Source organism: Eucyclogobius newberryi, unplaced genomic scaffold (genome assembly GCF_026437365.1).
Source record: "Eucyclogobius newberryi isolate DKJ021-1_F unplaced genomic scaffold, fEucNew1.0.hap1 SCAF_14, whole genome shotgun sequence".
Lineage (NCBI taxonomy): Eukaryota > Metazoa > Chordata > Actinopteri > Gobiiformes > Gobiidae > Eucyclogobius > Eucyclogobius newberryi.
This window is the reverse complement of record NW_027315768.1, coordinates 6,182,935-6,327,113: the sequence shown is the minus strand read 5'-3', so window position 1 is coordinate 6,327,113 and position 144,179 is coordinate 6,182,935. Positions and strand designations below refer to the sequence as shown.

The window sequence follows — 144,179 nt, the reverse complement described above, 5'->3', positions numbered from 1 at the left end:
CTGATATTTACAGTCTTAAATTGTGAAATTAAATTAAATGTGAAAAACAGAACTAGTTCATTTTAAACTGTTTGCAGCTGTCCCAATGTATTGTTCATTTACCCAATGCATCACAGGCATCCTAATTATCCAATTCAGATGTTTTATGAGTCCAGAGAGTGTACTAATTATACAAAGCTGCCTCTTTTTGATCCCAATCGCTGCTTTTACGATCTGTACATGAAAATATTGGGTACACGCCTCTTTTAGCGGTCCCATATGAGTACACATTTTGAGCTTTGTTTAATTCATGTTTATAATGTTGCTGTTTTTATGAGAAAATAACATTCTAACTTCAATTCAAGTCTTATCTTATCAAAAACGTAATTGCGGAACTTATGTTCCTAAATTATTGTTGTGTTTTTGTTTTTGTCAGATGCTATGATGTCATTTGTTTTTGTAAAACAATATTTTGTTTGTATTAAATTATTTATTTTGTATTTCTTTTTTTATGAATAAAAAAAGATACTGTGTATGGAGCAACAGAGGCGCATATTTGTCTGGTGGCAAAAGCAGGATGTTATCTAAGTATGTGAATGTTGTGAGAGCTAACTCCAGCAGGAAAAGAAGCTTTATAACGTCACAAGTCTTTGGAAAATATCATAAAGCCGCCTCCAAGATGGTGTTGAATACACCACCCTGGGTCCATTTTGAATGGTCCACTATTACTTTTATGAATAAAATGTTAAATTTACTATTTAACACCATATAAAAACTATGAATCAAATGGTTTGACATCAAATGGTTTAGGCTAAGATCATTTTATTTATTCATGAGCTTATGTCAAGAGAAATAGACAACACACACAGGCACACATTATATGATTCTTTATTAACAGCTTTGTCGTGAGGTGAGGAGGTGTGGTTAATAACTTCATTCATTTAAGGAAGTAAGTATTCTAAATTTACTATTTGGTGCGTCATTAAAAAAAATATTAAAATTAAAAGTTCATCGTGATAATATGGGTCTACTTTTATTGTGATTCATTGTGATTTTGTCAAATTTGCAAATAATGATTACTATCATCCATCCATCCATTTTCTGCCGCTTTATCCGGGGCCGGGTCGCGGGGGCAGCAGTCTGAGCAGGGACTCCCAGACTTCCTTCTCCCCAGACACTTCCTCCAACTCCTCCGGGGGGATCCCGAGGCGTTCCCAGGCCAGCCGAGAGACATAGTCTCTCCAGCGTGTCCTGGGTCTTCCCCGGGGCCTCTTCCCGGTGGGACATGTCTGAAACACCTCCCGAGGGAGGCGCCCAGGAGGCATCAGGAACAGATGCCCGAGCCACCTCAGCTGGCTCCTCTCGACGTGGAGGAGCAGCGGCTCTACTCCGAGCTCCCCCCGTGTGGCCGAGCTCATCATCCTATCTCTAAGGGAGCGCCCAGCCACACGGTGGAGGAAACTCATTTCGACCGCTTGTATCCGCGATCTTGTTCTTTCGGTCACTACCCAAAGCTCATGACCATAGGTGAGGGTAGACCGACCGGTAAATAGAGAGCTTTGCCTTTCGACTCAGCTCCCTCTTTACCACAACGGTCCGATGCAGCGACTGCATCACTGCAGCCGCTGCACCGATCCACCTGTCGATCTCACGCTCCATCCTTCCCTCACTCGTGAACAAGACCCCGAGATACTTGAACTCCTCCACTTGGGGCAAGGACACCCCACCCACCTGAAGAGGGCAAGCCACCTTTTTCCGGTCGAGAACCATGGCCTCGGATTTGGAGGTGCTGATTCTCATCCCAGCCGCTTCACACTCGGCTGCAAACCGTCCCAGTGCATGTTGCAGGTCCGGGTTTGATGGAGCCATCAGGACAACATCGTCTGCAAACAGCAGAGATGAGATCCTGTGGTCCCCAAACCGGACACCCTCCGACCCCTGAGAAATTCTGTCCATAAAAATTATGAACAGAACCGGTGACAAAGGGCAGCCCTGGCGGAGTCCAACACGCACTGGAAACAGGTCTGACTTACTGCCGGCAATGCGAACACAGCTCCTGCTCCGGTCATACAGGGACCGGACAGCCCTGAGCAAAGGGCCCCGGACCCCGTACTCCCGGAGCACCCCCAAAGGGACATCCCGAGGGACACGGTCGAAAGCCTTCTCCAGATCCACAAAGCACATGTGGACTGGTTGGGCAAACTCCCATGAAGCCTCGAGCACCCGATGGAGGGTATAGAGCTGGTCCAGTGTTCCACGACCGGGACGAAAACCACTCTGCTCCTCCTGAATCCGAGGTTCGACTATCGGTCGGATTCTCCTCTCCAGTACCTTGGAATAGACCTTACCGGGGAGGCTGAGGAGTGTGATCCCTCTGTAGTTGGAACACACCCTCCGGTCCCCCTTCTTGAACAGAGGGACCACCACCCCGGTCTGCCAGTCCAGAGGCATGGCATGACCGGCACGCACTGCCATGCGTTGTTGCAAAGACGTGTCAACCAAGACAGTCCTACAACATCCAGATACTTTAAGTACTCAGGGCGGATCTCATCCACCCCCGGAGCCCTGCCACCGAGGAGTTTGCGAACAACCTCAGTGACTTCAGCTTTGGGTGATGGATGAGCCAGCCTCCGAGTCCCCGGTCTCTACTTCCTCTTCGGAAGACGTGATTGAGGGATTAAGGAGATCCTCAAAGTATTCCTTCCACCGTTCGACGACATCCCCAGTCGAGGTCAGCAGGCCTCCACCCGCACCGTAAACGGTATTGGTGAGGCACTGCTTCCCCCTCCTGAGGCGCCGGACGGTTTGCCAGAATTTCTTTGGTGCCGACCGATAGTCCTCCTCCATGGCCTCCCCGAACTCCTAACAGGCCCGGGTTTTTGCCTCTGCGACAGCACGAGCCGCGGCTCGCTTGGCCTGCCGATACCCGTCGATGACCTCCGGAGACCCACAAGCCAGAGTGGCCTGATAGGCCTCCTTCTTCAGTCTGACGGCATCCCTTACTTCCGGTGTCCACCACCGGGTTCGGGGGTTGCCGCCACAACAGGCACCGGAGACCTTGCAACCACAGCTCCGAGCAGCCGCATCAACAATGGAGGCGGAGAACATGGTCCACTCGGACTCAATGTCCCCAACCTCCCCCGGGACATGGGAGAAGCTCTCCCGGAGGTGCGAGTTGAATACCCTACTGACTGAGGGCTCCACAAGACATTCCCAACAGACCCTCACAATGCGCTTGGGTCTGCCAAGTCTGTCCGGCTTCCTCCTCCGCCAGCGGATCCAACTCACCACCAGGTGGTGATCGGTTGACAACTCTGCCCCTCTCTTCACCCGAGTGTCCAAGACACGCAGCTGGAGGTCAGATGACACGACAACAAAGTCGATCATTGACCTCCGGCCTAGGGTGTCCTGGTGCCATGTGCACTGATGGACACCCTTGTGCTTGAACATGGTGTTCGTTATGGACAATCCGTGGCTAGCACAGAAGTCCAATAACTGAACACCGCTCGGGTTCAGATCGGGGAAGCCGTTCTTCCCGATCACCCCTCCCCAGGTGTCACTGTCATTGCCCACGTGGGCGTTGAAGTCCCCCAGTAGAACAACGGAGTCCCCGGTCGGTGCACTGTCCAGTACTCCTCCCAAGGACTCCAAGAAGGCCGGGTACTCTGCACTGCTGTTCGGCCCGTAGGCCGCCACAACAGTGAGAGACCTGTCCCCCACCCGAAGGCGGAGGGACGCGACCCTCTCGTTCACTGGGGTGAACTCCAACATGTGGCGGCTGAGCTGAGGGGCTATAAGCAAGCCCACACCAGCCCACCGCCTCTCCTCGCGGGCAACACCAGAGAAGTGGAGCGTCAAGCCCCTCTCGAGGAGATGGGTTCCAGAGCCCAAACTGTGCGTGGAGGTGAGGCCGACTATATCTAGTCGGTATCGCTCAACCTCCCGCACAAGCTCAGGCTCTTTCCCCCCCAGCGAGGTGACATTCCATGTCCCCAGAGTTAGTCTCTGTGTCTGGAGATCTGGTCGCCAAGGCCCCTGCGGTCGACTGCCGCCCAGATCTCTCTGCACCGGCCCCTTATGGATCCTCCTGCGAGTGGTGGGCCCACGGGAGGGCGGCCCCACGTCGCTCCTTCGGGTTGTGCCCGGCCGGGCCCCGTGGGGTAAGACCCGGCCACCAGGCGCTCACCATCGAGCACCCATCCCAGGCCTGGCTCCAGGATGGGGCCCCGGTGACGCCGATCCGGGCGACGTAATCGGCCTTGTTCTTTTACTCATCATAGGGGGCTTCTGAACCGATCTTTGTCAGACCCGTCACCTAGGACCTGTTTGCCTTGGGAGACATTCGGGCACTCAAACCCCTCCACCACGTTAAGGTGTTGGTTCAAGGAGAGGGATTACTATCATTATTATTTTAATGGATAGCCCACATTATTGGCATATAATATAATATCTGATAATAAAATACATCTGATATGTTTGGTTAGTAAAACTTTACTTGGTATTATCAGACTTTACGTCCTCCACATTTAACCCACCAGGGCCTTTTCAGAGCCCTTGAATTTGGTTCAACTCATTTATGTTCAACACTATGAATCTGAATCTGTCCACCATATAGTCAATGTGTAAGTGTGAGGACTAACTCATGATGCAAGGACCAAAGCATTATTTTCCAGGACTAAACTTGCACAGAACCAGGTCCACACCAAGACTAAACCAGAACTAAACCAGGCCTGAACTGGGACCAAACCAGCATTATAGTCAAATGGGTATAATAAACTCAATGAACTTGATGCACATGCTGTTAATTGCATGCAGAAGCATGATAGCTTGCAGTCAGTGTCAAGTCAAGCTCACATGCTGACATTATGGGACAATAAGGCAGCATATTGCCTTTTGGATTTAAAATGATGTGACTAGTGATTGTGAGGAAATTAAATCTGACTGACTCCATGTGTGTGTCATGACTGGACAGAACATTTGTGAACATGTGTTTTTTACATAGGTCAGACTTCATGTGGATTTGTTTGACACAGTCTAATGATACACATTAACAATATGTTGACTTTTTTCATAGCATATCCAGTGGGCGTTAACAGAGATATTCTAACAAAGATCTGCTGTTTGGTACCTCATATTTAAAAAGGTTCCGGTATTCCTGGTGCATCCATTCCATGCATGTTGTTGAGTGTAGGCCTGTTGTCTTGAATCTCCTCAAATGATAGAATAGGCTACTGGTTCAGCCACATGTACGGTTCCACATCCCCAATAGTTGTGTACAGCATAATATAACAGCAGCATATTCAGCCACAGTGCCGGTCCTGGTGGATATAGGTACTGGGAAACATAGGGCTGACCCCCATACATCTGCTAACAGATATATGTTAGCAGTTATGCTAACACAGATCTGCAGGACAAATAGTTGGGTCCTTCTAAAGATGACATGCAAATTGTATTTTCGTTGTATCCTGTTAAGTCCAGCATGTAAAAACTAATATAAATTATGTAAATATTTACAAAGGGATTAATTTAGCTGATATTTTGAATATTTATTTCAAAACAAAAGCAAGAATAAGCCAACTCAAAGCACAGGGGTGCGGAAGCAGGGGCGCTTGAGTTCTCAAATCGGCGAAAAATCGTCCATTACGCCTTTAATTTGATGCTAACACACATCTGCAAAAAATCCTTGGTACCTGTTTTTCCCATTTCCTGTTGGAAGAGAGGCATCAGGGTACCTGTGTCCCCCCATCTATAAACAATGCATGGGAAAGATACTGTAGGTATCGGGAGGAATCACTTGGTCACTCAAATCTCAAATGTTAAATATCCTAATGTTATATAGGCTAATTTGAAATTCATTTGACATTTGGGCTATTGGACCACTTTATTCTTCATGTATTTTTGTCTGCATTTGGTAAAAGACACCAGTATTTCCTGAAGTCCATGTCCATGTTCAGTGAGAAATAGAGCAGGTCTTCTGTCTTGGTTTGTTTTCCCACTTAGAGGAGCTTGAGCACGACCTTTGTGAGCCCTCAGATGCCGACAGTATGTACATGTGCACGGGACAAGCACTGCACATGGAAGTATATCATAAGCAGAGCTGAGTAGAATACCTGCCACAGAAAAAATGGGTCACACTCTAATATTTGGTTGGAGCGCCTTTAGCTTTGATTGCAGCACACATTCATTGTGATATACGGAAGTATTTGAACACCCTGCAATTTTGCATTTTCACCCGCTTAGAAATTATGGAGGGGTCTGAAAGTTTCATCGTAGTTGCAGTTCCACTGTGAGAGACAGAATTTGAAAAATATTAAATCCGGAAATCACATTGTATGCTTTTTAAATAACGTTAATGTATGTTATTGGTGCAAATACCGTACTTTTCGGACTTTAAGCCGCTACTTTTTCCCCACGCTTTGCACCCTGTGGCCATTATAACGGTGCATCTATTTTATAGATTTTTACTGGCAAACGGCCACCAGGGGGCAATCTAGCAGGAAGCGCAAATCTTCAAGACATCAGTGGAAGCACTGTCCAAGGGACACAACGTGTGTTCAACAGTTTAAGCTTCAAAACGTTGTGTGCTTTATTACAATTAGACCCATATTCACAGAGAAATTACTTTCATGAGGAAATTGAATTACTTTCACGCGGCAGAATACAAAGACACACGTGGAGCGAGCACATGTGATATACGGCAATCTGCCGCATTGAAATTAAACTTTCTTGGCCAGACCTGACTCACGGGTCAAAAGAAAACACATATTCATGTGCAATTACTGTCGTGATCACATGCAATGGTATTTATGTATTTATTTATTTATTTGTCTATGGGAGTTTTTATTTATTTATAGGAGATCTTCTACTGAAAGTGTTTTTCAGACTTCCTATAAGTGATCTGTTCTTCTGTATCTACCTCTGTATCTACCTGCGTTGCACCAATGAAGTTTCCCCATGTGGGACAATAAAGGAATATCTTATCTTATCTTATCTTATCTTAAAACATGTGTATCACTACCATGGACCATATTTCTGTGTAAATATCTCATGTTACAACGCAACACTCACTTGATAAGTACGAGCTCAGGAGCAGATGTGAAGACACAGACACAGGTAAATCAGTTCACACAGAGTAATCAAGGACAGAGGGGACAGTAGAGACAGAGGGACAGTCGGGACAGAGAGAATAGCTCAGATGTGTTCTTTGTTTGTTAAACTTCTAAACAATGTGTGTTTTATTATAATCCAACTCATATTCACTAAGATATTAGTGAATATGTGGCGCGAGTTAAAAAGACGCATCACTACCACGTTTATTTATGTGTAAATATCTCATGTTACAACGTGGGCACCTGCGGTTTATTGACAGGTGCGGCCTGTGTATGGACAAGTACTGTATTTGAACACCTGCCAATCAGAAAGAGTTCTGGCTTTCAAAGACCTGTTAATTTGCCTTTAAAAAGTCCACCTCTCCTACACTTATTAACCTAAATTAGTAGCGCCAGTTTGAGCTCTTTGGCTGCATAAAGACACCTGTCCAGCCCATAATAAGTCAGACTCCAATTACTACCATGGGCAAGGCCAAAGAGCTGTCAAAAGAGCCATACAATGACGTTGAGCCAAGTTTGGTAAGGTGCACAAACCAGACTAGTTAACACGCTGGCACAATCTCTGGCTTTAAGCATAAAGTTCAGGTTGTTTAAGGGATTGTTTTAAATGTTATGGTGCTCGTGCTGCTTGCACAACTCCCAGATGGCAGGTGAAGTCAGAGGCGTAAACCCTCTCCTCCTGCTGCAAACCCGATCCTCCTCCTGTAAACCATCTTCTCCTGCTGTAAACCCTATCCTCCTCCTGCTGTAAACCCTCTCCTCCTCCTGCTGTAAACCCTCTCCTCCTCCTGCTGTAAACCCTCTCCTCCTGCTGCTGTAAACACTTTCTTCCTGCTGTAAACCCTCTCCTCCTCCTGCTGTAAACCCTCTCCTCCTCCTGCTGTAAACCCTCTCCTCCTGCTGCTGTAAACACTTTCTTCCTGCTGTAAACCCTCTCCTCCTCCTGCTGTAAACCCTCTCCTCCTGCTGTAAACCCTATCCTCCTTCTGCTGTAAACCCTATCCTCCTCCTGCTGTAAACCCTATCCTCCTGCTGTAAACCCTCTCCTCCTCCTGCTGTAAACCCTCTCCTCCTGCTACTGTAAACACTTTCTTCCTGCTGTAAACCCTCTCCTCCTGCTGCAAACCCTCTCCTCCTCCTGCTGCAAACCCTCTCCTCCTCCTGCTGTAAACCCTCTCCTCCTCCGCTGTAAACCCTCTCCTCCTGCTGCTGTAAACACTTTCCTCCTGCTGCAAACCCTCTCCTCCTCCTGCTGCAAACCCTATCCTCCTCCTGCTGTAAACCATCTTCTCCTACTGTAAACCCTCTTCTCATCCTGCTGTAAATCATCTCCTCCTGCTGCTGCAAACCCTCTCCTCCTGCAGTAAGTAAGTAAGTAAGTAAATTTTATTTATATAGCACCTTTCACAGACAGAGGTCACAAAGTGCTTCACAAAACACAGAATAAAACAATAAAAACACAAAAAAACTTACAGTGAACAATACATATACAACAATATACAGTAAAATCAGTCCGTAAAACAAGTGCATTTAAAAGGCTTGACTAAATAAAAAGGTTTTAAGTTGACCCTTAAAAGCAGTAACTGAGTCCAGTGACCGTAGGGAGAACGGAAGATTGTTCCAGAGTCTGGGGGCAACTGCCTGGAAGGATCTGTCTCCTCTGGTCCGAAAACGGGTGCGAGGAACCAACAACAGTTTCTGATCCAAGGACCTTAATGAGCGAGAGGAAGCGTACGGTTTGACCAGATCGCTGATGTACGATGGGACCTGACCATTTAAAGCTCTAAAAGTTAAAACAAGAATTTTAAACTGTATCCGGTAGGAGACCAGCAGCCAATGAAGGGCTTTAAGAATGGGTGAAATGTGGGCCCTTCTATTTGTGCGGGTTAAGATCCTCGCTGCAAAGTTCTGGACCAGCTGCAAACGAGAGAGTTCCTTCTTGTTAAGACAGGAAAACAAGCTATTACAATAGTCTAAACGTGAAGACACAAATGCATGAATTATAACTTCCAGGTCATTTTGAGACACCATTTTCCTGATTCTGTAAACCCTCACCTCCTCCTGCTGTAAACCCTCTCCTCCTCCTGCTGTCAACCCTATCTTCCTCCTGCTGTAAACCCTCTCCTCCTCCTGCTGCAAACCCTATCCTCCTCCTGCTGTAAACCCTCTCCTCCTGCTGTAAAGGAGAGGTCCTTTGCACGTTTGGACAGTAAATGTATGTGTGTTTGTCCGTAAATGCTGTTGATCAGAGAGACATATCTGTCACATCTGCTGTGTGTGATAGGGTTGGGTATTGCCAAGACCCTCGCGATACGATACATATCCAGATACAGGGGTCACGATGCGTATCCCGATACTTGTATATTCCGATACAATTCCCTCATTATGATACGTATCCCGATACATTTTTGAAAAAAGGGTCTTAAAAATGTACCAAATGGGTAATGTTTTTAATCTGGATAAGAAAATTTATGAAATTATTAATTATTTTTTTATCCACAAAGCACTTATTTATATATATATTATGCTCTAATAATTTCATACATCCAACCAAATAGAAATATATGGAACACATTCTTGTAAATTATTGCATGTTTCTTGCCAAACAATTGGCCTGATCTGAACATGCGGCAGCAGCATTTTCTGCACAGATCAGCTTCTGATCAGGTCCACAGCTCCTTTTCGCCTCGGAGAGTAGCGCAGCACAAACAGCATATCGAAAGTACTATTCCACCTTGTTTAAATTCTACGGGCAACAAAAATCCAAAAAAGAGTCTGTGATGATATATCGCCATATCAATATTTAGAATACAACCCAAGTGTGTGATCAGTGAGTATTGTGTTGTGTTGTAGCATTGAAATATTCATTGGAAGAGCTTGTGCAGAGTTTTAGGGCAGTGGCCCCTAAACTGTAGTTTAAAAAAATAAAGTCACATGTCTAAATACATTGGATGGCAGATTATTCGGCCACAAAGCCTTAAATTGCATCAATACTATATGTTCAAATTTTTGTCCACTGTTATGTATGGTTATGAATAACAAATTTGTAGCCTGTCAAACCCGAGCCAAAAACATTCCATCCAACTTAAATAATGTTCAGCTTTCTCTTGAGAGTCAGGATACAGCTGTAACTGTGGGAGGAGTTTACTTGTTCCAAGTGATCATAAAATGTGGCACAATGGATGGCAAGGCTCCAGCTCTGTGTGGGACCGTTCTCAATATCAAGAGCTGATCATTAAAAACACCAGTCTTTTCATTGCTAAATGGGCAATTACTTCTGGTGTGTGCAGCGAAACATTTTGTTATTAAAGAAGATGCAAGAAGAACTAGACTAGAGGGCTCTATGTCTGAATTTCACATCAAATAGACATTTTTTAGAGGTTTAATTGTAGGTTTGCCAGCAATTTCTCTGCATGCGTATGTAAGCAATATTTTGAAAATATGTTTTGATCATTTAAAGTGTGTAATGTGTATTTTATTGATGTTGCGATAGTACTATATGAATCAACATGCAAAGAAGAAGAATTTGAATAGATAGAAGGACTTCATGGTACCTGTATTATCTATTTCTGTTTTTCTATTCTGCCTATGTCATCATGTTATTTTGTTCTTTTTTCTTTGGTTATATTGTTTTATTTGTTTCTATTTTCACTTATTTCAACAAAACCATGTAGCGATTATCATTAGTGTTGAATCTTTAAATTGTTATTATCATTTTTTACACCCGATGTATGGTGTTGTAATTCCTTTGTTCTCCAGAGGAGTCCTCGTTTGACCTTTTGGAAGGTCAATCGGGAAGAGAGGAGACGATGACTGATGGTGATTACCCAGAGTCATCATCTCCTCTCTTCCCGATTTTTTTGGTTCCTATTGGTACTATCAGTGAAGTAAGACTCAATCTTTTGGCGACTACACTACTACACTCTGCACATACTCAGCACACTATATCCTTACCCTTCTAGTTTTTTATGGCATCTGGCTAAATAATTCCCTCTTTTCAGAATAATTGCTGCAACGACACAACCACAGACATAGAGCTCACTTTGCTAATATGACTTTGTTGCACGCCAAGTCCATGTTACTTGTACAAAGCTTACAATAATGCTTGAGTCCTCCTGTGTCTGACCATGGAGGCCCCTAATCGTACCTAATAGTAGGATTAGGGAGTGTGCAGTAATGATGTTTAATACAGGACTTTGCCACATTAGCGCCTCATTCAGCTACACAGCGCTAATCGCTAACACAGGCTCCGCAAGGTCTGTGTGGGGTTTTTTAGGCTCACCCATGTGTCCACACTACTTATATAATTAGCACTTAGACTGATCCCTTATAACAGTGAGAGTTAATGGGTTCAAATAAAACAAAGCAATAAGTATTAAAAATTAACTGACTAATGAAAATGATGATACTCTTAGAATGTGGATTCCATCTACTTTCTTGGCGGATCAATTCCCAAAAAATATAACTATGTTGATACTGACAAGATACTGGAAAGTATTTACTCTCATGCAAAAATATTCATAAATTGAATATGGGTAAAGTGGGACAGTGAATTTGGATCCTTTGTGTTTTAATGCACTTCGATTACTAACAAAATTAATCTTACATTAATTCTTGGCATGTGCAAAATAAAAAATGAAAACATTTTGGGTTTGAGATTGTTTTCTGAAATGTGACAAACGATGTGAGAGTTACGGTGAAACAAGTAAACCATTCTCATGTTTTCATATAAACAGGTCCATCGTGGCTCTACACCTCAAGTTTTGGTTCAAATTATACATTTAATCTGTAGCCTCTTTAAACAAAACAATGAATACAGTTGCTGCTTTTATGTTTTTTAGTGTTTTCACTAAACTAAACTAAAATGTACATTTGCCGTGTCAAGTATCAAGCATCGCCCATCAATGGGTAGTTGTGAGACATTTAAGTTTTTAGTTTTAACACTCTAACGATGCAATGATATAAACCAAATAAGTTTAAGGAGAAAAAAACTTGATACTGTGAACATTCAAGAACCATATTAATTATATGAATAGCTAACTTTTGTCCAAAAAGCTGATAGGCCCTTATATATTCTAATCACACAATTCCTGAATATATTTGTTGAATGGCAGTGTTACTGTAGGCAGCTAAGGTTTTGTGAAGACTGGCAATAAGGCTAATTAGGCCCGAGCCCCAGCAGGGCGGAGGGCCTATTGCTCCCGCAACGCTGCCGAAGGCAGCGTTGCAACTGTCTGACCAAACATGCGGGCGCAGCCCGCATGTTTGGTACCCCGTCGCCCCTGGCAAGTACAGTGAACTAGCCCATGCCGAAGGCATGGATCATGCATACTTACTCCTGCTATGACAGAAATAGTCAACAATTAGTGAATGGGCGTAGCCCATTCACTAATTGTTGACAACAGCAGCGCGAAGCGCTGCATTCCTCCAAAAACCCTCCTGGCATCGTCCCGTACGCGAGAATCCATGCCGCAGGCATGGGCCATGCTTGTATCTGCTCAAATCAGTGGAAGTCTATGGGGAGTGGGCGGGGCATCCCGACGGAATAGGGAGTGACGAGCGAGTAAGCGCTCGTAATGATGATTCCACCCCATGGCGGCATCGGGAAGGCTTAGAGCTTTCAAACAATGTATAATTTGTTGTTATAGTGGAAACGGCTATATTGTTTTTGCTAAAAATATTATTTTTTTTATTTTTTTTATTGTTCTTCTTCAGCGCTTTGAACTCTAATTTGACCCCCTGAACATGCTCAAAAACTCACCAAACTTTGCCCAAAATTCAGAATCGGCGAAAAATTTTATTTTTTCTGGGCCATTTTTTTTTTTCGTTAAAAAATGGCGCGACAGCGCCACAGACAAAAGTCAAAATACATTGCGCCTATGGGAGACGCCCCGAGGTCAACTTTGGCGTAAAGCTACGAAATTCGGGACACGTATTCCTCTCGTGAGGACAAAAAAAAAATATTATTGTGGCCACGCCCCCAGACTTACCCTATGGCCGCCATCTTCCTTTGAAAATGAAAACAAGCTGAGTTAGCCATTTTGTTTACGTCAAACTTTGACGAACTCCTCCTAGGGCGTTTTGCCCACCGACTTCAAAATCGGCGTACGTCCTCTGAACAAGTGGGGCATCTAAAGTTATCCAATTTTTTGAGATACCTTTTACGGTCTGTGTGCGGTGCAGCCGCAAAGTTGGACAACTTATTTTGGAATATTGCAGATCTAAAAATTGCTCCCATTTGATCAAAACCAGTCCGATTAGGACCAAATTTGAATCAGTTGTTAAACTTTCTAGTTTGGACCAGTTTAGGCTGACAAAATTGAAATGGCCACGATAGCGCCCCCTACAGAGTGACCTTTAAATTAACATTGAAGGTCAAAAATTTGTTTTACCAAAATGTTCTAAACTTTACCCAAAATTCTATTTGGCCATCCCGATCAAAAAAGCCAATGAGACAAATGCCTTAATTTTTACGGCGTAGTCGTAGCGATGACAGAAACCTCCCATGTTATCCCTATGGGAAAACCGCAAAATCTCTCAAATTACCACATTTTTATGTTTTACACTTTAACAAACTCCTCCTAGTGCGTTTTGCCCACCAACTTCTAAATCGGTGTACGTCCTCTAGACAAGTGGAGCATCTAAAGTTATCCAAATTTTAAGGATAACTTTTACGGTCTCTGTGCGACGGAGCCGCAAACGTTTCCCTGAATTCTGACTATTTGGCCTTCAGAGTGGCCTATAAACAATAGAGTTTTTCCAAATGACATGATATTTTGAACAAAATTCTAATTTGCCATCCTGATCATACAAGTATGAGAGCCAAAGTCATATTTTGTACGGCGTAACCGTAGCGATGACAGAAACATCCCATGTTATCCTTATGGGAAAATTGCAGAATCGCTCAAATCACCACATTTTTACGCTTCACACTTTAACAAACTCCTCCTAGGGCGATTGTCCGATCAAACTCATATTTGGGGAAAATCATCTACACAAGCGGGGCATCAAAAGGTATCCATATTTTGATTCTAAGTGCTACGGTCTCTGTGTGGCGGACCCGCAAATATATGTCAGAAATGGGAAAACAGTGAAATCTCTAAAATGACCACATTTTTACGCTTCACACTTTAACAAACTCCTCCTAGGGCGATTGCCCGATCAAGCTCATATTTGGGGAAAATCATCTACACAAACGGGGCATCAAAAGTTAGTCATATTTTGATTTTAAGTGCTACGGTCTCTGTGCTGTGGAGCTGCAAATATACTGTCACAAATGGGAAAACGCCAAATCTTTGAAATGTTCACATTTATGCTTCACACTTTAACAAACTCCTCCGTGGGCAATAGCCCGATCAAGCTTTACTTTGGGAATATGATCTACACAAGCGCGGCATCAAAAGTTATCCATATTTATATTCTAAGTGCTACGGTCTCTGTGCGGCGGCGCAGCAAATTTGACTGACACTTGTGTTCATTTGCACTGGATTGGCCATGTCCAATGTGTCGCCGTCTGTCAAGTTCTTTTTTAATTCAACACACAATAAGGGCGCCATCTTTATCAAGTCGAAAGCGCAGAGTCGGAAGGCCGGCGGCCCGCGAGGGCCGTTGGATGCCGCTTGCGGCTTTAATTGGAGTTGTTATGTATCATTTGTGTATGTTTGAGTAATCCTTCTTATTTAGTCGGCCAGAGACTTTAAAATGCTAACTTAATGTCATCTGGTGGTATTCTAGAAAATGCTCATTCAGGTTTTTCAAGTCTACACATTTTCACCAAGCATTCTGATCATTTCAGTGTTCAAATACTTTCACCATAGCTAATCAATTTAAATGACACAGTTAATGATTTAGCCTCTTTTAATCAGTCCTATTACTCTCTGGAGATGAAGTCTTCTGCTGGCATTTTTGTACAAAGGTCTAAGAAGGGAGCACTAGCTTAGTTGCTTTGGTAACATACTTCATCTTCAGTTACAAAAGATATATCTTCTTTGGCTTTTGTTGTCAGGTCAACCAGCCCTCAGGAAGTCACCGCAGATATATGACACTTCACCATGAACGGTGACAGTTCTGATGATGGCTCGCAGCCCAAACATGTCCAGATAAATACATCTCTCCAACAAAGCTGTCCGTCTAAAAGAAAATACAAAGACACAGCTGCAGTGGCTCAGTATTTGTTTGTATTTGTCCTCTTATCTGATGGTTGGTGGTTCAAACATTTTATTACAATTCTTTCTAGCCGTTTTTTTTATGTAGACTACAAGAGGGTTAGAAAAATTAAAGCTTGTGGCCTTTTCACACCAAGGACACAAGCTCCAGTCTGCACTAGCTGGTCAGGGCAGTGGCCTGGGTCTGACCTCAGAGCAGACTGGAGAAGCTCGTAAGGGCTCATTTTGAAAGGTCCCTTTTGTAGAATCTGTATCTCCAAAAGGAGTGCACTGATTGGCCCAATGTGCCATTCCAAAATAGGTTTTCCTGCACATTTAACACAACTTTTCACCAAACAACACCTCAGCACGTATCTTTAGTCTCTTTAGTACCCCACAACGATATAGTGCGCTGTAAGATAAGATAAGATAAGATATTCCTTTATTGTCCCACATGGGGAAATTTCATTGGTGCAACGCAGGTAGATAAAGAGGTAGGTGTGCTCTGTTCTCCTCTGAAGGCCTGTCAGCACCACCTCCTCTTCACTCTGATGTAGACCTTATCCTGCCTCTTCAACTGTCACCTCTGCATTACCACAGCAGGAACATGTTCTGGACCAGCAGGATCTGAGGAGGAGCCGAGGAGAGCTCACCTTCACTAATACAGTCATCATGTCTGCAGGGCTTGTTCTCCTCCAGGGTGGGCCGATAGTGTCCAGCAGACAGATGGACAGACGAGGCTCAGGCACACACCCAAAAGTAATATGTAAGGCATTTGATTTAGGGTTCCCTCATGGAAATTCTATAAAACCTGGAAAATCATTTTGCCTTGGAAAATGCATGGAAAACTAAGTAACTAAGTAAAGTAAATTTTTGGGAAATTTTTCCACTTTAGGATTTCCATTAGAAAAGTTGTATAATAAAGGGTGTAATGTGTTTGTAGACAACATGATTGATTACATAATTAAAAGTGTCCTGGAAAATCTCTTGTGTGAGATTTTTGTGAGGTGAGGTAATATTTTGTAATTCTAAAAATCAACAGTGAAATTGTATTTTTCTATCACAGACAAGGCCAATCTCCAGGCCAAGTTCCACGTCAGATCTGTGGAGAAACATCCCCGTTCTTTTTTGAGAATGTAAGTTTTTCCAATTATTTTTGAGCAATAAAAACACTTGCACATATGCATGAGAAATACTTTTAATGCCATACAGTGAAATATTCCAGAAAACGCAGTAACATTGCTGTTTCATTTGAAAGCAACACGACAAAGCTGACATGTAAACCAGCTTGTGCGGCTTCAGGCCGGGTCATACTCTCTGTGTACATACAATTTAATCCAATTTAAAATGATTTTTCTACATACATAAAGTATGATTGAGATGTCTTGACATCCCAATAACACATGTAGAGAAGTCCAAATCTAGATATTGTATTAATTCTATATGTAACAGTGCACTGCAGTCCGAAAAAGGCAGGAGGCATTGAAGTGAATTCAAGAGACAGCCAAGAAAACTTTCACACGTGATTTGAAGAGTACTCTCCCGTTTTATATCAGCAAAGTTTGATCTCTCTACATACTTTATTCATAAAGTTGTCAAATAATAAATAATAATCTAAGGAAACCACGACAAAGGCCAGTCTGTGCAGCCTCAGGTTCATTCTTTGGCAGCCTGGAGGAGAGGCTGACAGATGCAGCTGTGAATCCGAATTAAGACACGGAGGCAATCATCAACAAGGAACTGTACAAGCTTTGGCTGCTGATGAAGTGTTAAATTCAGGACACAGTCTGTACCTGATCAATTTCTTTCATCCCCCCAGAATAATGCAGAGGGAGGTACGGGCAAAACAGAACCAGAGCGAGGGACAGACAAATCCCCATCCCCCCAGCATATTGCAGCCTCGTTATATATATGATACCCATTTTATTAGCAATTACAGCTGCAAAGTTTTGCTGCTTGTGCTAAATTACAAGTCTGTGAAAGTCCCCGCTTGTACCTATTCAGTTCTTTTAGCTGCATGTAGACTGAAACAAGAGTGGTTTGACCAATTGAGTTTAGTTGTTTAGCGCACTAGGAGGATTTCTGCACTTCTCTGCTCATGTAAACATAGTGACTGACTGTACACCGGGGAGCACCATACTTACAGTTTACAGTATTCCTCAGATCTGGGTGTGTGTGTGTGTACAGGGGCCCTGAGACCTGGGGGTGCGTGTACAGTCCTCATTCACTCTGAGCGTTCCAGCTTTGGGAGGAGATGATGAGTGTGAGCGGCCTGGACAAAGGGCGTGTGTTCAGCTGTGCGTGCTGTCACCATTCTTTCTCCTCTCTCTGGAGCTCAGTCTGGATGGCCTACTTTTACATCACTGATACAACTGAAACATTTATAATAAAACATGGAGAGGGGTTAAATATTAGTCTGTTAATACTTTAGAACCGTCCATATGGTTTAATACACCGATAGACCCCTCCAGGAGTGATGTGTTGCACTCACAGCCTGTTACTGATACAAACATTATTTTCAGTTTTATAGGACGTCATAAAGCATGCATTTTTACATATGAGAGAAATGGTTGTTGTTTATATGCATTTTTGTTATTGTGTTATTGACAGTGAAAGTAACAAAGTACAAAAGTACCATACTTTAATCGGAACAAAGAGAGAGCAACAGAGCTAAATAGGGTCAATATCTAAAGTTCACAAGTTAGAAGGGGTGTTCACGGTGGCTAAAGCGGTTAGCGCTCTTGTCTCCCAAGAAGGAGATCATTGGTTCAATTCCACCCAGAGAGATCATGGCTTCACATGATATCTGGGTGGAGTCTGCATATCCTCCGTGTTACCGTGGGTTCCCTCCGGGTTCTCCGGCTCCTCCCATTGTCCAAAGACATGCATGTGTTAGGCAAAATTGGTAACTCTAAATTGGCCCTAGTGAATGAATGTGAGAGAATGGCTGTAATGTCTCTGTTTTGGCCCTGCAACGAGCTGGCCACGGTCCAGGGTGTACCCCGCCTAAGGCCCAAAGTCACTGGTGACCCCGAAAGGGAAAAAGTGGTGGAAAATTAATTAATGACAAATTAGAAGGTGCTGTACCTCATTTTCTTACATAAAAAACAGAACTATGTCAGTCACAAACTGTTTGCAACTTTCTGAACATTCAAATATATTCATCGCAGTTTATAAATGCTTTTCAAACTTCCACAGCTCAGAGCAGAGTCTGCCATCACAGTGAAACTGACATTAGCAAGCTTACAGCAGCTTGGCGAAGAATAAAATATTCGATTATTAGATGCCAAACAGCACACAGGGGTTGCTTTTTCGATACAGGTATATCTGTAGTGGGGTGAAACTGATTTCGGTTTATTATATGAATACAATTGTGTACAGCCACATTAATGCGAAACAAAAAAAATACTGCCAAACAGTTGTTAATAATCGTCTTATTGTCCAGCATAATAAGATTTAGAAGATGTTTGTTACGTGCTTGTTAGCATGTATGCTGATTTCAAAAACTTAGCTAAACATTGCTACATGTGGTAATGTTTTCTAAGCCTGCTTTGGTGGTGATCAGTGGTGGTCAGTCACCAAAGCAGCCCTGGTTTTACATAATTTGTGATCTTTGTTTTAAGAGCAAAGTTTCCACAATCTGCTGGCTCTTTCAGATACACAAACATAAGGCCTAAGATAAAATAACTTGTTTATAAAGCTTAAGGATTAGGGGTTAAGGTGTCTAAAAGTACACGACCGCCAGAAAGTCAAAAGGTTTTGTTTACATATGAGTATTTTAATGGATTTGTCCATTTCTCCATTTCTGCATGCTGTTTAATAATGGTCATAAGGTGTTTGTGTTTCCTCCAGACGACGGGAGATCAGTGGACTAATGTGAGATTATAAACAGTGATAAAAGCAGGTCAGAAGATAATGACTGAGTCAGTGCAGCTTTGCTGCTGAGCAGCTTTATCACTGCAGCTTTATCGCTGCAACACAGATTTGTGTCCAGCTAAGTAGAGTAAATAAGGCAAACAACAAAAACTATGGCATAAAGTACAGTGAACCCTCGCTATAACGTGGTTCACTTTTCACGGTCTCGCTGCTTCACGGATTTTCATCATGCATTGTGTTCTGCATTCTGATTGGCTAAACAGTCTCTCCGCGTCTTCTCTACCTGTGTGTCAATAACGTTATGGATTAATATGTACACGTACGTAAAACCGCTTGCCAAATTGAAGTTTGCGAGGCCGGTGAGAGCGGCGCGTGTGAGCTTCAATGTTTTAACTGTAAAAAAATAAAGGTTTCTACTTCACGGATTTCGCCTATCGCGGGTTCTTTTTGGAACGTAACCCCCGCGATAAACGAGGGTTCACTGTATTATGTCATTAAACTTATCCATGGAGGCAAGAAGGTGACGCCACCAGCCCAAGGTTTTACAAGGTAAATTAGAACATCTGTAATTGAAATAAATGCACAAATCATTTAATGTCACACTGGTAAAGCAATAACATAATTCAAGTCAACATCAGACTTTACATCAACAAAACATTCACATTCACACATACATTCTAAAGAAAAAAATAGCCCCACAGTCATAATTAGGGGTTTAAAAGTCAGAATAATTAGTTTAAAAAGGCTTTTTTAAACTCAAAATCACAACTGTCTTGGGGCTTATATGTTTTATTTACTGGTGAAAATGGGCTTCAGTACTAATGGGTGAGTTGTCTTGCCTTATAACACAACTACTGCACAGAAGAGAGTCAAATCTGGCAACCTTCAGTTCAGTGAGCAAACAAGCAACAACAATTCTCCACAGCAGAACCATCAGCCTCCTCAGCTCTCCTCCTCTTCACCACCACCAGTGTCTAGGCCCTGGAAAGGTTTTCATTTAACTCTCTCACACCTGGAAACCTTTTTTTTTTGCATGACTTAAATTGTTTGTTTACAGTCTCCTTTTTGTTCTTTATCAGCAAAACCGATGTAATATATGCATAAATAAGCCCATACTTTTGCTATGCATGCTTCTCTTCTTATTAAAACTCACAACCAGGTGTAGCAGCGTTTTTGGGCCAGTGAGGGATATCCCTGCTCGGAGGTGCCAGGGTCTGCTAACATTTACAGAGGCAGATGTTACAATTTATGCGAGGATGACTAGCTGAAGGGACTTTTGTGTTGTCATGATTTAAAAGAGTCTTCAATCCGGTGCGTGTATTCTCCCAACGGCAGTTAGGCTGCCCATGTTTTTTTGCGTTGAACATGTTGGTTTGATCGGTGTGAAGAAGTGCATTGCTCAGAGGACTGGAGAGCTGAACTGAGGTAATTATAGGTGTTGCAGATGTGAGACCAGCACTTTAACTGGAATAATAGGCGGCTGAAAGGAGGAAAGAATGTTAAAAGGGAGGATGAAAGATTAGCCCGGACAGGGTGAGTTGTGGTTTAAGGCACTTTAAACAAAAAAACAACAAAAACATGTGTTGAGTTGTAAATGAAAAGGGGAAAACAAAGACTGATTTGTGTTCAAATTGCATGAGGGCCGATGACAGCAAGCAGTTAATTTACTCAAAAAACAAGAGGATTTTTAGTTTCGGGAGATTTTTGTTGTCGTTGACATCTTTTGACAACTTTGAACAAGAAATGATTATTTCACTTTCATTCACCCTGCTATCTAAAAGATGTATTAACTTTATCAAAACTTTCTCTTATAACCCTTTGTTACCTAACATAGAACAACTTGGTCTTATTAATATTTGACATATATTTCTGGATATTGTAGTGCCATTATTGGAGTCTTTCGCTATAAAAAAAAACGGGGGGGAAAAAACCCTTTGTGACAAGGAAATGTAATAGCACTTCCTTTTGACAATGTTTTCTTTTTTCTTTTTTAACACCATCTTCTACACCTATTATTAATAGTTATAGAACGTATGGAATAATTTTTATTGCACTAAAATAGATTTGGCTTTTGAAAACACTAAGAGTAAAGTGTAAGCCTTTGACATTTTTTCCTCCAAATGGCATCTGTTTTTGCAAATAAACTATTAAAATAACTAATATCCTTATAAATCACGCACACACAAACTCATGATAATGCTATGCTCTGTCACAGTGCTGCCGCTCCCATAAACTCACATAACGCGTAAGGCATCAAGTGATCCGAGGGGCACCACCAGCTTAACCAGGCAATTTGGATTGAATGGAAGAATATGCTATTTGTGCAGCAGCATAGCCTGTTCCTTTTATAATTAAACGTGGTGCATTATAGTAGGCCTACTTCATCATTAGTTGTTTATCATTTCATTTAAAAAAGGTCTTTAGATGATGAAAATCGGCTTCATATTTGCCATGGCGTGTGTGAAGCCAAAGTGGTTCGGCATCTCACAAATGTCTAAATCATGTTTCATGAATGCAACAGAAAGCATCAATAATTTGCAGCCTGTAGTGTTCTGCCGAGGGGCAGGAGAACGGCCTCGGGTGATGCTGGAGCAGGGGCGGAGCAAGGATATTTAGGGACTGTGGGGGGATGGGATGTAATGTTATTACATCTAAAATTTACCAGAATACAAGACATTATATGATCCCCAGACCCCTTTAAGATTGTGATTCAAGCAATGTATACAATGAAATATATCTATATATAGTATGGGGCAAAATTTATAAATGTTTCACAACTACAGAAAATAGTTTTGAAATTTGCCTCAAAATTGCTAGGAAAAATCTGTCAAGTTTTTTCATAATATCATGTCTGTGTGGACTACCTTCCCTCTCTTTGTCACCAAGGGCTCAGAGAAGAGCTGGAGAAGGCGTGGAAGGTGAAGGCGAAAGTGGCACCCGTGGTCATTGGAGCACTCGGGGCAGCATATATACACACATATACATACACAGATATATATATATATATATATATATATATATATATATATATATATATATATATATATATATATATATATATATATATATATAATATATACACATTTGTGATAAAAATGTGCAAAACTTTAGAATGAAGGTTTTCTATGTGCACGTAACACACTGTTATGATCATATTTCACAAGAATATCGCCTGATCTAAGATATAAATGAAAACAAATCAGACGTGTTAGGTGTGTGATGGTGGTGCGGATCCATTAGTGAATAAAAAGAAACATCCTTTTGATCAAACTTTTCTTTGCGATCACATCATCATATCTGATCAAACACAGAAGTGTGTCTCTGAAAAGCCTTTTATGAATACAAAGCATGACTTCCACCAAAAATGTATCTTTCTGAGTCCTCCCTCCTTTCACCTGTCTGTCACTGTCAGCCAGTCACAGCCTGCTAACTTTATCTCACATCCAATCTGTTTCCCTATTGTTTCAGCTTCAACAGTTTTGGTACAGCTCCAGGGACAGTCTCAAGGGCATTATCTGTAGAGCGGCAGAGTGAGTCTCTGTGAAGCTGCCAGGACAGTCTCTGTAAAGCTGCAGGGTGGATCTCGGTTCAGCTGCAAGGACATTCTCTGTAAAGCAACAGGGTGAGTGTCTGTACAGCTGCCGGATGAATATGTGTACAGCTGCAGGCACAGTCTATGGATAGCTGCAGGGTCAGTATTTGTACAGTGGCAGGGTAAGTCTGTGTACAGCTGCAAGAACAGTCTCTGTAAAGCTTAAGGGTAGGTCTCTGTATGCTTGCAAGGACTTGCAAGGATTTACTACTTGAGTTTTTCAAGACGTTTTCCTTCTTGGAATAACTTCCTGACACTACTTTTACTCTTACTTGGTAATATTCTTGTTGAAGTACTGAGTAAACCTGTTGTCATGTAAATCTACAAGAAACAAAAGGTTTGTATTGACAATTCGATATCAATCGAAGAAAAGATAGCCATTTGGTCACTGTCTCCAGATGACTACCTTTTCTATCTTTTCTATGGTTGTAAAAGAATACTGTTAAATATTTGAACATATGTGTTTATAAATACTCTATCTACAACCTATAGTATATCTATTGAAAATATCAAATATGTGAACATTTGTTTTTTCCCCGCTCCATCAAATATGATTACGTTTTTATCCTTTTTTTGGATTTGAAGCAAGATTTTGAGCATTATTATTGTTTTGTCTTTCCAATTCCATTAACTTCAAATTCTAAATTAGATGTTATGTCCAGATAGTTACTCTTAAAGTTTAGTAATCATTTCCCAAAATGTCTTGGACCACTACTTTACTTGAGTAATATTATTTTGAAGAAACTTTCTTTTTCTTGAGTAAAATGTTTGGATATTCTTCCTACCTCTGGTATCTGACAGCTGCAGGGACAGTAGCATGATTGGTTTGTTGGTTGGTTGTTGTGTTGCATGCACCTTGACTACGTCCGTTTCTGTCACAGCTGAATGCTCCCATCTCATACATTTAATTTTCACACAAATGTATTTCACTCCTTTCTTGAACCATCAAAGGATACATATTTTGACACAAATTTTGAACCATGTTCAAACATTGTTCCCATAAAAACGATAGCTGAAGATGTATTTCGCTTCATTCACACTTGCTTCATTAACCCTGCTTACGAGCTCATTGTCTCTGTCCTTGCTTCTTTGAGCCTCACAAAAACACTTGCTTACAGTTTACCTGATTTGTGACGTCAAAGGTAGCAATCCAGAGGTCTCCTGGGCTGTTTTTAAGTCCAAAGGCAGCTTTTGGCTTTTGAATTGGCTCTACTAGTTTACAAATAAAGACATAAAAAAAAGGTTGGTAGCCATCTTTTTAAAAGCTTATAACAATACAAATAATGCATAATATGATGTCCTTTAATGCATAGAATCAACAGAACCAAGTTGTCTACACGCAATTCAGTCAGTTCAATCAGAAATGAATAATTGAACGGATCAGCTCAGAGAGACACAATGATGGATTTATTTGGAAAAATACCTCCCAAGGGGCCTAGACTCCTGGTGGGGAAGCGGAGGGCATGGAGCGATGCCCATATGTGGCTGAAATTGCAGGATGATGGAGGAAAGAGAGCGTGTATTTACTGTATATGAATGTCTTAAGAGCAGAATGGTTGAAAGGTTGTATGCTGCCTCAATTTTAATTTATTCTAGCCTGAAAAAATAATCAGTGTGACACATTCATATTTTGAATTAAAGGCATATTATTTCTGCACACTTTTCACCATTGAGTTATAACAGACCTGAACTAAATGATATGATCCCAAGCTAAACTCATCTGGTGGGGTAATCATTTGAAGCAGTCACGCACAACACAATTCCGGGCGAGCGTTGTAAATGGCGTTTGTCCTGGAGGCATCCAACACACCTGCTCATGCACAACGCTCATCAGTGTAATCTTTAAACGGCTTAAACACTGCTGATCGAAACCACATGCAAACAGCACATACACATCATCAGAGCATCATGGTGGAGGACACTAAAGATGAATGATTGTGGACTCAGCTCAAGAGCATTAGGTGAAAACGTTTCTCCCTCCATAAACCTGTGTAATTGCAATACAAATACATGCTATATTTCAATGTGTTATGTGTTACATTTGAAACAAAACAAAGAAAATGGTCCAACAGCATTGACAGTTCATCCATCCATCCATTTTCTACCGCTTGTTCCCTTTTGGGGTCGCGGGTGACTGGAGCCTATCCCAGTGACTTCGGGCCTTAGGCGGGGTACACCCTGGACAGTGGCCAACTTGTCGCAGAGCATTGACAGTTATGGACTTTAATGTATGCCCAGTGGCTAAATGGATTCAAGGCATTTGATCACCTCCAGATCTTGATCCAGACCCAGATCAGGAGTATCTCGCTGGAGGAACATTCTCCATTGTTTTGTCTCAATGGACCTCATCAGAGCGGCCAAAAGCAGTGTGTCTGCCAGAGTGTCAATGCCAAAACACAACAGAAACGTAATATTTTATTTTATATCAATATTTTGCATTTCTGACCAGTGGATTTCTGTCTGGGGGGAAATTCAATGAAGAATCGACAGAATATTTTTAACAGCTGAGGCCAAAAATGTCTCTTCAGTGTTCCCTACGTTCTGTTAAAGGCGCAATGGACGATTTTTCGGCGATTTGAGAACGCAGGCGGAAGTGCGCATGCGCACTCCCCCGTGCGTAAAGAATTTCAATACAAAAATATACACACACAACTGATAATGACCTTGGCTCCTGTGAGTCCATAGCTCAAATGGAGCTCACTAATCACTTTGTAGAGGAAGATGAGCTTAGCATAGCCAACACAGTTAAGTCTAAATTCCAAATATTCTTGTGCTAAATAGTATATCTGTTTTCTGCTAAAACCTTTAGTGCCCAGGTTGCATAACTGTGCCATTACGCGTGAGTCAGAGAACATGCTAATGAGCCGATGAGCTGTACCTTTGGCAGCAAAGGGCTCCACGGGCATTCACTGGACGATGTCAGAGGGGATTTGTTTGTTTTTTATTTTTTGTTCCTAGTAAACCACAATATTAATCTAAAAAAGGCTTAGTAATAGAAACCGGCCCATTGACTTAACAAGAAGAGGACTGTCATTTACATGTTTTGTTTTTTTTAAAAAAGGGGCTTTGTTATATTTCAACCCTATTTATGATATTAATAATCTCAACTAAGTACAGTAATGTCGGTGGGAATAGGGGGTAGGTTTTTTGGCTACTGCAAGCCTCAGTTGCAGAATACTCAGTCTTAGTACACCAGGTGTTGTTGTTGTTGTTGTTGTTGTTGTTGTTGTTTTATGGCGGTTGGCATCCGAGTGTTGCATTACCGCCAGACTTTATTCCTCAGACGTTTCGTAGTCCTCAGACTCTGTCGTAGTCCGTAAAAGTACACCTTCCATTGCTTTGGTTGTTGTTGTTGTTGTTGTTGTTGTTGTTTTATGGCGGTTGGCATCCGAGTGTTGCATTACCGCCAGACTTTATTCCTCAGACTTTTCCGTTGTTGTTGTTGTTGTTGTTGTTGTTGTTGTTTTATGGCGGTTGACATCCGAGTGTTGCATTACCGCCAGACTTTATTCCTTAGACTTTGTCGTAGTCCTAAAAGTTCTTCTTCCAGTGCCTTGACTTCCAGTGCTTTGTTGTTGTTGTTGTTGTTGTTGTTTTATGGCGGTTGGCATCCAATTGTTGCATTACCGCCAGACTTTATTCCTCAGACTTTGGTGTTACAAAGCCCATGAGGTCATGATATGACTTTGTGACTAGAATAGTTGTTGTGTCAGAGACCAACCGGCTTTATTCCAGGGAGACTCTTCTTCATCTTCCTCTCCCTCTTTGACGTTCGGTGCTTTGGAAGTACAAAGCCCATGAGGTCATGGGACGTCTTTGTTGTTTTACAAAGCCCATGAGGTCACGGGACGTCTTTGTCGTTTTATCCTTTAGAAGTCCTTCTTCCATCACTTTGGCGTTTCTAGGCCCATGAAGTCAAAACGCGTTAGAACATCCTCTTGCTCCTCATCCTCGGCTCAGTCTCCAACACCCCCCAACTCTATAAACGTTTACCCAGCCCTGTGCTACATAAGTAAGCAACCACAGCTTGACACAAACCCTGTGACTGGATCGCCAGAACGTTCCGCAGATTGAACTCCCGCCCATTATTCCGAAACCACAAGGCCAACCCGGCCCTTTCTCTATCATAAGCCTCACAGCAAATCAGCACATGCTCGACAGTCTCTGGCACCCGACAGCGACCACACAGACCGGTCGGATGCTTGCCTATCCTACTCAGTGACCAATTGAGTCCAGCATGGCCAATCCTCATGCGGGCGAAGGCCCTTTCCTCCCACGCGTTCCTGCCCATAGACCCGCAAGGACCCACACTACCCTGTATGTGATAGAGATGCCGTCCAGTAACACAGTGGCTCCAAAATTCCTGCAAAAGGCCGACCACATGACTCTTGATAACGGGCTTGACTTCAGATTTGCTTAACTCAACCGCCACATCAATTGATGGCCGCCTAAGGGAACGCTTAGCCAGTGCATCAGCCATTTCGTTACCATCCACCCCCACATGCGCAGGGACCCAAATGAAGGAAACCCTCACATCCTTCCTGGACAGGGAGAGCAGCAGACAGAAGATGCCATTCAACACATCCTGTCTGCAATCCGATTTCCCAGATTTAATGCTTTGCAATGCAGAAAGGCTGTCAGAGGCCACCACAATGCCGCAACACTGCAAAGCAGATTCCGCCCATTCCAATGCCAACCGTATCGCTATGAGTTCCGACATGAAAACAGAAAGGCGATCTGTCAACCTCTTCTGGACCGCCAGCCCCAGGTCAGGCACAAAATAAGCGGCGCCAGTACGCCCACTCTCAGGATCCCTAGACCCGTCGGTATAAATAAACACATCACCTGAGTGCTTATCGATGAGCGCTTGAATGGCAAAACTGCGGTGCCCTCCCAGTGACTCCTCTAAGCTTGCCATGCAAGCTAACATCAACAGGAGCCGGGACAAACTTCCACGGAGCTATAGCAGGCAAAGCCACCGACGGGCTCACACGCAGATCACCAACCCCCGCAAGCCGCGCCTTCGCATTTCCTACCTGGCTAAAAACCATACTGCCAGCCTCATTCTGCCCTCCATCAACCCTGAGAAAGTCCCTCACCGGGTGAGAGCTCGTATGACCTTGCACAGTCACCCAGTAAGCCAACAGAAGTTCTAGCCTCCGGAGCCGTAACGGCAATTCCCCCAACTCAACCTGCAGCGCCGAGACAGGGGAGGTCCTAAAAGCCCTACAGCAGATGCGCAAGGCCTGGGCTTGCTCCACATCAAGCTTCTTTAAGTTAGTCTCAGCCGCAGACATGTAGGCTATACAGCCATAATCAATAGCCGCCCTCATGACGGCCCGATAAATACCCAGGAGCGACCTTCTGCTGGCCCCCCAGTCCTGGCCGGATAGACAACGAAGCAAGTTATTCACCCTTTTGCATTTACCACTGACCTCATCAATGTGTTGACGCGAACTAAGCCTGTCGTCAAAGGTGACCCCCAAGAACCTCACCTCCCTGACCTGTTCGAGCACCTGCCCATGCAGTCGAAGGGAGACGTCCCTATGCCCATTGAAGAAATAGATCACTTGAGACTTCCGTACGGACAGTTTAAACCCCCACTTCAGGGTCCACTGCTCCACCTGCTGTATTGCCCTTTGCAGTTTCGCCTCGTAAAACCGGAGATTCCTCCCTCTCACCCATAGAGCGCCATCATCAGCATAAAGGCTCCTCCCAACAGACCCATCCACGTCGTCAAAGATGTCCTTAATCATAACATTGAACAAGATAGGGCTACACACACTCCCCTGCGGGATCCCATTCTCTACCTCATAGACCCCAGAGTAAGCAGCGCCCATTCTGGTTTGAATACGCCGGCCAGACAGAAAGCTCCGTACCCAGTTAAACAGTTTACCCTTCACACCACACTTCCGCAGCTTAATGAGGAGCCCATCCTTCCAAACCATATCGTACGCCTTCTCCACAGCAAAGAGCACCGCAATAACCTTTTCTTTCTGAGCCCTGGCCAGCTGGATATCAGATTCCAAACACAACACGGAATCCATGGTGTTCCTGCCCCTACGGAAACCACTCTGGTGCGCGGGAAGCAAACCCTGACTCTCCAAGAAGTAATCCAACCGCTCGGTAACCATGCGCTCCATCGTTTTCCCGAGCTGCGACGTCAAGGCAATCAGCCTATAACTTGAAGGGTCAGACGCTGGCCTACCCGGCTTCAGAACCGGCACCACCGTAGACTGTTTCCACGCAGATGGAACACAACCTGAATCCCAAACACGGTTGAAAAGACCCAGGACTAGCCCAAGCGTGTCATCAGTCAAATGAGAGAGCATGTCATAGCACACCTCATCTTTACCCGGGGCTGTCTGTTTTGCCTTAGAAAGTGCTCTCCTTAGCTCAAACAAACTAAACGGAAGGTCAAGGTCATCTTGAGTCGAAGGCTGGTGCCCAATCAGCTCAGAATTCTGGGCCAAAGTACTCTCCCTGTAGTGCCTTTCCGCAGGTGAGAGATTGTCAGAGCTGTGCACCGACACAAAGGTGCTGGCCAACAGTTCAGCTTTGTCAACGTCGCTGACTGCTTCAACACCATTCTGTATTAGGACCGGGGTCCCGTGACGGCGCTCAACCCCATGCATCCGCTTAATCATCCCCCAAACATCCCCGAGACGCGTTTCTCTCCCAATTTTGGAACAATACCGCCTCCAACAGGCACTCTTGGCCGTTCTTACAGTTTTCCGCACAACAGCGCGGGCCCTCTTGTAGTCAATGAGGGCACCCTCAGTGTGGGTAACCCTTAGCCGGCGAAACGCCGCATTTCTCGCCCTAACAGCATAACCACATGCTTCATTCCACCACGGCACCCGCTTCCTATGTCCACTACCACCACTCTTAGGAATCGTGCCTATCGCTGACTGCGTGATGAGCGAGACAATTGCACTATTGAGATCATCCACCTGAGTCAATCCTCCTTCCTGCAGAACCCTAGAACCATCATCAGCTTTCCTCAGGAAAGCCCCCCAGTTCGCCCTTACCAACTGCCACCTCTGGATCCTCGTCCCCCTGACCACACAGCTCCCAAAGCCAATCTCGGTGCGGACTAGATAGTGATCGCTACCAAAAGAAAGATTACCAAGAACCTCCCAACTACAAACACCAGCTAACTCCTTGGACACAAGCGTAAGATCTATTGCACTTTCCGTACCGGTCCCCATATCATAGCGGGTCCCACTCCCATCATTCAGACAAACCAACTCCCTTTGATTGATAAAACCCTCTACCACCTGCCCATACCTATCGGTACCACTACCGCCCCACAAAGCGCTATGCGCATTAAAATCCCCACACCACATGGCCTTTCCCCGAACATCCTTTCCGATACTATGTAAGGACTCTAACGTTAACTCACCACACGGATTATAAAGGTTAACCACAGTAACAGCTTCACCACCCAGCCAGACCCTCACCGCCAGAGCCTCCGGCGCTTTACTCACACTGACAACAACGTAATTTAGGTCATCTCGGACAAACACAGCCACACCTCCGCCTCTACCCTGCTCCCTATCATTCCTAACACACACATACCCTTGTATCCCAAAAACCCACCTAGGTTGTAACCAAGTCTCCTGCACGCACATAACGTGAGGCTTGTTCAACAAGGTAGAGACAAAATGCTTAAATTCCTGGCCATTAGCACGAAGACTACCCGCATTCCATTGCAAGACAACCACCGCCATTATGATCCCCCGGAACCTGACGGCGCATCGGGAGCCCCCCCACTCCCACTGCCAGAATGGGGCAGGGTGCCTTCCCGCAGCGCATCCTCTATCTCCGTCCACTCGGGACCCCCAGCTCCAAAGTACTTCCCTGCAGCCTTAGCGATGATCCTAGTCTTTTCGGATCCCTTCTTGGTTTGACCAGTACAGTTAATCACTTCCACCATAAAGAGGAAGAAATCTTTCCTCTTCACAACCAGTACATCCTCCGCACCCACAGGGCCTCTGCCCGTGGAAGCCACACTCACAGGGATCCCAGTGGGGACCTCCCCCTGGCCGCGGGCAACGCTGCCCCCTCCCCTGTCGCCTAGGTCACCAGCAGCACTGGCAGCCCGCACTGCATCCACCTTCACCTGACTACCAGACACCTTCTTGACCGCATCCGGGTAGGATATGCCTTGAGAGGCTCTAACTTTTTGCACCTCAGCAGCCCTCTTGCTGAACACGCATCCCCCGTAGGCAGAGCTATGCTCTCCCCCACAGTTACAGCACTTGAGTTTTGCTCCTTCGTCACACTTCCCATACTCGTGGTCTCCTGCACATTTACCACACCTCTGCTTCCCTCTACAGACCGCTGCAATATGCCCAAAGCGCTGGCACTTGAAGCAACGCAGGGGCGGCGGAACATATGGGCGTACGCCATAGCGCATGTACCCAACGCACACCACACGAGGCAGGATCTCATCTTCAAATCTAATCATCGACAGGCTGTCACACCTTACCCCATCCCGGGACACCTTCAACCGCCTAGCATCCACCACCTTAGCTCCAGTCAAATTCTCCTTTATGTCATCCACAGATGTCGTCGTAGGGACGCCTACGATAACTCCCCTGACCGTGCCTCTTGCAGCATCAGACACAAGAATGTCCTTCCCACCCAGACACTTAGCTTCAATCGCCTTCCTTTGCTGAGCCACGTCCTTGCACACGACCAGCAGCGAGCCATCCCTAAGGACACTCGCATGCTTGACCACTCCCACAGCCGACCGGCTTTATTCCAGGACTGACTCTCCTCCCTCTTCCTCCGCTTCTTTGATGTTCGGTGCTTCCGCCGCACAGTTTTACTCTTCAGGCTTCTTTCTTTAGGCTTTGGTAGCTCCACTGATGTCGTTGCTTGGCAGCCGTGCATCTATTAGACTGGGCGAGGACAAGAGACCACCCCACCTCCATTTCTTCACTCTGATCACTCTGAATCCCCAAAAGTAGACCTCCATCACTCCGACTCCCATTTAGCCCCTTTAGCCTGTTTTCTATATCTGCCCAATCAAGCTCTTTTGTTCCAAGGAATCTTCCTGCAGCTTTAGCAATGATCCTTATCCTTTCAGTTCTGCTTTGAGTCTGAGCAGCACAGTTTATAACATCCACCATAAAGAGTACAAAATCCTCTCTGTCCACAACCAAGGTATTCTCATTAATTCTGGAACCCGCATACTTGGGACCTCCACACTTGAAACCTCCACACTTCTTGGGAGCCACGCTGGCTTCCCTCACCTCGCTCTGGCTGGGAGCAGCGCTGGCTTCTCTCTCTGTATTTACTCTAACCTCGTTACTTGAAACTGTCCTGACTGCACCCGCATAGGAAATACCTTGAGAGACCTTAATTTTCTGCACCTCAGCAGCTCTTTTGCTAAACTTGCATCCCCGTAGGCAGAGCTATGTTCTTCCCTACAGTTACAGCACTTCAGTTTTGCCCCTTCATCACACTTCCCATACTCGTGATCTCCTGCACATTTACCACATCTTTGCTTCCCTCTGCAGACCGCTGCAATATGCCCAAAACGCTGGCACTTTAAGCAACGCAGGGGCGGAGGAACATATGGCCTAACGCCATAGCACATGAACCCAATGAACACCTCACTAGGCAGGCACTTCCCTTCAAGTGTTACCATTACCGACAGACTGTCACATCTCACCCCAGACCGGGTCACCTTCAACCGCCTAGTGTCCACCACCTTAGCTCCAGTCAAATTCCCCTTTACTTCATCCACAGACGTTGTCACAACTCCTCTGACCATGTTACTTTCAGCATCAGACACAAGAATGTCCTTTCCACCCAGACGTTTAGTTCCAATCGCCTTCCTTTGCTGAGCCGCGTCTATGCACACGACCAGCAGCGAGCCATCCCTGAGGACACTCGCACGCTTGATCACTCCCACAGCTTCACTTAGGCTCTTCGTCAACGCCACTGGATTCCACTCCTTAAAGGACGGATTATCTTGTGCAAGCCTTATGATCACCTTACACACTTTGCTTTCATCCCCAATATCAACAGCTTCATCCTGCCGCTCACTTCCAGAACCCTCGGACAAGCTAGAGGACATGTCACGTTTCCGTTTTTGAGACTCCTTCTCCGGCTGCTCAGTGGCTTGAGCAACGGTGTCGGCCGGCCCAGCAGCGGCCGCCTCCCTCTTGTTTTCCGACGCCTTCAGGGCCTCACATGGGTCGGTCTCATAGTCCAATAGCGGGTCGAACCGGTTGGACACGACGCAGCCGAAGCCTTCTCGCAGGTGTCCGGGCTTCCTCCTCTCTGATGTTTCATGGCGGGCACGTGTCTTCCTCTGTCCAGGAGCCCTTCTTCGAGGCACTCCGCGGGTGGCACATAAGTGCACACGGTGCTGTGCCATTTTATGGCGGGCCAATCTTCCTCACGGAAGCTGTACGTTCCGCCTTTATTACTTGAACAGAGCGTATCCCTACGCCGAACAATATAGTGCTTACATGTAGTGGAACACATCGCTCTCTAACACATTATTACTACAGTTTGTCCCGGCTCCTGTTGATGTTAGCTTGCATGGCAAGCTTAGAGGAGTCGCTGGGAGGGCACCGCAGTTTGCCGTTCAAGCGCTCATCGATAAGCACTCAGGTGATGTGTTTATTTATACCGACGGGTCTAGGGATCCTGAGAGTGGGCGTACTGGCGCCGCTTATTTTGTGCCTGACCTGGGGATAGCGGTCAAGAAGAGGTTGACAGATCGCCTTTCTGTTTTCACGTCGGAACTTATAGCGATACGGTTGGCATTGGAATGGGCGGAATCTGCTTTGCAGTGTTGCGGCATTGTGGTGGCCTCTGACAGCCTTTCTGCATTGCAAAGCATTAAGTCTGGGAAATCGGATTGCAGACAGGATGTGTTGAATGGCATCTTCTGTCTGATGCTCTCCCTGTCCAGGAAGGATGTGAGGGTTTCCTTCATTTGGGTCCCTGCGCATGTGGGGGTGGATGGTAACGAAATGGCTGATACACTGGCTAAACGTTCCCTTAGGCGGCCATCAATTGATGTGGCGGTTGAGTTAAGCAAATCTGAAATCAAGCCCGTTATCAAGAGTCATGTGGTCGGCCTTTGGCAGGAATTTTGGAGCCACTGTGTTACTGGACGGCATCTCTATCACATACAGGGTAGTGTGGGTCCTTGCAGGTCTATGGGCAGGAACGCGTGGGAGGAAAGGGCCTTCGCCCGCATGAGGATTGGCCATGCTGGACTCAATTGGTCACCGAGTAGGATAGGCAAACATCCGATCGGTCTGTGTGGTCACTGTCGGGTGCCAGAGACTGTCGAGCATGTGCTGATTTGCTGTGAGGCTTATGATAGAGAAAGGGCCGGGTTGGCCTTGTGGTTTCGGAATAATGGGCGGGAGTTCAATCTGCGGAACGTTCTGGCGATCCAGTCACAGGGTTTGTGTCAGGCTGTGGTTGCTTACTTATGTAGCACAGGGCTGGGTAAACGTTTATAGAGTTGGGGGGTGTTGGAGACTGAGCCGAGGATGAGGAGCAAGAGGATGTTCTAACGCGCTTGGACTTCATGGGCCTAGAAACGCCAAAGTGATGGAAGAAGGACTTCTAAAGGATAAAACGACAAAGACGTCCCATGACCTCATGGGCTTTGTAAAACAACAAAGACGTCCCATGATCTCATGGGCTTTGTAAAACAACAAAGACGTCCCATGATCTCATGGGCTTTGTACTTCCAAAGCACCGAACGTCGGAGAGGGCGAGGAGGGTGAAGAGGAGTCTCCCTGGAGTGGGGCCGGTTGGTCTCTGACACAACGGCTATTCTGGTCACGGGGACACATCGTGACCTCATGGGCTTTGTGGCGCCAGGGCAGTGGGAGGAGTGCTTTTGCGGACTACGACAGAGTCTGAGGACTACGAAACGTCTGAGGAATAAAGTCTGGCGGTAATGCAACACTCGGATGCCAACCGCCATAAAACAACAACAACAACAACAACAACTACAATGTTACGTCAGGAACAACGTGGACACCTAAATAAAGGACCCCAAATTAAGGACCCCAAGATGGCTAAGAGACCATGGATCTATTATATTATCGCAAGAGACACGCTTATGATGCGGACTTTAAACTCTGGGCTCAAGTATCAGTCCTAACTGTGGTCCGAGCTTTCACGAACTGCCACGTGACTCGGAGATGGATCCGGGATGCGGGATGTACGGCCCAACTGTTAAACTCGGACACTGAAGATGAAGAATTCAAGGGATTTGTAGACGAGGGATGAACTGAAAAAGTGAGTGTATTGTGTTGTATTTTACGTGTTATAACTGAACAAGTCTGAGAGTTTTGTCAATACTCTAACGTTTTTTAGCGGAATCAGAGTGTGTTTCTTTACGTGTTATAAACTGGACAAGTCTGGGAGTTGTTATAAACACGCTCATTAGCGTTTGAACATGTCGATCTGAATGAGTTCAATGCGTTTAATAAAGCTCAACTGACTGACTTATTTGTCTGTTTTGTTTCGCTTAATGCGCTTTATAGTCCGGTGCGCTTTATGTATTAACAATTATCCAAAATAGACAATTTATTGACAGTGCGCTTTATAATCCAGTGCGCCTTTTCGTGCAGAAACTACGGCAAGTGGGGGAAGGACACTTTTATCTTAATCCTTTCGAGAGCACTGTAAACCATGTAGCTCACATAAAGACTAAGAATATTTTTTATATTGTATTTGTGTTTGTGCTTCTATGGTAAAGTAAATTGCGTAATGAGTCAGTACAGTTTGTCTGAGTTTGAGAAGGAATGAAACAAACAACAAAATCAGTGGTAGGTTTCTGCCCTGACATGACAGAAGAAGTAAGAAAAGAAAAAAGTAAAAATTATGTCAGAAATGAGACCATCCCAGATTTAGGTTAAAGAGTCATCTGCTCGTTGTTGTTGTTGTTGTTGTTGTTGTTGTTGTTGTTGTTGTTGTTGTTGTTGTTGTTGTTATGAGTAGTTGTTAGCAGTACTCCATTACTGACTACTTTACATCCACAAAAAACTCTGGGTGAACTAAACAACCAAACGCAATTCATCTTTGTCATTTTGTTCCAGTCTATTTAGCACTAAAACATTGTTGCTATAATTGCTAACAAAAAAATATATTATACATATAACCACTTTTTTTATCAACATTGAAGATGACTATTAAAAATGTATATTCATATTTTTTAAGGTAATTGTCCTATAGATAAACAAAATTACATCTATAACAAAGTCAGTATATCTTATACATAGTCAGTATGTATAAGAAATATTTTTGTAACTAAATATAACTAAAATAAATAAATAAATATTTACAACAAATATACAACAGAAAAAAAAATATTTGTGAATATTATCTTGCTAGAAACCTTCAGTCACTATATTTCGACCTTTATTTGGTTGATAATATATTTTGAAAGTTGAAATAATCACTGACTAGTTGACAACTAAAATAACAATCAGCCTTAAGTGATTGGTATTGCTTATAATGCACTAAAATAAAAACTCTAAAATTATTTTTTTTAAACCTTCTACACCTTTACCTTTGTTTGGAGCCCCAGTACTTAGATATCCCTAACATGCAGCTGGTTGATGTTCCTATGTTAGATGCTCGTCATACTGCTTATTGGGTTATGGTTAATGTCTTGTCATTATTATGTGTGTTTTTGTGGTTTATCACAACTCATTACATCTACAGAGCGCGGCGTAAATGTCAAGTGTAATTATGTCCACCAGCCGAGCGAGGCGGCCCACTCAACGCTCCCGTCACATTAATCAAACATGACAGGGATCCATAGGCAGATGACACTGTTGAAAGGCACTGGCATAATTATGTGCAGTTGTTCTTACTAAAGTGGATTATAGAAAATACATGTAACTGGCGCTCGTAGACTTGAAGGTGCTGTATCTGATTTTTGCACTCTTAAAAACATGGAAAACTAAACTAAATCAGTCATTGGTCAATAATAGAGAAGCAAATTAACCAACGTTCACAGGATTGAGAACCGTCCCAGAGCATCCCCTGTCTGCAGACCCTCCTTCTCGGCATGGAAAAACTACAAAACTAATTTGAGACAGACAGCGCACAGTGGTCTCATTCTGACTCTAACAACTGCTTTTATGGAATCTGTCCTGGAGCAAAACAGATTTTACTGTTTTTTCATTACATGTTTCCTTTTTCCTTTTGTTTTTGAATGCTTTATTGTACTATCTTTGTTACAATCCATTTTCAATAAATCTGGTTTAGTCCTGATTTTGTCTTGATTTTATAGCACTGGCTCTGTTCCTCTAAACCTGTTTATTTTGAAATTATTTGGCTTGGTTAATTTATTGTAGGCCTTTGTTTCCATGCTAAGGGCTTTGTTAGTTTATTTTAATTTTGATACCTTAGCCTTTGTCTTTCACAATGTCTAACTTAAAAGTACACCATGTAAGTAAAGGAGCCGCTCACACTAGGCCGTCCACAGTGACCTGCACAAGCGAACCCAGTTTGTGCAGCTTTGTTTACATGTCACGCTGAAGTGCTAACACTGTAGCTGAGAAAATAAGCTCAGTGGCCTGAATCACCTGATATACAGTATCTTTATTACAATGAGGCAGATCAGTAGTGTGCGGTGACTTTTATGGAGGGGCAAGCAGACTTAAAAACAAAACAAAAAAAGCATGCAAAAGCCAGTCTCAACCTCCGGTCTCCCACGTGAACCGCCAAACTGTTTCACTGTCTAAACCTTCCCTGTTTTAACTGCTGGATGGATTGAATAGTCTCACTTCACCGATCAATTAATCACACAAACTAACAATCTATGTTATTGAAATACTGCCTGTATTTCTAACATCTCATCATCAGAAACGTGAACAGAGCCTTAGCTACAAACAAAGACTTGTCTCTAAACGGAAATTGGTGCTGCTGTATGAGGCTGTGTTGCCCTCAGAGCACTAGCCCAGACCTCTAAAACAAGCTGTTGTGCTCTAGTTCTAAAAGCTCATGTGAGACAGCGGAGCATGAATGGGCCTCAGAAAGAATGAAAAGAGTATGAAAAGGGGCAGGAGAAGAAGAACCAAGCTTCCTGCAGTACTGCTCAGAGACCTATAGAGGCCACAAAAATATACGGTGACTTCAGCCAAGCTTCAGCAGCAGAAATGAGGGGAATACAGGCTTATTTGGATATATTTCTATTTAACTATAGATGTGACCCACTGTAATTTTAGATTCTATTGACCTGCTTGCCTTGATTGCCCTGACTGCACTGAGGCAGATGTGTCCTCTATAATACGCACTCCCCTGCAAGGTTTCGGATGAATAATCAGCGAGGACCAGCGAGGGCAACAGGAGATGAGACACTACAAAACCTATGTCGTGGATCCGCCGTGTCGTTGAAGCAGAGTTCATTCACTGTTTTCCTCTAATGAGAAACAACAGCGCACATGACAGGACTCATACACACATTTTGCATAATATGTGCCTTTTAATAACTCCTCCTTTGAAGGCCCCAGCTGTGGGTGCCACTGACCCTTGGTTCAGTTGGAGAGGCAGACAGACAGACAGAACAAGTGTATCAGAGAGCAGCCAAGGGCCCCCTACCCTATGTGTTTACAGACTCTTACACAGCAGGACACACACCGGAAAGTACACACACGAGGACAGGAGCCTGCAGCGTTAAAGGAGTTGTACTTCTCACTAGTACTGAGGCCTGGAGCTGTGGGGGCTGTGTGTGTGTGTGTGTGTGTGTGTGTGTGTGTGTGTGTGTGTGTGTGTGTGTGTGTGTGTGTGTGCGTGCGTGCGTGCGTGTGCGTGTGGGCAGGTGAGGCTTGCATAAGAGGATGGACAGATCAAGTCCTCAGTCACTCATCTGGACAGCTCATGTTCTCCTCCTGTAGAGGAAGTCTGATGTGTCCAGACTGATGTCCTTTGGACATGTTTGACCACAGCATCTGAAAGCAGAGCTTTCTTGTCCTTGGGCAAGGTACCTGCTTTGCTTTAGTAATTGTGATTAGTGCTAGGAGCATATTTGGAGTGGATGCAGCGGATGCAGCATCGCTTGGGCCTGGAGCTCAGCTGAGCTGCTTAGTATTCAATTCAATTTATTTTTGTAACGCCCAAAATCACAACCGCTAGTACCATAGTTGCATTTTCTTAACTTTGTAGACGTAGCGCAAGCAAAAAGATTGTTGTTTATATTATGTTTGTTGCATTCAGAAACGAGTAACAACAATATCTAACTTCCAGCTCTAGTTTCTTAAATTTGCAGATTTTTGCAGGATTTGTGGTGCTGGTGCTCTACCCAGGTTGTGGTGGTCGTCCTCGTGTGTCCTGTCAGCTTCCCTGGGGCCTTGCCTCGCCTCCCCAAGTCTCTTTTGTTCAGTGCGTCTCCTACATTCTTGACACAGACACATCGCTTGCGGCCCCCGAGCCCCCCTGTCACCCTGTGCTCCGCTCTGGTCTCACCAGTCAGTCCTCTCTCCTCTTCAAAGTGAACTGCCTTTTAAAACAGTGCCACTGCCACTTTGTAGGTGCATTGATTGCGGGGCCTCTCCCATTGGATGCCGAGTCTCGTGACTAGTACAAGCTGGGGCCAGCTCGTTGTACCTAATCATAACATTAGACATTTTTCTTACGTGGTTGTTACCATGTATTTTAACTTCAACCATTCATTTAATCTTTTTTTTTTCTATTTCCTATTTTAAATTTTTCAATACAAACAAATGGAACATCAAATAAGAAATAGCGTATAAACCAGCCCTATGTATCTATCCATCTGTCCCAGTGTCTGGTAAATTTGTTCATATTTTATAGAAAACTATGTAGTCATCTGGACACTGTTTTAGTAAAACAAGACGTCATTCTCAATCTGCGAATCTAGTCTAAGGACTCTGATAATGAACCTACTCTGAGTAAGCCCTGCCCACTGGGCGCAACCTCCTGATAATAGTCCTGTTTTTGTTTATTTTAAATCGGGCAAAAACTGGTTCATCCTAAGGACAAGATGCCAAAACAAAGCAAAAACAGAGAAAAGTACTGTAGTGCAAAGAGCGGTACATAGGTGGGACTAAACAGCCACTGCACAAAAGGCTGTATCAACACAGAAGGCATGCAAATTCAGGACCACAGGGCGCCATGCATCTTCATCTTAAAGCCACAAACCACTCATTGGAGGATAGCGAGGTGAAGACTCTAAGCAAGAGAAGAAACTGTTTGAAAGAGAAAGAAAAAAAATCTGAAATGGAGGTTTAAGGTTAAATCTTACAGCAGTGTACAGCAACATTTTGAAGCTTTGGGGTGGCATCAGCCCTGGCCATTCTGATCCTAATCAGGTAATCATCAGTAGCCCTATTGTTAGCTGGCTATAACACCCTCATGGGTGTTATAGCCAGCTAACAATAGGGCTTTGCTGGCCCACTAAAGGGCTGTGGTAACAAAGAATATTGGTTTCAGGTGAAACTCAAAGTGAAATCAAAAACAGGACAGGCTATAGTCAGGAGGTTCCGCTCGGTGGGCAGGTCTTACTCAGGGTAGGATAAGTATCCAGGTTCTCAGATCAGATCCGCAGTTTGAGAATGGCTCTTGAGAGTTGAAACATTTTGATTTTCTAAAACAGTGTCTAGATGACTACAACTGAGCCTTTTTATTCATTAGAACACTCCTGGATGAAGGAGGGATTAATCCAACTTGTCCTTACTTTAGTTAAATATAAAAGTACATTTTACAATTTTGTAAATATATAATTATTATAATTTTTTTGCTGCATTTAAAAGTACATCCCACAGGTATCAATCATTTCTATCACCGGGGCCCTGCTTCCTGCTGTGACTCATATATCTCAGGCCAATATTTATGAATAATAGGACAGTCCCAAATGATGATGAGTCACTTGACCAGTACTTTTCTGTGAATAATATGCACTTTGACGTGATGTTATGAAATACTGTAATACATTTTTTAATTAGATTTTTTTTTACAATCTTGTAAAAAACGTTTCTACTATTTTGATTTGTTCTTTCCGGGTAGTAAGCACAGATATTTCCCAAGGATGCTCAATATCGAAGCTCTGGTGTTATTCGTGTGTTTGTGTGCTTGTCAGTCACCAAAACAGCCCTGTTTTTTTTCATAGTGTGTGATATTTGCAGGCGAACGCTAATTCTCCACCTGAAAATGCACTGGAGCCAATGCGGTACAGTACCAGCATTTAGAATGTCGGCCTTCTGTTCAAACACTCGAAGCCTCTATAATGGAGTCTATTTGAGTGCTGCAGTCGGGTGAACTTTAAAACACAGAAGAGCTTCAAGGATTAACACATGAAACAACATTAAACTTAAATCATACAACTCTGTGAGACCAGAGCAGTACAGTTGGGTCTCCTGAGGTATTTCTGCTGTAGAGGCTTTTGTTTATGCAGAGAGGGGAAAAAAGCTCTACAGGGCATCTACAGGGAACAATAAAGGTGCAGTTCTAATCAGACGCACTCAAGAAAGCCTGCTCCTCTGAAGATAGTGTGACCTACATACACCCGTCAGCTGTTTATGATGCCAGCCTCGATAACTGCAAATATAAACCCATTTTAGTGTGACCTCTTAGAAACAAGAAATTAGTTGGGAAAAGTTCATCATTTCCTTCCATAATAGGGATGTAGCGATATCCAAATTCAATTGGAAGGATATTATCATGATATGCATCTCATGGTCCGATATTTATTGTGATTCAAGAGGCTTACAGAAATGTAGAAATTAAAGATTTGCCTTGAAAAAGCTTTACAAATCATTACTGTCAATAAAATACAACACCACACATGTTTTTGATGATTATACTTCATTGGAAAAAATACTTAAAAGCTCAAAAAGGTTTAGCAGAATATCAGAATTCAAATCCTTACAATGCCACAGGTTGTGTATGTTTTACATAAAATATAAGAACTCTCCTCAAAAAAAGGAATTTGTTATTTTTCTAACAATTGCATGCTACCATGGTGAAGCTATGAGCAGGATAATGTAATTATTTCACACACGAGGAAACATTAAATTAAATGACACACACCTGTTGTCAATATAATGAAGCTATGACACAATACAGCAACAATCAGAGGGGAAAGAAGAGACTTTGTCCCACGCAGGAGTCTGTCCACATCCAGAATCAAGCTGATTGTTTTGAAAAGCTTCTCCATCTCATCTCAGGGGTGTACCTGGTTGGCACTGGGATGGGAAACTACTATGAATACAAAGGGCCACAGTGGGACAGCAGCTGCTGTAGGGGTCTTCAAACTATGGCCCAGGGCCCCAGCCTCGCTTCCATCAGTCTGTCCCATGGCAGTTATGTCTGCAATTGTATATCTGTGGTATATCTTTAAAGTGAATTAGTTATAGTTATACTGTTCACTTTCTGCACTACATATGTAAATTCAACTGTAAATTTGTGTACATAGTAAGCCTATTTTTATTCTTATTTTTATCCCATAGCAATTTTAAATTGTTTTTCTGCTTGACTTATATGGGTTGTTTTATCATTGTTCATTGTTTTATGTTGCACGAAATCACCAAGACACGTTCCTATGTTTGTGAAATGAAACAATGGCAATAAACCTTATTCTGATTCTGATTCTGATCAAATTCAATTATCCAAACAAATAAACCCAGTGCTGCATGTTCATGTAAAAACTGAGTTATAGTCAACCTTGTTTTTCCTGCAAATCATGACAGTGATTGACGTGGCAGTCACAACAACAGAGGACACCTTTCTGCAGCAGGCACTGCAAACAGCACATATACCAAACGCACGCTGAGATGAAATCACAACGTAAAAAACATGGCTGCATTGAAATGGTGAACCGTGGCTAAATAAATATTAAAATAACTGCACTCATGAGAAAACAGATGTCTGTATCTGTGTATTTAAGTGATCTGTAAACTCTCGTGGCACTCCCTCTTTGTCTGTTTTTACTTCCATCACAAAGAGTTGCAAAATAATGACTTTATAATACTAAAATGATAAAACTATGTCCATCTAATTAATGCTCCTTCAGCTACATCACATGTTTTTTGCTGCTTAAGAAAAAAAGTGTTGTTTTCATGCCTCCAAACTTACAGTATAGGAGGAGAGGCTGAGGAGGCTGATGGTTCTGCTGAGGGTTGCAATTGAAATGACAGAAAGAAGGGGCAGAAAGAAAACTTATTTACTGCATATGACTCGACAGTGGCTGATGACATTAGGACACACACAGCCTGCTTGAATGTTTCCTTCAGCTTCATTTAAAAAAGTCAATCACTAATTCATCACATTAGCTTTTGATTTCATACAAATTTGACTCACATATTCCTCCTCTGACATTGACTGGAACTGACGGCATCAATTAGCTTCAACTGCACTCACTCCACCCAAATAACCACACGCCCAAATGTGACCCAAATCTGAGGGAAGTTCTCCAGCGTCCAGCGGGACGGGCTGTAGAAAGCAAGCGAGGCGAGAAGGGATTTAACTGGCAAAGATTTCAGTGAGAAATTTGTGACTAATGTTTGGAAGAGAGCAGAAAAGCATGTGTCTGTGGACTTTCACTGCAGCCAATGCAACAAGTGATTTGACCAACATTTGATTCACAATGATGACAAATGATGATGTTGAATATTAGGAATGATGTACAGTAATAACTGGAGAATGAGTAACCATTTTTTGTCATTGTTTTGTTTTTGTTCCAGCACTGCTCAAATCGTTGACCTGGTTAATGGTTCATATCTCTGTAATTATCCACATGAAACCCAAGTTCACACAAGTCAGTATGAAAAAAAACAAAAGTGAAAGTTTGTTTTCACAATAGTTTCTGAAAGTGGTGCCATTATTCACCTCCTAACTCCGAGATCTTACGTGTTGTTTTTAAGTCCATACATCATCAACGGGCTTGTTCTGAGCATTTCTGCCTCGAATCGCAATCGTGAGAATCAGAATTTTTTGTATTGCCATTGTCAGTGAACAAAAAACTCACAAACCAGGAACTTGCTTCAGTGGTAAGGTGCAACATGAAGAAAAAGAAATAAATAATAATAATAGCAAATATATATACCATAATAAGGCATGCATAAAAATAAGAATGTAATAAATAAAATTTAAACAGACATACTTATATGATGACTGAATGCATACACACAATTTACACAGACATAGTATAAATTTAGCTGTGCAAATGGTTAAGTTGTTGACATATTTATTAAAGTGACAGGTGTTATAAAGTGTTAAATCCAACAAGGGATGAAAAGAAACTGTTCTTGTAGCGGAAGGGTCTGATCTGAATGGACCGTAGCCTCCTGCCTGAGGGGAGTGGCCTCCTGCCTGAGGGGCGTGGCCTCCTGCCTGAGGGGAGTGGTCTCCTGCCCGAGGGGAGTGGCCTCCTGCCTGAAGGGAGTGGCTCAAATAGTCCGTGTCCAGGGTGATCCGACCTGCTCGTCCCAGAGCCCTGGAGACGTACAGGTCCTGCAGAGAAGGAAGTTCGCAGCCGATCACCTTCTCAGCAGAGTGCACAATGCGCTGTAGTCTCTGTTTGTCCCTGGCTGTGGCTCCAGCGTACCACACGGTGATGGAGGAGGTGAGGATGGACTCAATGATGGCCGTGTAGAACTGCACCATCATCTACTCTGTCAGCTTGGCTTTCCTCAGCTGCACATCCTCTGCTGGGCCTTCTTGATGAGGGAGCTGATGGTGGGCTCCTACTTGAGGTCCTGGGTGATGGTGATGCAGAGAAAGCGGAGGGATTCCACAGTATTAAGGGAGTCTGTCAGGGCGAGGGAAGGCTGCTGGACTGTAACTGTTCTGATTTACTCCACTGTCTTGCGGGCATTGAGCTCCAGATTGTTGCGACTGCACCAGGACACCAGCCGCTCCACCTAATGTTCACAACCCTGTGTTCCTGTGCTGATTATCCTTTACACTTGTGTGCCTGCATTAGCATGTTGAGGATTTATTTATCTCCCCATTGAAATTCCGTCTACTCAAGAGCATGTTTAAGGCCAATAACAATAGAAAAACTGCATGATATTTGTTTCCTAAAGCCTAGGTATCTTGCCTTGCCTTGGTCTGATCTGGGCGTGCAAAGTATTCACTTTATGTTAGACTGTTAGCACATCATTGAAGCATTATTTGTCTAAATAGAGCTGGGAAATGGGCATAGCTAAGTCACCACAAGTGCTCAGTGTACTGTATTTCAGTCTAAACCTCCAACAGCAGGTTGACCTATTTTTTTTATTATCCAACTAAATCTAGATGGGCATAAGAATTTATTTCCTTTCCTAAAAATAATTTCCTCTGTGTATAGCTTGTTACTAGTTAGTTAGAACAGATTACATTTATTTTTGGGGTGGTTTCAGTCAGATGTTTCAGGAAGAATTATGCAATAGCACTTTTAATTAGCTTTTAATCTTGTTAAAACAGAGTTTCCTCATCTTTAGTTATATTTTGATTGATTCCTGCATGTTTAATTTTATCCTGTTGTAGGGTCTCAAACTACATGTATTCAGTTTATGATTAAGGGAGATTTCTTAGCAGAAACGAGACAAGACGGGGCACCAGGGTAAAACCCAAAGAGCTAAGATACGGTCCTTAATCGCGCTCGTTAAAAAGGTCTGAAGGGTGTTTCACGATTCAGGGACTTACACATAGTCTATTCAAACAAACAATAGTCAATAACTCCGGAGCAGAAATGTGCACAGGTAAATCACAGGTGATGTTATATCAGATTTGACAGCGAATTTCATGCAGATAATGTTAAACCAGGGTTTTGCCTTTGATAATCAAACGTGTCTATGCTAATCTATATCAAAAAGGGGGAAAGTGAGAAGCTAAAGGGAGGAGGAACAGCTGAGCTCTACCCAAACCACGCCACAAAAGAACCGCACACTGGACTCGGCTTACGGTTTGTAGAGACTCTGTCCGGCTGGTCCTTGTCCGCGGACGAGGTCCGTAGCGAGGCGTCGCGTGTGTGGCGGCGAAGGTTCGTGAAGCGGGCGGCGGCCGTGGAGCGGTGTGCTGGCCGTGGAGCGGTGTGCTGGCCGTGGAGCGGTGTGCTGGCCGTGGAGCGGTGGGCTGGCCGTGGAGTGAGGAAGGCAGCGGCGGCTGTGAGGTCCTTGGCGCCGGTGGCAACGGAGGCGATATCCGAGAGTTCCTTAGCAGTAGAACGTTTTAGCGGCGTGTTAGCTCCTTACGCGGCCTTTACTCAGATGAGGACGTAGCGCTGATCCACGTAAACGGCGTAGATTACTTCAAAAAGAAAAGAAACAAAGTAGCAAAGAAAGTCTCTGTCCGGTTTAGCGCTTAAGCTTAGTTCCAGGTAGTTCCAGGTAGTTCCAGGTGGTTTCAGGTGGTTTCAGAGTCCAGGGCTGGCATGGCCTTGTCGACCACGTGACGGACAGATTTTGTTGAGACAAAGGAAAAGTGAAAGGCTCGTCCGTGGAGACGGCTTCCAAGAGAAAAGACAAAGGGGATGAGAAGAGAAGAGAAGAGCAAGAGAAGAGCAAGAGAGCGTTTCTAGCTTGGAGCGTCCTTTTGATACCTGGCCCGCAGGGCATGCTGGGAGCGAAAGGGGCGGGCGCTACTGTGCAGACTTCCCGTTTAACCTTTCCTGGCCGAGAAAATAAAGCTGGAGTAACATAAATAATGGCAAAACATTTAAACACTGTTTTAACATTTACACGTTGAACACTTTTGGGCAGTTTGTACACATTATTTCTTGAGGTAGATACATTTTACATCTTCTTTCACCTGTGATGGGCACTTGAGTTAAAGCATTGGGAATATAAACCTTAAACAGTGGAAAAATACGTAACACAAGGTGAAACATGCGGTGTATGGAGTTGATTCAGACGAACATTCATGGCATAATCACATAGAACATGGTTTTCATTGGGGCATCCTCCTGAAAGTCACTGGGGAGAAGGTCTGTTATCACAAAAAAGTCACAGCAGCTCCCTGCGGTGAGGGAGAGAGGGAGAACGAAAACCCCCAATGTTCAAAGAGAGATTTTCTGTTATCTGGCCGTGGAATGTCCATCTCCATTCCCCTACACTGTATTGTGCTCTAACCGAGACTCGAGTAGTAGAAAATTGTGCAAAACATTAAGTGACACTTGAAGAGCTCTAAAATGTCTTGTAGCCACTTAAAAAAAAGTAAAAACTGCTGCTTGTTACAGTGAAATGTCCCTATGAATAGGCGGGGCTTATCTTTTCCGCAGTTTTGAACAGGAAGTTATGAACCTGTTTCTTTTGCTAAGCTGGTTTATATATCAATAGTGTGTTTTACAAAAAACAAAACATAACATGATGACACTTTGTATATTGAACAGTCTTTTCTCTGCTCTGGCTCACTACACCAGGAATTTCTAGAGACATGATGACTCGGCATCTTTTCTCATTTCCATCGCTTTCCCTGACTTACCTCACTAACCCTCTCTCTCTCTTTTCATGTGACACACATATGTCATCTCATTATTCATGCAAAGCTGCTGTCACTCACTGTGATTACTGATGTTTAATTCATTTACACATCAGGACTGACATGCTAAGAAGAAGCTGTCTCCTGGGACAATGACGAGTGTGTCACTGGAGATCAGAGCACGACCACATTAGAAGTCACCCAGAAGAGAATCCTCACAGCTTTAAGAACGCATTTCCCCAGAAGTCTAATCTAGATACACATTTTTCTTTAAAACACATGCAAAAACATATTCAGCTGTTCAACATTTAAGAAAGCATTTAAATATACATAGAAGAACACACACTGGAGAGAGACCTTACAGCATGGAACAGAACATTTGCTGACGGGCCTAGTCTCAGCACAAACTTAAAAACTCATACAGGAAAAGGACCTCACAGTTATTAATATAAAACGTATTATTCCCGAAATGAGTACACACGTGTGAAAAAACATTCAGTTGTTCAACGTATGATAAAACCTTTAAACATAGAATTAGCCTTAAATTACAAGAACACACATTTGTGACAGGGTTTACAGCTGTTTAATCTGTAAGGACAGATTTGCCCAGAAGTCTGATCTAGTTGTAAAAGAACTCACTCTGGAGAAAAAACCTTGCAGATGTTCAATGTGTGAGAAAGCCTTTGCAAACAAGAATACTCTTAGGAAACACACGAGAAAGACCTCACATGTGTTCGATTTGTGAGAAAGGATTTCTGACATCCACATGAGAACACATACAGGGGAAAGACCATTCAGCTGATCTGCGTGTTAAGAAAATAAAAAACATTTACCAAAAGAGTTGCACTAAATATTCATAGAAGAAAGCACACAGGAGAAAAACCTTCAATCTGTTCAATCTGTAATAAAACAAATTCAATCTGTAATAAAACATTTAAAAGTAAGGGTAATCTAAATCAACATTGACAAAGACACAGGTGGAGAAAAGATCAGTTAGAACATTTTGAAAAGCCTAGAGTTTAAAATGGAGATGGAGAACAGCCAGAACTCTGTAGAATCTGATTCAAAATGCAGATTTTTGTACTTTTCCTTGCTTAAGGACAGGGGATGCTCTGGGACAGTTATCCATTTGCTAAATTCCTGTGAGGGTGAGATGACACTTCAAACTAGGAGTGCGCTTAATCTAATATCTAATCCTAGATGTATATGTGGCCAGGTGGTAAAATGATGGACACAGACACCAGCAGCTCCAAAAAAATAATGTGGATCTTTTATTTCCCGACTGTCCTCAGGAGGAGAACAGCATTAATTTTGGTTCTATTTGGCTTAATCAAAAAATACAGTGATCCCTCGTTTATCGCGGGGGTTACATTCCAAGAAGAACCCGCGGGAGTCGAAATCCGCGAAGTAGAAACCTTTATTTTTTTACAGTTATTATACAATGAAATACTCCGTAAAACATTGAAGCTCACACGCGCGCCCTCACCGGCCTCGCAAACTTCAATTTGGCAAGCGGTTTTACGTACGTGTACATATTAATCCATAACGTTATTGACACACAGGTAGAGAAGACGCGGAGAGACTGTTTAGCCAATCAGAATGCAGAACACAATGCATGATGAAAATCCGCGAAGCAGCGAGACCGTGAAAAGTGAACCGCGTTATAGCGAGGGATCACTGTATATATATTTATATATATATATATATATATATATATATATATATATATATATATATATATATATATATTTATCAGTGGCGGTTGGTCCATTAAGGGTGGGGCGATTTCCCTCCTGCCAATCAACCAATTATGCCAAATGGTATTTAAAAATATTTTTTTGTCTAAAAATAATATAATTTTTTTTCAGAAATGGGTTATTTTATTATTAATTTAGATGTGTAAAAGAAAAAGGATGTATAGGATAATTTGTCTGAGGTCTACAACTTTCTTCAACATTCGAAAAATCGCCCATGAGCCTGGTGGCAAAGTAATGGGAACCTTTAGTCAATCAAATCCCAAGAAAAATGAGAAAAGCCACATTGAAACATTCTAAAATAGGCGATTTACTTTATCGGCCATTTAGCGCACCTCAGATGTGATCATGGCGGTGTAAGGGAAAGTGATGATCTCTACTTCAGAAGCCTTTCGAAAGAAGACCTTTGGCTGAAAAAAGAATAAAGGAAAGTGGACCAGCTTCCCACTAAGGTCCGACAAAAGTAGATCTTCTTATACCAGAGGCTTTCGTCAGCTCAAAGAAGCCGTGGCTAGCTGGTTACAGTGAAGCTAATGCTCTTTTTGTTTTTCTGTGTTTACTTTTTAAAACTGCATCTACAGACTGGCTAACATCGCCACACAACTGGATAATGGCCACAGACTGTCAGTAAGAAAAACACAATAAAGAAGTTGACAGAAATCGTTACATTCTCTAAACATTTATGTGTGAAAATGTGCTGCTTTTGAACTGGATTTACGAGGCCATGATGAAACCGACACCTCCAACAACCCAGGAATTTTCCAGGGACCGGTCAGTTTTGTGTCCTTAGACACTACACTTAAGGAGCACTTGAACTGTGAATAAAAACTATATTCATGATGAAGGGAGAAGCTGATTTCTGATCAATCCAAGCCGATGAGACATCTGACGTGTCGAACCTGTAGCACTTATGTTTTTTTATTTTCTCATCATGTAGTAATTGCTACTATGCACTATAAGTTAAAGTATCACTGAGATTTTTGTTTTGCTCTTTACAATCTGACATTTTATAAAATGTAAAATGTAATTTTATGTTGAATGCATTTTCTCACAAATGGTATCTGCCTTTTGTGGAAATAGAGTTTGTTTACTTCATTAATTCAGTTGTACATGTGTATTTAAACTGTGTATTTTTACAGTCAATGTAAAATATAAAAGATTAAAATATTAAAAAGAAAGTAGTAGTTTTCACTTAATGTCAAATACACCCCCCTATATTTTGCATTGACAGCCGCCACTGATATTAATTAAAACAATTCTGTATCGATTGTCTAGCTCTCAATATCAACATTCCCCCAGACTTAAGGGGGCAGCCAAAGCAGCGTTGCCAGATGTACCATAATGATCCTATTTGTACTCCCATATACATCAGGTATTACGGGCTGGTCGATGTGCTGACGTGTGGGACAAGCAAGCGGACAGGACAAATCTAATCTCTTATCTGGCACCCGCACTATAGAGAGAGTGAGAGAGAGAGCAGAGAGTGATGGCAGCGCTGGAGGAGGAGAGAGAGGGAGGGCAGGACCGCAGGACAGGGCAGAGGTCAACGTAACAAAAGAGAGAGAGAGGAAGAAAGAACAGTAAGAAAGAGATAGTGAGGGAAAGGAGAAAGTAAGTAAAGTCACACACACAGAAAGTAAAGACACACTGTTAGTCCTGAACACTCGCAATACTGACCTAACCATATGCAATTCCGTCATATGTGCAATTACTGTCGTGATTCATGTGCAATTACTGTGAACTCCATGTGCAATCCATGTGCCGTCGTGAAACATATTCATGTGCAATTACTGTCGTGATCACATGCAATGGTATTTATGTATTTATGTATTTATTTTTATCTTTATTATTTTTCCCCTCCATCCCTTGTTGGGTAATGGAAGATTTTGTCTATGGGAGTTTTTGTTTATAGGAGATCTTCTACTGAGAGTGTTTTTCAAACTTCCTATAAGTGATCTGTTCTTTTCTTCTGTATCTACCTCTGTATCTTCTTGCGTTGCATCAATGAAATTTCCCCATGTGGGACAATAAAGGAATATCTTATCTTATCTTATTTCGACTGGCACTGTTCCTTTTTAATGGCAGAATTCATTTCCATGCTCAGGTCCTGGCTCTGGTCCAGAGGCAGAGCTCTGATACATGAGCAACAGATATAATTCAAATAGAATCTAAATTGTAGCTTTTTAATCAAGAAGCCAATTTCAGTAATTCACAAAAAGCCGTTCCAAGTAATTCCAAGTTTGTGTCGCTGTGAGTCATGGCTAAAGCTATTTTAAATAGGAAACTATTTCTGCTTTATCCTCAGCTTTTCCTGCATTTATTTAACTTTTCTACCGCTCTTCGCCACATTTTAACCTCTCTGTATGTAAAGCATTGGGTTTGGATAATGTTGATGCATTATGCACTGGAAATACAATATTTTGGGGTGACTTTACGTGAGTGTCGTAAGTCGTCAGCCAAGAAACAGCTGATGCTAACGTGCGCTAGCTTTAAAGCTTAGTATGGTTCATTTAAGACTGTGAAGACACTTTTGGACTGTACCAATCCGCTCCAACAAATCTTAAGAGAATGAGTGAGGGAAAAATAAAAGGGAAATGTAAATGGTTAATTGCACTTTTCTACCTTCAAGGCACTCAAAGCATCAAGGAACACTTGGCCCATTCACACAGACATTCATACACCACAGACACAGTGCACAGTGTACGCAGACACTGACAGTGGGGGAGGGAGTGTTTTGCTCAAGGAAACAACAGCAGTATTCACATGAGGGAGCTGGAGAGGCTGCCATCTTTGGATCTGACTGCAACCCATAATGTTAATGTTGAGAGAAGGATTTGAACCTCTGACCTTCAGATCAGAGGACGAGGAGTCTACCAATTGAGCAGCAGCCTCTATGTAAGAGAGGGACGGGAGAGTGAGGGGGCGGGGGAGAGAGAGGGACGGGGAGAGAAAGAGAGAGGGAGGGGGAAAGAAGGGAAGAGAAAGTAAAAGAAGGAGGGGAAATGAGGAAAAGGAGAGAGAGGGAAGAGAGAGGAGAATGTGGCGTGAGAGAGGGATAAAACGGGGCAAAGAGGAGAGAAAGAGGAGAGGGAGAAGAGAAAGAGGAGAGAGATGAGAGGAAAAAAAGAGGACACAGAGAGGAGAACGAGGGAGTGAGGGAAGATAATAGAAGAGGGAGCGGGAGAGAGGTGAAAAAGAGGAGAACAAGAGAAGGAGTGACTTTTTTTAAATAGGAGAGGAAGGAAATGGAGGAGATAAAGAGTGAGAAAAAGGAGGGGGTGAGAAACATTGATTTGGTTTGAGGAGGAATGGGAGAGAATATAGATATGAAAGAGTGAGACAGACAAACAGACAGTAGAGAGGGGAGAGATAGTTTGACAGAGGAGGAAGAACAGATGGAGAGAATACAGAGAGAGAGGGGGAGAGGTGATGGTCTGAGAGAGGTCGATGATCACAGATGGATGGGGACAGAAGAGGGCCACAGGGACGAGTCAGCAAATACTGAGGCTAAACTGTCAACGGATGATATGAATAGAAAAATGAACGGTTTACAGATGTGTGGAGAGAAAACCTACAATATTCTCATCTTCCTAGTGTATTCTGAGCTTCCTAATTGTTCACCGCGATTTGCATCTCCTAAAGTCAAGATTGTGATGGGTCTTTCTTGTGCAAATCTGTTCCTTTGAAACATCTAAACGTAACAATGTTTAGCCAAAAAGCTCAACTGTTTAAGTATAGCAGTGATATCAGATTTTGAAGTTGGGCAGAAGCTTCCCAAGTTGTTTTCCCGATTTATGTGAGTGTCTGTGTTCATTTTTCCACTGGGACAGCATTTTACAGAGTTTTCAAGAACCACATTAATTAGGTGCAGACAGAACACAGCAGTCTGATTTTGACCCTATGAGCTGCTTTTAACATATATCTGTACTGAGGCAAATCACATTTTGCTCAGAAAATTGTATTCAAATGTTTTTTTCCCATCTGTTGGTTTGTCTAACTGTGCCAGAACTCCACACCTGAAAAACTCCTGCTTTAGACTTGGTTTAGATTGTGTAGCGCTCAGAAGGCTAAATCATTTCTCAGGTGAGTCTTGATGAGAATGGTTTGAGAACTACCGGTAGTTAAATAAATGACTGCATCCACCTCAATTCACTTCAATTCAATTTATTTTTGTAACGCCCTAAATCAGAACAGTGAAAACAACAATGAAAAACAGATTAAACAATGTTCATAGGGACTTGGCAATGTCCCAGCATCCCGTGTCCTTAAACAAATGTCCTACGCTCTCCTGTCCTTAGAACCTCCTTCTCGGCCAAGAAAAACTACAAAACGTCCTTGGGAAAAAGTATAAACCTGGAGGAGTTCCACAGTGAAGGAGGGATCCGACTCCCTCAGGTGGACGTGAGATAGACAGTGGAGCTGGAGCCACTCGGGAGGAGAACATGATGAAGAACCGTTCTTATGGAGTAGAGACTGTTTCTCCACCTCAGCTTCAGTCTGTTTCTACAGATCTGACCCCCAACTCCGCCTGGACATCATCACCCGTATTTGGCCAACCAGATTTCCCTGGGATATAAGTGCACTTCACAGAAAATCACCAAATTGTCTTAAATCCATTTTAATCTCAACTTTGACTCCAACACAGTCTGTGCACGTCTTTCACCCTGCTGAAGGATTTATCTGGATATTTCATATTCAACTGTTATCCGTTTAACTGTTTGATTACCGATCAATGTTCTTAAACCACAGTTTGGTAAAGTGTTGATTTTATTCCCAGAGAGGAGTGCAACATTCAGATTGACAGTCACAGTGACAGTTTCATACTAAAGCCCTTTACAAACAGCACACACTGGTCATGTCTCTTCTCCTGCTCTGTACACATACAATAAACTCTGCACTACTGCTGAATTTGACATTTTTCCACAAGAGGAGTGTGGTATATTGAAATAGAGTATTGTATTGTATTGTATTTGTTATATACTGTATTCTGATAATGTGAATGTATTACACTGTTGTAAAAATAGTTGTTATTGAGTTCACCTATAGAGGGCAAACTTGTTGCTTAGCAAGTTATGAGCCGCATGTACCTGTGCCGAAATTTTGAGTAAACACGGACACTGAAATTGAGATGTCGTTCTTCTTTATTTCACAATGAAATAAGGAGTGTCTCCAGGGAGCGGGGGATGATGACGTGTCAGCGCGGCGGCCAATAACTTAAAACTAATGGAGAGATAAAATAAATGGCGTTCTTTTCACACAAATTCAATATACACGCGGATATTTTCACAATCCTTAAATAGATACGTAAATGTGAGATAAAAACATGTGGTGGAGCACACACAGCACGCTCCAAAATATTTCATCTTTTGACGCTCCAAAATATTTCATCTCTTGAAGAAAAATCCTGAACATTTCTACAACACATTCTTGCTTTCCTTTCCTTCACTGAACCAACACTGTGCCCAGTCTTGAGTCTGTTGTTAAAGAATTCCTGTCAGCAAAGGGAAGATTTAGAAGGAGGAGGAGGAGGAGGAGGAGGAAGAGATGTGTTAAGTACGGAGAGAAAGAAGGACGGGAGAATGAAGTGGAGAGAAAAAAAAGAAAAACAAGGTGAAGAGAAAAAAGGATTGAGGGTAAGAAGAGGATGAGGAAGAAGGGATGACGAGGTAAAGGAGAAGGAAGGAGAAGGGACAGGGAATGAGAAGGTGGAGGAAAGGAGAATGGGGAATGGGAGAGTGGGGGGAGGGATAAGACATGAGCAATGAGAGACTGAGTAAAGAGGAGGAAGGGGGGATAGAAGTAGTTGAAGGAGGCTTGGATGGATAAGGAGGAAGAGGGGATGGGTGTTCAGGAGAGATTAGGATGGAGGGATAGGAAGAAGATGAATAAAGAAAGGATGTGAAGAGGACAAAAGAGCAATGGGGATGTGGAGAAAAGAGTGCTGAGGGGAGGAGGTAAAGAAGAGGACAAAGGAAGGATAAAAGAGGAGGAAAATAAAAGGGGCAAAGGAGAAAAGCAGGATGAGGGGAAGAAGAGTGTCCAGCCACATTTTATGAAAATGTAAATACACATTTCAGAATGAAAAACATCTTTGTTTCTTCGTGTAATAAAGCCACATTGTAAAAACATTCAGCCACTTTTACACAGAATGCAGAGCATGTGCCAAACAGTGAAGAATTGTTAATGTCGCACTGATGAATAAATGTGCAAATGACTTGAACTAGAGCACAGTAATGTCATGGTAATTGAATGGAAATTATGCATTATGATGATTATGGTTCATTTTAACTTCAACCCTACCAGTGTGAACATTAGAAATCAAATAATGTGTTTTTTTTAGGAAATAAATGTTCTGGCTAATGTGATCATTTTCTGTGATGTTATAATGCTGCTACTGCTCACTTTAGTAAAACCATTTTCTGTCCACAAAAATGATACGTTAACACCTGCATTTTGTAATAATTATCTTAATATGTAATAACTAGAATATTGTTGCAAATTGATACAAAATGTGGGTTTATTACATGAGTGACAATGTTATTACATTTTGTATTATTATTACATAATATGAGGTGGAAGGTGCAATAAGGGATGATGAGGAGAAGGAAAGAGAGAGGAGTGGGAGAGCAGAGGGGGATGGGGGGCTTGGACAGACTGTTAGAGCGACATGGAGGAGATGACTCATGTGAAGAGTCACTGTCGACATGAGACAAACAGGTTTAGCAGCTCCATGTGTCAGAGGTGTAGCAGTGAATTAAAGTCAATCAATGCGGACGTGTTCCATGGCGTCATCCTCGACGTCCTCCTGTGCAGTGTGGTGTCATGAGGACATGACGTGATCTGCTCAGAACGGGGCAGTAGAGCTCCTGCACATGTTATCACGCAATCCCAGCATGCACCACCAACCCCACACTGGCAGTGATGGCGGAGGGGAATTTGCATTGAAACCATTGATCCATATTCCATAGACCATATTGCTCAAACCTGTCGTGAGTTGGAACTAAAAATCCTGTAAAAACAAACTGTTCGTGTTCGGCTGACTGAGAGCTACAGCTTTAACAAAGATTGGATTTTGGGGTGAATTTTGCCTTTTTTCATATCATGAACGTCTTTACTATTAATAATCCGGGAGTGTCTACAGAGCCGCGGCCGAAACTGCCATGTTATTTTGTGCCGCGGCTCCTGAAACTGCTGCACTACTTGACCGCGCCGTTTTAGACCGCGCCGGGTTAAGGTTAGGGTTAAGGTTAGGCTTAGGGTTAAGGTTAGGGTTAGGGTTAGGGTTAGGGTTAGGGTTAAGGTTAGGGTTAAGGTTAAGGTTAGGGTTAGGGTTAAGGTTAGGGTTAGGGTTAGGGTTAGGGTTAAGGTTAGGGTTAAGGTTAGGGTTAGGGTTAGGGTTAGGGTTAAGGTTAGGGTTAGGGTTAAGGTTAGGGTTAGGGTTGGGGTTAAGGTTAGGGTTAGGGCTAAGGTTAGGGTTAGGGTTAGGGTTAGGGTTAAGGTTAGGGTTAGGGTTAGGGTTAAGGTTAAGGTTAGGGTTAGGGTTAGGGTTAGGGTTAAGGTTAGGGTTAGCCATGAGGCTATATGGCAGTGCAGCGGTTCCTGAAACTGCTGGGCCATTTGACCGCGCCGCGGCTCTGCAGCCACAGCCTAATAATCCTGTTAATAATCAGTTTACTCTAAAACATTTTTCATTTCAACTCGCTCATTTCTCGCTCTCTGGTCAGAATGGTGACGTGGTACGCGAGCCCGTGCTCCTCGCAAACGCCCCTCGCACACGCCCCTTGCACACGCTTCTCGCACACGCTTCTCGCACACGCTTCTCGCACACGCTCCTTGCACACGCCCGTGCTCCTCGCACACGCTCCCCACGCTCCCCTTGCACACGCTCCCCTCGCACATGCTCCTTGCACACGCTCCCCACACGCTCCCCTCGCACACGCTCCCCTCGGACACGCTCCCCACGCTCCCCTCGCACACGCATCTCGCACACGCCCCTCGCACACGCCCCTCACACACGCTCCTCGCACACGCTCCCCTCGCACACGCTCCTCACACACGCTCCTCGCACACGCTCCCCACACGCTCCCCTCGCACACGCTCCCCGCACACGCTCCTCTCACACACCCCCCTCGCACACGCTCCCCTCACACACGCTCCTCTCACACACGCTCCTCGCACACGCTCCCCACACGCTCCCCTCGCACACGCTCCCCGCACACGCTCCTCTCACACACCCCCCTCGCACACGCTCCCCTCACACACGCTCCTCTCACACACGCCCCTCGCACACGCTCCTCGCACACGCTCCTGGCACACGCCCCTCGCACACGCTCCCCTCACACACGCTCCTCTCACACACGCTCCTCGCACACGCTCCCCACACGCTCCCCTCGCACACGCTCCCCGCACACGCTCCCCGCACACGCTCCTCGCACACGCCCCTCGCACACGCTCCCCGCACACGCTCCCTGCACACGCTTGTGTGAGAAGAGCACCACTGCACATGTTCGGTGGACTGTGAACTTCTAAATGCTAAACTGGCGACACGCGCCTAGGAGCGCTTCAATTTGTTTAAAACTAGGTTGGATTGACACAAACGGCATCTGTAGCAATTATCAATCTTTATCAGAGTTTCAGAGATTGCGGACTATTTTTGCACACCGGGATTTACAAATGATCAGCCTTTTACCGCATTGACAAAACTCTGCAACTAAAAGAACTGTAGTGAATCAAGTCAAGTCACATTAATGAAGGTATGAATGTATTTCTGCATTAATTGGGGTTTTAGTTGGAAGAATAATTGAACCATTGACTCAATTAAGATTGTGTATTGGCCATTCTAAAGGGAAAACCATATCCATGCATTTGTTACATCTAGATTAAACTACTATAACTCCCTGCTCGCAGCGTGTCTTAAAAGCTCCATAAAAAGCTTTCAACTGGTTCAAAAGGCAGCTGCAAGATGACAGGAACTAAAATAAGAGAGCATTTTACGCCGGTGCTCGAGTCTCGTCACTTGCTCCCTTTCGAGTTTAGAATCAAATTTAAAATCCCCCTCCTGACTTACAAAGCCATAAATGACATGGCCCCATCCCACCTCAAAGATGCTATAGTACCTTATAATCCATACAGAGCTCTTCGCTCTCAAAATGCTGGTCTTCTGGTGGTCCCAAGAGTCTCTAAAAGTACAGTAGGAGGTCGAGCGTTTAGCTCTCAAGCTCATGTGTTATGGAATCAGCTCCTGTCCATGTTAAAGAGGCTGACACAGTCCCTTTATTTAAGACCAGGCTTAAAAAGTTCCTCTTTGAAGTCGCTTATGGTCAGGCCAGTTAGGAACAGAAATATAAACCTACAGTTTCCCAGGAGCCTGGGGAATTTTCCTATCAACAATAGTTTATGTTTTATGTCACCTGTATCTGTTCATTGCTGTTCACTCTGTTTTCTCTTTCTTCCCCTCCTCTCGGAGAGTAGTATTTTTTCAGACACAGATGCTGCTCCAACGACTGGACACCTTAGATGCCCTATCTCACTGCCCTGACCTGTAGATCCGGATGCTTCTCAACTGCCTGGAGGAACGCTCTCTATACTAGATGAACCACACTCTCTCCTCCTGAGTGGTTCTGGCTCCACAGTCTAACTGCAAATGAAAGCGCGTCAGTCCATGGGAGTAGGATCTCTCCTTCACAATTGTTCTCCCCAAGGTACTTTTCCCCCAAAGGGTTTGGAGTTTTTCCATGACAAGGAGGAGGGTCTGGGGACAGGGGATGCTGGGCCATTTGCTTCATTCCTGTGAACATTGTTTAATCTGCTTCTTTATTATTGACCAATGACGGCTTCATTGTCGTTCTTCAAGGCAGCTACTGTGATTTTGGGCATTACAATAATATGTGGAATTGAAATGAATCTAGGGACCACCAGAAAACAAGTCAGTATCTGATGTGACCATCATTTGCCTCAGTGCAACACATCTCCTTCACATAGAGTATATCAGGTTGTTAATTGTGGCCTGTGGATATTGGCAGGAACACATTGTCATATATTCCTATCCAGAGCATCCCAAACATGTCCTCCTTATCAGAAATACAAAAAGTGTGTTCATTTTTTATAGTTTCACCCTTCAAAAGACAACATGTCACACTGTTAAACAAACAGCATGGTGTATTTCCCTTACACATGTAGGTAATACCGGCTTCAGGCATTGCACTGATCACTCCTAGAATGGACTCATTTAGTTTTGGTTATTTAGATAAATGTGGTTGGATTAGCATTAGTACGTATCTTTCAACCTGAATCAGTGACAAAAGTATGCACATAAGTTGATACCTCTACATGCCAATGGCAGTATGGTAGAGTGGAAGTCAGCTGGACCTTAAATGCCTTTAAGAAGAAGAGTGTGATATTTTTCGACAGTGCATAATATATTTCTGCTCAGTTTATATTGTAGAATAACTATTTATTCATTAAGAACCAGGACAAATCTAAATGATTTAAATCTTTTTTTTCTCTTCAAAAATTGTTCTGACCAGGCTTTGTGTATTGTTGCAGAGGTCATGCTGCTCCTTGTTGACGTCAGAGCTGACCCTTCAGAGGGGCAGCAGAAAGAGAGTCCGAAAAAAGAACAGCCTGAAGCTCCAGCGGGTCCTGTGAGTCCTTCCGTGTCAGTATTCCCTGTCTCTGTTAGTCTGTGTAGGCTGGGTTTATCCTCTACGATTTTTTAAGAAATATCCAAATAGAAGATCTGTAAATGTGTAATTAATGGATAGGGCAAGTTATAGAAACATTATAAACCTGGTCAAAACATCAGAAATACGAAAAGAGGGCAAATTCCACCACTGAATTGTCAGTTTTAAACTCCCTGGAATGTTACAGTATGTTATGCACAACCTCCTCCTTGTCCCCACTGCTCTAGCTCCGACACATACTCCACCCTATAGGGACATGTCATTTCTCTGCTGTTTGTTTATGTCGTGAGTAAAGTGTTGTATTTTGCTTGTTTGCCTGTTTTCTTTTCATGCCTCAGTCAGTTTGCATTGATTCTTACTTAAATTCCACAGAATTGTCAGTGTCAACATCTACACAATTGATCTTTTTCATGTGATGTCAACATGTGTGTGAAGCTAACTGGAGGCACTGCTCTGTCTTTAGCTCTGGTGCTCAAACTTGACTTAAAGGTGGAATGGACGAACAAATGCACGTGTATCCGCAAGGCTTTTCTCTGCTTCCGCACAGGGGTGAGTGCGCATGTGCACTTCCGCTTGAGTTCTCTAATCGGCGAAAAGTCGTCCATTACGCCTTTAATTCTGAGCTTTGTTTTACAACAATCTGACTATAAAGAGCTGACTTAGTTTGAACTGCAACAAATGAACTGATTTGTGCAGTTAAACAAGTCCTTTTGTTTAACATTAATGTCACAAGCTAGCATTAGCCAACTGTTTTCAGTTTGTCATATTCACCTTTTTGTTGAAAAATCAAACTCCTAAACAGAACCTTGAACTATCAGATTGACCAAAGACTCCAGAAAATGTGTTGTTTGAATCTTTTTTGTTGTTGTTGCTTTTTTCGCTTCACCAACTGTAGAACTTTCCTTCATCGACATAAATGAGTTCACCCCAGTGTGATGTCATTGCAAACTGTAGTTGGAGATGTAACCGCTAACTTAGATTCGGGAGCAGGACCACGCCTCAACCTCTTACCTCCCCAGCAACCACACCTCCACTCTTTAACTGCAGCAAAGGTGATGAGAATTGATGAAAGATTGAGAAAAGAGGGAGCGTTTGAACTCGACATTGTTAAGGACAAGTTGGGGCATTGCCGAGTCCCTATGAACGTTGTTTAATCTTGCTTTAAACTGAGTTGTACAACCTGGCTCCCGCCACCAGGGGGAGCTGAAAGGTCGAGCTGCGGCCCGTGGAGCAATGGTGACGTCATCAACTGCGCGCATCGGGACGGACATGGAACCAGGAAGTGAGGCTGACGAAAACATGAATATTTATTGACGTAGCGTCTGAAAGAAATGTCTGCCGGCTTCGGCCCGGTGCGCCCGCTGCGGTACGGTCTCTTAAGTCCACCTGAGTGGAGATGCGTGCCTGGGCGCAGCACACGGAGCGACGCACGGAAGAGGCGTGTTATTACCTAGAAGGCCTATATATGCAAAGGCCAATCCCAGCATCTCTTGTTGTCTCTGCTCTCTCGACAGAGAGACACTCAGTACAGCGCGTTCATTCAAACCGACCATGAGCCATTTCCTCAGATTCTGATCCGTTCCCAATCCGAACAATTCAGTCTGAAACATTCAGTCGGTCAGTTCTCCAGAGGACTCACCCAGCGCAATTCCACAGCTCCAAACACCATCAGCTCCTCCGCACCTGCGTCTCTCACGGACCCCACCTCCGGGACCTCCGGGCGTCCACACAGAACACCAACCCCCACTCCACAGCAACGGCCTGGACCCACGCGCTCTCCTTCTCGCTCTCTGCCCCTCATTTTAACCGGGCGCTATCCGAGCTTCCGGAGCGGGGCACGGCTCCCGCGCCGGCCGGCGCGCTCCGTGCGTCGCTCCGTGTGCTGAGCCCAGGCACGCCTCTCCACTCAGGTGGCGGGAGCCAGGTTGTACAACTCAATTTAAAGCAAGATTAAACAACGTTCATAGGGACTCGGCAATGCCCCAACTTGTCCTTAACAATGTCGAGTTCAAACGCTCCCTCTTTTCTCAATCTTTCATCAATTCTCATCACCTTTGCTGCAGCTGCACTCGACTCCCTCAACATGCTTTCCTCTATCCCTCCTCTGTACCTACATTCTACTGCATGTACCATCAACGTGCCATCTTCTACGCGCTGGCTCTTTACCATCCACTATCGTTCTGGCTTAAGCTAACCTTTCTTTAGCCCTCTGTTCATGCTGTTCATCGTTCCTACTCTTCTCACGTGAACTCTCAAGCTTCCTTTTCTTTTCTCATGCAACCTTCACACCTCGTAGGCTCACAATTCATGCTTTCACTAAATTACTTTCATGTCACATTCAGCTGTCTGGCTTCGCCGCCACATGTTAGTCACAGGTATCTTCTAAGATTCTGTTTCTAGCATTCCAGCAGGTTCTCATCTTCTCATTCGCATATTACCTTAAGTCTAATTTTCCCAGCTCTTGCTTTTCACGCTACCTCATATTACCATGTTTGCCTTGCAGCTCAACGCGCAGCTCAACGCAACTCTCATCTCTCAGCTCAACGCACAGCTCAACGCAACTCTCAGCTCTCAGCTCAACGCACAGCTCACAGCTCAATAGCTCAGCTCACAGCTCAATAGCTGAACTCACAGCTCAATAGCTCAACTCAGTTACAGCTCACAGCTCAATAGCTCAACTCAGTTACAACTCACAGCTCAATAGCTCAACTCAGTTACAGCTCAAAGCTCAATAGCTCAACTCACAGCTACAGCTCAATAGCTCAACTCACAGCTACAGCTCAATAGCTCAACTTACAGCTCACAGCTCAATAGCTCAACTTACAGCTCACAGCTCAATAGCTCAACTTACAGCTCACAGCTCAATAGCTCAACTTACAGCTACAGTTCACAGCTCAATAGCTCGACTCACAGCTACAGCTCACAGCTCAATAAGCTCAACTCACAGCTACAGCTCAATAAGCTCAACTCACAGCTACAGCTCAATAAGCTCAACTCACAGCTACGGCTCAATAGCTCAACTTACAGCTACGGCTCACAGCTCAACTTACAGCTACGGCTCACAGCTCAACTTACAGCTACGGCTCAACTTACAGCTACGGCTCACAGCTCAGTCACAGCTCCGAGCTACTACTCTCAGCTACAGCCCTCAGCCAACCCACATGTCACAACTTACAGCTCAGTTACAACTACAGCTCACTCAGTACCCGCCGGCAGCCACGCTCGCCCCAGAGCAGCCACGCTCGCCCCAGAGCAGCCACGCTCGCCCCAGAGCATCCACGCTCGCCCCAGAGCATCCACGCTCGCCCCAGAGCATCCACGCTCGCCCCAGAGCAGCCTCGCTCGCCCCAGAGCAGCCATTCATCCCTCCCTTCATCACTCATCCCACTCTATTCCCCCCCTCCCCTTCCCCATTCATCCAAACCATTCGACCCCTTCCCCATTCATCCCACATCCCACTCAAGCTTTTCCGCGTCCTCAAAGCCCCGCCCGCAGCCACACGCTCGCTCAGAGCCCCGCCCGCAGCCACACGCTCGCTCAGAGCCCTGCCCACAGCCCCGCCGGTAACATGTTCACTCCAAGCACGAATCTCACCAGCAGCCGCGCCCACGCGCTTGCCCCGACCCACTGCAGCGTCCTCATGCTCGCCCCAATCCACGTATTCATTTCCCAGAGCCTCTCTCTGAGCCACCGGGCACAGGGACGTTTACCACAGAGCCACCGGGATACGCCCCTCTGGTTCTCAACAGTCTCTCCTTCGACCCTCTTCTCGCACAGAGTCCGTTCTCCACTCGATCTTTCGACTCTTCATTCAACCCTCCCTTAATCACTCATCCCGCTCTATTCCCCCCCTCCCCTTCCCCATTCATCCAAACCATTCGACCCCTTCCCCATTCATCCCACATCCCACTCAAGCTTTTCTGCATCCTCACCAGGGTCTCATCGGGCACCGGGATGCAGTCTCTCTCCGAAACAGTCATCAGGCACCGGGATGCAGTCTCGCTCCGAAACAGTCACCGGGCACCGGGATGCAGTCTCTCTCCGGAACAGTCACCGGGCACCGGGATGCTCATCCATCTCACATTCCCTCCTTCTTTTCAGAAGAAACATCTCTCAACGTGCACCTCATCCACCGCGCATCGGTTGGTGCATTGGAGACCGCTCGGAGCTCTCCGGCCCCTTCCAACCCATTAATAATAATAATAATAATAATAACTTTTATTTATATAGCGCTTTTCAGTGACCCAAAGACGCTGAACATAATAAAAAAGGGGGGGGGGGGGGTATTTACAGACAGGGGGGGACAACACGTACAATACACATTAATACACAGATAAAATGAACAAGACAGAAGAAGTAGAGAGAAAAAGATGGGGATGTAACAGGGGGTAGAAGAGTAGGCAATGGGGTAGAGGAGGCTAGGGGTAGGGGAGGTCATAGGCTTGGGTGAAGAGGTATGTTTTTAGGCGGGATTTGAATGTTGTGAGTGAGGGAGAGTGGCGGACAGGTTGGGGGAGGGAGTTCCAGAGTCGGGGTGCTGTTCGGAAGAATGCTCTGTCGCCAAAAGTTTTGAGTCGGGATGTTGGTGCAGCCAGGGTGAGAGAGGAGGAGGATCGGAGAGCTCGGGTGGGGCGGTGGGGGATGAGGAGGTCAGACAGGTAGGGGGGGGCAAGGTGGTGAAGAGCTTTGAAGGTGAGGAGGAGTATTTTAAAGTTTATGCGCTGCTTGATGGGGAGCCAGTGGAGAGAGCGGAGAACGGGAGTGATGTGATCACGGGACCGGGTGTGGGTGAGGAGGCGGGCAGCGGAGTTTTGGACCATTTGGAGTCTATGGAGGGAATGGGAGGAGATGCCAGTGAGGAGGGAATTGCAGTAGTCGAGGCGGGAGGAGATGAAGGCATGGATGAGGGATTCAGCAGCGGGGAGGGTGAGGCAGTGTCAGATTTTGGCGATGCGGCGGAGGTGGAAGTATGAGGTCTTGACGATGTGGCTGACATGGGGAGTGAAGGAGAGGGTGGGGTCCATGATGACACCGAGATTGCGTACCAGGGTAGAGGGGGTGATGGTCGAGGTGTCGATGCTGAGTGAAAAGGGACCAGTTTTTATTGAGAGTGGATTTGGTGCCAATGAGAAGGAGCTCTGTTTTGTCACTGTTCAGTTTGAGGAAGTTGAGAGTGAGCCATGATTTTATTGTAGAGATGCAGGTTTGGATGTGGCTGAGGGGAGGGTTTTGGGTGGAGTTGGTGGTGAGGTATATCTGGGTGTCGTCAGCGTAGCAGTGAAAGTCCAGGTTGAGTTGGCGGAGGATGTGACCAAGGGGGAAGATGTAGCAGATGAAGAGGAGGGGGCCGAGGACTGAGCCCTGGGGGACCCCTGCGTTACTGGGGAGAGGGTGGATGAGTGACCGGAGAGGGAAATGAACTCTTGCCTGTTGGTGAGGTAGGATGTGAGCCAGTCAAGTGCAGAGCCCTCAACACCCAGTTGGCGCAGCCTTTGTAGGAGGATGGAATGGTTTATAGTGTCAAAGGCTGCGCTGAGGTCTAGTAGTAACAGGATGTTGAGAGCCCCGGAGTCTGCAGAGGTGAGGAGATCGTTGAGTACTTTGACCAGGGCTGTTTCAGTGCTGTGAAGTGGGCGGAAGCCAGATTGGAGGGGTTCATAGAGGTTGTTTGACTGGAGGTGGGTGTGAAGTTGGGCGGTGACGATGCGTTCCAGCGTTTTTGAGAGGAACGGCAGGTTGGAGATGGGGCGGTAGTTGGAGAGGTTGGCGGAGTCTAGGGTGGGTTTTTTGAGGATGGGGGTGATGGAGGCCAGTTTGTAGATGGAAGGAACATGGCCGAGGGATAAAGACTGGTTGAAGAGGGTGGTGAGATGGGGGATGAGAGCAGGGAGGCAGGCCTTGGTTAGAGTCGTTGGGAGGGGGTCGAGAGAGCAGGTGGTGGTTTTGGAAGCGGTGATGAGGTCTATGATATGAGAGGAGTTAACAGAGGAGAAGGTGGTGAGGGGAGGGAAGGGTGGGTGGTCAGGGAGAGGGGGGGGCAGGGGTGGGGGTGGTGATGGAGTTAATGGAGACGGCAGTCATGGCGCTGTTGATTTTGGAAATTTTGTCATTGAAGGCAAGGAGGAAAGAGTTGCAGAGGCCATTCCAGCTGCCGTGCGCACTGGACGGTCCTCAGGCGCTTAGTCTCCTCTACCAGGCATTCACATAATCCCAGAATTATACCCCACTATCGTTCTGGACATTTTGGGGGTTTGATCAGTCGGAAGGCTTATTCAACACCTCTCTTAGATCAATAAGGGATATCTTATTATGCGCAACTCATAATACTCAGTCTATTCCCCTCTATCAATCCGTCTCCTGCATTGCTCTTACTCAAGTCACCGTAATTGACCAACTCCTACTCTACGATCGCTTCAATTCCTACTACTACTACCCTCATATCTTTCATTCCTCTCATTCTCAATCTCATTCAGCTCAACTAAATTCCCTCATTCATCGCTCATATTGACTTCTTTGCTACCCGCAGCTCGTTAACTCCTAAATCCATGCAAACATTTCGCTCTCCACTCCAGAGCAAGGAGACTCCACCATAAATCCAGTTCTATCGACTGCTTGTCCAATCCTATCACTCTTGCATCTTATTCTCCATCTACTTCCGTCGACGACCACAAACGCTAAAACACTATTCAAATGTACCAGAATTAACCCTCGTCTCAGTAACGGACAGACTGCTTTCGATTTCATCCAGCTACTCTTCAAGAGTGCTTGGCTTTCCAGCTCCTCTTCCCCCATGCCACTCGTAACATTATTTTCAGCCAGGCTTACGTCGAGATCCAGATCAACTTCCTTCATTTTAAATCATTTTGGGGGTTCTGAATTGGCTGGGCTGATTACCCGAGACAGAGCCCCCATCCTGAGTCTCTACTCAGCCATCTCATCGATCTCGCTCTCATCTCATCGATCTCCCTCTCATCTCATCGATCTCTCTCTCTCTCATCTCATCGATCTCTCTCTCTCTCATCTCATCGATCTCTCTCTCATCTCATCGATCTCTCTCCCTTTCATCTCATCGATCTCTCTCTCTCTCATCTCATCGATCTCTCTCTCATCTCATCGATCTCTCTCTCATCTCATCGATCTCTCTCTCATCTCATCGAGCTCTCTCATTGAGCTCTCTCATCGATCTCCCTCATCGATCTCCCTCATATATCTCCCTCATATCGATTTCCCTCGTATTGATCTCCCTCGTATCGATCTCCCTCGTATCGATCTCCCTCGTATCGATCTCTCTCATATCGATCTCCCTCATATCGATCTCCCTCATATCGATCTCTCTCATATCGATCGCTCTCATATCGATCTCTCTCATATCGATCTCTCATTGATCTCTCATCGACCCATCATGACTTATCAATAAACATTCTTTCGTACTTCATTGTTGTGACGTGGTCCTTGCTAGTGAAGTACCAATGGGGAGGTTCAGAACATTATAATGTCACTTTGGTGATTTTAACCTGCTCCAGGGTTTTAAAATGTAACAAAAACAGTTTGGTCTTTTCAATGGATAATTTTTAGACATACATTTCCCCCCCCATTAAAACCTGTGCCTAAAATTAAAACAAAAAATGTAATAAAAACATAGGTACACCCACTAATAGCTCTTGTGCGTCTGCCTCTCGCTCTTGTGCGTCTGCCTCTGGCTTGTGTGCGTCTGCCTCTCGCTCTTATGCCTCTCGCTCTTGTGCGTCTGCCTCTGGCTTGTGTGCGTCTGCCTCTCGCTCTTATGCCTCTCGTTCTTGTGCGTCTCGCTCGTGTGCGTCTCGCTCGTGTGCGTCTGCCTCTCGCTCTTGTGCCTCTCGCTCTTGTGCGTCTCGCTCGTGTGCGTCTGCCTCTCGCTCTTGTGCGTCTGCCTCTCGCTCTTGTGCGTCTGCCTCTCGCTCTTGTGCGTCTGCCTCTGGCTCGTGTGCGTCTGCCTCTCGCTCGTGTGCGTCTGCCTCTGGCTCGTGTGCGTCTGCCTCTCGCTCTTGTGCGTCTGCCTCTCGCTCGTGTGCGTCTGCCTCTGGCTCGTGTGCGTCTGCCTCTCGCTCTTGTGCGTCTGCCTCGTGTGCGTCTGCCTCTCGCTCTTGTGCGTCTCGCTCTTGTGCGTATGCCTCTCGCTCTTGTGCGTCTCGCTCGTGTGCGTCTGCCTCTCGCCCGTGTGCGTCTGCCTCTCGCTCTTATGCGTCTGCCTCTTGCTCGTGTGCGTCTACCTCTCGCTCTTGTGCGTCTGCCTCTCGCTCTTGTGCGTCTGCCTCTCGCTCTTGTGCGTCTGCCTCTCGCCCGTGTGCGTCTGCCTCTCGCTCTTGTGCGTCTGCCTCGTGTGCGTCTGCCTCTCGCTCTTGTGCGTCTGCCTCTGGCTTGTGTGCGTATGCCTCTCGCTCTTGTGCGTCTCGCTCTTGTGCGTATGCCTCTCGCTCTTGTGCGTCTCGCTCGTGTGCGTCTGCCTCTCGCTCGTGTGCGTCTGTCTCTCGCTCTTGTGCGTATGCCTCTCGCTCTTGTGCGTCTGCCTCTCGCTCTTGTGCGTCTGCCTCTCGTTCTTGTGCGTCTGCCTCTCGCTCTTGTGCGTCTGCCTCTCGCTCTTGTGCGTCTGCCTCGTGTGCGTCTGCCTCTCGCTCTTGTGCGTCTGCCTCTTGCTCGTGTGCGTCTACCTCTCGCTCTTGTGCGTCTGCCTCGTGTGCGTCTGCCTCTCGCTCTTGTGCGTCTGCCTCTCGCTCTTGTGCGTCTGCCTCTCGCTCTTGTGCGTCTGCCTCTCGCTCTTGTGCGTCTGCCTCTCGCTCTTGTGCGTCTGCCTCTGGCTTGTGTGCGTATGCCTCTCGCTCTTGTGCCTCTCGCTCTTGTGCGTCTGCCTCTCGCTCTTGTGCGTCTGCCTCTCGCTCTTGTGCGTCTGCCTCTCGCTCTTGTGCGTCTGCCTCTGGCTTGTGTGCGTATGCCTCTCGCTCTTGTGCCTCTCGCTCTTGTGCGTATGCCTCTCGCTCTTGTGCGTCTACCTCTTGCTCGTGTGCGTCTACCTCTCGCTCTTGTGCGTCTGCCTCGTGTGCGTCTGCCTCTCGCTCGTGTGTGTCTGCCTCTCGCTCGTGTGCGTCTGCCTCTCGCTCTTGTGCGTCTGCCTCTGGCTCTTGTGCGTCTGCCTCTTGCTCGTGTGCGTCTGCCTCTCGCTCTTGTGCGTCTGCCTCGTGTGCGTCTGCCTCTCGCTCTTGTGCGTCTGCCTCTCGCCCGTGTGCGTCTGCCTCTCGCTCTTGTGCGTCTGCCTCGTGTGCGTCTGCCTCTCGCTCTTGTGCGTCTGCCTCTCGCCCGTGTGCGTCTGCCTCTCGCTCTTGTGCGTCTGCCTCTCGCTCTTATGCGTCTGCCTCTTGCTCGTGTGCGTCTACCTCTCGCTCTTGTGCGTCTGCCTCGTGTGCGTCTGCCTCTCGCTCTTGTGCGTCTGCCTCTCGCTCTTGTGCGTCTGCCTCTCGCTCGTGTGCGTCTGCCTCTCGCTCGTGTGCGTCTGCCTCTCGCTCTTGTGCGTCTGCCTCTCGCTCGTGTGCGTCTGCCTCTCGCTCTTGTGCGTCTGCCTCGTGTGCGTCTGCCTCTCGCTCGTGTGCGTCTGCCTCTCGCTCGTGTGCGTCTGCCTCTGGCTCTTGTGCGTCTGCCTCTGGCTCTTGTGCGTCTGCCTCTCGCTCGTGTGCGTCTGCCTCTGGCTCTTGTGCGTCTGCCTCTCTCTCGTGTGCGTCTGCCTCTCGCTCTTGTGCGTCTGCCTCTCGCTCTTGTGCGTCTGCCTCTCGCCCGTGTGCGTCTGCCTCTCGCTCTTGTGCGTCTGCCTCGTGTGCGTCTGCCTCTCGCTCTTGTGCGTCTGCCTCTGGCTTGTGTGCGTATGCCTCTCGCTCTTGTGCGTCTCGCTCTTGTGCGTATGCCTCTCGCTCTTGTGCGTCTCGCTCGTGTGCGTCTGCCTCTCGCTCGTGTGCGTCTGTCTCTCGCTCTTGTGCGTATGCCTCTCGCTCTTGTGCGTCTGCCTCTCGCTCTTGTGCGTCTGCCTCTCGTTCTTGTGCGTCTGCCTCTCGCTCTTGTGCGTCTGCCTCTCGCTCTTGTGCGTCTGCCTCGTGTGCGTCTGCCTCTCGCTCTTGTGCGTCTGCCTCTTGCTCGTGTGCGTCTACCTCTCGCTCTTGTGCGTCTGCCTCGTGTGCGTCTGCCTCTCGCTCTTGTGCGCCTGCCTCTCGCTCTTGTGCGTCTGCCTCTCGCTCTTGTGCGTCTGCCTCTCGCTCTTGTGCGTCTGCCTCTCGCTCTTGTGCGTCTGCCTCTGGCTTGTGTGCGTATGCCTCTCGCTCTTGTGCCTCTCGCTCTTGTGCGTCTGCCTCTCGCTCTTGTGCGTCTGCCTCTCGCTCTTGTGCGTCTGCCTCTCGCTCTTGTGCGTCTGCCTCTGGCTTGTGTGCGTATGCCTCTCGCTCTTGTGCCTCTCGCTCTTGTGCGTATGCCTCTCGCTCTTGTGCGTCTACCTCTTGCTCGTGTGCGTCTACCTCTCGCTCTTGTGCGTCTGCCTCGTGTGCGTCTGCCTCTCGCTCGTGTGTGTCTGCCTCTCGCTCGTGTGCGTCTGCCTCTCGCTCTTGTGCGTCTGCCTCTGGCTCTTGTGCGTCTGCCTCTTGCTCGTGTGCGTCTGCCTCTCGCTCTTGTGCGTCTGCCTCGTGTGCGTCTGCCTCTCGCTCTTGTGCGTCTGCCTCTCGCCCGTGTGCGTCTGCCTCTCGCTCTTGTGCGTCTGCCTCGTGTGCGTCTGCCTCTCGCTCTTGTGCGTCTGCCTCTCGCCCGTGTGCGTCTGCCTCTCGCTCTTGTGCGTCTGCCTCTCGCTCTTATGCGTCTGCCTCTTGCTCGTGTGCGTCTACCTCTCGCTCTTGTGCGTCTGCCTCGTGTGCGTCTGCCTCTCGCTCTTGTGCGTCTGCCTCTCGCTCTTGTGCGTCTGCCTCTCGCTCGTGTGCGTCTGCCTCTCGCTCGTGTGCGTCTGCCTCTCGCTCTTGTGCGTCTGCCTCTCGCTCGTGTGCGTCTGCCTCTCGCTCTTGTGCGTCTGCCTCTCGCTCGTGTGCGTCTGCCTCTCGCTCTTGTGCGTCTGCCTCGTGTGCGTCTGCCTCTCGCTCGTGTGCGTCTGCCTCTCGCTCGTGTGCGTCTGCCTCTGGCTCTTGTGCGTCTGCCTCTGGCTCTTGTGCGTCTGCCTCTCGCTCGTGTGCGTCTGCCTCTGGCTCTTGTGCGTCTGCCTCTCTCTCGTGTGCGTCTGCCTCTCTCTCGTGTGCGTCTCTCATTTATCCATCATCGATCCATCATCGATCCATCCTCACTTTTATCAATAAACATTCTTTCATATTCCATTGTTGTGGCGTGGTCCTTGCTAGTGAACCTGGTCTTGTCTTAGGTCTGCTTTGCACTAGTCGAGTCTGGTTTCTGGTAAACACTGGATTTGCATTGTCTGGGTTTTAGTGCTTTTGCCTTCTTTTGCGTCAAGTAATATTGAAATATAAGATATTTTTCCTTCTCTGAAAATAAATTCCTATGTTGATTTCTGTTGTTGACTTGTGCCTCTGTGGGGTGTTTGTGGATCTTACAGAGATAAAAAAAATAAAATTGTGGTGTGATTTTTTAGTACAGGTCCTTAACCCTCCAGAAAAACTGTCCGCCTGGAAACTCTAATTGGAGACCCCTATTCAAGATAGAATTGTTTCTAGTCGTTCTCAATCTGCAATTTTGTTAACTTCACTCACTCCTGCACTACCTTCCATCCAAACTTACTTGGCTGGAATCAACCTCTTCTTTAAACCGGAAATAGATGCCACCTGCCTTCATCAGGTCATGCATACACATCGGGAAAGGTTAGGGAAATGTTTTACACAAGTCCAAATCCTGCTCTTCACCCAAGTGTGTGCCTCTAACCTTCTCAAACGCTGCATACATACACTCCGCTCGGGTTGTATCTCACCTATGCTCAACCTAACAATTGTGTGTATGAAGACCTCACTCACTCACTCACACTAAAGAGAAGCAACTTATTCTTGCAACGTGTCCTTTTTATTTATTCCCCCTAGACTCCTTTCTCAGCCCCTTTGAACCTTCAATTCAATATCCACCACGATTCAGTTTTCCTGAAACGGGCAATGGTGTTCTGAGTTTAAGGTACTTTTTCACAGGATCATCAGGACTCTATTTGTTTTACTCTTTTTTGTCGGTGCTGCTTCCTTCTAAGATTCAATACAGGTCGCTGGTCCTATTGGCAGGAAGATTGCCGAGATGGAGCCCTGAGTCTCATCGGTCAGCAGTCAAATTGCCATGGACTACCAGCGTCCACCACTACCAGTTCCAACAACCTTCTTTCATATAATCTCATAATGAGGTTGTTGAATCTTTTAGTTTAAAAGAATGTTTATTCGGCAAAACATTTGAAATTACTACATTTATTTCAGATTATTAATATTCAGATTTAGGCCAATATAAAGCGTATGTCTTTAAAGTCTCCAGTGCTCGTTCTCCTGTTCAGCTCACACTGGACCTGGACTGCTCACATAAAAATACTTTATGATCCTCTGACAGCTCGACCTTTTGTACTGCATATCCACATCACACACATCACACACATGCACAGCCACACACGCCGTTACCGTGACGATGACTACCAGCCCACGTGACTAAATGATGGAGCGCTGGAGGGAGCTGAGTGTGCTGATGACTCCCAGAATATTATGGGATGCAGGGCTGTTTCTAAGTTTGTGGGGGCCCTTTGGATTTCATTTAAATGATTCCTCTTATGTTTGATTCTCTATGGTGACAAGAAAATGACTCCACCTGACCAAGCATTTTTCTACAATGAAATCACCTTGAAGTGAATAAATTAAAAAAAATAGGATTAGGAAGAAAGGAAGTTTATAGCATATGATGGAAAAAAGGCAAATCAATAAAATTGTCTTGTTCCATGACCCTCCACAAAAGTTACATAGTGCACTTTTAATTGTAGGCATTCTTCCTGAACTGACAAAATTACATAATCGAACAGCTTTAGTCCCAGGGTAAGTGACCAAATTGTTTTCCCTGAAGTCTGATCTCGATATTGCAGCTCTGTTAAAACAGAAGGTCATTAGGACAAAACGCGCCTCCCCCTGGTACAACGAAGAACTGCGTTCACATAAACAAAGAATTAGAAAATGAGAAAGACCATCTTGTCGCTCCCACACAGAAGAATCCCTAAAAGCAGGCTCTGCGTAAGGCCCAAACCAGATACCATTCAAATCTAATAGAAGTCAATAATAATAACACTACTTATTTTCAGCACTGTAGCCAGGCTAACAAACTGTCACAGCCCTCAATCCTAGTTACACTCAGCTCTGATGATTTTCCTGCATGTTTTAACAATAAAATAAAAATCAGAGATAAATGAGATGAAATTACTCCCACTTTTAGCCCTGGACAATCCCAAGCTGTAAAGCTGTGTCCTAGACCCAATTCCAAGCAGACTTCTCAAAGACATTCTCCACCTAATTATAGACTCTATTCATAATACCTACTTCACTAGTAAGTGATTATGTTCCACAGTCCTTCAAACATGCAGTCATTATATCTCTTTTGAAAAAGCCTAACATAGATCCTGACCTATTGGTAAGCTACAGACCTATTTAAAATCTTCCCTTTGTCTCTCACATCCTTGAAAGAGTTGTAACAAAGCTGTTTAACTAAACAGCTGTTTAACTAAACAGCTTTGTCGCCACCTACAGGACAATAACTTATTTGAAGTTTTCCAGTCAGGGTTCAGAGCCCACCACAGCACTGAAACTGCACTAGTTAAAGTCACAAATGATTTGTTATTAGCTGCCGACTGGTCTCAATTCTGATCCTGTTGGACCTCAGCGCAGCGTTTGACACCATTGACCACAACATTCTACTGCAGAGGTTAGAATGTGATATAGGTGTCAGAGGAACAGCCCTCAACTGGTTTAAATCCTATTTATCGGATAGGTACCAATTTGTTAATGTAAACCAGACCTCCTCACCTTGCTCTAAAGTAACCTATGGTGGCCTCAGGGGTCAGTACTCGGTCCAGTTCTGATTCCTCTTCATATGCTGCCGTTAGGCAACATTATCAGAAAACATGGCATTAACTTCCACTGCTATGCAGATGACACTCAACTGTATTTATCAATAAAACCTGATCAGACCGATCAAGTAGACAGACTTAGGGATCATCTCAAAATGGGTTGAAGCTGAAAAGATGTAATATTTTTCGTTTGGGGGGGGGGGGGGGGGGGGGGGGTTGAACCTACATTTCGACTTTTTGTTGCTTTGAAGCTTCAATACATCGTTGTGGCAGTCATTGTTTTGAAATGCTAAAAAACTCTCAGCAACGAGCATTAGGCCAACACTAGGCGGCGGGTGCGGCGCGAAGCACGGGGAGTGCGTACGGGGGAGCACGGCGCACTGCGGCCTGTGCGCGCACTCCGGCCTGTGCGCGCACCGCGGCGGTGGAGAATTCATAACTTCTACTGATAAACTTACCAACGGATGTTCAGGGACTAAAGGTGAGCAGGGTCTATCAAGCTACTATCGTTTTATCAACGCGTTAACATTTTATGTGAAGCCAGTCTTTCGTCTTTTGAGGGGGGGAGGGTGTCCAGAGAGAGACGAAAAAAATTACATCTTTTCAGCTTCAACCCATTTTGAGAAGATCCCTTAGTGCTTGTGTGAAGGATATAAAAACCTGGATGACACTCAATTATCTGCTTCTTAACCCTGAAAAAACCGAGGTCATTGTACAAGGCCCGAAACATCTACGAGATGCTTTATCTGAGCAGATAGTCACAATGGACAATGTCAGTGTAGCCTTTAAGGTTCAGCTCAAAACCTTTTTATTTAGTTGAGCCTTTTAATTACATTTGCTTTAGGGACTGATTTGACTGTATATTGATGTATGTGTATTGCTCACTGTAAGTTCTTTGTGTTTTTATTGTTTTATTCTGTGTTTTTGTGAAGCACTTTGTGACTTCGGTCTGTGAAAGGTGCTATACAAGTAAAATTTACTTACCCACTTTCTTACTTACTTACTTATTTGACCAGGAGCTCTCATTTAAAGCACATATAAATCAAGCCTGTAAAACAGCCTATTTCCATTTGCGCAATAAAGCTAAAATCAGAAGAATCCTGCCTAAAAGTGATGCTGAAAAACTTATCCATGCATTTGTAACGACTAGATTAGACTACTGTAACTCCCTGCTCGCAGCATGTCCTAAAAGCTCTGTAAAAAGCTTTCAACTGATTCAAAATGCAGCAGCAAGATTACTAACAGGAACAAAAAGAAGAGAGCACATTACGCCGGTGCTGGAGTCTCTTCACTGGCTCCTGTCGAGTTTAGAATCAAAATTAAAATCCTCCTCCCGACTTACAAAACAATAAATGACATGGCCCCATCCTTCCTCAAAGATGCTATAGTACCATATCATCCATACAGAGCACTTCGCTCTCAAAACGCTGGCCTTCTGGTGGTCCCAAGAGTCTCTAAAAGTACAGTAGGAAGTAGAGCGTTTAACTACCAGCTCCTGTCCATGTTAAAGAGGCCGACACAGTCTCTTCATTTAAGTCCAGGCTTAAAACGTTCCTCTTCGAAGTCGCTTATGGTCAGGCCAGTTAGGAACAGAAATAAAAGCCTAGTTTCCCAGCTACGCTGCCCTAGGAGCAACTGTGCTGGGGGAAGTATGGCAGCTTGAGCACTATCCTCTTCTTCTGACTACTTATTCTATCAAACAATATTCAATATTTAATGTCACTCGCAATCTGTTCATTGGCACATCGATGACCAGTGGACCCAGATCTTGCGTCCGCCTGTCTGAGTGAGTGTGGAACTCCTCCAGGTTTCTACTTTTTCCAAAAGCGGTTTGGTCGTTTTTCCTGTCCTAGAAGGAGGGACACGGGATGCTGGGACATTTGTCTAAGGACACAGGATGCTGGGACATGTGTCTGAGGACACGGGATGCTGGGACATTTGTCTAAGGACACAGGATGCTGGGACATTTGTCTAAGGACACGGGATGCTGGGACATGTGTCTGAGGACACGGGATGCTGGGACATTTGTCTAAGGACACGGGATGCTGGGACATTTGTCTAAGGACACGGGATGCTGGGACATTTGTCTAAGGACACGGGATGCTGGGACATTTGTCTAAGGACACGGGATGCTGGGACATTTGTCTAAGGACACGGGATGCTGGGACATTTGTCTAAGGACACGGGATGCTGGGACATGTGTCTGAGGACACGGGATGCTGGGACATTTGTCTAAGGACACGGGATGCTGGAACATTTGTCTAAGGACACGGGATGCTGGGACATTTGTCTAAGGACACGGGATGCTGGGACATTTGTCTAAGGACACGGGATGCTGGGACATTTGTCTAAGGACACGGGATGCTGGGACATTTGTCTAAGGACACGGGATGCTGGGACATTGCCAAGTCCCTATGAACATGGTTTAATCTGTTTGCCACCACTGTTGCTACTGCTGTTGTGATTTTGGGGGTTAAAATAGTAAATTGAATTTAATTAAATTGAAAAAAACAGCCTCAGAATTGGAATGAAAGTTGATTTAGTGAAATAATAAATCATTCTCTTATTAGACTTTATTTAATTCCAATGGAAGCCATAGAATTCTCCTTATTACTAAAATTGTATTATCATTGGTTTTCTGTAATTTCCCTGTTCTGAAGCACATTGAGTCTGCTTGTCAAATGAAATGGCTGGAGAGGCAATATAAATGTTGTCCATGTCTTGTTTTTCCTTTCTCAAATAAGTACTTAGAATGAACAAAGAGTAATGAAACAGATGTGTTCAGATAATTATTTATTTAAACAGAAAAACCTTCTCATAAAAGCATAGTGTTTTCAAACACAACTACTATACTTGTTTCACACGATCTCAGACTGCCCTCTGCTGGTGTGTCTCTGGACTATTAATATTCTTCATTGTAGTAGCAGAGTTGAATGCTTAATATGCTTGGATAGGATAAAAACTAACTAAAAGAGAGAATTTCCAATTCTAAATATGCCTTAAAGCAGATTGATGATACCTGAGTCTCATGAGGAATGAATGAAAGAATCACTGGTGTAAAAGTACAGCAGATTGTACAGTCAAATATTGACCATTATTTCCTTAACATGTTACATACTGATCTAACTACTGTTGATAAAGGTTTAAAAGAATGTTAAAAAAAAAAATATCATATATTAACAGTAAACAATGATTGTTATACAAAATATGGTACAAATGTATTTTTTGAGACATCCTGCATAAATAATATCTCAAAAGATTAACAGCGAGACCATTACAATAGGAAAGCCGATGTTTTGCTACCAACCAGGAAGCTTCTGCAGGGCTTGGGCTGTGACTGACTCATGGAAGGTGACGTTGTAGTGGAATTGCAAAAAAAGACCCAACTCTCCTGTTCCGGTTGGTAGCAAAACAAAAAGCCAGCTGTTCTTGCTCCAAATGCACCATGCACCTTCACACAAACTACTACATTAGTTCACTATAAGCAGATCTACTGTTATTGTCGTTATCTTTGTTAATACATTTTTAAAATACTTCCAATTGTGCAAAAATAAAAAAACAGAAACAGCAGTACAAAACAATATATAGAATTCTCTTTGCCTTTTCATAGCAGTCACTTGCTCGTGTCCTGCTCCTCACAGCCACAGAAGGGGAAGGTCCCACAGCATGGCTGGAGCCAGGGCCTCCACAGGACGTGGGGCCAGGACAGCTGAGCAGAGGGGCCCTCAGCGTGCACGTGTCTGCTGAGCGTGTCCCTGTGTGTGCGCACGGCCTCCTCCACGCGCTCTAGCACCTTGTGGAAGAGAGGCTCCGTCTGCGGGCTCAGGGGGTGAGACTCTGAGGGGTCACGGCTCAGCTCGTACAGGAGGGGCGGAGTCTGCTGGGTCACGTGATCACCATGGCACATGCAGACCTGAGTGTGGTAGCAGCCCCCAGCGCCCTCCGGGTAGAAGTTAGGAGTGAACAGGTGAGCTTTGTAGATCAAGTCAGCTGAAGACACAAACACAACATGTATTATTGTAGATTTGATTTAATGTCGTACAAATATTGGATGGATTAGGATTTTTTTGTCAAAACTGGAGAGGCTACTTGGATGAGTGGCCACACAGCTTCTTTAAAGGTACTTCATCTTGAACTATAACATTTTACATTGTGTTCATTGTAAACTGCAAAATTTACCTAAAACCATCCTGTTCAAAATTGCAGAACTGAAAAGCCCCGCCCCTTCATTTCACTGTAACAAGCAGTAGATTGTCATTTACATGCTTTTATTTTTGTGGTATTTTAAGTGGCTACATGACATTTTAGAATCCCATGTGTCTCTTGGAGTCTTCATTTTTCAAATAATCACCACTAAGTACAGGGATGTGGGTGGGGAAAGGGGGTAGGTAAAAATTAGAATTTTCTGAGCAGAACAATACAGGATTAACTCAAACATACAAGAATCAATCAAAATACAAGCTTGAGTAAACTAAAGATGAGGAAATATGTCGGTGTAATCCCTCATTCGTCCAGGCGTGTTCCATAGTAGAAAAAGCTTCAGTTGTAGTCATCTGGACTCAGTTAGAAAATCTAAAGCCACATCATCTTAAACACTTGCATTGAGCTGAGCCTCCCCTAAAATGCTTGTTTCTACTGTAGGTGTGAGAAAACAAGACACTCATTTAGATACATGGGATAAAAACAATGTGTGTGCAGGAGGAGGGCGGGTCATATATGTGATTGGCAGCTCTCAGCTGTAAAGAGAAACAGCTACAGCTTCAATTGGTTGTAAGACAGAAGCGCTGGTTTTGTGCCTTCAGGCTGGAGCTTATTTTTAGTCAATAGAAGAAACTGATGGACCTAATTATTGATTACTGAGCAGGATGTGAAGACGACGACGACAAAGACATGAGTGTTCATGTCTTACACAGTCTTCCCTGTTTTGACTCGCTGCTACCCAGAGGTGGGCAGTAACTCAGTAAATGTACGTATGCACTGCAGTTTTTGAAGATCTGTACTTTAGTTTTTCCTCTGCACATTTTGTGCAATAATGTCACTCATCATACAGTTTGTTGTAATTTGGCTTTAATCCATTTTGAAAGTCGTTTACAATATTGACAGTTCTAACAAGCTTTGAGTTGGCTTATTCTTGCTTTTGTTTTAAAAATAGTAAATATAAAAAATATCAGCTAAATTAATTCCTTTGTCCAATGTATATGCCTTTTTATGCTAAACAATGACATCATTTATATTACTTTTACATGCTGGACTGAACAGGATACGACGAAAATACAATTTAGAGAAGGAGCAGACTGTTTTTTAAGTCGCAACTGAAAATAATTTGCAACACAATACTCTTGATTCTTAAGTAGATTTTAAAGCAAATACTTTAACTAAGTAAATATTTCACTGGGCTACTTTTACTTGTGCTGGAGTATTATTTGACCAAGTGTATCTGTACTTTTACTCGTGACTCTTAGCCACAGACAAGCTACAGACACAAACACCAGCTCACTGTCCAAACTTAAATGCCCTTTGTCATATCACGTTTAGCGATCCATATGAAAGAATGAATGAGGTGTGAGTTGACCAATTTCCATTCATAATTAATGAACGCATTGTACCATAAATCATTATTAGTCCTGACATAATCTTGGCTTCTAGTTTTGGTCCCAGAAGTTCTGATTTAGTACCAGTTTCGACCTAGTTTAGTCTTACATCTTTGGACCCGCTTTAATAGTTACTACCTACCACAGTCTCTGGTGGAGTTATTCTTGTAACGTCTCATCATTAGAAACGTGAACAGAGCCTTAGCTGCAAATAAGACTCTAAAAGATAGTATTTAAGTCTGTTTGTTGAAACTTGGCGCTGCTGTTGCTTCTCTTCTCCTCTGCACATGCTCAGTTAGGGCACAACCTGCAAACATCCTTGATTCCCACACAGATTTATTCAGCGTGGTTTGAGCACAGATCCATGTGTTTGAGGCTGTGTGGTCCTCAGAGCGCATGTGCAGAGCTCTGAACGGAGCTGCTGTCCACTCAGGCTCTAAAAGCTCACATCAGAGAGTGGAGCATGAACAGGCCTCTGAACACGGCCCGAGAATGAAAAGAACAACCAAGTTTCCTGCAGTACTACTTGGCGGCCTGTAGAGGTCACTAAAAGACACCTTGACTTACAGCCAAACTTAAGCAGCAGAAGTGAGGGAAACAGACTTATTTGAATATATTTCGGAACAATTTAAATATAGCTGTGGTAATTTTAGATTTTATTGGGCAATCACTGCTGGCCTTGATTGCCTTGAACGCACTGGAGTACTTAGGGTGATGAGCTGAGTTTGAAAAGACTAAACATTGTTGTGTGAGTGGTGTACTGACTTCCAGGCGGGTGCCAGCGGACCGCGTTGAGGTAAACCCCGCAGTAGTGGAACATGAACTCGTGCTCAGATCTGTGGGTCGACCCCTCCAGCAGAGGCATCAGGTTGTGACCGTCCAGGAGCCTGGAGGAACACAGAGGAAAGGGTCAGTCATAACTACAGGAAATGCACTAATGATTGCTCTGTCAACATATAAGCATTCCCCAGGAAAGAACAACACTGCATTTTTATACCACAGAGACCGATGATCAGCCCTTAAAGAAGCTCCTACACACCTTTACAAGTTTTAACTCAATAAAATGAGGCAAAATTTGACCAAAATGTTCAGACAAATATAGTTTACTCAAATATTAAGATCCAAAATCCACTGTAAATTATTTTGTACCAAATGCATCAACAAAATTAAATACAACATTTGAACCAGGTTGTCAATTTTTTCAGATTGATATGGCCCCAATATGTGCCATTTTAGTTATAAAATATATATATTTACATATGGAAACATTACCTGATGAAAAATGTGTGATACATTTTCCCCTTACATTTGTATAAGTATCTACAGAGATTTCAAAGTGTAGGATATGCAGATGTCCTACCCCTGTTGCCATGGTGACAGGAATGCGGGCTAGGTGTTATCTACTGCCCGTGTGGAGTTTTACGCCCCTCAGAAGGCAAGTGGGTGGACATTCATAACCTTACAGTACTTGTACTAGTATGTTACCCTACATAATTGGTGCCCCGTGTGAGGCCGTGAGTAAACTTATTCTGGAAATGTTGAATCACTAATGATGAGTTATTGACCTAAGCAAACAAAAGCTGTTGTGACAGAAATAATGCCAAAAGTCCATGATTTGCTGAGCAGTCTTCTAGCTTCTAGTTTCCTAACTAGCTTCCTTTTATGCGATCGCTGTGATACCGAAAAAGGTGCCACATTTTTCTTTATTTTGATTAGTCTAATGTATTGCACAGGCATACATTATTTTTCTATGCTGAATAGAATTTTTTTTTTAAGGCCTTTTAGGTGAATACTTAATAGCTGCGAGTTTCCAGTATTATAGTATATTACCGATATTTCTTGCAAAGTATTGATTACTAATTTGTCTGCGAGTATCCAGGAATTATAAAATACTAACTGCAAAATCCCTCTCCTCTGTGACACGTCACAGACCCCTGCTGATTTTACGACCCTTTGTCTGTGCTCTGAGCTAGATTACCCTCCAGCAGAACCAGAGAGACAGAGGGGGGTCCAAGATTCAAATTCGGAAAGTGGGACGTCTCAATGACGTCACTTCCCTAAGCCCGCCTACCGGCGCCGCTTCTGGTGAACACCGCGTGCTCCTCCCACCAAGGAAAAAGGGGAGACGTTCTGTGAGTTTTGTTAAAGGTTTATTGAAAACAAACCTCTCCTCTCTCCTCAGTGTTCACTATATCTGACTTTTCTCTAACCCTTTCTAATCTTATCAGTTCATCTGATTTGATTTATTTCAGCTTGTTTACGACTCCACGCTACAAGCTTATTCAAGCCTCAGTTGTGATAAATTCCCATCCAAGCAATTCCAACCAATTTGATAATTCACAAACAAAACCTAAATAGTTAATTCCAACTCATTAACGATTAGGCAACTTGTGAAACTTCATCCACTTCCTGGGACCCTTTAGCTGCATGACTGCTGGACAGTTATAAACTGCTAAATTTCAACCTTTGTCCTAATTAAGCGGATTTCAAATGTTCTTGCTACATGAGTTTTAACAAAGCAGCAGACTAGAGTCTCCATACAAAATGGAAGTCCTAGCGCCCTCTATTGTTGGTCAGGGAGACGTCCTTGACCGAGTTTTAGAGATTTTAGCTGAAAAACTCTTTTTGGGTAAATTGCAAACACCTGACCGCTTTGAATTAAAATACCAAGCATCGCCTTTGGTAAATGGGGCTGTAAGAGAAAGTCAACAAGACCATAACCTAACCCAGCCGTTAGGACAAATGGCAGTTGTAAGGAACTTACAACTACAAAAATCAAATAAGCAACTTCAGGAGAAAGAAGAAGCTTTGATTTATGCAGAGAAACAAAAGGATGAACTTGCCACACAAGTTGCATCTCTCAAAGAGGAAAAGAACATTCTTTCAGATGACCTGAAGATCATGAAATCAAAACATGAAAAGGTCAAACAAGAACTGAATTCTGCATATTCAGATCTTGACAAAGCAGGAGAAATCATCTCCGAACAACAACAGGATTTAGCCGAAGCACGCGCTAAGCTAAACAAGACAGCTCTAAAGGAGTTTGAGCAAAACAACTCAGAAACGTCAACTCCAGAAAATGGTGGCAGAAATGACACTATTTACAGCGTCTCATTCAAAGATCTCTGTCGCATGGCAGAGAGAATTTCACGCTTTGAACCCAAATTTGACGGGTCGCTTCCTGAAATTGACTCCTATCTAAAGGAAGTTCAATTTTTCTGGGAAATATTCCCCCATGCCACAGTAAAAGACAAAATCCTGTGGCCCTTGGACCCCACGCAGGCCCGTCTCCTCAGGATCACAGCTTCTGGTTCCGTTCGTATGAATGCACCTCACAGGCTGGCTGAATTTCATCTGAGAGTTAACTCTTGCATACACCTAGATAGATCTAGAACCATCATGTCTAGTGTTTTCCATCTGTTATCGACTAATTTGCATATTCCTGATTCATATTTATCTGTTTAATTCTTTGGTCATTAAATCTTCATAACCCACATTTGGTTAAGTGTTCCTTCATTTCCAGAAAAGGGGTCAATGTCATGGTTACGCTCTCAAACCTTTAGATCAACGAGCAAATTAATTTCTAATTAATTAATTAATCTAGATATCTGATTTTAGAGTTGTTAAATTGCCGATTATCCGGCTGGTGCCCCATTATTCTCTTAAAAATACGATTCAAACTTACCCACATTTAGGCAGTGTGTCATGTTTGAATTCTTGAGCAATTCTTTAATCAATATCAAACCTGAATGCCCCGCCCCCTTTACAAGTGGGTGGACATTCATAACCTTACAGTACTTGTACTAGTATGTTACCCTACAAAAGTGATATCTCTAGATTTAAGATCGTTTTCCTCTTAACCTGCTATGTTGGTATTTTGCTTAGGGGTGGGCAGATTATCAAAAACATTGTTAATATTGTGAAGCCTGTTGCAAATATATACTAAATGTTATTATCGTGAATATTGTTAGTAATAAAAGGTGCTGGGAAAAGAGTAGATTAAAAATGAAAATGGAACAACCCAATGTTGTAAATAAGCATATTGTGTCAAGTGATCTTTTCCCATTTGTTAATACTTAATAATATCTTATTTAAACGCGTCTATACATTTGGTTATTATTGCCGACCCTGTAATTTCAGGTTTTATAAATTGAATGTATGTAAAACGACTGAGAGCTTAATGTTATGCCATGTGTTATATAAAAGAGAAATAAGAACAGTAATTTAATAAGCAGCAGTTACTGTTGTAGTGAATACAATAACAATTATAATGGATTCAGATGAAGTTTCATCACTGACCCACTGCCATTGGTTATTGACTTTCTTAGATGTCACATACATCTGGAAATGTCAGCAGCTCGTATTCATAATGCTTTTTCTATTGGCAATTTAATTCTAACCTGAAAATAATAATAAAAGAATGATCGCAACCAGAAAAGACTGAAAGAAGACAAATTTAGTGCCAAATGGAACAATACATTTTAATACTTCAAGAATGGTGGCTGGATTTTTCTGCATTTGATTTTGTTTCATGTTGAATAATTGTGCTGTGATTGTAATATTTGGTGAGAGAAAAAAAAAAAAAGTCCTTTCCTCCGCTTTTGCCCCGCCCTCAGCAGAGAGCCCCATCCGTCTCATCCACATGTTGATCTCGTGACCTCATCTTCACCTGTGTGTGTGTTGATGATAATAAATCTAACTGTGCTGGTTCTCAAACACGCAGCAGTAAATCATAGTGAACAGTACTATATCTCCGTCTTCATAATGTTAAGAGCGAGTCACGACACATATACCCATCTGCTCCTGGACTTGTGTTTCAAAGCTCCGACATAAGGATAATTCAACTGTTCATTGAAGTTGAAGCTTACTCAGATGTCTGTAGATTTAACCCAAATTCATGAAGGAATAAAACACTGAAGCAACATTATAGAAATAGTTCTAACAGTTAGCAGTTAGTGTTGTGGGCACTGTTGCCTCTAAGCTGCACGTGAAAATCTTCACTACGCACAAAATCCAACCAGAATTGAAACAGGGATTTTCCCAGTGGGCTGATATGTAAATGGGCCGGTGTGGGCCGAGCTGTAGAGGAGGCGAGCAGCGCTGCCGGCCCTCGTCAGACCCTGTCTTAGCTGTGATTAGAGACCTGTGGCGGACGGGATTCCCCATGGGTCAAATGCAGCAGGATCAGGTGGATTTGAGCCCCTGTCCCAGAGAGCAGCGGGTCGCCCAGAGACGAGCGGCCGCTACAGAGTGGTGATACGGGGCAGTAGGAGTATGCATGTGCGTGAGAGCGTGTGACCACTCGCTGTAACAGAGGACAGAGTAGATGGAGATGAGAGGAGGAGAGCTCTGCATCAGGTGGATGTATTATCACGGACACTTTGACCATGTGAGTAGAACAACGCTGTTGAAACTTTAGGAATGATGCTGATGCGAGAGGCGTGGAAGCGGCGCAATCGGAATGAACTAATCCCTCTGAACAGTTTCAGCAAGATTAGTTCAGTTATCTATTCATTTAAACACAGTCCCATGCAGGTCTCTAGCTCAGAGTTGTCTAAATGTGGCCCATTTACGCACTGTCACATTGCAGTAATATGATCGGACTGGGCCATAGCCCTCAAATACAAGGCCTATTTGAAGCTGTACTCTCCATTAGTGTATTTTAAAGTATGTTTAAAGCAGTGGTTCTCAAACAGTAAACTCATCTATCTTTAATTTATCTAGTTAAAAGAGTTTTGATTACCTCAAAAGTACCTAAAAAACATTGGTCCTGATAATGAAAGAAATAAAAAAATCTATATAAACCAATATTCAGCTCTGTTTACATCACAAACCGATTGAAGCAAGCTGACATTATATAGTGGGATGTCATAAGACTATGGCCAACTGAGTCTATAAAATAGATAGATATGCAATGAATAGTACATAAGGCGCTGGGACGTCATAAGGCGCTGGTACAGCTGGCAGCCCGGTGTAAACGCTCTCTCTTCTTTCTCACACTTATTGTGCTTTATCTCCTATATTTTGTAAATATAGTTAGTATATTTTTTCTATTTTACTGTACGATAGGGACACGCGCTGGGATAGTTTTTTAATTCAACTGTTTTGGACTTTTTTCGGCTGGATTTGAGCGTTTTTCGTTGTGTTGTTGTGATGTGAGCTAGCTCCGAGTGAGCCCACCAGCCCCCCCCCCCGCGCCCTCCGGCCGCCGCTAAAGTACGGCGTGTCGTCGGTACACGTTTATATGAAAGAGGAACTTCACGAACGATCGGGACACGCACTGGAATCGCTTTAAATTAACTTGTTTTGACTTTATTCGGCTGGATTGAGTGTTTTCGTCGTGTCGTTGCGATGTGTTTTGGCTCTGAGTCCCCCGGCTCCGGCTCCGGCCCCGCCCCCCGGCCGGCGCCGTACCGCGTTTACACAAAGGAGGAACTCATGAAACTGCGGAGAACAGTCGTCTTACCCGGAGATCGTCACGTTATCCCGTCGCAATACTGACCTAACCTAATACTGATGTGCAATTCTGTCATATGTGCAATTGCTGTTGGAATTCATGTGCAATTCATGTGCAATTACTGTGAAATTCATGTGCAATCTATGTGCTGTCGTGACACAGATTCATGTGCAATTACTGTCGGGATCACATGCAATGGTATTTATTTATTTATTTGTCTATGGGAGTTTTTATTTATTTATTTATAGGAGATCTTCTACTGAAAGTGTTTTTCAGACTTCCTATAAGTGATCTGTTCTTCTGTATCTACCTCTGTATCTACCTGCGTTGCACCAATGAAATTTCCCCATGTGGGACAATAAAGGAATATCTTATCTTATCCAAGAGTCAATATTACTGTAATGTTATGGTGTCATATTGGGCCACTCTGCCTGCTACACAGGTCATGAACAAGATTTGGGTCTTTTCCACTGTAAGTGGATTAAATCACTTAATTAAAAGTAATCTAACAGAAATGACTGTTGTAATTTGATTATTTTTAATAAAGTATGTACAGTAACTTACTGGCGTGACCTCAATGCGCACGTCTGATGTTGCTCACAGTGGTTACAGCGCTCAGGATGTTGTGTGTTTGCTCAGACACATGAAGAATTAAAGGGAACATTGGATGTGGGTGGATATTACCTGTCAGGCTGGTGGTCCCGGGCTAAGTACTTGAGTGTGGGGTACAGGTCCATGAGGCTGGTGGGCTCGTGCACCTCTCTGCCAGGGGGCAACCTGCCAGGCCAACGGAAAATCCCTGGCACCCGGATCCCGCCCTCCCAGCCCCCCATCGCCTTCCCACCTGAGGACGACACACAAGACTCCTGAAAGGCGGGAAACGTGTAATACATTGTGTACATTCTGATTGTGACTCCTCTGCTCCATCAAATCATCTCCTCTGCATCCTCATTTTTGGACCAACTCACTTCATCTCCTCATGGCCTTTAACTTTAAATAAAAACTATTCTCAGCATGTATCTTTGACAATAACATGCTGTAGTAGTTAGCTTAGCTTAATTTAACCTTGTGTAAATCCTTCTTTGACCAAAAGCATTAATAATCCAGTTCTATGTGATTATGTTTACATGTTTTACATAAAATATAGCAGAATGTAGCCCTAAACTCAAACCCTAACCCAGGTTTTGGGAACATAGGGCTGACCCCGAACAGAACACAATGACATACACACAGACATACACACAGCTAACAACAACTGTCCCCTTCCGTTAAGACATGACTGATTTGTATGTGTTTTGTAGATGAAGCTCCTGGTTCAGCTTTAGGATGGACTGTATAAAGCACTGTTTGAACCTGAGCCTGTTAAAGATGGTCACAGCACATACACATTATGTAGAACAGGAACGAGGTAAGAAATGATGTTCTTGGCCAATCGCATTGTGTTTTTATAGAAGGTTTCAAACAGTCCGTCTAAGGGTTGCTCACCATCTTTGAGCATATTTTTATCAGGTGTCTCATCCAGATTTTGCAGTGACTGAGAGGCAGTTGGACTATTAGCACTACAGTACTGCAGCACACTGAGGATGGAGCTGAAGAACAGCAGGAGCACCTGTCTTCTGGCCCCGAAAGAGGAAATATATTATTTGTTTGGTCTTTTTACAGATGAAGTCACTGTGACGTTTCCATTGATAATTACATACAATACACAGACTTATTACTAGTTTGTTTATAAAAGTCCTAGAAATTGGTGCATGACTGTAGTAGCAGTGAAGGAGGAAGCATTTAGAGGAGATGTAGAGAGATGAGCTGAGGGGAGACAGAGCTTTAACCTGTTCCTCCTCTGCACCATATAGTCACTATTCCTCCTCTCTACATCTGTATATTGTGAGTCTATAGTTCTTTTACTTTTGGAGCTAATATAAGAGTTAACAACCTTTATAGATGCCGTTCCAGCCTCCCTTCTGCCCTGTGGCGTCCCTGTCCTCCAGGTGTCCTCCATGATCTGAGGTGAAGTACATCAGGGTGTGGTTGGACAAGCCCAGCGAGTCCACGGTCTGAGTCACTTGGCCTGAAGAATATGAAACAAAACAGATCAGAATTGTACCAAAGTGTGAGAGATGATTTGAAGCTTGCACTGGCCTATGATCGAGTCGAGCTCCTCCAGGTTGTCTCCGTACAGGCCGTGCCGACTTTTGCTCATGAACTGTGGGTTTTTGAAGAGCGGTGTGTGGATGTGGACCAGGGAGAAGAACAGCAGGAACGGACGCTCCCTGTTCCTACAGAGACGGAGATGTTAAGGAGACATACTACATGTCTAGAGTAACAATACAAACATTTCAAAATCAATTCCCATACTAAAAATACCACAATAATTAAAAATACTCTTTTTTTAGGTCATGGTTTTAGGCAATAGACTGAAATTTTTCACAGTATTAATTTTCTTTTTTTTTTTAAAGGGAACTATTTACAATTAGAACATAAATCTTGTCATATGATGCACTGAACCAGAGTTAGCCTGAGGGCGTCCCTGGCAGAAGGACAAGCCTTGTCAATTTGACAAGACACAGTGACAATGAGTTGAACACATAAGGCCAAAAAAAAAAAAAAAAGTGTTTCCAGTAACCCAACCAACCTGAATTTCAAAATAAAAATAACCCGACCTGAAACATTTTGGGCCTGGGCACCGCACGGGCTGCTGACCTCGAGACAAAATAAGTTCTACACGGACTAAAAAGCTGTTTTCGGGCCGTCCAGGGAATCGGTGCATTGTTGACTTGTTGGTCTCATGAACAAATCAATCTACTTTCTAGCATATTAGCAGCAAGACTTTTCCCTGGTTCTCTATTTAAACCAACGGAGTTCTCGCTGGACCAGAAGTGCCAATACAACAAAAATGGCGATCAAGTGAGAAAAGGAGGGAAAAGTGGACGGGGCGAAATAATCATCATGAATAATCATGAATAGAGTCCAAAGAAAATTCCACTTTGTCGTGGTCTTCAATGAGAAAGCTGAGTTGTCCAAAAGTAGAGAGACAAAAATGTATGATGCAGTAATAAAGAGATGCTATTCTTGTGGATTGTACAGTCTGCAGCACGAAAATTCCTTCAAATAGCAGGAGCCTAAAGTCTGACATTTTCAGAACTCATAAGAATAAGTTTTTGCCAAGATGTAACAGTGATGTAGCATTAGAGGTTTTTCCATAAGGGGCCGGTGCAGAGAGATCTGGGCGGCAGTCGACGGCAGGGGCCTCGGCGACCAGATCTCCAGACACAGAGACTAACTCTGGGGACATGGAATGTCACCTCGCTGGGAGGGAAAGAGCCTGAGCTTGTGCGGGAGTTTGAGCGATACAGACTAGATATAGTCGGCCTCACCTCCACGCACAGTTTGGGCTCTGGAACCCATCTCCTCGAGAGGGGCTGGACGCTCCACTTCTCTGGTGTTGCCCGCGGGGAGAGGCGGCGGGCTGGTGTGGGCTTGCTTATAGCCCTTCAGCTCAGCCGCCACGTGTTGGAGTTTACCCCAGTGAACGCCTTCGGGTGGGGGACAGGTCTCTCACTGTTGTGGCGGCCTACGGGCCGAACAGCAGTGCAGAGTACCCGGCCTTCTAAGAGTCCTTGGGAGGAGTACTGGACAGTGCACCGACCGGGGACTCCGTTGTTCTACTGGGGGACTTCAACGCCCACGTGGGCAATGACAGTGACACCTGGGGAGGGGTGATCGGGAAGAACGGCTTCCCTGATCTGAACCCGAGCGGTGTTCAGTTATTGGACTTCTGTGCTAGCCACGGATTGTCCATAACGAACACCATGTTCAAGCACAAGGGTGTCCATCAGTGCACATGGCACCAGGACACCCTAGGCCGGAGGTCAATGATCGACTTTGTTGTTGTGTCATCTGACCTCCGGCCGCGTGTCTTGGACACTCGGGTGAAGAGAGGGGCAGAGTTGTCAACCGATCACCACCTGGTGGTGAGTTGGATCCTCTGGCGGAGGAGGAAGCCGGACAGACTTGGCAGACCCAAGCGCATTGTGAGGGTCTGTTGGGAACGTCTTGTGGAGCCCTCTGTCAGTAGGGTATTCAACTCGCACCTCCGGGAGAGCTTCTCCCATGTCCCGGGGGAGGCTGGGGACATTGAGTCCGAGTGGACCATGTTCTCCGCCTCCATTGTTGATGCGGCTGCTCGGAGCTGTGGTCGCAAGGTCTCCGGTGCCTGTCGTGGCGGCAACCCCCGAACCCGGTGGTGGACACTGGAAGTAAGGGATGCCGTCAGACTGAAGAAGGAGGCCTATCAGGCCACTCTGGCTTGTGGGTCTCCGGAGGTCATCGACAGGTATCGGCAGGCCAAGCGAGCCGCGGCTCGTGCTGTCGCAGAGGCAAAAACCCAGGCCTGGGAGGAGTTCGGGGAGGCCATGGAGGAGGACTATCGGTCGGCACCAAAGAAATTCTGGCAAACCGTCCGGCGCCTCAGGAGGGGGAAGCAGTGCCTCACCAACACCGTTTACGGTGCGGGTGGAGGCCTGCTGACCTCGACTGGGGATGTTGTCGGACGGTGGAAGGAATACTTTGAGGATCTCCTTAATCCCTCAGTCACGTCTTCCGAAGAGGAAGGCTGGCTCATCCATCACCCAAGCTGAAGTCACTGAGGTTGTTCGCAAACTCCTCGGTGGCAGGGCTCCGGGGGTGGATGAGATCCGCCCTGAGTACCTAAAGTATCTGGATGTTGTAGGACTGTCTTGGTTGACACGTCTCTGCAACATTGCTTGGCGGTCGGGGACCGTGCCTCTGGACTGGCAGACCGGGGTGGTGGTCCCTCTGTTCAAGAAGGGGGACCAGAGGATGTGTTCCAACTACAGAGGAATCACACTCCTCAGCCTCCCGGGTAAGGTCTATTCCAGGGTACTGGAGAGGAGAATCCGACCGATAGTCGAACCTCGGATTCAGGAGGAGCAGAGTAGTTTTCGTCCTGGTCGTGGAACACTGGACCAGCCCTATACCCTCCATCGGGTGCTCGATGGTTCATGGGAGTTTGCCCAACCAGTCCACACGTGCTTTGTGGATCTGGAGAAGGCTTTCGACCGTGTCCCTCGGGGTGTCCTTTGGGGGGTGCTCCGGGAGTACGGGGTCCGGGGCCCTTTGCTTTGGGCTGTCCGGTCCCTGTATGACCGGAGCAGGAGCTGTGTTCGCATTGCCGGCAGTAAGTCAGACCTGTTCCCAGTGCATGTTGGACTCCGCCAGGGCTGCCCTTTGTCACTGGTTCTGTTCATAATTTTTATGGACAGAATTTCTAGGTGCAGTCAGGGGTCGGAGGGTGTCTGGTTTGGGGACCACAAGAATTCCATCTCTGCTGTTTGCAGACGATGTTGTCCTGATGGCTCCATCAAACCCGGACCTGCAACATGCACTGGGACGGTTTGCAGCCGAGTGTGAAGCGGCTGGGATGAGAATCAGCACCTCCAAATCCGAGGCCATGGTTCTCAACCGGAAAAAGGTGGCTTGCCCTCTTCAAGTGGGTGGGGTGTCCTTGCCCCAAGTGGAGGAGTTCAAGTATATCGGGGTCTTGTTCACGAGTGAGGGAAGGATGGAGCGTGATATCGACAGGCTGATCGGTGCAGCGGCTGCAGTGATGCAGTCGCTACGTCGGACCGTTGTGGTAAAGAGGGAGCTGAGCCGAAAGCCAAAGCTCTCTATTTACGTTCTGACCTCACCTATGGTCATGAGCTTTGGGTAGTGACCGAAAGAACAAGATCGGGGATACAAGCGGTCGAAATGAGTTTCCTCTGCCGGGTGGCTGGGCGCTCCCTTAGAGATAAGGTGAGGAGCTCGGCCACACGGGGGGAGCTCGGAGTAGAGCCGCTGCTCCTCCATGTTGAGAGGAGCCAGCTGAAGTGGCTCGGGCATCTGTTCCGGATGCCTCCTGGCCGTGTTTCAGGCATGTCCCACCGGGAAGAGGCCCCGGGGAAGACCCAGGACACGCTGGAGAGACTATGTCTCTCGGCTGGCTTGGGAACGCCTCGGGATCCCCCCGGAGGAGTTGGAGGAAGTGTCTGGGGAGAAGGAAGTCTGGGAGTCCCTGCTCAGACTGCTGCCCCCGCGACCCGGCCCCGGATAAGCGGCAGAAAATGGATGGATGGATGGATTAGGATTGATTTTATTACAGCACTCTTTTTGGACATGAGTCTATCAGCATGGCACATCTTGACTTGGCAATATTGGCCCACTCTTCTTTGCAGAAACGCTCCAAATCTGTCAGATTGTGAGGGCATCTCCTGTGCACAGCCCTCGGCAGATCACCCCATTGATATGGATGTATGCTTTGGGTCATTGTGATGAAAGATGAATTTCCTCTTCAGCAGCAGTTTTGTCAAAAGCGCAATAAATATGTCTCTATTGTTCGTAAAGCCAAAACATCTTACTACGACAAATGGTTAAATTCTTATCACAAAATTATAGTCCCTCTTTACCAAATTATTAAAGATTCACTCAGCTTGACAACAAAAAAAATATATTTGTGATGCGTTTAATCAGCACTTTGCTGACGCTGGAAATATCTTCGATGCTGCTGCTCCATCTATTGCTGTCGCCCCAGTACATGAGGAAAGGGCTGATGAGTGTTTTCCATTAAGTCCTTTACACAGTATGAAGTATTAAATATGCTCTTTATAGATCCAAAAAAGTCCACTGGAGCTGACTCCCTCAAACCAAGCTCCTCCTCCTCCTCCTCCTCCTCCTCCTCCTCCTCCTCCTCCTCCTCCTCCTCCTCCTCCTCCTCCTCCTCCTCCTCCTCCTCCTCCTCCTCCTCCTCCTCCTCCTCCTCCTCCTCCTCCTCCTCCTCCTCAATCGTGAATCAGGCTGTACTTCATTTGGCTTTGTCTCTGTTTGCTTCTTTACAGTTTTAACAGCTTCTGCATACGAAACCTGATTCTCCGTTCTCACCCTTCCTCTCTTAACTTCCTCTTCCCTTTCTGTCTCGGGCACTCCCGAGCTCCAGTCCGATGTCCTCCAAAGCAATGCATACATAAGGGTCCATGTCTTCACTCACACACTGTCCACTTTTGCACTCAGATCCTCCACAGCGTCCACACTTTCGCACTCCCTTACACACAGCAGCTACATGTCCATAATCCTGGCATGAGAAGCACCTCAGGGGTCCTCTGGTGAAAGGTATCACCCTGTATCAACATAATCCAGGAATACTTTTCTGGTAAATCTCCCTCAAAGGTTATGCACAATGATGTACTCTCTTCTGATTCTCCTGCCACAAACCGACACTGTCTCCGAGCTTCCACTATACCTGTTAGCCACGCCTCCTCATCAGGCCGACTCTCCACACCTGTGACAGCACTGGCTGCATTTAAGCCTGCTCCTGTCTCCGCTTCAGTTTGTCCAGATTGTTCTCGTGTCATGCCTGACTTTGCAGCGTTTTTCTCCAACATATTCCCTGTTGCCGACCTCGGCTGTCCCCGACCTGCCTGCCTCGTCTCTGCCCTGGATATTACCTCAGCCTTCTGTCTTCGACCACAATTTTCGCCTGCTCCCTCTAGGTAAAACACCTGTTCGGCTCTGTGGCTAAACACCTTCCACTGGACCTGCCTGACAGTTAAAAGATCTCCGGACTTTGTATAAACTGTTCAAATCTACTGTTGTAAATAAAAGTCATAACCAAGTTATATTCAGAAAAAATATTTGAATACTTTTTGTCCAATCTCAAAACTGTACTGCCGAGCAAAACTCTTGGAGAAGCTAATAAGTAACCAGGTACCAATTTGTTAATGTAAACCAGAGCTCCTCACCTTGCTCTAAAGTAATTTACGGCGTGCCACAGGGATCAGTACTTGGTCCAATTCTGTTTACTCTTTATATGCTGCCGTTAGGCATGGCATTAACTTCCACTGCTCTGCAGATGACACTCAGCTGTATTTATCAATGAAACCTGATCAGAGCGATCAAGTAGACAGACTTACTGCTTGTGTGAAGGATACAAAAACCTGGATGACACTTAACTACCTGCTTCTTAACCCTGAAAAAAACGAGGTCATTGTGCTTGGCCCTAAGCATCTACGAGACGCTCTATCTGAGCAGATAGTCACACTGGATTATGTCAGTGTAGCCTCCAGTTCTACTTCAAGAAACCTCAGAGTCTTATTTGACCAGGAGCTCTCATTTAAAGCATATATAAATCAAGCCTGTAAAACAGCCTATTTCCATTTGCGCAACAAGAGCCAAAATCAGAAGAATCCTGCCTAAAAACTATGCTGAAAAACGTATCCATGCATTTGTAACGACTAGATTAGACTACTGTAACTCCCTGCTCGCAGCATGTCCTAAAAGCTCCATAAAAACTTTCAACTGGTTAAAAATGCAGCAGCAAGATTACTAACGGGAATTAAAAGAAGAGAGCACATTACGCCGGTGCTGGAGTCTCTTCACTGGCTCCCCGTCGAGTTTAGAATCAAATTTAAAATTCTACTCCTGACCTACAAAGCCATAAATGACATGGCCCCATCCTACCTCAAAGATGCTATAGAACCATACAGGGCTCAAATTAGCAAATAATAGCAAAACACGAAAGTAACTAACAATCAATATTTTCCATTGATATAACACGATCATTTATTTAAATGTATTTGTAAACATTCTATTAAAGAAAACTCTTAACAAATTAACTTTTAAATACTTAAAAAAAAAAAATCTTTAAATAAAACTTGCAAATACAATTAATTGAACAAATTATTCAACACAAAGTCAGATGGCCTTATTTACAACTTTCTTCCATATCATCATCAATCAGATGACTATTTGCAGGAGTCTCAATTACATATTAATTGTCATTACACTCTAAGTAAAGGTTGCTGTGGCGTCCATCATGGTGTATTTTATGTGTTATTAAAATTGTGCCGCTCTATTTGACGTTCCATTCCATTTTTCATTTTTCTACTTGATGACGGTCCCTAAGTACTCTGGTCACCGCTCCGGCTGCACATTTGATGACGGTTCCTAAGCACTTGCCTCGGCTCCGGCTGCACATTCGGATCAGTGTAATTCACTGCGCCCAAAACACGCATCTGATTGTTAAAAACGAGGTTGTGTCACTTGGCAGTGTAAATATGAGTACAGTGATCCCTCGCTATAACGCGGTTCACTTTTCGTGGTCTCGCTGCTTCGCGGATGCATTGTGTTCTGCATTCTGATTGGCTAAACTGTCTCTACGCGTCTTCTCTACCTGTGTGTCAATAACGTTATGGATTAATAATGTACACGTATGTAAAACTGCTTGCCAAATTGAAGTTTGCGAGGCCGGTGAGAGCGCGCGTGTGAGCGGCGGGACACGCAGGTGAGAGCGGCGCACGTGAGCTTCAATGTTTAATGGAGTATTTCATTGTATAATAACTGTACAAAAATAAAGGTTTCTACTTCGCGGATTTCGACTCCCGCGGGTTCTTCTTGGAACGTAACCCCCGCAATAAACGAGGGATCACTGTATTTTGGCTGTGAATGATCTGCAAAGACTTTTGCTTTTAGGAGTTATTCACCTCGGAAGTCTGAATCTGACGCAAACTTTACAGCACGTGGCTCCTCCCACTTTCAGACTCGATCTGAGACAGCAGCGGGACTCATGTCAACACAGCGTCCTACATGTGTCATGCCGTTATTGACGATCGATTGACGAGTGATCAGTACTTTTAGGCGCTTTGGTTATACAATTGAACACACATTTTTGTATCGCAAAAGCTGCAATACAAAAACACTTTTTTCTGACGAATTCATCGCATTTGAGAGAAACTGCGTCGCATTTTGCGATGCGATACCGCTTATTCCGAACCCTGCCAAACAGCCCTTCGCTCTCAGAATGCTGGCCTTCTGGTGGTCCCAAGAGTCTCTAAAAGTACTGTAGGAGGTAGAGCGTTTAGTCACCAAGCGCCTGTGTTATGGAATCAGCTCCCGGCCCATGTTAAATATGCTGACACAGTCTCTTCATTTAAGTCCAGGCTTAAAACGTTCCTCTTCGAAATCGCTTATGGTCAGACCAGTTAGGAACAGAAGTATAAACCCAAAGCTTCAGCTCTGCTGCCCTAGGAGCAACTGTGCTGGGGGAAGTATGGCAGCTTGAGCACTATCATCAGCACTATCCTCTTCTTCTGACTACTTATTCTATCTAACAATGTATTTTTTAATTCCACTTGCAAACTGTTCACCGCCGCCTTTTTCTTTTTCTCACTCCTGAGGACCTGTGGACCCAGATGCCCCTCTCCTGGTGAAGTGGTCTCTGCCCCGTATGAACGGTCCCTCATCTGCCTGAAGAGTGGGTCCAGCTCGACTCCGATGGTCCCTCATCTGCCTGAAGAGTGGGTCCAGCTCGACTCCGATGGTCCCTCATCTGCCTGAAGAGTGGGTCCAGCTCCAGTCTCCCTCGTGTCCGTCTGTGAGAGTCGAATCTTTCCTTTACTCTGGAACTCCTCCAGGTTTCTACTTTTTCCCAAGTAGGTTTTTTGTAGTTTTTCCTGGCCGAGAAGGAGGGTCTAAGGACAGAGGACTCTGGGACATCGTCCCTCGCCACCACAGACATTGGTTGATTCATTTTTCACTGTCACCCTCAGAGGCAACAAAAATAAATTGAATTGAATTGAGGTGCGTGCTTTATTAAGCAAACATAACATTTTAAATAGCTACAGGTCTGGATTTAGACCAGGGCAGAGTACCATCACAGCTGCTACCAAAGTTATAAAATATATTGTTATTGCATTGGACAATCATGAAGAATGTGCTTTTGTTTTGTTGATTTGTCAAATGCCTTTGATTCAGTGGATCACTGTATTCTCTTGGATTGTCTGGATGCTAATGGGTTTGATACACATGCTAAAAAATGGGTTGCAGATTACCTCACAAATAGAGCTCAAGCTTCAACCTTAATAAAGGTCTTCCTCAAGGCTCTGTCCTTGGACCACTGTTATTTACAATTTATATCAACTCAATTGGGCATAATCTAAAACACAGTAGCATCCACTTGTATGCAGAGGATGCAATAGCGCTTCAAGGGCGAGCTAAAAATAGCCATGTGACGTCACCGCGCCAACAGTACCCGGAAGTCAGTCAATGAAAACTGCGGGGCTATCTATTCCCATTAAAAACACTTCATAAAGCAACGGTCAAAACTGATTATTACGACCCAGAATCGACTCATTTGTTCCACAAAGACGTTTAGCAACAAACACTGCTGCTATGGAATGTGTAAAAGTGATTTTCGCTACGCCGATAGACCTGAAATAGAGGGCGTTTGGGTCATAACTTTCCTGAAGCCGACGACTGCGGCTCCAGGCGCAGGCAGCGGTGAGTGACAACCTGCGTCCCCGGGGTTTGCTTACTTTCACGGGCAGAACGCAAACGCTGTAGAATTAACATCAGTTTTATTCAGTAAACCCTTACAAATGCCATGTCGTAATGTTCAAAAATCGGACTTGAACCGAGGAGAGAGCGAAGAGTCTAGATGAAGACGCTGAAAGCCCGGATATACTTTTTTACAAGTTCAGCCTTCTTTCCGCTAATACAACGTGCTCTGCACCGTAAACATCGCTTCAACTAGTTCAGAATGGTCTTCTACTTTATGCTGTTTCAGCTTCGCTCTTGGGATGTCATCTTTCGTCAATTTGATTGAGATTAGCTGTCGTAGTCTCTGTTGTTCTGCCATTTTCCCATGTTATTTCATGCTTCACTGTGGGCATGGTGTTCTTTTGGTGTTGTTTTTGTGCCTAGCATACCTTTTGGAGTTATGGAACCTTTGGTTTCATCAGACCACAACACATCTTCCCACATGCTTTAATTAAGGAGACTTCAATTGTGTTTAGCCTTGCTAGTTCTCTTTGTAAGAAAAGGCTTTCATCTTGCCACCCTACCCTATAGCCGAGACATATGAAGAATACGGGAGATTGTCACAAGTACTACACAGCCAGCACGGTGGCAAAGGCGGTTAGCGTTCTTGCCTCCCAAGAAGGAGATCATGGGTTCGATTCCCGGACCAGACCAACATCACATGATCTCTGGGTGGAGTCTGCATGTCCTCCGTGTTACCGTGGGTTCTCTCCGGGTTCTCAGGCTTCCTCCCACCGTCCAAAGACATGCATGTGTTAGGTAAAAATTGGTAACTCTAAATTGGCCCTAGTGAATGAATGTGAGCGTGAACTGTCTGTAATGTCTATGTCTCTGTGTTGGCCCTGCGACAAGTTGGCCACTGTCCAGGATGTACCCCGCCTAAGGCCCGAAGTCACTGGGATAGGCTCCAGTCACCTGCGACCCCGAAAGGGAACAAGCGGTGAATAAGCGGTAGAAAATGGATGGATGGATGGACGTTGTGTATTGACTCCTATTTAACATGAGTTTGAATATGATTGGTTTATTCTGAATACAACCACATCCCCAGTTATAAGAGGGTGTGTACACTTATCATTTTAGTTTTACATTTTTACTCCCCCCTCCCTAAAGGATCATAGAGGTTATAGGTCACATTAAAGGTGGAAAAAGTTCTGGAATGATCTTGGTCTATTTTTTGCATTACAAAACCTGGCATGTTAAATAGAGGTGTATAGAATTCGTAAATCCACTGTATGTGAATACTAATGGCAGCTAGTTAGAGTCAAATACATACTTCCTATTTTCACAGGTTCGAAAATCAAGTAAATATTATGGAAATAACTACAAACCATGCAGGAGTAGGTCTCACCTGTGGATGAAGATCTGGGCCTCATTGAGCAGGCGCTGGGGCAGTGTGTCCACTCTGAGAGGCTGCTCCACCACCTCCCTGTCCCGCATCAGCACACAGTTCCACCGAGGCAGCAGTCCAAACGGCAACATCCACACTGAAGACACGCACAGGAAGAGGAGCAGGAGCGAGAGTAGAAGCGAGGGGCTGAGGAGATCCAGCAGGCCGCACAAGTGCACACACACCTGCAGGGGGAGACACAGAGGGAGAGAAAGAGAGGGGCTGAGGTCCAGCAGGCCATACTAGCACACACACACAGAAACAGAAGCAATGTTTGGTGTGGACTGAAAGTTTGAGAGTGAACTGTACAGGTTTAAGTGATCTAAAGTGGGCCGCCAGAGGTCTGGCATCCAAAGCGGCCTGGCTCGCTCTTGGCTCCTGGAAGGGAGACAATGGAGGAGCTCATTTGTGCTCTATGTTCGAGACGCATATGGATACGTATGGAAGCTTCAGTCCGTCCTCTGTGTTGTTTTGTCTGCCATTTGCTCCGTATGTGATTTGTATGTACACAGCTTATGGATGCTGTTGTACTGTGGAGCTGTACATGTCCTAACCAGAGTTGGGAGTTAAATCTCTGTTAAATCTCAGCATTTACTTTGCTTGTTTTTTGTTGGCAAACGATAAAGGTATATGTTGATTATTAGTAAAGCAAGAGTACTCTAACGCGTAGCGCAGTAAAGTAACGCATTTGTTTGTCAGGTCAGTAACAATGTAACTTAAAGAGTTACTAAAAGTAACGCTATCCAACACTGGTCCTGACCACTGGAGGCTGTAGTGAACACAGCTCAACAATAGAAGTCTCAAGAAAATGTGATCTGAAAATGGCCGTTAGTTTGTTTTTCTAGTTGCATTTTTCTCTTGCTGAATTTGAACACCTTCAAGTGGCAATTTACCTGAACACTTGACATTGGAAATGGTTGAAAGCGTTAAGAGAGAACTTAGACTGAGACTGAGGTAAAACAAGATGGCAAAAAGCAGTGAAGTGAAATAAATGCAGAAAAAGCTGAGGAGTAACAGGAAGTAGTTTCGTCTTTACTCGTCTCACAGGAACACAAAGTTGGAATTACTAAACATCTTATGATAATTATAATTCAGATACAATTTAGATTTTATTTATTAAGAAAACATTTGCGGGGCAACTGCTGCAGTGATTTTGTGCTTTAAAAACAATTAAATAATTGAATACAATATTTTAGTGAAGTCAGAGCTTTCCCTCTGGCTCAGAGCCAGGCCTTGAGCATGGAGAAACACTCTGCCATTAAAAGAACAGCTCCAAAGTGCACAGGCAAACTGGTCTGGAGGACTTTACATTTCAGACACATGCACAGAGGCCTCTGTCCATCATCTGTGTTGTTTTGTCCGTCATTCGTTCAGTATGTGATTTGTGTGCTCACAGCTTATGGATGTGTTGCAATAGAGCTGTACATTATAACTTTATAACAAACACTGTTAGTCCTGAACACTCGCAATACTGACCTAACCATGTGCAATTCCGTCATATGTGCAATTACTGTCGTGATTCATGTGCAATTACTGTGAAATTCATGTTACATATTCATGTGCAATTACTGTCGTGATCACATGCAATGGTATTTATGTATTCATTTATTTATTTTTATCTTTATTATTTTTCCCCTCCATCCCTTGTTGGGAAATGGGAGGTTTTGTCTATGGGAGTTTTTGTTTATAGGAGATCTTCTACTGAGAGTGTTTTTCCCCATGTGGGACAATAAAGGAATATCTTATCTTATCTTACATGAGCTGACCACTGGGGACAGTAGTGAACAGTGGAAGTTGCATTTTCCTGCACCACTATAATAACTACACCTTAATTTGACTTGACGAAGCACGAACAAAGACTTAAATCATAATGAACAAATACATCAGTACTTAATTAAGGTAAGGGTTAGGAGTTAGGGTTTGAGTATTAGTTAAGTAGTTACTAACCCGGAATCAATCAGCCCTGACATGCTATTGGAAGCACAGTTATAATTAATGTGACCTCATAAACAGGATTAATGAAACCAGCATGAATGAAGCTAAATATACATGTTTTTGATGAGATAACAGAACAATGGTTATTAGCAAATAATATAGTTAAAAGCGCAAAAGAGTGCATTGGGTCGAGATGCGTGTCACAAACGTCATGGAGCTGTATATTTACCATCTCTAAAACATAGCAGCACTAGAGGCGCTAGAGTAACGCTGGTTTAAGACTCCTTAATAAAGTTTGTAGATTTGAACAGGTGTCGGATTACTCCATTGTTACGTACTTTTGTTTGTTTACCATTACTCTTTCTCCCCCTCAGTCCCTAACAGTGAGTCATCAGGCTGGGACATGCCCTATTTTTGCCGGGGGCAGGAGTAAATAATATGAGGCGTGTAGAGAAGAGTTACTATGGAAACAGCTTGTGCCAATATGTTTTGATTTTCTCATTGTGAATTGAGACCGTAAACATAGTAAAGCAGAGTTCTGGTGTGAAAGTTTCTACCAATCAAAGTCAAAATTAGTCAAAGTACTTAAAGAGAGGGTATAAATGTTTGTTTTGTTTATATTTCCATAACATAAGATAACCTTTATTTGTCCCACAAAGGGGAAATTCAAATGTTGCAATACAGATACGGTACAGAAACACTCTCTGGGTCACCAGATCTGAAGTAACCATGTTCAAATCATATATAGCTGACAGCTTGTTCCATATATGTGAGGAAAAAGTTGTTTATATATGAATTTGGTATTTTTGGTTCTCAAGCTGATTATCCAATCAGAGCAGAATCAGAATCAGAGTCAGAATAAGGTTTGTTGTCATTGTCAATGAACAAAATTCACAAACATAGGAACTTGTCCTGGTGATTCGATGCAACATAAACAACAAAACAATGAACAATGAATACAAAACAATGAAGAATGAATAGCTAACAGATATATAAAATAGGGAGTGTCTGCAGAGCTGCGGCTCCTGAAACTGCGCCGCTATTTGACCACGTTTTAGCGCCGTTTTAGACCGCGCCGGGTTAAGGTTAGGGTTAAGGTTAGGGTTAAGGTTAAGGTTAGGGTTAGGGTTAGCCATGAGGCTATAACGGGCTATAAGGGAAATGCCGCGGTCCCTGAAACTGCGGCTCTCCAGCCACAGCCTAAAAAATAAGTAAGTAAAGTTAAAATAAAGTTAAAAATAGGCTTGATATGTACATAAATAAAATATGTTGTGAAATAAGAAGTGAACAGTGCAGTGAGTGCAATTTGCTTAGGCAGTGTTCATGAGTCCAACGGCAGAGGGAAAGAAACTGTTCTTGTGGCGAGAGGTTCTGGTCCGGATGGACCGTAGCCTCCTGTCTGAGGGGAGTGGCTCAAATAGTCCGTATACAGGGTAAGAAGGGTCGGCTGTGATCCGACCTGCACGTCCCAGAGCCCTGGAGACGTACAGGTCCTGAGATGTAAGTCCGCGGCCGATTACCTTCTCAGCGGAGCGCACAATGCACTGTAGTCTCAACGATGGCCATGTAGAACTGCACTATCATCTCCGCTGGCAGCTTTGCTTTCCTCAGCGACCGCAGGAAGTACATCCTCTGCCTGGCCTTCTTGATGAGGGAGCTGATGGTGGGCTACCAGTTGAGGTCCCGGGTGATGATGATGACGAGAAAACGGAGGAGTCCACAGTGGAGATAGGGGAGTCTTAGATGGTGAACAGACTCATCCCCGTCCGAGATGAGCCCGATGAGGGTGGTATCGTCCGCAAACTTAATTCGTTTTACAGAGTCGTGTACAGGGAGAAGAGCAGGGGGAAAGTACACAGCCCTGTGGATCTCCTGTGCTGATAGTCCGAGTGTCTGAGACTTCTTCCCCAGCCGCACGCACTGCCTCCAATCCGTCAGGAAGTCAGTGATCCATCTGCAGGTGGAGTCAGGCACGTTGAGCTGGGAGAGCTTGTCCTGGAGCAGAGCAGGGAGGATGGTGTTGAATGCCGGGCTGAAGTCCACAAACAGGATCCTGGCTTCGGTTCCCGGGGAGCCCAGATGATGCAGGGTGAAGTGGAGTGCCAGGTTGATTGCGTCGTCCACAGACCTGTTGGCTCTGTAGGCGAACTGCAGGGGGTCCAGCAGGGGGGAGGTGAAGGACTTGTTGGGGGAGGACCAGGCACTCAAATGATTTCATCACTACAGACGTCAGCGCCACAGGTCCGTAGTCATTAAGTCCAGTGACCAGTGATAAGATATTCCTTTATTGTCCCACATGGGGAAATTTCATAAATCCGGGATTTCTTGGGGACAGGAACAATGATGGACGACTTGAAGCAGGCTCAGACATGGCAAGACTCCAGGGAGATGTTAAAAATGCTAGTGAAGACAGGGGCTAGCTCACATGCGCAGTGTCTTAAGGTGGCATGGCCGGAGTGACACTGTCTGGTCCAGCAGCTTTTTGAGGGTTGGATTTCCGAAATAGTCTGCATACATCCTGTTCCTGAACTGTGAGAGGGGTGGGGGAGTTGGGGGGGACCGGTATTGGACCGTTGGTTGGTTGGTTGATTGGTTGGTAGGTATGTGTGATCGGTGTCAAGAGTGGAAAGTTTGTGAGATCAACCGGCTAAAGCAGCTGCTCTGTTCATCTGGAGCCACTGTGGTGGCTGCTTGGCCCTGTTGATGATGGGAGGATGGCCTCCTGTCAGCAGTAAACACGGTCTCAGTCACAAAGTTCAGTTGTGATCAGAAATGTGCTCAGCTGCTCCCCCTCTTCCTTAAAGCAGCAATCTACTTTGGACAAAGGCCAATAGATGTTTGATAAAGAGGACATTAATAATAACTTCCACATTCTGGCTCTGGTTGATCATCGCTGATCATCCGGACTAGGCGCAGTTTAACTCGAATGAGCGTATATATAACTTTCCGAGCATGTGTCAAATGAACACTACACCAATGGTTCTTGTCCCTTCCAGAATTCCTATTTCTCCAACTTGAGCAAAGTTGTGATTTTTTGGGAGTAAAAATGTTGTACCAAGTGAAAATTAAACTCGGGGAACATTACTGTAAGCCACTTGTCTCAATCAAAAGAGTGTGGCTGCAGACCCAACCAGGATGCACCTCTAGCCACATGTTTATTATTAGTTTATCTGTAGAAGCGACTTCATTACACTCTTTTATCACTTGTTGCCTTAGTTTGACATCTGTTTCAAGTTATTAAAGATGATAAAGCTCGTTTCAAAAGGAACATGTCTGTGTAATCCCTCATTCGTCCAGGAGTGTTCCATTGTAGTAAAAGATTCCGTTGTATCATCTGGGGAAAAAATGACGTTTCGACTCTAATCCAAGAGTCATTCTCAATCTGCGAATCGAGTCTGGGAACTCAGATATTTATCCTCTTCTGTGCTGATCACAAGAGGCTTCATCAGCACAGAAGACATGCAAAATCGGGACCCCAGAGCACCGTGCATCTTCATCTTAAAGCCACTAACCACTCTATCGAAGACAGTGAGGTGAAGATTCTGAGCAGGGAAAAAAATGGTTTGAAAGAGAAGATAAAGAGGCAATCTTTGTTCAAAAAAATAATTTGTCCTTAAGATTCAACCTTCCAGGGGTATATAATAGTGTCTTGACGCCCAGGGCATTCTGATGCTAATCGGATACTCAGTGAGGAGTGAGCCACAGTCAGTTTACAATAGGATGTTGATAGGCTAAACAGTAAACAGGTAAATAGTAAATAAAGAGGGTATTAAGTGAAACCAAATACTCCCTTTAACAGGAGGTCCTGTCTGGAGGGCAGGTCCTTCTCAAAGTAGGATAAATATGGATGTTCCCAGACTCGATTCGCAGATTGAGAATGACTCTTGGATGGGAGTGAATTGTCTTGTTTTTTCCAAAAACAGAGTCCAGATGACCACATTGTAACTTCAAAGGCTGCTTTGATGAGCCCTTAAAGTAGTACTTTAAAGGTGGTATGGTGGATTTTTTTCAGCAAATGTTTTATCATATTTCCTCGTGGCGTGGATAAATCATTAGTCCTGCCACGTATCAATCATAAAACGCACCTACCGCTCACCTGCAGCCACGTGTGGCTCGTCCCCACGTTTACGCGTGTCTAAGCGCATGGATCTATCATAATATAGTTCCCTCAGTGTACGGGGCAAAATGAAGACGGAGAAAGACAGTTCGAGCTGACGCAGAAATGGACAGAAATCTACGGGAGACGAGAGATGCGATGCGCTCCGTTGCGCTAATAAACAAACGCACGCGTGTGTTGTATCAGTCCGCACGGGGGAGTGCGCATGCGCACTTCCACCTGCGTTCTCAAATCGCCGAAAAATCGTCCATACCGCCTTTAAGACACCAGACCATCAGGAAATTTTAATTTTTACATATATTTTCAGTAAGCTCTAGTTTACTCGAATAATAAATAAGATACACAAAATCCACCATATCATACTTTTAATTACGAACTATTAAGAACCTCTACTATAACCAAGTCCTGTCTTCACTGCAAATATTAATAAAGCAATTGTACTCTTAAAGTCATAAAGAACCAAGGATGAATACGGACTGGACACAATAATGCTAAAACAAATAGGACAGGCTATTGCCACACCACAGCTTTCATTGTTGGACAAAGGGAGCACAGTGGGGGCAGTTTTCCTAGACTTGTGGAAAGTATTTAATCTTGTTACAGAAACTTCAGAATTTTAACTTAGAATGGATCAATCTCATCAAGTCTTACCTCTCAGCTCGGACTCAAACTGTAAACATCAATAATCATCGTTCTCATCCTCTACAATTATCAACTGGTGTTCCACAAGGTTCAATAAGTCTTGTTCAGCATTTACATTAACAATCTGCCAATGGTGTGGAACAGTTGTAACACTGTAATGTTCTCATTGGGAAATCATGGGAAAAGAGCTGAAGATGTTGCAGCAAAACTAACACATGTCATGTCAACGGTCCCTCATCTGCCTGAAGAGTGGGTCCAGCTCGCCTCCGACGGTCCCTCTTCTGCCTGAAGAGTGGGTCCAGCTCGCCTCCGACGGTCCCTCTTCTGCCTGAAGAGTGGGTCCAGCTCGACTCAGACGGTCCCTCTTCTGCCTGAAGAGTGGGTCCAGCTCGCCTCCGACGGTCCCTCTTCTGCCTGAAGAGTGGGTCCAGCTCCAGTCTCCTCGTGTCCGTCTGTCCGTCTGTGAGAGTCGGATCTCTCCTTCACTGGAACTCCTCCAGGTTTCTACGCTTTTTTCCCAAAGAGGTTTTTTTTGTAGTTTTTCCTGGCCGAGAAGGAGAGTCTAAGGACAGAGGACCCTGGGACATCGTCCCTCGCCACCACAGACATTGTCTGACTCCATCGCCACCACAGACATTGTTGATTCATTTCTCCCTGTGGCCCTCAGAGGCAACTGTTGTTGTGATTTTGGGCCTTACAAAAATAAATTGATTTGATTTGATTTAAAAATCCTGCCTTCAACTTAACATAAAACTGCATTTGTCAGCTGGTCCAACACCTCATCCACAACAATAAAACCTTTAGAATCACTCTATAAACAAGCCCTGCAGATATATAAGTTGATGAATTGGAACAATCTTATTAAATTCAAAAACATGTCTTATGTATTGGATGAGACATGGCTCTACTCCTCCTTCACTGAAAGACTTGATAGGGAGGGCAGAGTGACCAGAGGAGCGATAAGGGAAGACTTGCATCATTCCTCACAGAAGAATTGTCTTTGGTCAGGCCGTCTTCTCCATCAGAGCTTCCCCACAGTGGAGCTCTGGACCAGAAGCCGTTCCAGTGTCTCCCTCGTTCCTTTCTTTTAAAAGAATGCTAAAAAGTGGCTAGTAGAAACACACATTTGTGAGCTCTAGTAGTATATAAATGTATTTGTCTTTGCAGTTTTATTGTATACTTTTGTAATGTGTGATGTGTGATTTTTAAGTGTCTTCACTTTTAGGATGACTGGATGAAAGGAACTATGCAAATGAGCTCATATCAGCTAACTCGGGCACGTTTACATTGTTTGATGTGCAATGTCCATTTTTATACATAAAACTAAGAAATAAAGAAATAAAATAATAAGAGCATAAAACGGAGCATAAAGTGTAAACCTGGCTCTAGCAATTTTCTGATGGTTGTCTTAAGGCCGCGGTTATTTTACTTGGTTTACGGATCCGCCGCACTTAGATTATTGATTTCTAATTTATAAATAAAATATATAAATAAGTTTCATTTTTATCACAATTGTTTTTATAAAGTACCGCCGACAATGCAAAATAGCATTAAATGAAACATAAAAAGCAGTATTAATTCAAAAGAGCCCTATTTAACGTAGCGGGCCGATACAAGTCTTTACAGATCATACATGCCAAAATACTATATTTACACTGCCAAGTGACTACAACCTCGTTTTTTTTAATCAGATGTGTATTTTGAGAGCATCGATTTATACACTGCTCCGAATGTGCAGAGCCGAGACCAGTACTTTTTCAATATGAAGCTTTATTTGTGTTTTATTTATGGAATATGATGTAAAATGAAAATTAATCTTCAATAGCTTTTTAAATATTTGACGTAGGGTCACCAAATTCACAGCACTTATCAATAATGGTTGGTATCTAATACAGCCTTTATTTTACCCATCAGAAGCATACTACATGTTTTTATGATAAAATCATATTTATATTTAGTCCGCCTGTTCAATATATTTCATTTAAAATCCGTAAAACAAGTAATAAAATAACCACGGCCTACCACGGTAGGTGCAATATTGGTAATTTTTACGCATAAAATGCCTTATTTATCTACGAAAACGTTTTCTAGTAAACTACTGGAGATGGTTCAAATTGATACCTCTAAATTAAATATTTAATTCCTATTCACCTGCAGTGTCTCACCTTAAAATGTCTGATCCCTGTGCTGCTGTCGTGCTTAAAAAGTTTTAATGTTAATGGTCAAAAAAAAACAAAGAAACACAAAAATACTCTCTCCATCTCTCTCTCACCCTTCATTACCCCTCCCTCTGCTGTTATGTTGCAAACCCAGGTCCATTACATAAGTGTAGTTTCTGTTTTTGATCAACCCGGTCCCGCTCTCTCTCCCTCAGGCGCTCTCAGACTTCACAGCGTTGATACGATCACTATGGCAGCCATCTTTATTATGAAGATTGATGGCAGGGCATGAGTTAGTCACATGTGGAGATAAAGAGTCAATAAACTTTGAACTGGTTTGAACTGATTGAACTGGTTTCAATTAGGATTACATGAATAATAGTTTCAAGTGCCTTATGTGAATCATAAGGACTTCACCACATCCATGCTTTTTATTATTCAGATGAGAACATGCTTTATGTTCTCTCTTGTACATAATGATTTAACATCTTTTTAACATCTATTTAAAATAATAATATGAATTATATATATATACATATAGTATTAATAATTATATTATACATATATTATTAATAATTATACCAAAACTAACTTCTAGCTGATTCCTCATTTTTAAACTGTAAACTAATTATAGCTTTTAACAGATGTAAACAAAAATGTAATGGTACCGGCAAAAAATAAAACTACTTTCCCCCTGCCTTTGACATCACAAATCTGGAAATGTGTAGGGTTGTGTTCGTCACAGACTCTGATACTGAGTGACAGTATCGATTAAAAAAAAAAATACGATTTTTGTGGCCCGTAGGCTTTACTAGACAGGAGAGGCCAGGGTGAAGTGAGGAATGAGAGAGGGAAGGACACGCAGCAAAAAGCCGGAGTCGGAACCCGAACCCACAACACTGTGGCCGGCCGCACCCGGAGCCGGGCATACGTGTGCTGTGCCTTAACCACTCGACCACCGCGCTGTTACCGTCCTGCAGGAAAAGCAGAAGCTGCTCAATCTGCCGGAACACAAGCTGATGACTGACGTGCAAACGAGGTGGAATAGTTCTTTTGATCTGCTGTTTGTGAAGCGCTTCTCTCGGCCGAGGTGAGAAGGAGCTGTGGACCTGATCAGAAGCTCCTCTCGACCGAGGTGAGAAGGAGCTGTGGACCTGATCAGAAGCTTCTCTGGGTCGAGGTGAGAAGGAGCTGTGGACCTGATCAGAAGCTCCTCTCGACCGAGGTGAGAAGGAGCTGTGGACCTGATCAGAAGCTTCTCTGGTCGAGGTGAGAAGGAGCTGTGGACCTGATCAGAAGCTCCTCTGGGTCGAGGTTAGAAGGAGCTGTGGACCTGATCAGAAGCTCCTCTCGACCGAGGTGAGAATGAGCTGTGGACCTGATCAGAAGCTCCTCTCGACCGAGGTGAGAAGGAGCTGTGGACCTGATCAGAAGCTTCTCTGGGTCGAGGTGAGAAGGAGCTGTGGACCTGATCAGAAGCTCCTCTCGACCGAGGTGAGAAGGAGCTGTGGACCTGATCAGAAGCTTCTCTGGGTCGAGGTGAGAAGGAGCTGTGGACCTGATCAGAAGCTCCTCTCGACCGAGGTGAGAAGGAGCTGTGGACCTGATCAGAAGCTTCTCTAGGTCGAGGTGAGAAGGAGCTGTGGACCTGATCAGAAGCTCCTCTCGGGCGAGGTGAGAAGGAGCTGTGGACCTGATCAGAAGCTCTTCTCGACCGAGGTGAGAAGGAGCTGTGGACCTGATCAGAAGCTTCTCTGGGTCGAGGTGAGAAGGAGCTGTGGACCTGATCAGAAGCTTCTCTGAGTCGAGGTGAGAAGGAGCTGTGGACCTGATCAGAAGCTCCTCTCGGCCGAGGTGAGAAGGAGCTGTGGACCTGATCAGAAGCTCCTCTGGGTCGAGGTGAGGAGCTGTGGACCTGATCAGAAGCTCCTCTCGGCCGAGGTGAGAAGGAGCTGTGGACCTGATCAGAAGCTCCTCTCAGCCGAGGCGGGAAGGAGCTGTGGACCTGATCAGAAGCTCCTCTGGGTCGAGGTGAGAAGGAGCTGTGGACCTGATCAGAAGCTCCTCTGGGTTGAGGTGAGAAGGAGCTGTGGACCTGATCAGAAGCTCCTCTCGGCCGAGGTGAGAAGGAGCTGTGGACCTGATCAGAAGCTCCTCTGGGTCGAGGTGAGAAGGAGCTGTGGACCTGATCAGAAGCTCCTCTCGGCCGAGGTGAGAAGGAGCTGTGGACCTGATCAGAAGCTCCTCTCAGCCGAGGCGGGAAGGAGCTGTGGACCTGATCAGAAGCTCCTCTGGGTCGAGGTGAGAAGGAGCTGTGGACCTGATCAGAAGCTCCTCTGGGTTGAGGTGAGAAGGAGCTGTGGACCTGATCAGAAGCTCCTCTCAGCCGAGGCGGGAAGGAGCTGTGGACCTGATCAGAAGCTCCTCTGGGTCGAGGTGAGAAGGAGCCGTGGACCTGATCAGAAGCTCCTCTCGGCCGAGGTGAGAAGGAGCTGTGGACCTGATCAGAAGCTCCTCTCGGCCGAGGTGAGAAGGAGCTGTGGACCTGATCAGAAGCTCCTCTCGGCCGAGGTGAGAAGGAGCTGTGGACCTGATCAGAAGCTCCTCTCAGCCGAGGCGGGAAGGAGCTGTGGACCTGATCAGAAGCTCCTCTGGGTCGAGGTGAGAAGGAGCTGTGGACCTGATCAGAAGCTCCTCTGGGTTGAGGTGAGAAGGAGCTGTGGACCTGATCAGAAGCTCCTCTCGGGCGAGGTGAGAAGGAGCTGTGGACCTGATCAGAAGCTCCTCCGGGCCGAGGTGAGAAGGAGCTGTGGACCTGATCAGAAGCTTCTCTCGGCCGAGGTGAGAAGGAGCTGTGGACCTGATCAGAAGCTCCTCTGGGCCGAGGTGAGAAGGAGCTGTGGACCTGATCAGAAGCTCCTCTGGGCCGAGGTGAGAAGGAGCTGTGGACCTGATCAGAAGGCCGAGGGTTAGGGTCCGTCTGTGCGTCATGTAGCTGAAGGTGTTACGTTAGCATACGTACACCTATTCAGTATGTTGTTCGTTCTCTAATCTGTTATTATTTTAAATTGAATTTCAAGATGTTCTTGGTCTTGGATTTTATCAAATAAATGTCCCCCAAAAATGCGATTTACTACTCCAGTGCGACTTATTTATGTTTTTTTTCTTCTCTGTTCTGCATTTCTTGGCTGGTGTGACTTATACTCCGGAGTGACTTCTAATCCGGAAAATAGGGTAATAAGAACAGGACCATTGAGCCGGGAGCTGAATACCCTACATGGCTTTGAGCATCATCAAAACAAATAATAGTTCAGTGAGGAGGGGGCAGTGTTTTTCAGCTGGGTAAAATTGCTATGTGACATTGTTGAACCCACATATATCAAAAATAGTTGAATCCATAGTCTAAAATCACTCCACTATACATAGACAGAGGACTCACCAGTGTGGCCAGCCCCAGGCCCAGCAGCAGAGTCAGGCTGCGGAGTGTGCGCTGCATGTCGACCAGGATGTCGCTGCCCTGACCCGGCACACAGTCATTGAAAAGGGTGAAGGGCAGACCATAGAAGGAGCTGAAGCCGTGCAGGTTTGGGTGGTGGCAGTGGTCAGTGCGGTGCTCACAGTTCACACCCTGGTGCCACTTACCTGCACACGCACGCACGCACGCACGCACGCACACACACACACACGCACACACACACACACAGGTACGACAGGTGAGCAGAAGAATCGGGCCATGTATGTTATGAAGAACGTGATACTGTTCACATCTGTGCCTTAAGTTGGGCTTACACTGTGGCAATTTCTAAACTGAACTTCGGCTCCTCCGTGCATCTGTGTCGTGCAGTGTAAAGGGGTTTTGAGCTGCGATCACCTGCTTACGATGAAGGCACGACTGCTTATTGTACTTTCAAAGGGATTTCAGACATGTTTGATCTGAAAATTCAGCTGCAGGCAGCAGTAAACACCGCTCTGAGGGGCTGGAGCGGAGCCAGAGACACGGAGGTGAAACACCCGACAACAAGTGCCTCTAGCCCACTTCTGAACAAATCAACACACACAACGCCAGAAAAAGTTTGTAGCAAAAACCTCTGACTTTAAACAAAGCAGTGCTAAAGTTAACAGTGCCAATGGTTGCTAACGGGTTTGTTTCTATGATGTTTCTAGAAACACACGGTGTGAGCACATACGTTCATGGCTCCTTACAGTGCACACACTCCCGTCGTGGGCTTGGGCCTTCTTATGAGATTCAGTTGCACAGTGTGAGTTTGGGAGTCATTTGAAATGACTTAAAATCTAACAAAATTGCACAGGGTTAGCCCAGCTTAAGAACAAACAAGAAAGTACAGAAGACCAAACTGCTCAAATCCAGGTGTGAATGCTCACTCTCATGGTCTCGGTCCAGCCCGTGGTCTGGTTCTGTAGTGAGACATTCCTAGATGTAAGATTCTCTATTTCTGCCCGTTGCTCAAACTCGATCAATTGACCGATGCTAATCGATGTATTGTTATATTGAACGTTGCATCACATACAAATGAATGAAGCCAATCCCCACATTTACGTATACAACATTTGTATTTCATAATATTTATGTCTTTTATCTGATCTCCTTACCAGTAACATTTAGTGAGTTAGCTTTCAGATGCAAGTTTTATGCGCTAATGGATAGGATTTGATCTAAATGTACTCTTTTGGTTAGTAAAAGACAAAAAACACTTGATCATTAATAACTTGCAATTTGTGCTAACTTGCTAATTCTAATGGGTGTAGGAAAAAATACAGGGGACTGACTGGAGACTACCCGAGTTGCTAAGTGACAGATCACCGCCTAGTGTGACCAGACATCCCCATTTACCCGGGACAGTCCTAGTTTTGAGCCCTATGTCCCATGTCGCAGCAGATGTATCCAAAACCATTGATTTGTTCCAGTTTTGTACAAGACATGACCCAGTTGTCCCGGTTTGTGACCACTGTCATACCACAAACAATAAAGAGGGGAATAGAAGAGGTGTAAATAAATGAGCCATGAATGGACAGAGTGCATAAAAATGTACATAATTAACCACGCTTTTTACAATTTCATGATTACCAATGAAGATGTGTCCCAGTTTTTAATCTGGTCAAATCTGGTCACCCCAAGACTGCCGCATCTACTCATTTTTAAGAATGTTTTCTGACCTTCAAAGTCCAGCAACATACGGCTGGACTTTTTCATAGATTAGGCATTTGCTCTAATATGGAATACATTTTTATTGTACAAGGGCCTCATTGAAATCAGAAATTTGAATTTAGTTTGTCTTTAGTTAGATTTGTATTTGTTTTTAATAAGATAGATAAAAGATAGTGACAGCGGAAACTCATTTGATTACACTTTATAATATAGCGTATAAAAAATAAAGTATAAATGCTTATTAAATATTGCCAGATAAACCAATCATTAGTAAATGATTGCTAATGATTAGTTAAAAGACATATATTATGCAAAATTGACATTTTTCCTCATCAAAGACACACCTGGCGTAGCATTTAGCTTCATTCACTTTAGTTTGATGAAAAACACTTTATCTAGACTGCCCATATTAGCATGAATAAGGCATGTACATTGGCTGCAGCTGAGCCGTTCTTACCTACGAGGCCGGTGGTGTAGCCCTGCTGCTGGAGCCTCTTGGCAAAAGTGGTCTCAGAAGGAGGAAGGCCTCCCGAGCCTCCCAGGAAGAGCAGCACCTGCACCCGACCCTTACTGCCCAGGCCTGAGGACACGGAGAAAAGAGAACATCCAGGCTTGTCTGTTACTAACTGAGTAATACAAAGATGAGAACGTATAATGAGCTTTAAAAACATCACCTTAATTAGGGTAAGCTATTGAGAAACATGGGATTGAGAGAGAGAGCTGGTGCCAATATAGATATTAAAGGTTTTGGAAAATACAGTAACTGATATTTTGTCTGTTATGATTATGATTCTATTTTGGAGATTTCCCAATGGGCCGGTGCCTTGGAGGACTGGTGTGGCTGTTGTACATGTGGCAAGATGGCTGCTGCCTAGAGACCATTGGAACTCTTGTTTTATGCGCTTACGGGCTAAACTATCAGTCAACTGTGGGAATCAAAAGGCCGGAATCGTCACTGAACTGCCGCGTGGATCCGAGATGCGGGATCACATGACCAAAGAGATTTTAGCACGGAGCACTATCGGCGCTTTGGCTGCTTTTACCATTATGCGCCTTAATAATCCGGTGCGCTTTTTTGTGCGCAAAATACAGTATGCTACTTGGCTGCAAAACAAATATGTCTTTGTCAAGTTTTATCAAATGCAATAGCCTGATAGAAAATAGCATTCAGGATAAACCCAGAGCTGATGTTTTGTCCCAGGACAGACAGTGAACTGAGCTGCAGCTAAATCTGCTCCTGAAGAGGACAAGCAGGGCTGTGTTCACAGTCTGTGTAGCAATATGTCTCTTAAAGGTAAGATATGATTGTCCCTAAAGGAAGCTGGTATATGATTACAGTGGGGATTCTTAGGGTGGGCGAGATGGGGAGCCGCCCAGGGCGGCATTGCCTGAGGGGCGGGAGGAGGACGAGATGGCAGGTGCATTGGATGCACTGTGCTACACATCACACCTTCAGTTGTTACACTTCTACAGCCCCGTCATGCAGCCTTCAGCCTCCTGAAGGTTCTACGCCAAAGTAGAAATTCAACACAGAACCGCCATTGTATAAAGCGTGATTCAGCTGCTTTAAAATAGTTGAAAGGTATTATAGGCCAGAACTTCTCAAAGTGTGGGGTGCACCCGTTTGGGGGGTGCAGAGCCGTGCCAAGGGGGGGCATGAGACGTATGGGGAAATGTGCACACATTACACGTGACACAGTGCCAACACAGGGTTAATCTCTAAATATGTCCCTCATGTGTCCTCCTTTGGCCGTCCTTTGGCCGTCCTTTGGCCCCCCTTTGGCCCTCCTCTGGCCCCCAACGCATTTCTGTCCTGTTTCCCTTCACGCTCGTCTGCTCCCTCCCCTTTCTGAGTCTAACTTTTAACTTGCACTGCTACTGACCGTTCATCTGGTGGAAAAGCATATCCCATGCACTTTGTTAAATGTGAAAAATAAGCGCAGCAGTACGAAAGCGCAGAAAGCAGCATGTGTGTGATGGTCGTGGACTTGCGTAAAATGTATCCAGAGGGACCGAGAAGTAACATAAGTGTATCTTCTCCTTGAAACGCCATATTTACCGCACTGAAGCGCCAATTCTGTGCTGTCCTACTGCAAACAGGTGACTGACCTACCCTGTCTATAAAGCTGACCTGCCCTGTCTGCGCAGCTGAAGACATGAGACAAGAAAAGAGGGAGGGGAGCGCACTCAGAGAGGCTCATGTATTTGTAGAGCAGTGAGGCTCTGTGTTGTGCCATTTATTCATAGCTTCATGCATAAACCAAAGAAAGTCAGTCAGTCAGTCAGTCAGTCAGTAAATGACAATAAAAATAAATGTAATTTAGCCTATTCAAACTTGAATTATTACTGTTGTTTCAGGCTAATATATGAGTATATAGTTGCAATGTTTATTGCTCTATGTATCTCTAGGCTTTTGAAAGGGGCATGGATACATTTTTTATCTCCCAAGGGAGGGTGCATCAGAAGTTTGAGAAGCTCTGCAGTAGGCTTCTATGTGAGGCTCCAGTACAGAGTACGTAACCTTTTATATATCTTTCACTACTGTGTAACTGCATAGGCCTATCCATAGCTCATGCAGCCCTGTGTGTTTGGAGGTTCATAGAATCTGAAATGGCTCACCTTTGTGTACAGTTAAAACTATTTTTGGGGATAGAAGTATGTCAAAGGAATAATAGAGGATTTATTGCCGATTTGAGACTTCAACGACCCCCACCCTCCTGTTCTTTCCGCCTACCATCAAACCTCGTGCGGAAGCACACAACCGCTCCGCTGCTACACATGCGTTTGTTTATTAGTGCGACGGATTGCATCCTTTTGTCTATTTCCGTCTCTTCTGAGCAGCTCGAACACAGTCTTTCTCTATCGTCCCGCAGCCATTTTGGTACTGTACACTAAACACACACCGGCATATCAATCACGCATGCGCAGCCAGAGAAACGTGCTGCTATCCTGGGAACGAGCCAGAACGAGTCTGCAGGTGTGCAGTAGGTCGCAAGGAATGATTGACATGTGGGAGAACTACTCACCTGTCCACGCCACAAGGAAATGAGACTCAGATTGCGCGCGAAAAATCCTCTATTATTCCTTTAATTGTCAATTTTATTGAATCCAAAATTAAAACAATTGTTTTGCTGTGTAGATCCTGAGCTGTAGTGTGTAGCTACATACTCCTGATGACACCCAAGAGTGCACAAGACTTCACTGGCATGGAAAGCCTTGTTATAATTCCACTTAATTATGTTTCTAAGGGGGAAAAAAACCTCTTGATACTTAACACTTGATAATACAATCTAGTATTAACGAAAGAGCCTGGAAGAAAAGAGGATCAGAAGAGAGGAGTAGGTACCCGAGCGCAGAGCATATCGGCCGGTCAGGAAGGCGGCGCGACTGGGCGTACACAGAGGAGCAGCAGACAGGTGCTGGGTCAGTTTGACTCCCTCTGAGGCCAGTCTGTCTATGTGAGGTGTCCTACACGAGAGAATTACACAGCTGTGATTGGGCCAAAAAAGTTAGGCAGCAGCAGGCAAAGGCACACAGCACACGGCGCACGGGCAAACAGCAAACGGCACACGGGCGAACAGCACAGGGCACACGGGCTAACAGCACAGGGCACACGGGCAAACAGCACAGGGCACACGGGCTAACAGCACAGGGCACACGGGCAAACAGCACAGGGCACACGGGCTAACAGCACAGGGCACACGGGCGAACAGCACTGGGCACACGGGCGAACAGCACAGGGCACACAGGCTAACAGCACAGGGCACACGGGCGAATAACACACGGCACACGGGCAAACAGCACAGGGCACACGGGCAAACAGCTAATGGCACACGAGCGAACAGCACATGGCACACGGGCGAACAGCACAGGACACACGGGCGAACAGCTAATGGCACACGGGCGAACAGCACAGGGGACACGGGCGAACAGCTAATGGCACACGGGCGAACAGCACTGGGCACACGGGCGAACAGCACAGGGCACACAGGCTAACAACACAGGGCACACGGGCGAATAACACACGGCACACGGGCAAACAGCACAGGGCACACGGGCAAACAGCTAATGGCACACGGGCGAACAGCAAACGGCACAGAGCGAACAGCACATGGCACACGGGCGAACAGCACAGGACACACTGGCGAACAGCTAGTGGTACACGGGCGAACAGCTAATGGCACACGGGCGAACAGCACAGGGCACGCGGGCGAACAGCTAATGGCACACGGGCGAACAGCACAGGGCACACGGGCGAACAGCTAATGGCACACGGGCGAACAGCACTGGGCACACGGGCGAACAGCACAAGGCACACAGGCTAACAGCACAGGGCACACGGGCGAATAACACACGGCACACGGGCAAACAGCAGAGGGCACACGGGCAAACAGCTAATGGCACACGGGCGAACAGCAAACGGCACACGAGCGAACAGCACATGGCACACTGGCGAACAGCTAGTGGTACACGGGCGAACAGCACAGGGCACGCGAGCGAACAGCTAATGGCACACGGGCGAACAGCACAGGGCACGCGGGCGAACAGCTAATGGCACACGGGCGAACAGCACTGGGCACACGGGCGAACGGCTAACGGCACCCGAGCGAACAGCTAGCAGCACACGGGCGAACAGCTAACGGCACACGTTGTTGTTGTTGTTGTTGTTTTATGGCGGTTGGCATCCAATTGTTGCATTACCGCCAGACTTTATTCCTCAGACTTTTCGTAGTCCTCAGACTCTGTCGTAGTCCGTAAAAGTACTCTTTCCATTGCTTTGGTGTTACAAAGCCCATGAGGTCATGATATGTCTTTGTGACTAGAATAGTTGTTGTTGTTGTTGTTGTTGTTGTTGTTTTATGGCGGTTGGCATCCAAGTGTTGCATTACCGCCAGACTTTATTCCTCAGACTTTGTTGTTGTTGTTGTTGTTGTTGTTGTTGTTGTTGTTGTTGTTGTTGTTGTTGTTTTATGGCGGTTGGCATCCAAGTGTTGCATTACCGCCAGACTTTATTCCTCAGACTTTGTCGTAGTCCTCAGACTCTGTCGTAGTCCGTAAAAGTACTCCTTCCATTGCTTTGGTGTTACAAAGCCCATGAGGTCATGATATGTCTTTGTGACTAGAATAGTTGTTGTTGTTTCAGAGACCAACCGGCTTTATTCCAGGGAGACTCCTCATCATCTTCCTCTCCTTCCCCGACGTTCGGTGCTTCCACCGTACAGCTTCATTCTTTAGGCTTCACTCCATAGGCTTTAATATTTCCACTGATGTCGCTGCTTGGTAGCCGTGCGTCTACGAGACTGGACGAGGACAGGAGACCACCCCCACCCCCATCTCGTCACTCTGATCACTCTGACTCCCCACAAGCAGACCCCCATCACTCCGACTCCCATTTAGCGCCTTTAGCCTGTTTTCTATATCTGCCCAATCAAGCTCCTTTGTTCCAAGGAATCTCCCTGCAGCTTTAGCAATGATCCTGATCCTTTCAGTTCTGCTTTGAGTCTGAGCAGCACAGTTTACAACATCCACCATAAAGAGTACAAAATCCTCTCTATCCACAACCAGGGTATTCTCATTAATTCTGGAACCTGCACACTTGGGACCTCCACTCTTGAAACCTTCACACTTCTTGGGAGCCACGCTGGCCTTTCTCATTTCGCCCTGGCTGGGAGCAGCGCTGGCTCCCCTCTCTGTATTTACTCTAAACTCGTTACTTGAAACTTTCTTGACTGCATCTGCATAGGATATACCTTGAGAGACCTTTATTTTCTGCACCTCAGCAGCTCTTTTGCTAAACCTGCATCCCCCGAAGGCAGAGCTATGTTCTTCCCCACAGTTACAGCACTTCAGTTTTGCACCCACGTCACACTTCCCATACTCGTGGTCTCCTGCACATTTACCACATCTTTGCTTCCCTCTACAGACCGCTGCAATATGCCCAAAGCGCTGGCACTTAAAGCAACGCAGGGGCGGCGGAACATATGGCCTGACGCTATAGCACATGTACCCAATGAACACCTTACTAGGCAGGCACCTCCCTTCAAGTGTTACCATTACCGACAAGCTGTCACATCTTACCCCAAACCGGGTCACCTTCAAACGCCTAGCGTCCACCACCGTAACTCCAGTCAAATTCTCCTTAACTTCATCCACAGACGTCGCCGTAGGGACACCTACGATAACCCCTCTGACCGTGTTTCTTTCAGCATCAGACACAAGAATGTCCTTTCCACCCAGACGTTTAGTTCCAATCGCCTTCCGTTGCTGAGCCGCGTTCTTGCACACGACCAGCAGCGAGCCATCTCTACGGACACTCGCACTCTTGATCACTCCCACAGCTACAGTTAGGCTCTTTGACAATGCCACTGAATTCCACTCCTTAAAGGATGCACTATCCTGTGCAAGCTTTATGATCACCTTACAGTCTCTGCTCTCACCCCGGATATCAATAGCTTCAGCCTCATCCTGCTGCTCATTCCCAGAACCCTCGGACGAGCTAAGGGACTTTTTACGTTTCCGGGCACGTGCAGGCAGAAAAGGCTGCTCCTCCACGCCGTCCAGAACATCTTCCATCCCCGATCCACTCTCCTCCGCCATCTCCCGTCTCTCCAGACCGGGTGTTGAGCAAGGTCTCCTCACAGTTTTAGTCCAGGGCTTGTTCTTCCTCAGACCCTTTGGTGTTTTGGTTGTTGAAGACTGGATGAGGAGCAAGAAGTAGAGTGTTGCATTACCGCCAGACTTTATTCCTCAGACTTTGTTGTTGTTTCAGAGACCAACCGGCTTTATTCCAGGGAAACTCTTCTTCATCTTCCTCTCCTTCTTTGAGGTCATGATATGTCTTTGTGACTAGAATAGTTGTTGTTGTTTCAGAGACCAACCGGCTTTATTCCAGGGAGACTCTTCTTCATCTTCCTCTCCTTCTTTGACGTTCGGTGCTTCCACCGTACAGCTTTATTCTTTAGGCTTCATTCTATAGGCTTTAATATTTCCACTGATGTCGCTGCTTGGTAGCCGTGCGTCTACGAGACTGGACGAGGGCAGGAGACCACCCCCATCTCCATCTCGTCACTCTGATCACTCTGACTCCCCACAAGCAGACCCCCATCACTCCGACTCCCATTTAGCGCCTTTAGCCTGTTTTCTATATCTGCCCAATCAAGCTCCTTTGTTCCAAGGAATCTCCCTGCAGCTTTAGCAATGATCCTGATCCTTTCAGTTCTGCTTTGAGTCTGAGCAGCACAGTTTACAACATCCACCATAAAGAGTACAAAATCCTCTCTATCCACAACCAGGGTATTCTCATTAATTCTGGAGCCTGCACACTTGGGACCTCCACTCTTGAAACCTTCACACTTCTTGGGAGCCACGCTGGCCTTTCTCATTTCGCCCTGGCTGGGAGCAGCGCTGGCTCCTCTCGCTGTATTTACTCTAAACTCGTTACTTGAAACTTTCTTGACTGCATCTGCATAGGATATACCTTGAGAGACCTTTATTTTATGCACCTCAGCAGCTCTTTTGCTAAACCTGCATCCCCCGTAGGCAGAGCTATGTTCTTCCCCACAGTTACAGCACTTCAGTTTTGCTCCCACGTCACACTTCCCATACTCGTGATCTCCTGCACATTTACCACATCTTTGCCTCCCTCTACAGACCGCTGCAATATGCCCAAAGCGCTGGCACTTAAAGCAACGCAGGGGCGGTGGAACATATGGCCTAACGTCATGGCACATGAACCCAATGAACACCTTACTAGGCAGGCACCTTCCTTCAAGTGTTACCATTACCGACAAGCTGTCACATCTTACCCCAGACCGGGTCACCTTCAACCGGCTAGCGTCCACCACCGTAGCTCCAGTCAAATTCTCCTTAACTTCATCCACAGACGTCGCCGTAGGGACACCTACGATAACTCCTCTGACCGTGTTTCTTTCAGCATCAGACACAAGAATGTCCTTTCCACCCAGACGTTTAGTTCCAATCGCCTTCCGTTGCTGAGCCGCATCCTTGCACACGACCAGCAGCGAGCCATCTCTAAGGACACTCGCACTCTTGATCACTCCCACAGCTACAGTTAGGCTCTTTGACAATGCCACTTAATTCCACTCCTTAAAGGATGCACCATCCTGTGCAAGCTTTATGATCACCTTACAGTCTCTGCTCTCACCCCGGATATCAATAGCTTCAGCCTCATCCTGCTGCTCATTCCCAGAACCCTCGGACGAGCTAAGGGACTTTTTACGTTTCCGGGCACGTGCAGCCAGAAAAGGCTGCTCCTCCACACCGTCCAGAACGTCTTCGACCACCGATCCACTCTCCTCCGCCATCTCCCGTCTCTCCAGACCGGAGACTAGCTCGTTGTCATAGAATAGTTGTTGTTGTTTCAGAGACCGAACTTATAATAGGCCTCCTGTTGTTGTTGTTGTTGTTGTTGTTGTTGTTGTTTTATGGCGGTTGGCATCCAATTGTTGCATTACCGCCAGACTTTATTCCTCAGACTTTTCGTAGTCCTCAGACTGTCGTAGTCCGTAAAAGAACTCCTTCCATTGCTTTGGTGTTACAAAGCCCATGAGGTCATGATATGTCTTTGTGACTAGAATAGTTGTTGTTGTTTCAGAGACCGACCGGCTTTATTCCAGGGAGACGCTTCTTCATCTTCCTCTCCTTCTTTGACGTTCGGTGCTTCCACCGTACAGCTTTATTCTTTAGGCTTCATTCTATAGGCTTTAATATTTCCACTGATGTCGCTGCTTGGTAGCCGTGCGTCTACGAGACTGGACGAGGACAGGAGACCACCCCCACCCCCATCTCGTCACTCTGATCACTCTGACTCCCCAAAAGCAGACCCCCATCAGTCCGACTCCCATTTAGCGCCTTTAGCCTGTTTTCTATATCTGCCCAATCAAGCTCCTTTGTTCCAAGGAATCTCCCTGCAGCTTTAGCAATGATCCTGATCCTTTCAGTTCTGCTTTGAGTCTGAGCAGCACAGTTTACAACATCCACCATAAAGAGTACAAAATCCTCTCTATCCACAACCAGGGTATTCTCATTAATTCTGGAACCTGCACACTTGGGACCTCCACTCTTGAAACCTTCACACTTCTTGGGAGCCACGCTGGCCTTTCTCATTTCGCCCTGGCTGGGAGCAGCGTTGGCTCCTCTCTCTGTATTTACTCTAAACTCGTTACTTGAAACAGGCCTCCTGTGTTCCTTTATATTTCAGAACTTAAGTATGCTTGGAATGCACAAAATCCCATTTCAAAGCAAGTGAGGGGGTTCAAAGCAAGAGGATCAAAGAAACAAGTGTGAGTGAAGCAACAATACATACAATTCCAGGTATGTTTTAATGTGTGACAATGTTAGAACATGGCTAAGCAGAGTAACACCTGGGCTTTCTTCACCGAGAACTCTTTGATTCCTTTGACATTTCAAATCAGAATGTTGAATTTAATAAAGCACATTGCATTTATAAAAAAAAAAAAAAAAAAAAAAAAAATCAACCATGAGTGAAAGTGAATATTGATTTCACAGACCTGATGGTGTCGTTACCATAACAACCGATGTCCCCAATGCCCAGGTCGTCCACCATCATCAGAACAAAATTAGGAGGACGGTCCTTATCTGGCCCTGTGACATCACTTTCTGTGGCTGAGAGGACAGAGAGGAGCAGAGACGCCCACCACACACACCTGCACCACAAACAAGGATTAAATGCAAATTCTATATCCAAATCTCACAGAATTGTATTATTGTTATTTTTATTTTATGTCCAAATTTATAAGCTCACCACAGTATAGAGGAGTGGGAGAACTATGAGCATAACAACTGACAAAATCTGTTTCTCCATTGTTGCTGTGCAGAGATAAGCTAGCTTGTTTGCAAACAGTAGGGGAGATAAAGGACACTCACTGTTAATTCCAATTGTCATGACACCATCTATATAGTCTCCCATTGATACCCTTGACCTCACACAGTCATATTTGTAATTACAGGACAAAAAAGACTTAACAGTTTCCCCCCCCCCATTTTGGCCACCCACCACATGTCAGGAAAAATATTTAATGACAGAGATGAAGAAGCCCTGCAGAAATACAAACAGTGTAAACTAAGGCTTGTAAAATTTACATAACATAGTTATCCTTAACACAGATAATAACAGTAGAGAACAAACATGGCAGTGTGAGCTAAAGCTGGTACATTCTACATAACACAATTATTTCTAAAGGGGCTACCACACCGCCGCGGTCTAAGTGTCCAGTTTACATTCAAAGTCTATGTAAACGCGCGTCGAGCGCGTAGTGCGTTTCCCGTGGCGCGATTTCTTCGTTTTTGCGGCGCGATTGGTGCGTTTTCTTACGCTCTCGACGCTTTGAGCACGCTTATGAGGCGGCCGAGGCGACCAAAGCGGCTAGCGCGACGTGCTCAGATTTGTTCAGGTCTCTGCAGCAGATGCGCCGCAGCCGCTGCAGCAGCCAATCAGAGCTGACGCTCCAGTGACGTACGTACGTATATTTCCCCTCGCATTTTCAGTTTTCCCCGTGGAATTCCCCAAGAAGAGCCACTTCTTCCTTCTTCGTCAACAATGGCAGACGAAAGACTGATTGTGGCTGTTTGTGGGAGAAAGGAGCTGTACAATTATAAACTTTACAAAATGGTGAAACTTGGGACAAATAGGCAAAATGATCAAATCTGAAATATAATGGTGTTCACTACATTTTATAAAATGTAAATAATATAAACTGTCATATAGAATATTTTTGATTTATTGTCCGTTGTGTTTATGTGAAGTCTGTAAAAGTGCAGTTTCTCCAGACATTGTGCAAGTAATGAAAATGTTGCGGGCAGTGAAACTGTGTCATGTTGCACAAGCTCCGCCCACTGCTACAATTATCTACTTTGGGGTTGTACTTCTCTCTGTTCTTCTTTAGACAAAAGTCCATCAAGTTAAACTGTCACTGCTCACTAGGGCTGAACGATTTGGAGAAATAATCTAATTGCGATTTTTTTCCTCCCCCAATATTGCGATTGCAATTCAATTTTTTTTTTATTGTATCCTGCTTTTTTTGTAAGAAAACTTAATGAATGACTTAAATAAGACCAACACAATATTAGATATATTTAGTGTAAAATATTCTTGCCCACATTTTACATTTTTTATACATGCTGTCAGAATGACATGAATCACTGAGACGAAAGCACGTGTACTGCTTCTGTGATTGGCCGAAACCCCATGCGGGTTGGGTTTGTTTTGGTCCTTCTTCCGGGTAGCGCTAGCTCCGCCGGCGCTAGCTCCGCACAGGGATGGCGGGGGCGCCATCCCTGCATCCTCTGCATCCTTAAGGGTGATGTCACAGATCAAGTTACTGGTCAGATCTGCGGAGAGGCGAGGAATAAATATGTGACTGAACGTGGCCAATCCAGTTACATGTCTACCCGGAGACATTTTGAGTTATTCACAGATTCTGAAAGTGTGAATTCAAAGCTTTCCAATGATGTCTCACTCATGTAGATCTGATAATATTTGAGTAAGTTGTGGTCATTTGAATGTATACAACTCTCAAACCCATTCACTGAGAAAACGGCTTCCAAAGTTTCTCACCGGAGTGAGCCCAGAGTCACAGGGGGGCTCATTTGCATCTCATTGAGATAAGCCCTCCCCCCTGTCACACTGACACCACCTCCCCCTACAGCTGTCACTGAAGACTCAAGAGGAGTGTTGTTATTGATGGTAACTGGACTTGAATCAGAATTAGAAGTTACTATATTAAAATGGAAATACTTGGATTACAAAAGGCCCTGAATAGAATCAAAGAATCAGAATGAGAATAGGGTTCATTGCATTTGTCGGTAAACATAATTCACAGGTGATTCAGTGCACCAACAATGGTGCACTGAATGATTCAACACAAACAACAAAAGATAAGATAAGATAGCCTTTAATGTTACAACGCAGTAGATACAGGGGGAAAGGACAGATAATTTATAGGAAGTTTAAAAAACACCCTCAATAGAAGAACTCTTATAAACAGATGCCAGGGCCAGGTATACAAACTGCAACATATGAGATAATAGACATCATAGGTACACCATCAGAGTCCAATTACGTCCGCAGCCTCTTTTGCACATTCGTCTTCTGTGCTGTGACTCTCGGCGCTGGGCATGTGATGTCTTTTGCCTCGTCAGCACAGAAAGGCCTGATTTTTTCATGCAGGTAGGTCTGCCTGTCAATGTTCAATCCAGGTGGGACCAGGACATGGAGATTGTCAACCGGAGGCAGAACAGCTGTAGTGCGTAGTAGCTGAAATTCCACTGGTTCTGCTCCACAGTGACTTTTCGCAAGCACCACACCTGGTCTCTTGGCATCAAAGCTGTAAGCAAATAACAGAACATTTAAGAAATGGCTAACTATTTCACATGAAACACTCATTAACTAATTTTTTTTGTTTGAATATAAATACCTGAAGTGCTGATAGCTCTTGATCTTTGGAAGCCGTCTGAAGAAGGGACTCAGATGCTTCTGCCAGTCGAAGTTCTTGACGAACACTTTGCCATCCGCCGTTCCAACAAGCTGTGGGATATTCAGGTGACTCTCAGGAGAGCTGTTTTCCACTACCTGATGACAAGGGCGACAATGTAAAAAATATCTGCACTGAAGTTTTGCCAGGCTAATGTTTACACATTACAGTAGTCAAATAACATAAACTAACCTTAGCGATGTCTTCCAAAGTGTCAACCCTGGTCTTCATGTATGCTTGCTTGATAAGTCCAAAGCCACAATCAGGGGAGAATTTCGTGTGGCCAGCAATGAGGAAGTGGATGTCCATTGTGTGGTGAAGCTTGTGTCCAACACGCCAGGCAGCATACCACAACATGAAATTGTTTTTGTTTTGGCCACTGCAGTTGTCACAATGAAGATCCACGTATTTTTCTCCAACCCCGAAGTTGTTGAAGAAATGATGCATGTAGCTTATGACTTCATTGCTTCCCTTACTTGACGACATGCCTTCGTCAATCAGGAAATTGACCTGCTTTTGCATCCCTTCACAGGAGACACCAAAAAGGCCACATTTTCGTGGAGTCAGGAAATACATTGGCCCCGGCTGCAGAGGGTTTGAGGGAAAGTGTATCTGTAGTTGACAGAGAGAGAGAAAGGAGATTAGATTAATACATATGACATTTGATTAAGACGTATATGTCTCTATAATTGCTATTCTGCATTTGCACTATTAGTAGTACCTGCTGTGTAAAGTCGAAGCTGTAATGCATCCTGATGTCTTTGCTTGCTGGCGGTGAGGGTCCGAAAGACAGCACATTAGATTCTGTTGTCAGTCTGCAGGCAGCAATCAAAGTGTTGTAAAAAGTCCTCTCACTTTGCACAAGGGCAAGATGATGCACTTGCTTCTGGACAACTTCAGATTTTCTTTCATCTGGGACATTTGCACTTCGTATCAGCTGCTCGTTGTTGCTCTGACACTGCCAACAGAGATCTGTGCGTGGCCTGCAGCTTCTGATGTGTGGGAGAAGCTGTTTCCACAATGATCTGAAGCTTGATTTACAAACTGCAGGCTCACCTAAAAAACAGATGTTGCTTATGGTTAATTATACTCTAATCATTAAAACATGAAAATCACCAAAATCATTTTTTACACTTACCAAGCTCTTTAGCAGCCTTCACGTAGAGACGCCAAACTGAGGCCTTAGTCACATGGGTTGGGAGCAACTTCACATGCCAGTCCTTATGGCCAGGATGTCGACCAGGTAGCATTATGGAATGGACTTCTGCATAGTTTTTGATAAACTCTACAACGGTGTGAATCACTTCATGGCTGATGAACCTGCGTGAACGTGGCTGTGGCTGTGCGCGCTTCTTCCTCAACCGTGGTGTTGCTCCATTTTCATCATAGTGTTTAATTATGTCAGTCAGGGTGTCTTTGCCAATTCTGAAAAGGGGGAAAAAAAGGATTAGGGTTGACAGTAATATGGGAATAACACGCTTCACGTGGCTAGCTAGCTTGTGATATCATGGCTCACCAGGTTTAGACCAAAACAGGCACTCACAACACAAACACGACCACAACAGCACACCAAAACATAACTTTCAAGCGTGTTTGTGATGCCATTTATTCTGCATTATTCACATTCTGACGTTTACGTCGTATTTAAGACTTAAAATGCGGAGGAGCGGGACACGGCCGGGGCTAGCGGCGCTACGTGGCTAGCTAGCTTGTGATGGCTCAACAAAACAGGCACTCACAACACAAACACGACCACAACAGCACACCAAAACATAACTTTCAAGCGTGTTTGTGATGCCATTTATTCTGCATTATTCACATTCTGACGTTTACGTCGTATTTAAGACTTAAAATGCGGAGGAGCGGGACACGGCCGGGGCTAGCGGCGCTACGTGGCTAGCTAGCTTGTGATGGCTCAACAAAACAGGCACCTACAACACAAACACGACCACAACAGCACACCAAAACAGGCGTATTTAATATTAATCATTACTTACGCCATGAGGAACAGGAAAGTACTTCTGCAGACTTCCATGCCTCCTATGAAAAAGCTTGTCCGGGCAAACTTGCGCTTCTTCTGGGGCTTTTTCGTGGACGTCGTCAGCTCAGAAGTTACGACAGAACGTCTGTTTGCTTCCATATGTCCGATAATCCTCATATCCTGCCACTCTCTTTCTGCTGCTAATGAGTCGCTCCGTAGCTTGTACATGAGTTCTGGAGTGAGTTTCCCGCTACACAATTTGCTTGAGAGTAGAGAATTTTCTTTTCTTCTTGAGTAACATTTGCAGTCAAAGTTACGGAGCGATAGCAGAAGGATCCATTTTTCAACTGATGTTACACAGCGCGTGTTGCTCCCTGTGTTGCTGCTTATCAAGTAGCCATGCGGCTGGCGGCTCAGCCCATTGGCTGACTACAATAGCGCAGCTGTTCATATGGAAATGCGGTCACACCCCTCTGCACGTCCAGAGAGCGCCCGAAAACACCACATTTTAAACGGCTTTATTTATGCTTTTAATGCTGCAAATACTGTTATCTGATACATCGAATGGCTGGTCCATATCTTCAACTAGCACATTCTGCAAAAAAACGAAAATCACAAATTTGGGGAAAAAAAAGTAAAATGGTGTTTTTCTCAGTTTCACCGAGGCCGACATGGTCCGACAATTCCGGTGGCGAGTCACATATATGCAAATTTGATTTGTTTAATACTGTGCAGTCAGTGGAACATTTCAGGCACAGCACTTACATATCCATGGAGACAACTAGTAGAAAAGTTGCCTCGTTAACCTTTTACGGTAATAGATTAGTCATTGAATCAAACGCTAACACCATACAGTATATGAACTGGCACCGTCGTACTCCAGTGGGTAAGTCCAGCCTCTTGACCCCAGCGTTAATGTTGTGAAGGTAGCAGACATAAGGTTAAGAATAATACAAAAATCCAAGTTAATAATACAATAATCCCGTCAAAAATTATGTTTCCCCACGGAGACAATTGTACACTGGTCTCCCAAAGACAGACCGCAGGCCACATCCAGGCCGCAAGACGATTTGGACTGGCCCGGAGGTTAATCTCTCAAAGGCCACCACAACTATGGTAAGATTCCTGATAAGACTATCTTCAGTTGTATGGCTTTCATATAAAGACTTACAATAGCCACTAGTTCAACGTGAGATTTAAACCCGTCTCAGAGTTCTCAGTCAGGGTGCACTTTGCCATACACGAAAACCAAGACCATGAAGCAAACCGTTCTGGGATGCTTGTTTGTATTGTATTTTATACATATACAATAAACACATTCATAGGCGGAAAAGCCTATGAATACTATTTAAAAAAATGAAATACTATTTAAAAAAGAAAGCAGCGCTTCTATTATCGCGGCGCTCTGCGCTACTTTGCGACAGCTCCGCCGTGACCTGAGAGCCCGGTTCATCTGAAAAACTGCTCTGTCAAAGCAGGACCGTGTGATGCTGGAAATAACAGCTTCATTAATGATTTGGTGTAACATGCATAAGGACCGTGTGCTCCGCGTGTTTGGAAGTCCACTCGACAACGAGGAACGTGCCGCGGGACCGGAGAAATGCGTGTTTCCAGGCTTCATTGTTGCTTGAAAGATCTGCGGTACGTGCGGGATGTGTATGGAAAGCCATGTACGGGTTGTCCCACGTGTCTGGTTATTAAAGATGGACCGCGGTCTCGTCCCGGGACAGCTCAATTCTCCATGAATATGTGTGATTGTGAATAGTCCTACTTTGGTCCTGTTTAGTCCTGGTTTAGTCCTGGTTTAAACCTGTTTTAGTCCTGGTTTAGTCCTGCTCTGCTCCTGCTTTAGTTCTGGTTTAAACCTGTTTTAGTCCTGGTTTAGACCTAGGGTTGCCAACCAAATTATGGGTGGTTTTGATTTGTCCCGTCCGGTACAGCTCCAGTCCCGTATTCCAATCACAGCCTCGCCGGCCAATAATTGGCTACTGCAAATGTGCTACGCAGACATTTACCACGCGCCTCTCCAAGCTCCACTTCCTGGAATTACCGTGACAGACGCGCGTCTCAGCCAATCTGCGCGCAGCAGCCTAGATTGAATTTAAATACCTGGCCTCGTTCTCTGACTGCCACCGCCAGCTCAAGTATTATTCATATCCATAGAGGGAAACAGAAGTTAAAGCGTTTGAAAGCGTGTTCAGTTCAGTTCAGTGTCTGCAGCATATGGTTATAGTCTAATGCTAACATGACATTTGAGAGAAACTTAATAATAATTGTCTTCACTATTCCCATGAACAATACATCCCAGCAAGTACAGTAGTGGTTTGCCAAAATTACACTGAAATTAGTAGGTTTATGGTATGGCTAATGAAACCTTGTAATTTCTGTAATTATTGTTGGTCAGCTGTTAGCGTGCACGTGCACCTGGAAGAGAGTGTCCCTCATTTGGGGTTGAAATAGTTGGCAACCCTATTTAGACCTGTTTAGTCCTGGTGTTAGTACTGGTTTAGACCTGCTTTAGACCTGTTTTTGTCCTGGTTTAGACCTGTTTTAGTCCTGGTGTTAGTACTGGTTTAGACCTGCTTTAGACCTGTTTTAGTCCTGGTTTAGACCTGTTTTAGTCCTGCTTTAGTCCTGCTTTAGACCCGCTTTAGACCCGTTTTAGTCCTGGTTTAAACCTGTTTTAGTCCTGCTTTAGACCTGCTTTAGACTTGCTTTAGACCTGTTTTAGTCCTGCTTTAGACCTGCTTTAGTCCTGCTTTAGTCCTGCTTTAGTCCTGCTTTAGTCCTGCTTTAGACCTGCTTTAGACCTGCTTTAGACCTGCTTTAGTCCTGCTTTAGACCTGCTTTAGTCCTGCTTTGGACCTGCTTTAGTCCTGCTTTAGTCCTGTTTTAGTCCTGCTTTAGTCCTGCTTTAGACCTGCTTTAGACCTGCTTTAATCCTGCTTTAGTCCTGCTTTAGTCCTGCTTTAGACCTGCTTTAGTCCTCCTTTAGACCTGCTTTAGTCCTGTTTTAGTCCTGCTTTAGTCCTGCTTTAGACCTGCTTTAGTCCTGCTTTAGACCTGCTTTAGTCCTGCTTTAGTCCTGCTTTAGACCTGCTTTAGTCCTGCTTTAGACCTGCTTTAGTCCTGTTTTAGTCCTGCTTTTGACCTGCTTTAGACCTGCTTTAGTCCTGTTTTAGACCTGCTTCAAACCTGCTTTAGTCCTGCTTTTGACCTGCTTTAGTCCTGCTTTAGTCCTGCTTTAGTCCTGACTATCAAAGCTTATGAAAGACAAGCAAGCTCAAGTGTTTCATTAAAGCTCAGATGATGAAAAGAACTAGGCCTATAGTAAGTCTGAGTATTAGTGTTTTGTTCCTGGTTTAAAGTTGAAAGGCCTGTTTAAAGAGGACTTACTCCAGTTGTTTTTATTTAAGAGGTCATATATTGCAAAAACAGATTGATTATTTTGAATTCATATTTATTTATTTGTTTATATCACATATGTATTTTCAAGGCCACATATTATTCATTTTTATGATTAATTTGAGTTCAAATTAAGACAATGCCTGAGAATTTAAAGGCGCAATGGACGATTTTTCGGCGATTTGAGAACTCAGGCGGAAGTGCGCATGCGCACTCCCCGTGTGGACTGATACAACACACACGTGCGTTTGTTTATTAGCGCGACGGATCGCATCGCATCTCTTGTCTCCCGTAGATTTCGGTCTCTTATGAGTCAACTCGAACTGTCTTTCTCCGTCTTGATTTTGTCCCGTACACTGAGGGAACTATATGTGACTCGCCACGAGAATTGTCGGACCATGTCGGCCTCGGTGAAACTGAGAAAAACAGCATTTTACTTTTTTTTCCCCAAATTTGTGATTTTCGTTTTTTTGCAGAATGTGCTAGTTGAAGTTATGAATAAGCCCCTGTGTGCTTCAGATAACACTATTGGTTGTCTTAAACGTATACATTAAGCTGTTAAAAATGTGGAGTTTTCGGGTCTTTTTCCTGCTCTCCTGGGGGGCGTCACCTTTTTCTAGCCAACGTGTTGTTTACATTTTCCACCAATCAGCTGTGATCCGCATGGCTACAGCTGCGTGCTCTGCGTGCTCCTCTCCTTACTCCTCTCCTTACTCCAGACCGTCTGCAGAGCACAGTCTTCAGAGCTTACATTTCCTGGACTACATTGGAACGGAACTGTTTACTCAGGTACACTTTTACTTTACTACTAAATTATTGCTTTAACGCTGTGTTTTAAGGCGGTCTCGTGATCACTTTAGAATCTTACTTGTCTGCTCCGGTGGAGCTAATGCTAAGCTAACATGTTGCTTCAGTGCACTCTGCAATACGGGCTTAATGTGACTACTTGCTGTTATCACCATGTTATCGGGTTATTTTTCGGCGTGGGTTAGCCCGCGGGTTGTGTGGGTCGTGCTTTGTGTGTGTTTTATGGTGCTAAACCGGCTGTTAGCCCCACAGCCCGGAGCTAAACGCAGCTATTCGGAGCTAAGTTGTAAGCTAAACTTTGCTATGTTATCGGGTTATTTTTCGGCGTTTTGTCTGTACAAATTATATACTTATGTAGTATTTCTTGACCCGTGGGTCGTGCTTTGTGTGTGTTTTATGGTGCTAAACCGGTTATTAGCGCGCAGTGTTATCTCAAGTGAGCTAGCTAGCATCGCTAGCCGAGGGCAGATGTCCCAATATCTCCGCGTTTTGCATCTTAAATACACCGTTAACGTCACAATGTGAACTGTTATCTGTGAAGCGTGTTATTCCCATATTACTGTTAACCCTAATCCTTTTTTTCCCCTTTTCAGAATTGGCAAAGACACCCTGACTGACATGACCTGTCTCTACATGAAGTCTGCTAAGGAGCGTGGTAAGTGTAAAACATTATTTTGGTGATTTTCGTGTTTTAATGATTAGAGTATAATTAACCATAAGCAACATCTGTTTTTCAGGTGAGCCTGCAGTTTGTAAATCAAGCTTCAGATCACTGTGGAAACAGCTTCTCCCACACATCAGAAGCTGCAGGCCACGCACAGATCTCTAACAGAATCTAATGGGCTGTCTTTCGGACCCTCACCGCCAGCAAGCAAAGACTTCAGGATGCATTACAGCTTTGACTTTGCACAGCAGGTACTAATGATAGTGCAAATGCAGAATAGCAATTATAGAGACATATACGTCTTAATCAAATGTCATATGTATTAATCTAATCTCCTTTCTCTCTGTCTACTACAGATACACTTTCCGTCCAACCCTCTGCAGACGGGGCCAAGCTTCACTACACAATGGACATCCACTTCCTCATTGCTGGCCACACCAAATTCTCCCCTGATTGCGGCTTTGGACTTATCAAGCGAGCATACATGAAGACCAGGGTTGACACTTTGGAAGACATCGCTGAGGTTAGTTTATATTATTTGACTACTGTAATGTGTAAACATTAGCCTGGCAAAACTTCAGTGCTGCTCTCTGCTTAAGATATGTTTCTTCTGTTCTCATTTTTTTACAGTGTCGCCCTTGTCATCAGGTAGTGGAAAACAGCTCTCCTGAGTCTCACCTCAATATCCCACTTCTTCAGACGGCTTCCAAAGATCAAGAGTTATCAGCACTTCAGGTATTTATATTGAAACTCTCACATTGTGTTAAAAAAAATAAATAGTTAATGAGTGTTTTATGTGAAATAGTTAGCCATTTCTTAAATGTCCTGTTATTTGTTTACAGCTTTGATGCCAAGAGCCGAGAGTCACAGCACAGACGAGTGCACAGACGTAGAAGAGGATGAGGATGTGATCTCTGATGTAATTGGACTCTGGTGGTGTACATATCATATCTATTATCTCATATATTCAAAGCCATGGACCCGTTGCAGTTCGTATACCTGGCCCTGGCATCTGTTTATAAGAGTTCTTCTATTGAGAGTGTTTTTTAAACTTCCTATAAATTATCTGTCCTTTCCCCCTGTATCTACTGCGTTGTAACATTAAAGGCTATTTTATCTTATCTTTTTGTTGTTTGTGTTGAATCATTCAGTGCACCATTGATGGTGCACTGAATCACCTGTGAATTATGTTTATCGACAAATGCAATGAACACTATTCTGATTCTGATTCTTTGATTCTATTCAGGGCCTTTTGTAATCCAAGTATTTCCATTTTAATATAGTAACTTCTAATTCTGATTCAAGTCCAGTTACCATCAATAACAACACTCCTCTTGAGTCTTCAGTGACAGCTGTAGGGGGAGGTGGTGTCAGTGTGACAGGGGGAGGGCTTATCTCAATGAGATGCAAATGAGCCCCGCCCCCCTGTGACTCTGGGCTCACTCCGGTGAGAAACTTTGGAAGCCGTTTTCTCAGTGAATGGGTTTGAGAGTTGTTTACATTCAAATGACCACAACTTACTCAAATATTATCATTGGAAAGCTTTGAATTCACACTTTCAGAATCTGTGAATAACTCAAAATGTCTCCGGGTAGACATGTAACTGGGTTTCATACGGCCGGTCACATATTATGATAGATCCATGCGCTTAGACACGCGGAACCGTGCGGCTCGTGGGGACAAACCGCACGCGGCTGCAGGTGAGCGGTAGGTGCGTTTTATGACACGTGGCAGAACTAATTGTCCGTCCACGCCACGAGGAAATAAGACTCAGATTTTGGTCAAAAAAAATAGTCCATTCAACCTTTAATGTTCAAATAAAATAATTTTCATTGAATCATCAATTAGGTTACGTTCTATTTTTCAACTAATAATGAGTGCGGGGTCACTCATGGTATGACAAAAAGGCTCAGGGGTAAACAAGACAAAAAAGGTTGGGAACCACTGGTCTAGAGGGGGATAAACCAGTCATAAACCAGGCTGTAACGCGTGCTGCGGCTAACACGGGGAGGACACTCTTTGTTTCATGACTTTGGACGTGTTTAGGTTAGTTTAGCTCTTTGAATCTCTGCTGCACAAAGTGAACTCACCGTTGCATCGCGCAGACGCTGCTCCGCTCCGGGATGAACGCGTCCTTATGACGATCGTGCGGCTCTTCCTGATACCGTAACACACTGGTGACGGCGCACACACATCTGCGCATGTCTACCGTAATGTGGGCTGTAGATGGGCAGCTATATCAAGTAGTAGTACCTGTAGTAAGATAAGATAAGATATTCCTTTATTGTCCCACATGGGGAAATTTCATTGGTGCAACGCAGTAGTAGAGGTACTGTATTTATTTTTAGTAGGCCTAACTAGTACTCATTTATTTTGAATTTATTTACACATTTATTTTAAAGCGGTTTGATTTGATTAGGCAGTCTGTGCCTAATCCTACTCTTTCCAGACTACCACTAGTTTAGCTGCAGTAGTGGAAAGTAACGAAGTACAAAAGTGCATTAATAAGAATACATATTTTTTTATTGAGGATACGTTTTACTTTTACTTCTGAGAGCAGGATTCTATGCCGCTACATTTGAAGTACTTTTCTTCTCTTTTTGAGACTACTTGAGAGTTTTGAGGGGTTATTTTTTTTTTAAAGCTGGTTTCTTCTTCCACCACTGCGTAGCTGTGTTAAAACCATAACCTTATATACTAGGCTACTTTATGTTAAATGTTAATGCAAAACCATTCTTCTACCTGGGCCAACATTGGGGTTATAAAGTATTATTTTAAATGAAAACTAAATAAGATATGATAAGACAACCTTTATTTTTCCCACAGTGGGGAAATTCCACTGGAAGAAGCAAATGTTGGAACATGTAGAAATATGCAATTAAAAGTCAAAATAAATAACTTGAGTATGATTAGCACTTTAACTAGACTACAGGGATATATATTGGGATTATTTTTATATATATATATATATATATATATATATATACATATATATATATAAATAAACTATTAACAAATCTATATATTTTATATTTTGATTGCTCAAATATGGTTTTAAACAGGAAGCTGAATTGAATCCCAGCTGAGGCGTGTTGTAAGAGTTTTAATCAGGCTCTTTATGAGTGGTGTTGGTGCTGTTACACGAGGAGCTGGCACAAGCCCGTTCCCACATGGATCAGACCTGACTGCAGGCTGCTCTGTATGAACTGTGGGCATCTGGTGTGGTATTCTTTTATTTGAAAATGGACTGAAATCAAAATGTTAGGCGGGTAATTGATGCGCCTTCCTTAAATAAAATAAAATAAAATCCATTAGGATATAGATGTTTATAGTTTGAACTGTAGACAGTTTAAACTATTCAACACGTTCAAATTTGGCGTAAATGTGCTTCAGTGTGATAGTTGATGTCACACAGCACAAATTCAAAAAAATGAATTTAATTTATTACACTAAATTGTGTGATGCTTGAGAAAAGCCTGCCCTTACGATTCTTGGAGAACCAATTAAAACATTTTTTTTTTCACGTCATTCTCAGGTGTGTTACCACCAGACTACCTGTGACTAACTCATTCTGGCTCTGACAATTTTCTGAATGTCCTTTCTATCTCCTCCCCATTTCAGCCAAAAAAAGATGATGTGGACCATACAAACTCTGAAATACAGTGGAATTATCAGAATAAAATGCAAAAAAGCATACACAAGTTTAGTTTTAATTTTTCTACAATGGAACACTCCTGGACGAATGAGGGATTACACCGACATTTTCATTAATTACACTTTGATTGTAAATATTTTCAGAATCAGAATCAAAAAAGGGTTTATTGCCATTTGTCGATGAACAAAAATTCACAAACATAGGAACTTGTCCTGGTGGTTTGGTGCAACACAGACAACATATATATTTCTATCTAGAAGTAGTCAGTCAGCATATAACCTTAATCTGATTGCACTGTAACCATGATATTTGGAGCTTTGTGTGTCATAAAGCTGATCCAATATAATTCATATTCATCAATGTTGAAACCTTGGTGTTGTGTATGCATGACAAACGGGCACAAACGTCAAATAGGCACCAAACTCCCACAAAAACGTTTTATTGACTCAAACATTATTTACAGTTTCCGAAGAACAAGTGCCAGACGACATGATGAAGAAGACTACATGAAAACAAAACACAGAATACTTAAATAAAGGTTTCACACAGTCCAGGTCTGAGGGAGTCCAGCAGCTGGCTCTTGGACACCAAGTGCTTCCTCCGCAATGACATCACCACCAGCACTGCAGACATATATTATATCTGCCTTTGTTCAAATGACTTCAATTCTGAATATTTATTGTGATTTATTCAAAGGTTGATTTGGAACTCTTGTTGGAATATATTTTTTAAGATATTGATTGATTTTGCTTTTTTTGTTAATTAGTTTTTGTTATTGTTATCTGCTTTCTGTTTGTGTGTTACTTTTTTCAAGCATTTGAAAGAATACATTTTAAGTAGATTAATTGAGATTTAGATTACAAATAAAACAATTTAATGGGGAAAATACATTTATGTAAAACAAACAAAGTGTGATGTGATCATTACTAGTAGTCCAATAAATGTTCTGAATGGATGCTATGTAAATATTTTGTGCTGTGTTTCCTCCTCGCTCTGCTGTGGGTCAGTTGTTTGGTTTAAGGCAGGGCTGGTCATTGTGGAATGGATGCCCTCAAGTGCACTTTGGCTTACAATTTTACAATCAACATTTGGATACCAGTTTTTGAAGAAATACGTTTTCACATTCAAGAATTCATTGAATATTTGTGATGGAGGGCAGGGGTCTGAATCGACCGGTTTCAGACAATAACGTGCTGATAATATCTCGCTCTAATATCGATAATATGACATTTTCATTTCTGACAAAGCCCATGATTGTGCTATATTTATCCAACTACACCGAAATATTCAGATTAAACACTAATGCAAATTCTGAGGCATAATAATTAGGAAAATAATGTTGCAAAAAGAAGTAATCTACATATAAAACAATCAGGTAGTCTTTAGTTTAATTGGTTGCTTATTTTATTTTTTTATCTTTAATTGAAGTTCACTGCAGAGCCTATGGTCCATAAACGTGCACTATGAAGCTTGAGGATTATTGTGCTATCTAATGTCACAGTTATGGTCAATCTTGTGCCAGTTTCATGAGGATACTTCCAACTTTTTACTCATCTGGTGCAATCTGAAACAAGATTCCTCCATACAATCTTGTCCTACCCTCCACATGACATCACATGATAGTAGCTTCTTTCTAAAGTTGTGTAAAGTCACTGACTTGCTCTATTGGTCCTAGTTGATTAGAATAAGACGCTTTTTGACACTTTCCAAGGCTTCTCTGGCTCAGTCTAAACGCTGGATTTACAGTATGTTGTGCATTACATGTCCCTCAATCACAGATAAGGAGATCTGAGCCAGTGTGGCGCCCCCTACATTCTCTACAGTCTGTACAGTAGAATATCCAACATCACAGATTTTCTCTTCTTTAACGTGTGGCTAGGCTGTTAGCAACAGTCTCTGTCCAGTATTGCAGCTAATAATATGGCGAATAAAATATCAAACAAACAATCAACACACTACAAGTAACACGAAGCTAACAGGAGTGAAAAGGCAACCTAAGACACATTCAGTTTAGTTGTGCTGCTTCTAAGGCTTTTCTAACAAACACAGAAGCTAAAGACGAGCTAGCGGCTAACACATCTCAGGCGCTACTTTATACAAGCACAGAGGGTCCTATAGAAAGTACAGGCGGGCGGTGTTCTATGTGGTATGATACGAGAGAGGCTCGGTCACTGAACAGGCCAACTTCAGCTGCTTTTGAAATGATTTGGTCCACAAAAGGGATAGATACAACAGCATTTACAGTTAGCATGTTTGCTCAAAAAGAGCATTAAAGTACTGACAGAATGGGTGTTTTTTTGTGTGTGCACACTAGCCTAGCTAACCTTATGAACTGTGATACACCTATCTGGCATACAACAGTGTGGAAAAGGATATCACAAAACAGCTCTGGATTATACAGCAAGATTGGTCTAATATGGTCTTGAAGATAAAAAGCTATTCAAAAAAACACTTAGAGATGCTGTACCTGATTTTTATTGTCTTTAAAATGTTTGCATACTTTCTCCCATATCACCAGCATCCAAATTATTCACCATAAAACTTTTTCTAATTAGATGCAGACAGCAAGCAGCAGTCTCATTTTCACCCTAAGAACTGCTTTTACAATAAATCTGTTCCAAGGCCAAACACATTTGTAAAATCAGGCACAGCCCCTTTAAGCACGTCAATAATATTTTAAGGCACTGATAACAAAGTGTAATTCCCTACCAGTTGATTAAGGAGGGGTTTAATATTACACGCATTCACTGTGAGTGCTGGATCTGGAATCAAATACTCAAAAACTCTCAAATTAAAATGCAAAGGTGGTGCTGATTTAAACTCACTCTTCCTTGTAGTGTGCTGCTGAGTGTAAAGTTTCATATCACATTTGGACTGGGCAGAATGGAGAATATTGTGGCATAATATGAGTTAAATACATTCATAGATGTCTGTCTGGTTCCTCAAAGCAGGCCTGTGCAGTGCCCAAGCCTGGTCCGCACCATCAAAAGGCACTACGATTACTACTACCAACGCACTGTCTCCAACCGCGCGTCCAATTCTATGTCAGGGGACACTCATCCATGGACACGCAGTCTGGACACAGCTACACACAGCGCTACACCTGATTTGTCTCTACAAAAGCACAAAACACGACAAACTGACAGAGGAAAAGTGGTCGTCGGCCAAAAGATTCCAAACTAAGCCCCTTCACCATCAAAAACACAAATTATGACATCAATGAGCCCTGCAAGGGGCTTTGTACAAGAAGATTGATATCTACAGGTGGGTGATATGTCAAAAAATGGATGTGTAATTGATAATCTGCAGTAATCTAAAATCTGAATTGTTTCCTATAAAACACTAAAAGGCAAAAGATCAAAAATAACATAAAGGGTATAAGACAATATTTTCACACTTGTAGAGACTTGTTTTTGTACATTTCTGACAGATTGTCATCGAAATAGTATAAATTGAAAGATAAAATATTGACATATTCATTTTTGTCAGTATCGCCCACCTTATTTACATCTGGGACAGACGGCGGTAGTTATTAAAGCCCTGTGATCTACCGACTCCAGACAAACCAGACACTTTAACAGAGGATTTCAGGTTAGAAGTGTAAAATATTGAATCAGATTATAGTCACTGTAATGGCCTTTACTGGAAATACAATCTGAAAGCTAAGGTAGTTTGTATATTGAGGCCATTTCATGGTCATGAGATCTCATCTCAGTTTGGATTTGGTTCAAAAATAACTATTTTAAAGATTGGTAGACAATCATAAACCCTTATAGTTCACATATTTCATTTTCTTACACATTCACTCGTTCACACACTCAGCCCCTGGGGGCCTCACAGTAACAGAGCTTGAGGGCCAAGCAGTGGGATGGTGCTCCACTGTGGTCGGTCCAGGCAGTCCCATGACCCTTAGGACGAGTTCAGCAGGTTGCTAAGGACTGAAGCACAGACAGGCAAATGTGTGAGTACATAGAGTGGCCACAGTAGAACCCGTGTGTGAGAAAGAGGCTGTACCTTGGGGATCGGACTTGGCCTCTGTTGCGTCTGCTTTACGGGGCTCCTCTGGATCTGCTTCTGAGGAAAAAGAGTGTGAGATGGGCCAAGAACACGCCCAGACGTACTCAAACACTACAGACTGTTCACAGGCATTACTGTTTCACTCACACTCCATGTTGTATGCACCTTTTTGACTACTGTATAAATAAGAACAGAATACTAAAAGTGAATTTACTTACAGTTAAACCACAAAAGGAGGAAGTATGTGTGTACATCTAACTCATTCCTAGCACTCAAAAAACCCTGAGGTTTATTGTTAATATTCACATGCATCCATTTTGGGCCGCGTATGGCTTCAGAACAGCTTTTTTCAGAAGGTCAAACTGGGCCGGACCACCAAAGTGTAGCAGGAAAGAAAACAACTAGTTTCCAGTTTACAAGAATAAAGTCGGTACCCCAGCTTTAAAGATGACTTATTGCTAATAATTTTTGCACTTATCTGGCCAGACAAACAAAATAAACAGTATTTTGTGCTAACTTGACAAGATTAGCATTGTGTTCATAACACTGGAAGTCATGGGGGCCGCTGGCTCTGGTACTTATCCCACTCAGCAGAGCTGTTTACTGTCAACATGAAACAACAGAACAACACACTGGCCCTGACAATGAGAGCCATCTATTATCAAGCATTTTATTTCAATTATCATTTTCTGCCTTTGCATTTTTGAATATTTACAAAGAAACATATTCTATTACTTCTCATTACTGTCATCCAATCAAAGGAAATATAAATCATCTGTTCAGCCTTGAGCCATTCCAGTGGTAATGAGTAAGAGGAGCAGATTATTACAATTTCAAATTTCAAATTGCATTTTAAATTGCTGTGGGCGTTGTCTGACTTATCTTAATAATGTCTCCAGCAAGTATTATGCTGTCATTGTAAAAACTACAAGTAAAAGAGATTTTGATGATCATACACACTTAAGCACACTTAATCTGCTTCACTTGAAGGCTTTATTGAAGTTTTTCACGCAGTCACAATTTCACCACTAAAGCCCTGTCCTAAAGAGATATCAGTGTAAATGTGTTATACTCTGTTGTGTACCCCTGTCCTAAAGAGATATCAGAGTGTAAAAGTGTTATACTCTGTTGTGTACCCCTGTCCTAAAGAGATATCAGTGTAAATGTGTTATACTTTGTTGTGTACCCCTGTCCTAAAGAGATATCAGAGTGTAAACGTGTTATACTCTGTTGTGTACTCCTGTCCTAAAGAGATATCAGAGTGTAAAAGTGTTATACTCTGTTGTGTACCCCTGTCCTAAAGAGATATCAGTGTAAATGTGTTATACTCTGTTGTGTACTCCTGTCCTAAAGAGATATCAGTGTAAATGTGTTATACTCTGTTGTGTACTCCTGTCCTAAAGAGATATCAGAGTGTAAATGTGTTATACTCTGTTGTGTACCCCTGTCCTAAAGAGATATCAGAGTGTAAAAGTGTTATACTCTGTTGTGTACTCCTGTCCTAAAGAGATATCAGAGTGTAAAAGTGTTATACTCTGTTGTGTACCCCTGTCCTAAAGAGATATCAGTGTAAATGTGTTATACTTTGTTGTGTACCCCTGTACTAAAGAGATATCAGAGTGTAAACGTGTTATACTCTGTTGTGTACTCCTGTCCTAAAGAGATATCAGAGTGTAAAAGTGTTATACTCTGTTGTGTACCCCTGTCCTAAAGAGATATCAGAGTGTAAAAGTGTTATACTCTGTTGTGTACCCCTGTCCTAAAGAGATATCAGTGTAAATGTGTTATACTTTGTTGTGTACCCCTGTACTAAAGAGATATCAGAGTGTAAACGTGTTATACTCTGTTGTGTACTCCTGTCCTAAAGAGATATCAGAGTGTAAAAGTGTTATACTCTGTTGTGTACTCCTGTCCTAAAGAGATATCAGTGTAAATGTGTTATACTCTGTTGTGTACCCCTGTCCTAAAGAGATATCAGAGTGTAAAAGTGTTATACTCTGTTGTGTACCCCTGTCCTAAAGAGATATCAGTGTAAATGTGTTATACTTTGTTGTGTACCCCTGTACTAAAGAGATATCAGAGTGTAAACGTGTTATACTCTGTTGTGTACTCCTGTCCTAAAGAGATATCAGAGTGTAAAAGTGTTATACTCTGTTGTGTACCCCTGTCCTAAAGAGATATCAGAGTGTAAAAGTGTTATACTCTGTTGTGTACCCCTGTCCTAAAGAGATATCAGTGTAAATGTGTTATACTTTGTTGTGTACCCCTGTACTAAAGAGATATCAGAGTGTAAACGTGTTATACTCTGTTGTGTACTCCTGTCCTAAAGAGATATCAGAGTGTAAAAGTGTTATACTCTGTTGTGTACTCCTGTCCTAAAGAGATATCAGTGTAAATGTGTTATACTCTGTTGTGTACTCCTGTCCTAAAGAGATATCAGTGTGTAAAAGTGTTATACTCTGTTGTGTACCCCTGTCCTAAAGAGATATCAGTGTAAATGTGTTATACTCTGTTGTGTACTCCTGTCCTAAAGAGATATCAGTGTAAATGTGTTATACTCTGTTGTGTACTCCTGTCCTAAAGAGATATCAGAGTGTAAAAGTGTTATACTCTGTTGTGTACCCCTGTCCTAAAGAGATATCAGTGTAAATGTGTTATACTCTGTTGTGTACCCCTGTCCTAAAGAGATATCAGAGTGTAAAAGTGTTATACTCTGTTGTGTACCCCTGTCCTAAAGAGATATCAGAGTGTAAAAGTGTTATACTCTGTTGTGTACCCCTGTCCTAAAGAGATATCAGTGTAAATGTGTTATACTCTGTTGTGTACTCCTGTCCTAAAGAGATATCAGTGTAAATGTGTTATACTCTGTTGTGTACTCCTGTCCTAAAGAGATATCAGTGTAAATGTGTTATACTCTGTTGTGTACTCCTGTCCTAAAGAGATATCAGTGTAAATGTGTTATACTCTGTTGTGTACTCCTGTCCTAAAGAGATATCAGTGTGTAAAAGTGTTATACTCTGTTGTGTACCCCTGTCCTAAAGAGATATCAGTGTAAATGTGTTATACTCTGTTGTGTACCCCTGTCCTAAAGAGATATCAGTGTAAATGTGTTATACTCTGTTGTGTACCCCTGTCCTAAAGAGATATCAGAGTGTAAAAGTGTTATACTCTGTTGTGTACTCCTGTCCTAAAGAGATATCAGTGTAAATGTGTTATACTCTGTTGTGTACCCCTGTCCTAAAGATATATCAGAGTGTAAAAGTGTTATACTCTGTTGTGTACCCCTGTCCTAAAGAGATATCAGTGTAAATGTGTTATACTCTGTTGTGTACCCCTGTCCTAAAGAGATATCAGTGTAAATGTGTTATACTCTGTTGTGTACTCCTGTCCTAAAGAGATATCAGTGTAAATGTGTTATACTCTGTTGTGTACCCCTGTCCTAAAGATATATCAGAGTGTAAAAGTGTTATACTCTGTTGTGTACCCCTGTCCTAAAGAGATATCAGAGTGTAAACGTGTTATACTCTGTTGTGTACCCCTGTTTTTGAAGCAGAGCTTCTTCTTCTGATAGGTGAAGTATCCGGTGATTGCGCCCACTGCTGCTACGCCGATTGTGGAGAGAATGGCCGCGAGAGCCCCCGATCCAGACTCTGCAAAGACACAGCAAAATCCACATAAACACATTGTACAAATGCAGGTCAACTTGGAGATGAATCTTGCATTGTCAACCTGTCCAGAGCACTTGAGTAATGTTTTAAAGACATTCCGACCCCATACTGTTCCTCCAACTTAAGTAATATATTTGACAGTGAAACTCTATATAATAATAACAACCTGTGAAGTATAAATGAACTGGACCAAACACAGAACACACACCTAGAAAGCTGAAGACACATACTAACAGAAATCCCTCCCCAACATCCTTTCACATGCAATATTGTCCGTCATTCTTTCGTTCATCTCTTTCCTGCATGGAAGACGGGTAATTCTATGCGAGTACACATTACTTGAAGTAGCTGTTGAATGTAATTGTTTGCTACTCTCTTCACCTTTGCCGTTTTCTGCTCTGGATACATTTCTAAGAGTATCACGTGTATATCTTTGGCTTGCTCACATGTATATCTCATATTTGATACCCGCAGTCAGGTGGTGATCTCTTTCTTTATAACTCTGACTTTCTGTGATGCTCTTTCCCCTCCTGGAGCGTGTCGGGCGGCTGAATGGAGAATGCTGTCATTTCCTGCCTGGATTCTGCGTTCTACTGTGTAACGTGTCGGAGGCGGAGAGCTGCTTTTGTCTCCTCTCTCTCTCTCTAAAACACTATCATTTACTGCGGCATGAATCGCTCTGCACCTGCCGGCACGTTTCCGTGACGACGCTACAGGTGTGTCCGGACATTCATTGGATGCCTAACATATTTACACACGCAGCCTAAACTCCGGGGCGGCCATATTAGAACGTCTTCTGTCAACGCTGAACTATCCACTGCTTCAGCTTGGTTTTGGAGGAACATTTCAGATTATTATGCAGACAAAAAACAAGATACTGTTTCGTAGAAGCCTTCAAATATCAATATCGGTATAAAAATATCTATCAAGATAGTACTGATTCAAAAAGTGTGAAGTGCCTGATTTAGAGCAGCACATTTTTTACATTAGTGGTCGGCCACTGGCTTTTCTCCCG

General features: G+C 44.3%; 2 protein-coding genes across 2 annotated transcripts in view; both read right to left on the bottom strand.

Annotated features, from left to right (window-relative positions):
* Window positions 1-77,243: 77,243 nt before the first annotated feature.
* Window positions 77,244-133,989, bottom strand: arsh (arylsulfatase H). The gene is made up of 11 exons (XM_072444239.1): window positions 133,915-133,989; window positions 121,986-122,141; window positions 115,802-115,923; window positions 112,913-113,035; window positions 110,728-110,930; window positions 98,397-98,620; window positions 87,821-87,957; window positions 87,615-87,749; window positions 86,366-86,525; window positions 79,990-80,111; window positions 77,244-77,623 (listed from the first exon to the last, which is right to left on the bottom strand). The coding sequence occupies exons 1-11, from the start codon at window positions 133,920-133,922 to the stop codon at window positions 77,247-77,249; spliced, it is 1,767 nt and encodes a 588-aa protein (XP_072300340.1). The 5' UTR covers window positions 133,923-133,989; the 3' UTR covers window positions 77,244-77,246.
* A 1,913-nt stretch (window positions 133,990-135,902) lies between these two features.
* The window catches only part of LOC140359345 (uncharacterized), a 45,274-nt gene continuing 36,997 nt past the window's right edge, over window positions 135,903-144,179 (bottom strand). The window contains exons 7-9 of the mRNA XM_072444228.1: window positions 143,033-143,146; window positions 139,494-139,553; window positions 135,903-139,417 (exon numbers count right to left, since the gene is read on the bottom strand). Coding sequence (XP_072300329.1) covers window positions 139,389-139,417; window positions 139,494-139,553; window positions 143,033-143,146 — 203 coding nt within the window. The 3' untranslated portion in view covers window positions 135,903-139,388. The remainder of the gene's footprint in view (window positions 139,418-139,493; window positions 139,554-143,032; window positions 143,147-144,179) is intronic.

Bases quoted from the DNA above. Each gene is read 5' to 3' on its own strand.
- arsh (XM_072444239.1), bottom strand. The intron at 115,924-121,985 runs GTCTGTGAAATC...TCTCTCGTGTAG, and splicing joins TATGGTAACGACACCATCAG to GACACCTCACATAGACAGAC. The intron at 77,624-79,989 runs GTCAGTACACCA...TTGTGTCTTCAG, and splicing joins CCGCTGGCACCCGCCTGGAA to CTGACTTGATCTACAAAGCT.